Raw genomic sequence first — 104,432 nt, forward strand, 5'->3', positions numbered from 1 at the left:
TAGTTGGAATCCTACTCTATGATTTTATTTTCCATTAATTTTTTTTTGCATGTTTAGTGTGTTCTTGTATATGTATTACAAATAAAAATGTCAGACTAGACAAAACAAAGAGATGATACAAATGGTCGAAGGACCTAACTGTTTACTCAGACAGTTTGCTTCCGAGTTTACTACTTACATTTTTAGTAACGAAGTTAGATATTCATACGTATAAATAATAGAGCCGGCTCAGATTGTGTTTCTTATTTTGAAAAAAGACCTAACGTGTCAATAAGATTTTATAAAGCGCATATATAATGCCTTCAAATTATATTGTGCATGTACAAATACGTAACTCTACTTGCACCACACGGCACTGTGTTCGCCCTTCCTCTCTCACGTTTCTTTTCGCCTCGTAACAGAAATTATAACTTGGAGCATATAATAAAATACCTCAAATAATATTAAAATTTTAAAAATGTTCTTCAGAATCCTTAGTTGTCTGTATTCTGTAGAAACTAAACATAATACGTGTTAGAATTGCATTGACATTGACCAAACTAAACCGGGGGTTTACCTCGAAATAGGTCTAGATATCCAAACTAGTTTTAGGTACCATTTACTAAATCAAAGAAAGAAGACATAAACCCCTTTTTAAAAAAAAAAATACAGCCAATTGCGAAGATAAACTTTGTAAAATATGAGAGATACACCCGTGCCACACACCTCTTTATTACCTCGGTCCGCCCCTGGTTGTACCTACTTCCAAAATAGGTGTAAATATCCAATCGAGTTTTAGGTACCATTTACTAAATCAAAGAAAAGAAGAAATAAAAAAATTGAGCCAAAGAAAAATTGACGCAAACCATATGATCATCGGGTGTGATTTTGAAATTATAATTTTCTAAACCAGCATACACGAACTGAAACACGACTGTATATATATACTACTTACTCATACACTCTAAAAATATTACAGCTATCGTCACCTCACCTCTTTTCTTTCACTTCACCTAGCAAATGAAACACGGAAGCAACACGAACACGAATATGAAGAAGACAGATGAGAAGACTTGGAAGGAGAAGAAGAAGAAGAGTATGTCGTCAATGGTTTTCTTATTATACTCGATGATTGTGGTTACATTCGCAGGATTATTTCTATCTTATTGGGTTTACAAATACCATCCCACAAATTCTAATCTTTGGATGGTTCCTGTGGGACTCATCTTCCTCGTCACTCCTGCCTTCCTCTCTATCTCCGTTTTGGTCTCCGATCTGTGCGACGACGACGGTGACGGCGTGAATCATGACCTAAACCAAATCACAATTCACGATCGTGATGTAAAACTAAACGCTTGACTTTTTCTTTAACTGTTGTTAATAATTTGGAATTAAATGATATATTATCAATTAATATCAACTAGAATATTTATGTATGTTTTTAAGGTTTTTTTTTTTTGTGATCAACATATGTTTTTTAAGGTTTAAGCGAATATAAATTACCAGCCTTTTCCGACAAACCAGTTCATACTTGTGCCGTTGTTAGCTGGGTCAGCATGCAGAAGCAAATGCAATTTGTTCAGTAACCCATGGGCCTTAGAGGTTGAATCTCAAGGCCCAGAATGAACTAAGAAGAAAGCCTTTTGAATCGGCCAGAGGGTCTTGCTATGAAAAAGGAAAGTGGAGACATTTTTGGTAATAAAAATCGCAGGAGGAGCCCCTTCTCTCTAGAGGAATCCAAGTGAAGGATAATCTTTATATTAATAATAATCGCTGAAGAGTCATTTCGTTTGCGCTTGATCTCGAGGGTTTTTGGGGGAAAGCTAGGGTTTTTGGTTTAATCAGCGATGCAGCAGCCTCCGCAAATGTTTCCGATGGCTCCTTCGATGCCGCCAACTAACATCACCACCGAACAGATCCAAAAGGTTTCTTCTTTCTTCACTTCCCTCTCTCTCTCTCTGTCTTTAATTGAGTTAATAGGGTTTTACTGTCTTTAATTGAGTTAGTTAAATCAATTGTCTTCTTGTGATTCGAGTCAATTACTTTGTCTGAAAGTATCCATCTTTGGAGCTTTCTTCGTCAAATTATTACTCAGATAGGAGGAATCTCAAAAGGGTATTTACAAAAGCTGGGTCTTCCCTTGGTGCTTTGATATGATTATTGAACTTAGAATTAGATTTTGGACATTGATGAGGTTAGATGCCTTGTGGGTTTTGTTGTTGTGTTTTTATTATACTTCATCTCTCCTTTGTCTATTCTTAAATTTAGTACCTTGAGGAGAACAAGAAGCTGATAATGGCAATCATGGAAAATCAGAATCTTGGCAAACTTGCAGAGTGTGCACAGTAAGTCTCTCTCTCTTTTGTATCTCTTTCTTCAACAGTAATGGAAACTGAGAGTTAATACTTGCAGGTACCAAGCTCTTCTCCAGAAGAACTTAATGTACCTCGCGGCTATTGCTGATGCTCAACCTCCTCCATCTACAGCTGGAGCTACACCACCACCAGCTATGGCTTCCCAGGTTCGTTGTCTTTGATAAAAGTCAATTGGAATCATCATTAACATAGTAATATCTGATTACTTTACTGCTGCTGTTAGATGGGGGCACCGCATCCTGGGATGCAACCGCCGAGCTACTTTATGCAACACCCACAAGCTTCAGGGATGGCTCAACAAGCACCACCCGCTGGTATCTTCCCTCCGAGAGGTCCTTTGCAGTTTGGTAGCCCACACCAGCTTCAGGATCCGCAACAGCAGCATATGCATCAACAGGCTATGCAAGGACACATGGGGATGCGACCAATGGGTATCAACAGCAACAATGGGATGCAGCATCAGATGCAACAGCAACCAGAAACCTCTCTTGGAGGAAGCGCTGCAAACGGTAACCCTTTGCGTTTATGACAATACTATCATTGAATGGATTGGTTATTTATCTTTCTTATTATGTTGTAGCTTCATGTAGTTTCCTCACATAATCGTTTCTTTCTTGACTGACAGTGGGGATTAGAGGGGGAAAGCAAGATGGAGCAGATGGACAAGGAAAAGATGATGGCAAATGAAAAGATCCAAAGAAGCTTTGTTGTGTTGTTTATAACTAGGAGGACTTGTGCTTTCTTATGAGACGACTCAAAAATGTCTTTTGCATTAGTTAATTTTCTTGAGTTACAACAGAATATAGACTGTGGACTAGTTCCACAGTCCGTGTTGTAATGGTATTTGTATTATCTAGTACAAGTTCGGATGTGGTTTAGAATACATTATTCATTGTTCTTCTTGTGCTGATAAGTCATTGATTTTCATGCCGCATGCCGACGAATTCCTGAATCCTGATGGCTAATGGGATTCATGACCGGAGCAACAGCTGGGGCTAAGCTTTGGACTTTCACCATTCTTTGTTAGAGACAGTTTCTGGAGTAATCACCAGAGGCTTTTTACAAGATACTCATTAAGATCGTATCTAAGTTATGATGAGTGTGAAATTAGCTCCAAATTGATGTTAATATTACAATATGGTAATTTGAACACTTAAATAATTCCTAGTTTGCAAATTTTGTTTTTTGAAATGTTATTTTGTCAAACATTCGCCATTGGAGAATCGTTGATATTGTCGAGTAAAATATATTTGATTTAAAATACACATGAAGACACATCCAAACTATTTTTTTCTCAAAAAATAGTAGCTGAAAGAAACAAATAAAATATTTTCGTCTTGCTCGAGTTCACACATTATAAATACCTCATTTGTTAATCGTACTTATAATTATATCACGTACATAATCGGTAAACTGGTAGTTTTGTTTCTTTAAAAGATGTTTTCAACTTTTCCTTCTAATAATTCTGCTTTATTCAAGAATCGGCCAGAAAAATTAGAAAACATAGACTAAGATAAGAATGGAACAACGAAAAGTCTCCTTTTCAACTCATATATTAACAAAGAAATCGGCATGTGGTAGTGAGTGAGGTGGTTGAAGATCCGGTCTCTTCAGGACGTTGAATCATGGGTTCATTTCCGCTCCAGACAAAAAATTATGACCATATGTGGCCATTTAACTTCTGGACTTTCATCTGAGTCACTGCGTGTTTTATTACAAGTTGTTTAGGGGGAAGAATAATGCCAAGAAGCCTGCTAGCTCAACCCTGATCAAGATTAGCCGGACAAGATGCAAATAAAAAAAGATATTAACAAGGAAACTGCAACAAAAAAAATAGCGGTCTAACTTAGATCTTTGATAGTGTACATATGCTTCAATCCTTTACATATGACATTCAAATTTAATATCTTATGAAAAATTGTTTTTTCAAAATACATAAATAATACTGATATAGAGATTCAAAGATACGAAACAAAAGCCAAGAAAAAGGGAATCGAAAATGTGTAAATCTAGCTACTCTTAAGAAGCCATGCATGATAAGACTCAATGACATAACTGAACTTAATAGTAACTTTGCAAGCAATTAACTTTGAAAGCAATTAGCGAAGGAGTTAATAGTATCTGGTGATCAAGGCAATAACATGTTAGGGGGGATGAAGCCTGGTCCGAGAATACTCTATATACATATTATATATGATTGATCACTTGTATCAACATATATATGTATGTGTGTATATAATATCCTCGGTCCAGACAACATTCCCCTCAACTGAAATAGCTTAACTCTCATGATAATAGTCACAATATTTAGCAGATTCTCAAATTTTGTTCTAGAGAGAGAAAAAAGAGGATGGAGGGAGAGATAGATAGGTGGGTGAATGGTGATGATGGTGTTATGATGAGGGAATGATGAGTGGCGGAGGAAGAGGCCTTTTAATAAGACACAACAGAAACAGGTCGTCATTCCTAAACCCTAGCTTTCAAAAAGGAAATATTATAAATATCAAAGCAGTAAATGCATATATTTATGAATATACACACGTTTTACTACGCAAAAGAAAATTTACTTTTGCTTCAGTAAACCGATTCTGATTAATATAACTAATTGATGGACTAGCGTAATATCTTCCTGATTCTGATTATGTTTGCAAAATTAAAAATCATTGTAACGACAAAATTTCATAGCTGAGTAAACTATTTTCTTATTTATTTTTCTGAATTTACTGTTTTCCCTAGATTAATCCCTAGTTTATTTAAATTCGACTAGTATTTATAAAAATTGTGAAAGCATAAACTGTATCTTCTTAAAGGTGTTACTAAGAATTTGAATTTTATAAATATGTGTGTGTTATGGTAAGTGCTAGCTGGTTTATCGTGTAATTATTCGATATTTAAAAACTGGAATTAATGTCTCTAAAATGTTTTACATGCGCGTAGTTAATTAAGAGGCATAATCTAAGTTAAGTTTTAGAATTGAATTGCGAAATATAAATGTATACGTGCATATATATAGGCGATATTGTATATTGAATTGCGAAGTAAAGAAGGCAAGGTAAGTTAGTCAGAAGAGTAGTTGGGTAATTGAGAATGACCAGTTAGGAAACCAAATATTTACAATTTAATTTGCATCACTTTATAGGTACCCTACCAACTTCATTAATTGTTAACATTTTGAAATTTTGAAATATAAAACCATTAGTTTTAAATAAGTGTTAGTTTGAATTAAGTATGGTTTAATTATATGTGCAATACAATAAGTAGAATTAGGTTTAAGCTAGTTGGACGTATTCGGGGAGTTGTTTACTACATGAAGACATGTTGTTGTTTCTATATGGCGTGGGTATTTTTCAGTAAAATATCATTATATCCTCCAATTTGATTAGTTTATCAGTACCATCTAAACCATATATATCCATGTGCTAATTAACATCCTTTATGCATTTAGCCATCTTGTGAAGAGTGAATTAAATTAACTATCTAACAATTAAGCGTAAATATAATGATCAATGCCAAACGGAGAAGACGATGTGGATATCATATATATATTATATCCTGATTAACAGTGAAGACTATATGCTTTGGTTGCTCCGTTGATCAGGATTTGGACGTTCTTCTTTTCGTTACTCTCGGCTCATTTGCGTCATTGATATTCTAATAAGAAATATTTATTTATGTAGTGACGGTTCATATCAATACGCACACGAAATATTCGACCAGTCTGCGATTGCTCATGTATCAATTGATCAATAAAATTTAATGGTCATGCACTCATGATTAAGAAAAATCCAATGGAATATTTCAACAATACTTGGTTCAGATTTTTTTATTGTTGTTATAGAAAAAATTATAGTCCTTAGCCGAAGTTTTTTTCTTAGTCATGAAATATTTTTTTTATTGTTGTTATAGAAAAAATTATAGTCCTTACCCGAAGTTTATTGCTATTCAAGCCATATATACGTTCTGAGACGTATTATATTTAGTAGGAGTATTTATTTCAACAGAGAATACAGGTCTGGCTACGACTTTATCTATGTAGCATTGTAATTAGGAACGTAATAAATATAAAGGGCAGTCATGTTTTGAGGCATGTTTGTCTCGTAGCTCTTCACCAGCTATATGAGTCTATAATGGCATTCATTTAATAATTTTATATCCAGTGCTGGCACTAAAGTTCATTGTGTTAACAAAAAAGTTCATTTAGGAAAACATCAGGATTAGACCCTCGCTGTGCATTTTTGGCTAATATATAATCTACAGTTGATTTGCATCTATATTCTTTCAAATGATTTCCCTCACCAAAAAACTAACGACCCGTATGAGGTTTAAAAGTTTAAATCAAGAGAACAAAATATTTTGAATAGTAAATTAATTTTGTAATAAACAAATAACACTTGGTTCTAATAATATTTTTTCTTCTTCTTTGTTTAATGTGAATATATAAGAGGAAAAAGATGATCCTGCTTGAAATTTAAAGAACAATATAAATAGCTTTTTTTTGGTCGACAATAAAAATAGCTTTGCTATTGGCAGTGCCGTACGAAGGGTTTTAGGGGCCTAAGGCAAGTTTTAAAAATAAATTTATATATAACTATAAAAAAATAATTTTCTAATACGATATATAATCTTCGCAAAATACATAAGTTTATTACGTAAATATGCTATGTTATGGTCTATAAGAAAAAAGTATATGGATTTAGAAATTGAGTTATTCTATTCTCGTGGAAATTTTTTTTTTAGAAATAAATTTAAGCAAATAAACTAGAAATTATTTTAAATTTTGAGACTCTAGAAAACGTAATATTATTCATGGACCTAAAGCGAATGTCTTTTTCAATACACTGTAGGCACGCTTCTGGCTATTGGCAATTTATATAGTAGCATATAGAATCGCTATGTATATTTCACGTCACGGGAAATTGTATTCTGATTTGACTTTTCGAGACCTCTTATAAATCTGACTGAACAAGTTTGACCAACAGTTGTAAACTCACAAAAGTTTTTAATTCCGAATAGTTTGTGGTAGCATAATAGCATACAGATTTTTTTTTTCTTTCGAAAGCATACAAAATAAGTTTTTCTTTGTTTTTTTGTTTTTGTTTTGAAGGGGGAGAAGTTGTTTGTTTGAGAAAGACAAAAGAAGTCACTACTGTATTCTTCATGCTCAATGTCAATTTGTAAGCTAGTACAAATGAGAATATTGCAATGACTTAATGAAACATTTGGTTAAAACTATTTCATTTTTGCATTAACTAGTCTAATTAACATGAGACTATTGTAATTTGCATGCTAACTAGCATGAACAAATTAATTAACATGCAAACTATAATCATCCTACTATATAAAAGGAGCTATTTTGGAGGCTTCTAAAGTATGCCACATAGACAGAAAATTCTTGGCCAATCAATCTACCAGCTCATCTCAGACTGGACTGATATCCATGTCAATTACGAAGCCCAAACAATTTATTTAAATCTCAGTCAATACTGAAGTCAGCCCAATATCCGTTTACGGTATATGATACCAAGAAACTAAGAAGCTCATTCTATTTTATGAAATTACATGCTTTTGTTTAGTCTTTCGCCACAGTGATCGGAGGCGTGTTGAATCACAAAGCTTCTCACGCATCCCATTATTATGCTATTTCAATTGAGGTTCTTAGTGTTGTTCTAACTTATATTTAAAAATAAATTTTATTAAATGTTATAGATTTTACTATTATCTAAATAAAATTTAATATAGATTTGATATATATTATATCAAATTGTATAAAACTAATAAAAATGATATAAAATTGTATAATTATCAAACATTTGGCCTAAACAATATTTTTAAAATTTTATAGATATATAAGAAACTAAATATCATACGATTAGATATTTAGATTTTTAAAAATTGCCTATTTTTAAAAGCTTTAGTAATACAAATTGTATAATTATATAAAAAATAATAATATTACTAAATCTAGAATGTTATATATGAATATATATTTATTTTATAGATGATGCATAAGATATTACCAACATTAAATAAAATTATCCGTCTCATGTTTATTTTTTTAATTGTAGAGATGACATGTAGCAAAATGCCCAAAATGACCCTAATACCTTAGATATATAGAAAATATAAAAAATTTGAAATATAATACAATAATTATTTGTAGATAACTGGTACGTTTAACTTTATGGGACAAGGAGACGTCTAATTTCAGGGAGTTAAATCGCATATTTACCAGGAAAAACCAAATCGTAATCATTACAAGTATCATTCTACGGTTACATGAAGGTAATAAACTAAACATAAAGTTTATGTCAAACTAAATGCTTACAAATATTTCACTTTTTTAGGGAAACTATCACTCACAACCACACCTGAATCGCGCTTCTACTTTGACAACGATATTAATATCATGCAACGCTTCCAAAAGAGGAATAAATTGCTATCCTAAGCCTCATAGCAAACGACACCAGTCAACTTTTTAAAAATTTACGTTACAGCTTTCTACGTCAATTAAATAGGCACACTCAAATACTATTTTCTCTTACGAATATTAAATTCATCAACATAATTTATTATTCAAACTTACTTTAGTTAATAAAAAAAAGTGATCACCGCTTCCAACGTCTTCGCATTATAAAAGAAACAAAACTTAACTTACACTTTCAGAAACTTTAAAACTTCCAATTTTAATTAAACTGTTCTTTAATTAAACATGTAATCCGCGCGAAGCGCGGACACGGGCTCTAGTTAATCTAATTTGCACTCTTTTATTAGTTTATGTGATGCATTCTCGGTATAAAATAGTTTTTTACTGTTTCCCATATCATAACTATTTTATACCGAGAATGCATCACATAAACTAATAAAAGAGTGCAAATTAGATTAATGATTATAGTTTGCATGTTAATTAATTTGTTCATGCTAGTATATTCTCTTTTATTAGTTTATGTGATGCATTCTCGGTCCATTATAGTTTGCATGTTAATTAATTTGTTCATGCTATTTCACATACGATGGTTATTATGTTTAGCATTATGATATGGGAAATAGTTATGGTAATTTTTTTGGTTAAAATTCTTCTATGTGAAATTTGAAAGCAAGGGAATAAACGATAATAGCAAGACGCTCAAATGTAATAAAGAGCATAACTTATTTCTAATTAGACGTATAGGGAGATTATGAAAAAAAAATGGGTTTTATCCTATTTCAGTTGGGGATGAACCAGTCGACAAAAAATATTGGGAATGAACCAGATCGACCTACCAACTGCTGATTCGTAGATGAAACCATTGATGGTGAGGGTACAAAATCGGTGTTACCGAAACACTTGAGAGAGTCAGTAGAGAAACGATTCGCAATAGAAGATGTTCAAAGTTCAAAGAGATACTTTTTTTTTTCTAAAGCGAAATTATTAACATTTAACAACATGAATTTCACAACACCCTTAAACAAACAAAAAATCACGCAAAACCAATAGGGTGAGTCTCGAACGATTCGAAGTTCAATGAATCATTCATTCCCACTACTTGGTTGAAAGTTTAATTTGAACAATACTGTACGTTAAAATTTCATACAAATTGTATTCTTAGAGCATGATTAACTCGGGTTTTTAGGATGAGGTTTTTAGCGGAAGTTAAAAAACTGTTTCTTAACTTTTAACTGAAAAAACTAATAACCGGTTCTTAAATAAATAAAGACTTTAAGAACCAGTTCTTAAATAAATAAGGACTTAAAGAACCGGTTCTTAACTTTTTTAGTTAAAAGTTAAGAAACAGTTCCTTAACTTCCGCTAAAAACCCCACTCTAAGAACTCCGGGTTAATCATAATCTTAGTAATATTTTTTTGACTGATTTTTCATTATTATAATAATTTTTAAACCAAAATCATGTAATTTCCAAAATGTTAGATATGTAAAACAAACTGATGTAAGAACACTAACGCATTGGTCAGCAACAAAAAATAATGGTTGACGTTCATAAGTGATAAGTCCATAACACAAGTTGATGACATCACCACTATCGAACAGTCAGAAACCAGTCATAAACACTAACTGAATTGAACACTCGACGATGACACCTATTATATTAATAGGTATAATTCACGAGCACAGCTCAACCAGATGCTTTGTTTCATTAAATAAAATCGTCATGTCTCTTGACTGATAAGAAATTTCCTAGCAAATTAATGATGTCTAGGCGATTCGGAGTAGGATTTAATTAAATATGAAGAAGTTAACTGATAAGCTAACTCGTTCCACACGCAAAGTATAGTATACTTTATTTTAGCTAAGTGGAATGATTCCTAGGATGATATTTTAAGAATAGCAGACTTAAGTTGTGATTTTACATAAACCACTAATTAATACCAACTACAAAGACTCGGGAGAGACGCGGTCTTATGGAGAGCAGGTGATGATGACTATAAGGTTACCTTTTCAACTACAAAGACTTGGGAGCAGATTCACTTGCGGAAGGAAACAGTGAGATGGATAAAGTAGTGTGGTTCACGCAATGAGTGCCTCGATTTTCTTTCATCACATGGTTTGCAATCAAGAATAGATTATCTACGAGAGACAGGATGCGCTCATGGGGAATGATTCAAGGTTGTATGTTTTGTGGAGAAGTGGATGAGACAAGGGATCACTTGTTCTTCGCATGTCCATATTCCTTTACGGTTTGGCATGAGTTGGCAAATCACATTATTGGTTCTCAGCTTGATCCGGACTGGCAGATCACGCTAGAGCGCATGGAGGTGCTGCAGGGCGGAACGTTGGATACTATTCTAATCAAGATGCTGTTTCAAACGACTATATATCACATTTGGAGAGAACGGAATGCAAAGAGGCACCACACTAGTTGGCTGACTTCAGACGCTATGTGTAAGGTAATAGACAAAGCGATGCGGAACCGAATCTCATCCTTTAAGTATCGAGCAGGGCATAAGCTGGAAGAGTTAATGCAAAGATGGTTTTTCCACACTGGGTAATCTTGATTATTTTTTTTGCTTTCTTTTCTCTTATAGGTTACACATAACATAATTTATTAGTCCATGACAGCCTTCGTATTCTTTTGTAAATGATTTTTCCTAAAAAATGAATAAATTTAAAATTTCATCAAAAAAAAATACCAACGATAAACAAAAAAGTTTCTGTACTGGTTCATCACCGATAAACACACATGATTTGATTTGAAGTCCAAATAGGGTTAATAATTAACAACAATAGACTACTATATACGCATCATTATTACGTAAATACTAAATACACATGCAGCATATGGTATTTTATTTCAGATAATACAAGTGCAGAATATATTCTATTCAAGCACTAAAATATGGGCGAATCTATATACTTCGCTATACATATATTTGTTTTTCGAGTTTTATTTAATATACATGATTTTTAATGTCCCATAATTTTTTGAAGCATTGACCAAGCCAAAAGCTTATGTTGTCTTACGCCTGGGGCGTACGTCAACGACGAGAGGACAAGCCATCTCGCACGACAGCCTCAAAACCTCTGATAGATCAGGAGGGTTAGCGTTGACACTTGGAAGCCACTCAAACTCATGCAAGAGCGTCGCAACCCAAAACGTCACGGTCGTAAGTCCCAAGTTCTTTCCCGGACAAACTCTCTTACCCGACCCGAACGGTGCCAACCGCAGATCCGACCCAAAAACAGAGAATTCAGCTTCACCTTCTTTAGCCACGAACCTCTCAGGCTTAAACTCCAAAGGATTCTCCCACACATGCGGGTCACGTGCTATAGCCCACATGTTGACCATCGCGGTTGTCCCAGCCGGCACGTGATATCCGTCTACGGTGGTGTCTGCTATTGAGAGACGTGCCCAAGAGAGAAGTGGGCCCGGTGGATGCAGCCTCAAGACTTCTTTAATCATAGCTGTTAGATACGTGAGAGATGGAAGGTCAGACTCGTCAACGGCTCTGGATCTGCCAACTACTCGGTCAAGCTCTTCGTGGACCGTTGATTGAATTTTAGGATGCATCACGATCCTCGCTAGCACCCACTCCATCAAAACAGCCACTGTGTCCGTGCCCCTAAAAATCATTTCCTAACAGGACCAAATATTTGAAACATTAATGTTCATTAATCTCGATTTCTGTATATTTTTAATAATATTGAAACCAGTTATACTTACCCAAAGAACAGCAACCATATCAGATTCTGATAATTTTTCGGAACCTTGAAGAGAATGTAACACGTCCAGAAAATTACACGCAGCAGTCCGGTGTTCATGGATGATTCGGCTCAATAACTGATTTACTTTCGGTACAAGCTGAGAGCACCTAAAGCGGATTTGCTGGAAGTCTAGACCAGCTAACCAAGGAAGATGGTCGGTCCAATTCAGCGTACCGAGAAGATCGTACCCTTCTTCAACCAGACCCTTCAAGTATTCCGATTCCACGTTGTTATTAGTCTCTAATTCGTACTCTTTCCCGAAAACTAAACCCATCATGTTGCATAGCGACGCCGTTTTGAGCAAGTCACGCACTCCAAACACGTTTCCAGTGTTACTTGTAAACGCATTCACCATCCGAGTCGCGATCACTCGCCTCTGCTCCTCCGAGCGTTTGATTTGTTTCGGGTTGAAAAGATGGTTCGAACCTAACCGACGTAGCATGCGCCAGTAAGTACCATTTGGAGCAAATCCCATGGCTCGGTTAAACATCAAACCGTAAGCGGTCTCGTCAACAGGCCGGTCAGCAAAAACCGAACTGTTCAATATTTCCTTTGCCACTTCAGGATGACACGTCACTATCACCTTAGTATCACCGATACTAAACGCCATGAGCCGTTTGGCGTTATTCATCGCAGCCACATCCGCTATGCGCTGATGAGCCACATGGCTTGACCTTAGGCTCATGCTTCCCACGAGGGGAAAGCCTCTTGGACCAGGAATAACATTCTTGTTTTTTCGGTTAAAGTAGGGAGTAAACCGACGAGTGAAGAAGTATCTTCCCCAAGCCGGTCCACCCGGTACAGACCAAAATACGATGCTTAAGGTAAACCAACTGATGGCTATGGCGACAAGAAAATAAACAAAATGGTCTTGCATGAAAAGATTAAATTTTGATGCAAGAGCAAAGACCCACAAATTTTCTACCTCGGTTCCCATCTTCAGGGAAAACATTATGGATAAACGGTTCTCTTTAAGTTTTTTTTTTGTGATATTTTCCGTTTTGGGGGTTGTGATTTAAGTTTGGGTCGTTGTGAAGCTTTAAATAGACGTGCGAAATGTGAAGATCTTAGCCAATGGCAAATCAAGAGACTACTTTAAACTTAAAGAATATTTATCAGTCCAAAGTTTCTTTTTCATATACATTTTAAATTTTATTATTTCAAAGTTATTTGTTGGTGCTCAAACGGGTATATGCTAACAAACCAATATGCGCTCGTTGTGATCTATATGCATATGTCATGTTATGTTTGGTATCACTCAAATTACTACGATATTTTAATCTAAATAAATATTAAGTGTTGAAGATTATACTCACATCTGTCCTAATTAAACAATTGTCAAACAACAGTATTATCATCTAATGGTCCGCTTTTTAATGTATTATAACTCATGTTTTAAGACTACTCCTGTTTTAATATTGACTAATGAGTAGTATCCTATTTCGGTATTTCCTATAATTTTGTGAGGAAACGCATACGTAGACAATCTGTATATATTACTCCATGTGTTTATATATCCTGCTTTGTATATGGTAATGTCTAATAAAAGTGAGTATATATGCATCTTAATAAAGTAAATTGCATATCTAAACATAGTGCTCAATTAACAAAAAGATATATAAACATTAATGAAAATGTATACGTAATCATTTACAAAAAAAACGTATACGTAATTACTATTATTTCAAAGATGCCATTTCTGATGAGACTCCTCCTTACAAGCTGGGAACCTACGACTTTTCGCATGCAAGTTGCTCTGACCTTTCCTTTTATAGTCAACGACCTTTCCTTTTAATTATCTCTTTTATATATAGTTTAGAACACTAGCTTATATAGATTTTCTTAGAATAAATCGTTAATCTATCAAAACCATAATATAGTAACTAGCTTATATATGAGGCCAACTCTGAATTTTAATGGGTTTGATCAGAACTTTTAGTATTAATTACGTTTATGTTACAAGAATCTTTCTTTTGCTTAGAAACATTAACTAATTAGTAACTTTACACATATTACAGAGGTATCAGCATATAAATTACTAAACTCAGTGGTCACAAAGCACGTTGGTGGCGGACTAATCATAAGTGCATGATGAGTATAATGTTTATATACAGTAGAATTTCTATAAATTAATACTCGATAAATTAATAATCTCTATAAATTAATAAATTTTGTCGTTCCAATTTGGGCTGGTTCAAAATTTGACATAAATCGATAAAATAATAAAATAATATTTTTTTAGAAAATTCTATGTAAATACATGGTCCCATTAAATTTATAAATTAATAATTTATATCTATACATATTTTATATAAGTAAGAACTATTATAATATTGTTTGTTTTATATTCACAATGAAATTATCTTTATATTTTTTTAACACTTAATATATTTTTGGTGAAATCTAGTAATATTATATCTAAAAATAAATTTATAATCTATGCAATATATATTAAATACACTAAATAATATAATTAAATTAATATAAATACACTTTTTTTTATCTTACAATAAATATTTATTTAAAATAAGAATTAATAAGGAAACTTCTGTAAATTAATATCTCTACAAATTAATAAAATTTTAAAGTCCCAACATTATTAATTTATAGAGGTTTTACTGTACATTTTTATAATGTTTATATTAGTGTGTGATGTAATAAAATACTTGATTATATAGTAAAGATCCAATTTTACTATTTTAAGTCTTGAGGAAAAAAAATCCAAGTTTTGTGATTGGAGCACTTCATATTATTCGGTTGCATGCAATAGAATCATATCTTCTGTTGGATTTGGATTATATTCGAGATTGTAAGTGTCACTCACAGTTGATGTCACGCAAAATAGTATGAAACATATCTAATTACTGATGCTATAATATATATAGTTTCGCTGTTATACAAAACTTCTTCACTAACTTATATCGACATGTGTGAATTGTGACATGCATATTAATCAAATCCATCTTATATATTAAAATAGAAGTCATGACTTCTTTAATTTGTGATATTTTTAATTTGGACCATCACTTAAAAATCTTACTAAATGTATTTTATTAAGATAAATAATACATAAAAATTTTAAAATACTTTAATCATAATATCTTTTAATATATTTTAATTTTAATAGTATAGATATATTTATTTTAAAATTCTAACAAATCTGTTTTAAAAGATTTTTAAAAGATCTTTATTTTCGAAATTATATTTAAATATTTTCACTAATTTTGAAATTTGTTTGAAATATTATTATACATTAATATATTAAGTTATCGTTTATAAAATGAAAAAAAATCTATAATATTTTTTATATTATATAATCATAATCAGTCATATTAAGAGAAATTATTATATTGAGCTAAATATAATAAAATTGTACTAAATTTATAAATTTATGAATTTTATTTTCGTAAGTATAAAATAATTATGTTCAAAAATAAAATCTAATATGTTGGTAAGATGGGTTAACATTAGCAAACTATATAATACATGTATAAAAATTAACATGTATTTATGTAAAGCTAATAATATAAAATACTTATAACTACTTTAATCATATATTATATTTTAAAAAATCTAATTAATCTGTGTAAAAATATTTTAACAATAACTTAATGTATTTTAAGTTATCGTTTATAAAATGAAAAATAATAAATTATATCATATTTTATCTACTTTATTGTCATGATCATGTTAAAATACAATTATTATACTTAAATAAATTTGATAAAAGTATATTCAACTGATAAATTTATAAATTTTATTTTCATAAATATAAACTATTTATTTTTAAAATATAATATGATGATAGAATGACTTAAAATTAGCAAACTATATAATATATGTCTAAAAATTAATATATGTTAGACTTTTGTATATACAATAATATATTATATAAAATGAATAAGCATAAAAAATATTAGTATAAAGAAATCCGGCTTTGAAAAACGGATCAGAATTTAGCATAAATTAAATACATATAATTTTTCAATATATTTTCTCATGAATATATTAATTTTCTCAATAACTAAATGTAAATACAATATGATAAATATATAATAAGAACTGACAAATATATACGTTGAACAATTGATTAATCATAACATATAAATTATAAAATTATTGTATTTGAAATAGTTATATAAACATTTAAATATATGATTAACATTAAAAATATATACTACTTATGCTCTAAGATAATTTATGTATAGAAAAATGAAAACAAACACCCGCTCGGTTGTGCGAGTCAAAATTTAAAATTTAGTTAAACATGTTAAAACAAGCTAAAGTGATTAATATGCTATAACTTCTTCGTGTCCAACCATAGAAGTAGATAAATATATGATTTGGGTTCATTTTTGTTGGCACGAACTGAGCTTAAATGGCCCAATAAAAAGTATACCGGTAAAGAAGTTTTGTATTACTAATTAAAAAACATTGAGCTTATAATCAAAATTTGGTGGATATAGTGACAAAAACAAAAGCTACTGACGGCAAAATCTAATTTATTAATTTAAAGTCATATTTTTATCTACTATAAAAAAATTATATAAGGTTAATTTTATTAATAGCTTAACATGTATTATTTGTTTCAACCTATAAATTTAAAAATTACCAAAATATATTTATTCCTTCTTCTTTTTTTTTGCGCAACAGTCTAACTACATATAAACAAAATCTTAAACCACATATAAAAATAAAATAGTTAATTTGATGTCTAAGCCTAACACGGATTGAGTTTTTTTTTTCATAAAATGGTTCCCATTTAAAATATATCTTACTGATTTTTGAATATTAATTTTCAACATTGATGTATTATAGTACAGTTATATTATAGACAATAAAATTATTTACTGAGATTATATACTATATAAATTAATATATGTATAATAATACAAAAATATCATATCATAGATATTACAAATGAAAAATCTAAATTTGATAAGCATATTCTATTTTTTTTGTAATCAAGATATTCTTATTCTTAGAAACTAAATAAATTTTAACTTTTGCATACATATCTAATCTATTAATTTTTAAAATTCTATTTTTTCTACTCATAAAAAGTTATTATTTAAATTTTGGACCTATACACTTTCTCATTAATAAATAGTGTATCAGATATTAGATATATAACTACGGAAATTCTGTTACATTAGTACAATTTATTTACCAATTATTCGGTACCTAATCAAAATTTAAGAAATGACATTCAATTTTGACATACAAAAATATCTCTGTAAATACGACATACACAGTATAATATAGTATATCTGAAATCATTTTATCCTATGTTAAGTTTCTTTACATTGTCCATTAACTCGACATATAACCTGTCATTATGAACAAAACATAATCATAAAAAAGTTCTTATATAGTAACTCGATATCTAACCTGCTATTAAGATATGTGATGTAATTAATAACTGGTGCTATAACAAATTTAGTCTAAATAAACCATTGTCCATTTTTTTGGTCTAAATAAATTGTCAAATAACTAGAGCAACTAAACCAAATCGGTTAATTATGAATTTCCTATATTGTAATGAATAATATTATAGTCTATCATGTATGTAATTATTAGATTACCATCACATATTATTTCTAGACAAATATAATCCCTATATTGTTACAAAAAATAATAATAGCAGCAAAATATGGTCAATATTTATAGAGTGTGGTTCCCTATTAATAACAAAATAATAAAAGTAATTAAATAGAAATCCTAACAAATCAATCTATCGATGTTAGATGCGTTCAAATATTCAAGATTTTGAGCAAGAAATATTTAAATTATATTTTGACACATATTTACTGGAAAAAATTCATCATAATATTTATATAAGAAACAAATAATATTTACTACTTAACAAAACAAAATAAGTAGATGAATTACAAACCACACATACTAGATGTGAGAAAGATAGAGTTATGTCCGACTTGTGGATATGGTGATTATGCAACTCAATCCAATAAAAACTAAAAAGAATTAAATCAGAATAGTTTTTCTAAAACTACCATGTTCAGTTATGAAAAAACACTTCTACAACATTCACTCATGATAATTTGTTGTTTTCGATTTCTCTAGTAATACTAATTTATTATAACATATAACAGCTAAAAGTTCATTATTTAGTGAGTTGGGGTTCATTGTTAGTAAATAAGTTGGAATTAAAACCCCAAAATAAAAGGTATAATTGTAATAAACAAATGGAATCAAACAAAATTATAGTATCACGTAATGAAAGCGGCGGTTTGATGATGACGGAAATCATTTTATAGAGCTGATACAATAGAACAATGTATGAAACTCCAGCTCGTAGTTCTGTTCATTGTTCAATAGAAACTATTAGATTAAATCATACATGTTCAACTATTTTATAAACTTCATGACAAAATTTTAAAATATTTCTTCTAACATATAAAATCATGTAATTTATAAAAAAGATTAATACAATCAAAATATCATACAATGCTGTTTAGAATAAATTGGTTTCCACCAAAAAATTTATACTCTGACATGTTTTAAATTAGAAAATAGGAAAAAATTAGTAGTTGTTTCAAGAAAATAAGATAATCATAAAATTGGCTTTTCGAGCTTTACTCAATGTAAAATAATAAATAGTACTTTTAGAATCAATATTTCAAACATTTGTTTTTTACAAATGCATAAAATAACTGAAACATTTAATCTTTTTTGAGATATCGAAGATCATCAACAATTTTTCCAGCAACTTTAGTTTTGACAAGCTCATCTCGTTGAAGCTACAATCACATGTCTAATCAAAAGAATTTGATAAGCAATAGAAACATTCTGATTACATTTGACACTTGCAACAAATTTGATAACTTTGCTACGTCTCATAGATAAACTAGATAAAGTCGTTTGCAACATTCTTAGTTAAATTCAGAATGCAAATCATTTAAATTGATATTTGAAGAGTTGCAATGTTCTGACAATTCTAATACTTGATAATAAAAACCGTAGTTTTTAAATCCTGAAAAGAAAAAAAATGGTAAGCTGTTGAAACCGAAGCTTTATTTAAAAAAATTAAAAATCTGTTGATTCTTAAAATATCCGAAAAACTATAATAATCATAAGGTTATTCTTTTAATTTTAGAATCTTCGAATAAACTATTGTGATTTCCATCTGGTTGAAAAACATTAACGAAAAATAGTTTGTGCATGTTATTCTGTGTTGACTGTGAACCTATATCTCATGTGCAGGCAAAGGAACGAAGCCTCATTATTGAGCATCAAAAAGGCGTACAACATGTTGTTTGGGATTACGAAAACACCCCGATCCAGCATGGCATGACTGCTGCGGCGGCTATAAGGCACATCACCGATGCGTTAAAGATGATCAACATCAGTGGGCCTCTCAAGTTCTTTGTCTACGTCGCAAGTACCTCAGTCTCCAGAATCCATCCCAACCACGACAACTTCTTCAGACAGAGGCATGAATCCCCCGATGATGAGTATCCTCAATTTCATTACCATGTAGTCTATAGTAAATTCAAGCTCTCACTTTATAGTAAGTATCTCTCTTTGGAGTGTTTTCTTCTCATTAACAGCTAAAAGTTAATTATTTAGTGAGTTGGGGTTCATTGTTAGTACATAAGTTGGAATTAAAACCCCAAAATAAAAGGTATAATTGTAATAAACAAATGGGATCAAACAAAATTATAGTATCATGTAATGAAAGCAGCGGTTTGATGATGACAAAAATCATTTTATGGAGCTGATACAATAGAACAATGTATGAAACTCCATCTAGTAGTTTTGATCATTGTTCGACAGAAACTATTATATTAAATCATATCTGTTCAACTATTTTGTAGACTTCATGACAAAATTTTAAAATATATCTTCTAACATATAAAATCATCTAATTTATAAAAAGATTAATACAATTAAAATACCATACAATGCTTAGAATAAAATTGGTTTCCACCAAAAGTTGTATACTCTGACATATTTTAAATTAGAAAATAGGAAAAAACTAGTAGCCGTTTCAAGAAAATAAGATAATCATAAAATTGGCTTTTCGAGCTTTACAAAATGTAAAATAATAAATAATACTCTTAGAATCAATATTTCCAACATTTCTTTTTTTTTTACAAATGCATAAATGACTGAAACATTTAATCTTTTTTGAGATATCGAAGATCATCAACAATTTCCCAGCAATTTTAGTTTTGACAAGCTCATCTCGTTGAAGCTTCAATCACATGTCTAATCAAAAGAATTTGATAAGCAATAGAAACATTCTGATTACATTTGACACTTGCAACAAATTTGATAACTTTGCTACGTCTCATAGATAAACTAGATAAAGTCGTTTGCAACATTCTTAAGTAAAGTCAGAATGCAAATCATTTAAATTGATATCTGAAGAGTTGCAATATTCTGACAATTCTAAGACTTGGTAATGAAAAACCGTAGTTTTTAAATCCTGAAAAGAAAAAAATGGTAAGGTGTTGAAATCGAAGCTTTATAAAAAAAAACTAACAAAATGTTGATTTTGAGAATATCCAAATTTTTTTAATAATCATAAGGTTATTCTTTTAATTTTAGAATCTTCGAATAAACCAAATCTATGTATTTTATATCTATCAAAAATAGAAAAAAAAAACAAACAGGAAATTTGAACTTTATTAATTAATCAAAAACTGAATATAATGCAAACCAAATAATTAACTAATTAAAAGTTTTAAAGATAATAACTAACTAAGATAATTAAAATACAAATAACTTATGATTATCCCAAATCTACGTCGCATTATAAGGTTGTTTATAAAATTTAGAAAAAGAAAATGAGGAGTAATTTCTTAAAAACAACCGTTAGAAAAATGAGGTAGGAATACAAAATTAATAACAGAAAAAAAGACTAAAAAGAGGCTATATACACGTTGGGATTATTATTTTTTTTTTTTGTCATCTGAGGTTTTATTAATAACAACATTTCAAACCCGAACACCGGGGATTACAAGATGGTACATAAGATCCAAAGTCCAAAGACCAAAACAAAGCCGGCAATATTAGATATAAGAACAAAACTTTTTTAAAAAGATGAAAATTTGATGAAAATTGTTATAACATAAAAAAAAAAGAAGTTTTGGGCTCTCTTCCTGTTGGGCCGTAGGGCAGGAGAACACCTAATGTCCTTTCCCTCTCAGCCGTTGCGCTTGATTAGAGAAATAACAGATTTTTGTTTCAGCTAGATGGAGTTCTGTCCAACATGTGGGAACTTGCTGCGTTACGGTCAATCACAGTTCTTCTGCTCGACATGTCCTTATATCGCCCGCATCGAAAGACAGGTTTTATTTATAGTTCCTACTTAAACTAAATCAAAAACCACCCCTTTTTCTTTTCGAGGAAAAAGTCTTTTATCTCTCTCTCTCTCTCTCTGGGGTGCTTTGAACAGGTTGAGATAAAGAAGAAGCAATTGCTGGTTAAGAAATCCATTGACCCTGTTGTGAAGAAAGATGATATCCCAAAAGGACCTGAAACTGAAGGTATTCTTTTGAAACTTTCATTCTAACAATTAGAAACATGGTTTGATCTATCAGTATTCTTAATGAATCGATGATTGGGTGATAGAAAGCGCAAATCAATAAAAATTGGTAGAACACTTGAATTAGTTAGTAAAAATGTGCAGCATTGATCTCTCTTAGTAATGAAAGCGTAATCAGAATGGATCCCATTTATTTTTCACCTTCGATCTTCTTTAATATATACCAATTATTTATTGGATTCATTGTGTGTATTTGTTTGTCAGCGCCATGCCCAAGATGCGGGCACGACAAGGCGTACTTCAAAACAATGCAGATTCGTTCAGCGGATGAGCCAGAATCGAGATTTTATAGATGCGTCAAGTGCGAGCAAACTTGGCGTGAGGAATGATCCCTTTATACTTTTTTTTTCCCAGAGAAAGCTAATCCATCTAAACAATAATTTCGCTCTTTGATTTTTTTTTTGTTGTTGTACCATTTGGCAATTTTCGATAGCTTTCCTTTGTTTTTGGTTTTGGTTTGGGAATGTTTCTGTGTGATTTAAGCAGTTTTGATGTTTGTTTACAGTTTGTTTCTTATCAACCACGATGAAACATTCACCTGAATAAAATCTTATGCAAAAGCTTCACACTCTTTTGGGTTTTGTTCGGACAAAGATCAGTTATGACGTACACATATCTTCTTGTCTTGTTTGTTGACTTTTTGACCAGCTGTTAAATAACTTCCCTCTCCTTCCTCTGTCCACTAAACCTCCAGATTTGATCCAAAAATGTCAGGATCCTCGAGAAACAACCAGCAGAGGAAGAAGGCCGACCTCGCCACGATCCTCCGCAAGTCGTGGTACCATTTGCGTCTCTCGGTTCGCCATCCCACCAGAGTCCCCACTTGGGATGCGATCCTCCTCACTGCCGCCAGTCCCGAGCAGGCCGAGCTCTACGACTGGCAGCTCCGGAGAGCCAAGCGTATGGGGAGGATAGCTGACTCCACCGTCACTTTGGCCGTTCCTGATCCAGACGGCAAGCGGATCGGCTCCGGCGCTGCCACTCTTAACGCCATCTACGCTCTCGCTCTGCATTATCAGAAATTAGGTTTCGATCCAGTTGCTTCAGAGGTAATTGATTTGGTCAAGGAACTTAGTTTTAATCCTTGAATCTGGATCTAGCATTGTGCAATGACACTTGGATCTGATTTGATGTTTTATGGTTTAGGAGGAAGTTGCAAATGGTAGTTGTGCTCAGTCCTCTCCCATGTCTTGGGTTAGATTCCTCTCTGAGAAGCATGTGTTGATGCTTCATGCTGGAGGTGACTCCAAGAGAGTGCCTTGGGCTAATCCCATGGGCAAAGTCTTCCTCCCACTTCCTTTTCTTGCTTCCGATGATCCTGATGGTCCTGTTCCTCTCCTCTTTGATCATATCCTTGCTCTCGCTTCGTCTGCAAGGCACGCCTTCGGTGATCAAGGTGGATTGTTCATTATGACCGGTGATGTCCTTCCATGTTTCGATGCTTTTAAAATGACTCTCCCTGAAGACTCGGCCTCCATTGTTACTGTGCCCATCACTCTTGATATTGCTTCCAACCACGGTGTTGTCGTCACATCCAAATCTGAGTCTCTTGCTGAAGGGTTTACTGTTAGTTTAGTGAATGATCTTCTCCAGAAGCCTACAGTAGAAGAGCTTGTCAAGAAAGATGCAATTTTGCATGACGGACGGACGCTCCTTGACACTGGGATCATATCTGCGAGGGGAAAAGCATGGTTGGATCTGGTCGCTCTTGGATGCTCCTGCCAACCGATGATCTCAGAGCTTTTAGGCAGTAAAAAAGAGGTCCGTTGTCTCATATTTTGTGCAGCTTTTTCATAAAGAATGCCCTTGATGTTTTGTTATTTCTAAATTGCAGATGAGTTTGTATGAAGATCTGGTGGCTGCTTGGGTTCCCTCAAGGCATGATTGGCTGCGAACCCGACCTTTGGGGGAACACCTTGTCAACAGTCTAGGGAAGCAAAAGATGTACAGCTACTGCACCTGTATGTTTCTTTCTACTCATCCCATAACTAGAAACTGCATTTCATTACTCTTTTTTTTTTTTAACTCTTTCTATCATCAGATGATTTGCAGTTTTTGCATTTTGGAACATCAAGTGAGGTACTGGACCACTTGAGCGGAGATGCTTCAGGAATCGTAGGTCGAAGGCACTTATGTTCCATCCCCGCAACTACGGTTTCCGACATCGCAGCCTCTTGTGTCATCTTGTCTAGTGAAATTGCGCCTGGTGTCTCCATTGGTGAAGACTCGCTTATATATGATTCAACAGTCTCCGGTGCTGTACAAATCGGTTCACAGTCCGTAGTTGTCGGTATTCACATCCCAAGTGAAGCTCCAGAGAGTTTCAGGTTCATGCTTCCTGATAGGCATTGTCTCTGGGAGGTTCCATTGGTGGGACACAAGGAGAGAGTCATTGTCTACTGTGGTCTCCATGATAATCCAAAGAACTCAATTCACAAAGACGGAACTTTCTGCGGTAAACCGTTAGAGAAAGTACTTTGTGATCTCGGCATCGAGGAAAGTGACCTCTGGAGCTTGAACGCATCATCACAAGAGAGATATTTGTGGAATGCTAAAATGTTTCCCATTCTCACATACAGCGAAATGCTGAAGCTAGCGTCGTGGCTGATGGGTCTAGATGATGGTAGAAACAAGGAGAAGATAGCCTTGTGGAGAAGCTCGAAACGTGTGAGCTTAGAAGAGCTGCACGGATCGATAAACTTCCCTGAGATGTGCAGTGGCTCCAGCAATCACCAAGCTGATCTCGCGGCTGGGATTGCTAAAGCATGTGTGAACTATGGTATGCTTGGGAGAAACTTGTCTCAGCTCTGCCATGAGATTTTACAGAAAGAGTCACTAGGACTGGAGATATGCAAGAAGTTTCTGGATCAATGTCCCAAATTTCAGGAACAGAACTCTAGAATTCTTCCAAAGAGTCGTGCATATCAGGTGGAAGTTGATCTTCTGAGAGCATGTGGGGATGAGGCAAAGGCGTTAGACTTGGAGCATAGAGTATGGGAAGCAGTTGCGGAAGAAACTGCTTCAGCTGTGAGATATGGTTTTAGAGGTAATAATATATCTAATTAATTACATATGGATTCAGCTGTGAGATAGATAACTCTCTTTTGTTTGTTTGTGGTTTCAGAACATCTCTTGGAATCAAGCGGCAAGCCTCCTTCTGAGAAGAATCATATTTCTCTTTCTCAACCAAGAAGGACGAAAGTTGAACTACCAGTTCGGGTAGATTTTGTAGGAGGTTGGAGTGATACACCTCCATGGAGTTTAGAGCGTGCGGGTTGCGTCCTGAACATGGCAATAACTTTGGAAGGCTCACTTCCCATTGGCACAATCATCGAGACAACGAATGAGAAGAGTGGAATCTCAATCCAAGACGACGCTGGAAACGCTCTACACATCGAAGATCCAAGAACCATCAAGACACCCTTTGAAGTTAACGATCCATTCAGGCTTGTTAAATCCGCTCTATTGGTAACCGGCGTTGTTCAAGAACACTCCACAGGGTTAGCAATAAAGACGTGGGCTAATGTTCCGCGTGGAAGCGGTCTAGGAACCTCCAGCATCCTAGCTGCAGCTGTTGTGAAAGGACTTTTGCAGATATCTGATGGAGATGAAAGCAATGAGAACGTTGCGAGGCTGGTCTTGGTTTTGGAGCAGCTCATGGGTACTGGAGGTGGCTGGCAAGATCAGATAGGTGGGCTATACCCAGGGATCAAATTCACTTCAAGCTTTCCAGGGATCCCTCTGCGTCTCCAAGTTGTTCCTTTACTCGCATCGCCGCAGCTGGTCTCAGAGTTGCAGCAACGTCTCCTCGTTGTCTTCACTGGTCAAGTAAGTAACAATAACAACTGAGAGGAGGAAGAAGAGAGTTTTTTCTTTTTCATTGATGCATTTTTTGTAAAACAGGTCAGGCTAGCTCACCAAGTCCTACACAAGGTTGTAACAAGGTATCTACAAAGAGACAATCTCTTGATATCAAGCATAAAGCGTTTGACAGAGCTGGCGAAAGCCGGGAGAGAAGCGTTGATGAACTGTGAAGTGGATGAGCTTGGGGAGATAATGTCAGAGGCTTGGAGATTGCATCAAGAGCTTGATCCGTATTGCAGCAACGAGTTTGTGGACAAGCTTTTCGCGTTTTCGCAACCTTATAGCTCAGGCTTCAAGCTCGTGGGTGCAGGTGGGGGAGGATTCTCGCTTATACTTGCTAAGGACGCAGAGAAGGCTAAGGAGTTGAGGCAGAGATTGGAAGAGCATCCAGAGTTTGATGTCAAAGTTTATAATTGGAGTATCTCTCTCTAATACTAATAGTATTAGTGTGTGATCTTTGCCTTTGTAATTTTTTTTTACTGAAACTTTGGAAAGAATAAAGGAAATGTAAACAAACGTCCGTTGCTTGACCTACTCCACCAAGTCATTCTTTTCTTTGTTTTGTTCACCAACGGCATGCACGGTGAAAATACTATATTACCCTCGCCTGTAATCAAGGTAAAAAGGGATCCCGGAAAATCAGCGACTTTGGACCTCTGTTGGTCGCATTTTGTGGATTGGGAGATAACGCCGTTAGAAGATTCCGTAACGGGTTAGCTCAACAGCTCCAGTTCGTTCACCCAATCATATGCTTCTCGTTACTTTTTAGCTATCTCGCTGACGTCAGATCGCACCGTCAGAACTCACACTTGTAAGGCCGTTTGCTGCATTTTCCAGAAAAGCAAAAGGGAAAGGCTTTGTGTGTAGAGAGAGAAGAAGAAGAAGAAGGAAGAATGGGTTTGCTAACGAACAAGGTGGAGAGAGAGGAGCTCAAAGCAGGAGATCACATCTACACTTACAGAGCAGTTTTCGCTTATTCTCACCACGGTAACTTCCCAAAGTTTGTTTCTTTTTCTTCTCTGTTTCTGAAACTGTAGAAAGTTGTTGACTTTATCTAGAGACAGATCTTATAAAAGAAAAAAGCTTTTGACTTTGTTTAATCTCTACTTAGTTTGAAATCTCATTTATCTGTATATTCCTCTGTTGATGATTGGATTGGATACTGTTTTAGACATGCCATCAAACTCTGATGAGCTTTGATTTAATTTGATTGGTGGATTGTAAATGATTTATTGCAGGAATCTTTGTCGGTGGATCCAAGGTTGTTCATTTCAGACCTGAGCACAACCTTAATTCATCATCTTCTCCTCCCATGGAGTCATTCACATCAGCTTCTTCCTCCTCTGAAGATATTTGCCCAACGTTTCCAGATTGTGGTTTCAGACAACCGAACAGCGGAGTGGTCCTTTCTTGTTTGGACTGTTTCCTCAAGAACGGCTCACTCTACTGCTTCGAATACGGAGTCAGCCCATCAGTTTTCCTCACCAAAGTCCGCGGAGGCACCTGCACAACCGCGCAATCAGACCCGACTGATTCAGTCATCCACAGGGCAATGTACCTTCTCCAAAACGGATTCGGAAACTACGACATTTTCAAGAACAACTGCGAGGATTTCGCGCTCTATTGCAAGACGGGTTTGCTTATAATGGATAAGCTGGGTGTAGGGAGAAGCGGTCAAGCTTCATCGATTGTTGGTGCTCCTTTGGCGGCAGTACTCTCTTCTCCTTTCAGTCTGCTGATTCCAAACCCAATTGGTGTGGCAACGGTAACAGCTGGAATGTATTGTATGAGTCGGTATGCTACAGATATTGGAGTTAGAAGGGATGTGGTGAAGGTGTCCGTTGAGGATTTGGCTCTCAACCTTGACGTGAAGAGCATTGAGCAAGTTGAAGAAGAAGAAGAAGAAGAAGAAGATTCTGATATTAGGTGACTAAATGATCATTTGAGTCAAGTGTTAATGTCGTGAATCATGTTATGGAGTATTTATGAATGTTTTGTGATGGATTATAGTGTTAAAAGACTTTTAGCTAAGACATCCTTTAGTTTGTTGTCAAATGCTGAAAGTAGGAGCTAAACGCCACCGTTTCATGCTAAAAGCAGTCGTCTTTCACATAATTTAATTAAAATTAAACCAAACCGAAGATCTGGAAAAATCCGCAAAGAGAGAGAGAGACTTGTGAGTTTCCAAATAAGCTTCCTCCTTTTGATCGGAGAATCAATCAATCAATCGCCGTGTCTGTGGAAATATCTTCTTAGATTTGGATCCGATGGCGAAACAGTATGTGAAAGCGGTGGCGGCGCCGGATATGAACAGGAACACGGAGTGGTTCATGTATCCAGGGGTGTGGACGACTTATATACTGATAATCTTCTTCGGGTGGCTCGCTGTGCTCTCCGTCTCTGGCTGTTCCCCTGGGATGGCTTGGACCGTTGTTAATCTCTCTCACTTCCTTGTAAGCGATTGTTTACGCTCTTCAATAGGGATTGCTGGATTTGAATCTGGTTATGGGTTTCTCAGTTTGTTATTGTTAGTTTTGGTTATCATACTTTTTTGAGTTGCGATTGTGAATTAGTATTAGTTTGGTTATTAATAGCACTGTCGTCGACTTTTAATTACAGATGCAGTTTTGAGTAGAGAGCATAAATAATTATTTTGGTGTGGGTATCATCATGACACAGGTAACATATCACAGCTTCCACTGGATGAAAGGAACGCCTTTTGGGGAAGACCAAGGCATCTACAATGCTCTCACCTGGTGGGAACAGATGGACAACGGTCAGCAACTTACCAGCAACCGCAAGTTCCTCACCGTCGTTCCCATTGTCCTGTATGCCCTTCCTGTTTCTCTTTATTTAGTAATTGCATTCTCTTTTGAGTGGAATAAACCTTATGACTCATTTATATTCCCGCTATCTTAAACTAACCTTCTAGTTTTGGAGTTGAGCTTTTTGAGATTTAGCTCTTTATCCTCTCTTCTGTTACTTTGTATCTGACATTATAGAGATAAGTTTTCTTGTGGTTTTAATCAAATAATCTAATGATGTAAAAACAAATGCAGGTACTTGATAGCATCGCATACAACAGATTACAGACATCCATGGCTGTTGCTCAACACCCTCGCTCTCATGGTTCTTGTTGTTGCCAAGTTCCCCAACATGCACAAGGTTCGCATCTTCGGCATCAATGCTGACAAATAAAGTAAGTCAGCTTCTTCTCAGTTCCATCTCTCTTATGGTCAGAGAACAGGGAAGGAAGAAGGAAAAGGGGATATAACCAAAACATATGTATGTGTGTAAATGTTCATATGAATTGGTTTATTTATTTATTCGAGAGTTATGCTTGCTGGATATTTTGTAAAGTAACTTAATTTTGAAGCTTCGATCTTCTTATTCATAATCTTTTCCTGTCGAATTAGCTGGGGCTCACTTACTGGACTCGAGATAACAATAGTTAGGTTTAAAGTTGGCACAAGTATGCTGCATGCCGTGACTCGAGAGTTATCCATACTAACTAACAGGAGGATGAGTTTGATTGCGCGTAATGTTTCAGTGAGAACACGTGGGTTGGTGACTACAACATCTCTAGTGACACGTATCCAACCCAAGTCCACCTGGTTATTACATATGCAATATATGAACATTATTTCACTCGTTTAATCGTATAATAAAGCACTGGGGAAAAGATCAAATTAGAGTGATTCGAGATGGTTAATTTGATAAAAATGGTGTTAGGTGTAAACTTTAAAGCCGACAAAAGGAAAGGAAAGGAATGAATGATTAATCAAAGCTTAGAATAAGACTAATGATATTTTTTTTGTTTTTCCCATCGTGGTCGGTCCATTTAAGAAAAATAAATACGTCTTATCCTTTAAATAAATGTGGGGTCTACGCTATGTGAAACCGTCGATTCTCCCTTCAGAAGACACGTGTAGTCAATCCAGCGGCTTACCAAGCCAACAAGTTATTGAAACGGTCGCGTTTTGGAACTCGAGAAGCTTTACGAAACTGTGAAAATGGGTTCGAATCAAAAACGGGGGACAGAGTGCGAAGGAAGAAAGAAGCAGAAAAGCCAAAAGCAGAGATTCAGTGGAATCTTCGAATTAATTAAAATGGTATCTTTACTCTGTTCTTTTTTTTTTAATGATCTCTTTGTGTACAAATCTCTTTCTCCTCTCTGTTTCTGATTATACATAGAATTTGCTCACTCACATCGATTGTTTTTGTTCGATCTGATTGTTTTCTCTCGAGCCAGAGATGGTTCCTTCGTACGGCTTTCCCTTCTGATATTAAAATTTTCTGACAAAGTTTCATTTGTGCTCTAAGACTGTCTTTTCTACAGAACAAGTTGGATTTTGTAATGAGATTTATATTCTTATGCCTCGTGGATCTGTTTCAGAAATTCAATTATGATTTTTGGTATAGATTGAATTAGTGATCATTGACTGTTTAATATATATATATTTTTGTGAAGATGCTTGAATGATCGATCGCAGCAAGACTTGCGTCGTGTATGTTGCTTAATTAATTTTTATTAAAGCAGTCGCTTGTATATGGATTAATCATTTGCTTAGAAGCAATCAATCTATGGGAAGAAGAGAGAAACAAGTTTTGTTTTTTTATTCATAAAATCGAATATTTTTATCTTTTGATTTTGCATTTAATCCTCTCTTAATTTTTCAGGGTGTCTTAACATTGATGTGATGAAATGGGAGCAGCTGAAGTAAGAGCACTCTGGCAAAGAAGAGCAAGCCGTTGCTTTCTTGTTCATGAAGATGCTGCAATGCCTCCGAGGTTAGCTTGTTGCTGCCACCACCACCAACAACAACAACATCCTTCTTCTTCTTCTGGCAAAAACAGCTTTTCTTCTACTAGTTTTGGAGATTCCTCTGATTTCTCTTCTGATACCAAATGGTGGCTCAAAGGAGGATCATCTAGTTTTGATGAGGAGATTGCAAACTCCTTCCTCCAAGATACCAAATTGCATCAATTCGTCGACTTAACCGGGGTAAGTAAAGAAGCAAAAGACGAAGAAGAGTATAGCTTTATTAGCAAGAAAGATACAATGCACTACTAATGAGCTAGCTCTCTTGGTGTCCACTAGATCCGTTGATCATCATATTCAAAACTGTGATCTTCCTCCGCCCCAGAAGCTCCACAAGAGCATTCAATGCACTACTAATGGTGAAAAAGGGTTTCAGACAGCAGTTATTAAATCACCATGGAAACAAGGTGCTTGGAGCGATCGGTTTGAGAGCAGCAGTAATAGCACAGATAGCAAGAACACGAGTCCAAAGTCTTCTCCTCAGAGCGATGATCTTATAAGCAAAGCTCAGCTTTTAGAAGCGCTAAGGCATTCTCAAACCAGAGCAAGAGAAGCAGAGGAAGCTGCCAAAGAAGCTTGCGCTGAGAAAGACCGTTTGATTACTGTCTTGATGAGGCAAGCGAGTCAGATTTTAGCTTACAAGCAATGGATAAAGCTTCTTGAAATGGAAGCTCTCTATCTGCATATGGAGGAGGTGGGAGAACAAGAGCAGATCGAAGGAATGAATCTGAAGAAGAGGAAGCAAAGAGGGAAGAAGAAGAATAAGAAAATGGGGGAGATTGGGAGATATGTGATGGCTTTTGCGTTGGGGTTTAGTCTCATTGGTGCTGGTCTGCTCGTAGGTTGGACTGTTGGATGGTTGTTTCCCTTCTAGAGTCTTGAAAAAGCGTCTTTTGTTTGATCACTGACTGATCTTTGCAGGAGTTTAGGTTTTCACTTTGCCTCTAAAATTGTGTGTTATGTGTGTTGTCTACTTGTCCTCATGTATATATGTGTGTGATGTTTCCTTCCAAGTTCCAGTATATCTAACAATACTAAAAGGAAGATATCAAGACTTCTAAGCGCATCCACGTCACAAAAAAAAATCAGCCAATAATATTGCAACAATCATCCATGTCATCCGTCATCTTCGATTTATTTTGTTTTGGGCTTCGTTTGTTTTGGCCTGTTTGTTCTGTATCTTATAGCCCACTTCGTACTGCAACTGATTACATCGTAACTCTAACTTCGTTCTTCTTTTACCTTTCGACTTCCACATCTTCTATTACTCTTCTCTCCAAACCGTTTCAACGAGTAACTTCACATTTCTCTAATCAAACCTTTGATGTTGATTTAGAAACCACTTCCTGATTCCAACACACGAAGGAGGTGGTTCAGCCCTTCAGCTATCAACACGTGTTTACTGCTCTCCACCGTTGAGATTCTTGAAATCACGGCTACAACCTTCTCCTTCATGCTCAAACTACACGAATCGAGCAACCGAACCTGAACGAGAACAACACCTTGAACTATGGATATCATCACGTTCTTATCATCTTCCCGAAGCAAAGATTCAATCGCCGAGTTCTTCGACTTCGGTTCACCGATCTGTAATCGGATAACTAGATTCCTCGCCGCAGCTTCCTTCTTTGACGAAATCGAAACGATTTCGTTGAGAAGACTGCTTTTTCGATTTCGTTGAGAAGACTGCTTTTGATCAGAACATCAGCGTCCTTCACGTGGCGATCGAGTCGAGCCATGACCGAGTCGACGTCGCTCTGCGTATTGAGATTTCTCTCAGATAAACTCGGACCCTCGCACCTAGCCGCGACGGAGGAGGCGTTGTGGAGCGTCTCTCGAGCGGAGAGGAGGAGATCCAGAGCTAGCTGGTTGGAAGAAGAAGAGGCGGGAATATCAGAGAGGTGAGTGTTGAGATCGGCGAGTTTGACGCGGATCGAGGACCATTTGGATTTGAAGCTGAGAAGGTTTGGGATGCGGTCGAGGATAGAGGAGATGAGCTCCGTTAAGCTACAGTCACCATCGTTATCCAACGGCATTGGAGAGAGAGAGAGAGAGAGAGAGCTGAATTTGGCCTGACAGGTAAAAGTAAAACCAACATCATGCCTTTTATGTTTTTTCTCTTTACAGATTCTGAATTTTGTTTGTGTATGTTTCCATTTACAGTTTATGTTCTCTCTTCGGGTTTCATTTGCCATAATGGCGACTCATTGATTTCTCTTGCTAGAAACATCAAGGGAAAGCCCTTTTAGATTCTTATGTTCATATCATACTTACCTCTCTTTCTCAGATATCATCAGCAAAATATTAGAGACATTGGACTACTTGGACAACCTCAGCAAAAGGGAGCTTCTGACAGGACAAGGTGACACAACAACCTTTGAATCTGAGTTGAGGATCATGCAAACATTGATGGTGAAGAACAAGTATTGTCGGTTAATTCATATAAAAATGTTACTTTTGATTTCAGATGGACCAGACTTACCTTGGAAGTAGTTCTTAACGATGGACAACAAAAAACATATGTTATTGGAAAAGAAGGACTTCCAGATACGGTAAAGAATCATACAACGTTTTGTTTCTTTTCATTAGTAAGATATAAGTTTGTTTGATAATACAATTGTTTCTTATTAATTTCGAACCTGGTTGGTTGGTTACAAGCGATTAGTTTTGTATATATGTGTTTGGTTGAGGTTCCATTGTTTATTTTGATGGAGAGCTTTTGGCAAAGTTTGTATTTTTAATTCATGAATTTGTTTTTAGTTTATGATCTTATTTATGGTTGATACAGACTACGGGTTTCTTTCTTTTTGGTAAAACAGCTTCCCAGACTTGAGATCAATGTATTGTTTTACTATATCCATGTATGTATTTTGGAGATTTCCTTTAGATCATTCACTATGGTTTTAAACTGTGTTTACATGTTATTTTTTTGGATCAGAAAGAATTTGCTCAAAGGTTTGAGAGAGTAAGAGCATCTACATTGGTGAACCCCCTTTGGGGTTCATACCAATTTTTTAATATATTTATGGTGGGACCATGAATAGTGATGAACTTCTTGATTTTGTACTTCTCCATTAGTGAACCCGAAGAAGGGGTTCATAGGAATTAAAATAATAATTTTTTTAAAAAAATTTAGTTTTGATTTTTTTTTTAATACATGAATAAAATATAATAATTTATAAAATTTTATTCATTACATTGATAATTGATGAACATAGAAAGATTATTCATTACCGAATTTTTGCCATACATTTTCAACTAAATCAGCTTTCAACCTATCATGTTTTCCTGAATCCCGAAGTTCATGGCGCATGCCTAGCATATTATGTGCATGCAAACTTTCTCTCGTTTTGACCTTCGAACCTCTGCTTGACTCTCCTGACTCGAACTCAGATGTATCAGTAAGACTGTATCCGTCTCGTTCGTCCTCCACTATCATATTGTGCAATATGACACAAGTTCTCATAATTTTCCCTATCTTTTCCTTGTCCCATAGTAGAGCAGGGTTTTTAACTATTGCAAACCTCGATTGCAAAACCCCGAAAGCACGTTCGACATCTTTTCTGGTGGATTCTTGACGTTGGGCAAATAGCTCAGCTTTAGGACCTTGAGGAAGTGGGATGGATTGGATAAATGTTGACCAATTCGGATAAATTCCGTCAGTAAGGTAGTACGCCATACGGTAAGTGTGGTTGTTGACCTTGAATTTAACTTTAGGGGCTCGACCTTGCAGTATATCATCAAAAACTGGTGACCGATCAAGAACATTGATATCGTTGAGGGTACCTGGTAATCCGAAAAATGCGTGCCATATCCAAAGATCTTCTGATGCCACAGCCTCTAAGACAATTGTTGGTTTTCCTGAACCACGGGTGTATTGGCCTCTCCAAGCCGTTGGACAGTTCTTCCACTGCCAATGCATACAATCAATGCTGCCTATCATCCCGGGAAACCCGCGCTTCTCGCCAATGTCGAGTAATCGTTGAAGATCTTCCGGTGTTGGTGTTCTTAGATACTCAACTCCAAACAATTGTACTATCCCATTAGTGAAATGTTCTAAACATAAAAGTGCAGTACTTTCACCAAGTCGAAGATATTCGTCATACGTATCTCCAGATTGACCATATGCGAGCATACGTATAGCTGCAGTACATTTTTGAAGTGGTGATAGGCCGTACCTGCCGTGAGCATTTCTTCTTTGCTGAAAGTATGGAACTTCAGTAGTAAGGCGATCAACAATGCGGAGGAACAAGGGTTTGTTCATTCGAAAACGCCGCCTAAACATCACCGGCGGGTAAGTGGGATTTTCGTGGAAATAGTCGTTCCATAGTTGAATGTGTCCTTGTTCCCGATCTCTTTCAATATAAGCTCTTTTTTTGGGCTTGTTGGTTTGAACATCTAGTAGGGAGTCGATGATATTATCAAATTCTTCGTCAAACATATCTTCAAAGGCTTCATCAACGCCATCTGACTCTGAGGATGTCATAACTGAAAAAAACAAATATTTTAAATATCTCTACGAATATCATATATTCGTTTTTAATTATAACTTATATGTGGAACATTAAATTTTATTTTAAATATCTCTTGGAATATCATATTTTCGTTTTTAATTATAACATTAATTTAAAAAAAAAAAATAAATCTTGGAATGTCATATTTTCGTTTTTAATTATAACTTATATGTGGAACATTAATTTTTTTTTTTCAATAAATCTTGGAATTTCATTTTTTCGTTTTTAATTATAACTTATATGTGGAACATTAATTACAGACTATAGATAACAAAACAAAGAATTTTAGATTTTACTTGGTCACTCGATTTTGTAGTCGGCGAGTGTCTAGTGGTTGGCTGGTTCGACAGAACAAGAGTGAGGCAGCTGGTTTGAGAGAACAAGAGTAAGGCGGATGGTTTGAGAGAACAAGATGGAGGGGTATCGACCTTGAGAGAACTATGATTTGTAGATACAGAGAAGAGAACTATGCTTTGGCATTTGAGAGAAGAGAACATAAACACATGTTAGAGAGAAGAGAAATACTTGTCCTTTTTATAACAAACTTTTACAAGTCCCGTGAAGTGTAGAGACAAACAAAATACTACACTTCATATTACAATCCGTGACACCAAGTTCATCACTAGTGTCTAGTACAAACACTGACCTGCTGCGACCCAAAAGATACATGTAGTACTACAACTACATGAACAACCCGTGAACTACTACTACTACAATACCCGTGACACCTACAAAACCCATCAAGTCCAGACTTTATCTCCCATATGCCCGTGACCAACGGCCCCACAGATCCTTTCACCTGCAAAATAACACAGAAGAATATAAGTTTCCAGTCAACAAAAGCAGTTGTAAAATTATCAAAGCAAGTAAAGAAGCAAACAAAGAGTTCAAGAAATTTTCAACTAAACAACCTAAAGCATCTCAGAAACAAGTTTGTCCTTCAAAGCGACCTCAGCTTCAGTTAGAGTAGCTATGTTCTTAGAGAGGAGACGATCAAGTATTTTCTGTTTCGAAATATTCTGTTTCTTCTCTAGAATGATCTCCAGGCGATCAAATGCAGCTTCATTGCCAGGCTTCTTGCGTTTGGCTGCTTTGCAAGCCTTAACGCCAGGAGGCCTAGCCTCATCCGAGTCAGGCACCGTCTCCGCAGCTTCCTTCATTTTCGCCTTTCCACCATCTCTTGATATAGAGTTCGATCTCCACTTCTGATCATACCTCAGCTCCCTCCACGCGTGTTCAAGTGCAAACTTCGCCTGGTGGTCGTTAAAGAAGATGTCATGAGCTGACTTCATGACATCGTTCTCGTTCTGCCCACTTGATTGCTCCTTCAATGCTGCCTCATAGCTTCCCACAAATTTACACACTTGTTCATTCACCCTTCCCCACCTCTGCTTACACTGACTCCACTCTCTAGGTAGAAAGCCACCTAGCTGAGCGCTTGCATTAAAGTAATCCTCTATTCTTCTCCAAAACGACCCTAGTTTCTGCTGGTTACTAACTATGGGATCTTTGCTTGTGTTTAACCAGGCACTGATGAGGATAATGTCTTCTTGAGTCGTCCACTTTCTCCTTTCACCAGCCGGTTTAGGAACCTCAGACGACCCTACTTCTACGGTTTTACTGGACTGGGAAGATAATAGGTTCACAAAACCGGGAGAACTTTGTGAAAACGTATCCATTTTGGTTTGGGGTTGTGTTTTGTTGTTTGTTAGAAGTTTTAAAAAGGATTATGTATTTTTTAAAGAACTACTTGCGTTTGAGTTACGTGTGGTTTCCTAACTACCAAACATTCATTACACTTAATTAGACAACAACTTGTTCACAGACATTCATTACACATCAAATCAATTCTAAAAAACTCTAAAACGTTTAAGACACAGCCAGCGGAACCAAACTAGTACTAGATATTTAATGAAGTACTACTACACTCCCTACTCTAGATATTTAATGAACAAGTTAAGTCTCAGTTCAACCAGAGGAAGCAAGTAACCACACGGAAACAGTTCCTACTCGAGTTCCTAGTTAAGTCTCAGTTCCTACTCTACACGGAAACAGTTCCTACTCAAGTTCCTAGTTAAGTTCTACTTTAGTTTAGTTTGAAAGTTTACCTGTTCTGTTTCAGTCGAAACAGGCCTTCTCCAGAGCAGCCGCCTGGACTGTGAGGTTATAGACGTCACCGGTGAGCTTATCAAGCAGCAATGTGAGCCTCTTAACCTGTGCCTACATAAGAGATAAAGAAAACTTGTAACTCATAAAAACGTAAAAAGTGTTCACAAATTTGATGATCTCAAATTTGATGATCACCCAAAGAGATAAAAAGTGTTCACAAACCTCAAGACTCTCGATCTGTTTAGTGAGAATGGGCACACATTTGATGATCTCAACAGCCTCATCCACACGCTCACGCATGCGTACCATCTCCTCCTGGACACCTATAACCCAAGGCTGACGGTAATGCAACCCATCAGCCTTGGTTAAACCACGGAAACATCAGTCAGACAACATATTTAACTAGAAAATTTAGACAACATAATAAGACATGTGAGATTAATGAAGGGAATGCGAATGATGTGGGTTACCTCGTAGTTTATGCAGCTGAAGAAGCGCTTCCCGGGACGCGTGTCGTACTCCTCCTTCACCCGAACCTCGTCGATGATTCTACCACCACACGGACAGCTTGTCGGCATCCCATATGACGAATCGGCAACGTTGTACAGGTGGTCGATGAACTCCTGCTTCCTCTTAAAATCTGTTATCTCGTCTGAGGGATCCATCTGAAACAGAGAAATGAAATTGATTAACCCTTTTCTATTGAATCAAAAATAATCAAAACCGTGAATCGATTGAGACAAAAGTAGTCAAAACCGTGAATCGAACCCAGTACAAGATCTAAACCCACTTATCGAAACCCCCAAATTCTATTTTGAACCCTAACTCGAAAAACCCTTTTCGATTTCCAATCCGCGAGAATCGAACCTTAAAACTATAAATCGAACCCCTAGACGAGGTAATACAGCATTAAATCAAAACCCTTCTCGATTTCGAACCCTAAATCGTAAAAAAAAAAATTGAAATTTCCCCTAAGTCGATTTCGAAACCAAAACGACATCAATATAAAGGAGATTCCAGTCGAGACCCACCTCTGTTAGTAGAGGAGACAATAACTCGTCGAATCGATGGAGCAAATTCGAGAAATAGGGACAGAGATCGTCGTCGCACGGGGTTTCGCCGGGAGGAAGAAACCCTAGAGTTTTCGAGACAAAAGAGAGAAATGAATCTCTCTCCCCTTTCCACCGCGTGACGTCGACGCCGCGTCTCCAATCAATTCGCGACACGTGGTGTGAACCCGTATCGGACGGGGTCACTCGTAAGGGGCGGGTCGCGAGAAATAACCCATTTAATCTTTATTTTTAATGGTCCGGCCCTATGATACTGAGCCCATGAACCTGTCTAAAACCTCTAATGGGGCTGCTCTAAGGTCTCTGGATCTACATCATACAGAACCATGGTAATTTAAGCATTTCACTTTTCTCTCATGCAGCTTAGTTGTAGTGACTGAAAGAAAAAAATATGACCATTTGGTATCCTTAATTTTGTGGAGTAGCACCACTTTCATTGTTTTATAACTTTACCTTTAGTTTCTGCTACTCAGGATGGAAACTGCTATCACATTATTTTGCAGGTTTCTAACTAGCAAGTTTCTTCTGGAATTTTGTGTATTTGGAACTACGGACATATGTGGGTGAATAATTTTATTTTGTTTATCTGTTTTCATATGCACATGGTAACCAAACGTGCAATTGAAAGATTATTTTCTTTATGTATTCTATGAGGTTCACAGACTTCTCATAGATTTGTAGGATGCTTTTTATGTTTTATGGACCTTAGTATAATTTGGATCTTGCTTGATAATCCTCAGGTGATTGCTAAGTCTTTTGAGGTGGCCGAATTACTAAGTATCTGATCTTTCTTTCTTCTGTTTTAGTAAAAATGTTTTAGTTTTATTACCTTTTTGCTGTATGTTTTATTTTTTCATTAATATCACATGCTAATAGAGTTTCAACATACAGAAGTAATGGCCACATTTTCAAATTTTGTAGGAATCTGATAAATAGTAAATTATTAACGATACAAGATTTTGTTTGTGTCACTGTGATACTTCTTTTGTCTGAACCAACGACATGAAAATGGCTTCAAGAACAAAAAAAACACCAGCCAAAAGGTGTTAATTGTCCAACCAATAAAAAACAGAAAATCAGTTAAGTTAATGGTAAAACAAGTGGATATTTGTTGCTACCGTTTAGGATATTTCTCAATCCCAACTACATACCACAAAAGAATCATTCCCAAAAACCTAAGATGAAGACGTGATTTAGTCATCGATGGTTCTAAAGTGTTACTCGGTGCAAGATGATTTAAGATATCTAATATTCTTAAGATTTATATGTTCATATAAATCTATCTCACTTCCTTTTTGTCCTCAGAAACCGTGCTCTAAGAACCCGTTCGAATATTTTTACATATCGGGTCAAATTATGGTATTTTTTATTTTAGTTTTGTTATTTTGGAATGGGTTCAGATATTTAGAATTAGACAAAAAAAATTAAATTCTTCATTCCTCAAATTTTTGTACTAAAATTTTTACCATTAACTTAACTGATTTGCTGTTTTTTATTGGTTGGACAATTAACAGATTTGGAGATAAAATTTTAAAATTGAAAAATGCTTGACATGCATTTCAAGTGAGAAGTAAATCATTTTGTCCGTAATTATATTCATATTATCTTTTTTTTTGTCAACTTTTTTTTTGTCAACAATATTCATATTATCTAATTTCTGAACCATATACAACATAAATATAAATATTTTGAATAATATAAGAGAACTAAATTAGAAGGGTTAAGTATACATAATCTTCGAATATCTATTCGGGTTTGAATATTATCTATTCAGATACGGATATCCAGTCTCTCCTAACTTAATATCCATTTGGGTATTTTGCCACTTCAGTCGGATTTTCGGTTTGAATTTTTCGAATCAGATTCAGGTATGAATTCAGATATTAGATAAAATGTCCATGCCTAATCCGCGCGTAGCGCGGAAAAACGATCTAGTAAGTTTAATAGTATTAGTTTAGATCAAAAGGCTTGTAAATGTTAGGAATCATTTCCATACTTCTAAACAATTTCAAGACCCAATTTACTAATTAAGACCGTATTTAACCAAATTCATTAACTAAAGCCCATATGTCCTGGAAGCCTTGCGGCTACAACTAATTAAAGCAATCTTGTGTCTTGCTGTCTTTATTTTTATATCTCTTTTAGACTTTTAGTATTGATACATTGACGCAACCCTTCGAATCAATTTTAAGATTTTTAGTTTAAAATGGATTATGGAAGCTTTAGCCAATCACCTGTGTCGGCTTTAGAATGCTACAGTTAGCTCTTTCCGAGCACCTGGACTGGCTGGCTATATGAAAGATTATTTGTAAATATGAAAATTTCCCACTAAACTGCAAAATCCAAATATCAGTATCAGTCCACTCGCTGATTCAAATGAGCTTAAAAGATATTTAGAGAAACATCAAAATGGATATTTACCTCTGTTTTTTCTTATGGATCCATTTATTATTTTCTCATTTTTGGTCAAATATGATATTACTTATCCGTTCTGACTAATAGTATATAGTTGTAAGAAACAAAAAAAAGAACTGGTATATGGTTGTAAGATGCGCTAATGAATTTCCAGCAGAAAGAAGTTTTATAGATAGTTTGCGTACTGCGACGGTCACAATGAAGCTACATTTTCATATTTTATAATAAGACCAATATATATATTCGATTTTTTTGGAATCGACTTCTAAACGACTAGATAGCTCTGGAGTGAAGATGCAATTTAAGTCCAACAAGTCCTTGTCTCGAATAATAAATTCGAGTGTCGTTTTAGACGTGATTATTCAACACGTGATGCATTACATATCCTAATATGTGGTGCAAAATCGTATCACGACGATGCAAGGACAAATACTAATAATTTCAAAGTTCACTAACAAGACAGCTCTTGGTTCCATGCGGGTACACTTTCCGCGTTCTCGTCTTATCGTGTGTCCTACATGAACATAATACTATTACAGTACTACAACTTAATATGCACATGTCAAAATGTTTAATACTTGTATTAGGTCAAATAATTACTACTTTATATGTCGAGCTTAGGGTCGAACTGGTTATATAAAGGGTCTGACACGTTTATGGATGATCCTTTCTGGACAAAAACATATGCGTAGTCCATTTCTTAGCATGTATATCTAAATCGATCTTAATTATATATATTTTTTTTAATAAGCATTTCGATCAAAGAAATTTCTAAGCATGGCTTATTTATTTGCGTCCATGAAAACTGAGTGCATGGTTATTAATAGGAAGTAGCAACAACCCTAAATTTCAGTACATCAGTTAAAGTTAGGATCATTATTACTTTCTTTTTTTTTTTTTTTTTTTTTGAACACTGGATCATTATTACTTATGCAAGCAAACTTATGTAATTAAAACTGTATAAGAACACACATATACGGATATACGTATTTTTTTCAAGATCGTACAAACCTGATAGTATCTATATAATATTAATCGCGTCACGTAAAATAATAAACTAGAGACAAATAATAAAAATGCATAAAAATATACTTGCATGCATTTAATCGATCTAGCCAAGACAGTAACAGTACAGCGCACACGTCTAGTGAATAGGCAGAACACAGTCGACAACTACATGCATTCACAGACACGCCATGAACTGATACTGATACGAGTCTTCGTCCACCAGACACATGGCATCGTCTCCGGCAATGAAAGGCACCGGCGACCACCCACATCTGGTCATCATAAGCTCTGGCAGCTCTATGCCTTCCCAGAAATCATCTCCTTCTCCTCTGATATTTTCCACGTCATTTCCCGTTTTAATGATCTTTACGGCGTTGGCCGCTTTGGCCGCCGCGACTTGGATATCTCTGGCCGTACACGTCGACGGGCGAGGTAAATCGTCGATTTCGTCGGGGAAGTTTAGCTGAGCTTTTCTTCCTTTCAGACAAAACGCCGCCACGTCGTAAGCTTTAGCTGCCATCTCCGGTATCGGAAAAGATCCGAGCCAAATCCGAGATTTCTTTCGGGGCTCTCTGATCTCGGAAACCCATTTTCCCCATCGACGTTTGCGAACTCCGTGGTACACTGGATGCCTCGTCGCCGAGAAGGTTTCTCTACCGCCTCCACCGCAAGATTTAACTGAAGTATCCGCGGCTGGTTGTTCGTTGTTGGTAAGTGGTGGTGGTGATAGTTTCATTCTTTCTTGTAGCATTTAAATGAGCTTGTGATGTGGTTTCACACTGTAGTCAGCATTTATAGTCTCATCCAGTGACCAAAAGCGTTACGTTCCCATACGAATTTACATAAATGACCTCCAACATGATAACATTTAAATCATCGAACTTATTTTTTTAAATAAAATTTCACAGAACTATCTACCGCTTACCAACAACGATAATTCACATACTTGTCAAAAAAAAAAAAAAAACTATCTACCGCTGATTACTTTAGTTGATGAAAAATGAGTGTGTTTTAGAACATTGTTAAAATTGTGAAGTCAGCCAGCATGGTATATTGTGTTCGCATATATGGATTGTTACAGTAATTAACGGAATCAAATCAAACCAGTAATACATTTTAGTAGCAAAATGATTATAATATCGCATAAGAACAAAATTTATAAACATGATTTATTGATGTCCCCAGTAATAAAGTCTATATGTCAAATTGAACCAAAAAAGTGTATATGTCAGCTCTCTGTCTCCTATCATACGGGAGTGGTGGGGAAAGGATTCTTGGGTTCACCCCCTAGGGTGAACCTCTAGGTTCACCAACCAATAGGATTTCATTATTTCAAATTCGATATCTTTTAAAAATGGAAACAAAATATTCTCAAATTATATTATGTTTTTAAAATAAAAAAGTAAAAAAAGATAATAGTTACAGAAAAAAAAATTAAAAAAATATATATTTTTTTAATATTCTCAACAAAACACTAAACCCTAAATCCTAATCCCTAAACCCTAAATCCTAAACCCTAAACCCTTGGGTAAACCCTAAACCCTTGGGTAAACCCTAAACCCTTGGGTAAACCCTAAACCCTTGGATAAATCCTAAACTCTAAATAAAAAACACTAAAACCCTAAACCCTAAACGCTTGAATGTTTTAGTGTATAGTGATTTTGATTTAGAGTTTAGGATTTATCCTAGAGTTTAGGATTTATCCTAGAGTTTAGAGTTTATCCAAGGGTTTAGGGTTTAGGATTAAGGGTTTAGGGATTAGATTTAGAGTTTAGGGTTTAATGTTATGCTGACGACGTAAAATATTTTTTTTTTGTAATTATTACTATTTTTTTTTACCTTTTAATTTTTAAAACATAATATAATTTGACAATATTTTGTTTTCTTTTTTAAAAGATATCGAATATAAAATAAAACAATTCTATTGGTTGGTGAACCTAGAGGTTCACCCTAGGGGGTGGACCTAAGAATAAGTCTTTTCAATAGCTTAAGGTACTGGTGATGTCCTATCCTATATGTCTGCAGTCAAGTAAGATTGGAATTAAATAATGCATAGCATATTAGCACTATCTCTTCAGATTTCGTAACCAACATGCATATATTATAGTTTGGACAACGTATAGGCTAAAATAATGATATCATGAAAAAAACTAGCTAGCAACTTCTAACACATTAGAAGAAGAAAAAAGAAACAAAAAAAAAATATTATTGTTTTCTTTGACAAAATAAAATCATCTTCTGATAAATTATGAACTAATTAAGCCCAGAACTTGTTTTTTAACTCAACCAAAAAAAATAAAAAGAAAAACAAAACCAAAACATGCTACTATACTACTAGCATACAAATCACCCTTTTGACATATATATACACATAACATTTGCATATTAAAGTTTCGATGTGAACACTACAAGAAAACAACGGTATTCTGACGGACGTTCCGACGGAAAATGAATTCCTCGGAATATACCGAGGAATTTCCGAGGCAATTCCGAGGAAACACAAAATTTGGCTTCCTCGGAATTTCCTCGGAATATACCGACAGAATTCCGAGGAAAATTCAGTTCGTCGGAATATTCCGACGGAATACCGAGGAAAATTCAGTTCGTCGGAATATTCCGACGGAATACCGAGGAAAATAGTATTCCTAGGAAAAAACCGATGAATTCCGAGGAAATATTATAGACGTTAGAGAGCCGTTGGGGGGATTTTAAAAATTCCGAGGAAATTCCGAGGGCAGAAAGGTTTTCCTCGGAATTTCCTCGGAATAGATCTTGTCGATTTAGAGATTTGATTATACATTCCTTTTCCTCGGAATTTCCTCGGAATTTTCCGAGGAAATTCCGACGACGATAGAGTTTTCCTCGGAATTCCCTCGGAAAATTCCGAGGAAATTCCGAGGAACTTGGGGTTTTAAACCGAAAACAACGTTTTACGGATTGAATAACACGTATATAACCTTCATTAAGTGTCTTAACCAGATTATGAAGTCAAACTTTGGTGTTTTACCCAATAACAAACACTTTTACGATTGCATGAACGAAAACCATACAACATAAGAGAAACACTTATACACTTTAACAAACGGTAAAGAGAATACTTACAATTATTTTTGAAATTTTGTTATTTCATGGTTTATGATCATCTATACAAAGAATCCTCAATGGTATGCATTATAATTGTATAAGAAATGAAATACGGCGAAAATAATCGATGTTTTGAAACCCCAAACCCTGGTTCCTCGGAATTTCCTCGGTAAATTCCGAGGAAATTCCGAGGAAACCTGGTTCCTCGGAATATTTTCATTTAACCGGGTAAACCAAGCCGCCAAATATTTCGCGAAAATTGAATTAATGATTTCCGAGGAAATTCCGACGGATATAGTAAATATTTCCGAGGAAATTCCGACGGATAATTTCCGTCGGACCCCTCATTTTATTAGGTCGAGCCCGACCTTCTTCCCCATTTCTCTCCGCCGCAATCTCTCTTTCTCCTGCGATTTCGTCGACTCCTCTCTTCTCCCTTGCGATTTGCGGCGCTTTCTCTCTTCTCCCTCGCGATTTCCACCCTAATCCTCATGTATGAACCCTATCCCACTCTTTTAGGTTAGATTTGTATGGTTTTTAAGTAGATTTGATGATTTTGGAATGAGATTTATAGATTTTGTTAGGGTGAATGGTAGATTTATAGATTTTGTTAGGGTGAATGGTAGATTTGATTTGTATCACTTGATTTGAATTTTTTTTTTTAGTTTTTATTAATTTTGTGGTTATAAAAATCGAATTTGTAATTATATATATATATTGAAAACGTTTTTTGTATATAAAATCTATTTTTTGCATTTTAAATTCATTTATATATTTATTAAACATTTTTAAAATCTATAAAACTTTTTTTAAGATTAAAAATCATATATATAATATTTAAAATCATTTTTTGTGGTTATAAAACGTTTTATGTATTTTATATATAAAATATAAATTTCTATATTTATTAAACATTTTTAATATTATGAAAACTATTTTTTGTAATTATTTAACATTTTAAATATTTTTAAAACTATTTTTTGTAATTATTAACTGTTTTTGTGATTTATTTAAACTATTTTTTAATTTTTATACTATTTTATATTTATTAAAACTAATTTTGTATTTATAAAACATTTTTTTTATTATAAACACTATTTTATTATTTTTTGTATTTATAAAAACTATTTTGTATTTATAAAAAGATGATTTCATATTTATAAAAATATTTATATTTATTAAAACTAATTTTGTATTTATAAAACATTTTTTTGATTTATAAACACTATTTTATTATTTTTTGTATTTATAAAAACTATTTTGTATTTATAAAAAGATGATTTCATATTTATAAAAATATTTATATTTATTATAACTAATTTTGTATTTATAAAACATTTTTTTATTTATAAAAACTATTTTAGTTTTTTTTTGTATTTATAAAAACTATTTTGTATTTATAAAAAGATGATTTCATATTTATAAAAATATTTATATTTATTATAACTAATTTTGTATTTATAAAACATTTTTTTATTTATAAAACTATTTTATTTTTTTTGTATTTTAAATATATTTTCTATTTCAATTTTAGTTTTATATTTTCGAATTTCAATTTAAAAAAATAAATTTATATTTTTTTTTTTAATTTTGGAAATATTCCGAGGAAGTGTATCCCTCGGGATATTCCGACAACATCTTCCTCGGAATATTCCGAGGAAATTCCGACGAACTTGTGGTCCTCGTAATTTCCTCGGAAATTCGTTTCCTCGGAATTCCATCGGAAATTTCCGAGGAAAAATGGAATTCCGAGGAGTTATTTCGGAGGACTTTTTTCGTCGGTATGTCGTCGGAATAGCGTTATTCCGACGACATACCGACGATATTTTCCCTCAGTATGTCGCTGTTTTCTTGTAGTGGAACATGTATATACTATAATAATTTACTCCAACAAATTCAGGAAATCTTCATGTTATATTGTTTCTTATTTTAATTGAGATCGCTTTATTAGGTGTAATTGCTCAGTGCATGCATGCCATTTTCGTGAAAATATATGTACAAAGAACCCTTTTCCTATCATAATTGTTAACTAATTAATTTTATGTTCATTCATATATTTGGGCAGCGCATGTCCACAGAGGTCGCTTTTTAATAGCATTGATGATTTTTTGAATGGACCAAAGTCTAAACTCTAGTCTATACTCTATACCAATGTGTTGGCTGGCCTGTGGCTTCGCCCATCATGAATATATTTATAAGCTTATAAATAAAACATATACGGATTTCAAGAATAATATGACTATCACAAGAAAAACCACGTCTTCGTACGGTGATTTATATATTGACATCAAAAGGGCATTTGATAAATATTACCTGAAGTATATGGCTTCCACTTTTTAACCAATCACGTCTATATAAAAATAATTTCCACACATATAAACAAAGAAATATTTAAAGTTACTCGAGTAATATTCGGGAAGAAAATATTATTTAAAGATATCTACTCTCTTTTGGGAGGAAATAGCGAACAAGAGGAGTTATAAAACACTTTCTTACATCAGATCATTTACGGCTTTGGCTTTACTACCAGTTAGAGATATATGATCAGTTTCCTTCCGGTGCTTTCTTGAAACAGTTTAAACATTCTTTAATTTTTCTACAGGAAGTAACTGTGTGTGCATGTGTGTGTGACGTCTGTTTCTCGACGAGCTTTGAGTTATTGTTTGCTTACTTATATACGATGAGCATTAAGTTTTGGTCGGTGCCTTTACCTTTTCGTGAGTTTTTGTTAGATATAAAGTAGTTATTTTTATGATTATGTTTTGGTTGGTACCAAAAAGGTGACCATGATGGATTTTGTAGAAATAAAACACGGGGTTAAAATGAATATATACAGGTTTAATTATTAACCGTGGTCCGAGGAGAAGCCGATATGGGATAATAAAAATGAGTGGCATCCATAGAAAATATACTTTTAGAATTCAATTAAAAAGAAAAAACAAAATTTTGTTATCAATGAAGAACATAGTTTTATTAGGGATAAATGTCCCACATCGGATATTGGAAGGGATCCTTAGCAATATATAAGATGGATGGGTCACTCCACTTATCACCAATTGGTTTTAGGTTGGAAGCCCATCTAGCTTAACATGGTATCAGAGCCTGATCCACGCAGTTCAACCCGATCCACATCGATCTGGCCCAAAATTGACCCATCGATCTTTGCCCGAACATTCCGAAATTGACGCTCAAAGAGCCATCATCTCGAAGGGGCGTATTAGGGATAAATGTCTCACATCAGATATTGGAAGGGATCCTTAGCAATATATAAGATGGATGGGTCACTCCACTTAGCACCAATTAGTTTTAGGTTGGAAACCCATCTAGCTTAACAAGTTTACACAAATAGAATTACGCTTACCCGTACATCAGCCCATTCTGACTTTAAGTGGACCATATGTCCCATTAGAAAGAAATGTTAACTTGTTATGCTTATCCCCTCATTTATCCTTTGATGATATAAATGTTAATGGTAAAACATATACAGTGTTCCGATTATTGTGGTACGATCTTGAAAAAGAGAGGGGTGCCTTCCGAAACACGCGGACACGGGTGGTGCATAAAATAAATAGCCTTTGGGGGAGACAGAAGAAAGTAGAAATAAGTGGCTAGACCATGAAACCATTTGTCCTAACCGCTTGACCATGGAAGTAGAGTTAGTTAAAAGAAAAAGGTTCCATCGAGACTTGAACTCGGGTTACTGGATTCAGAGTCCAATGTCCTAACCGCTAGACCATGGAACCATTCCATAGTTGGCCTTCAGTTGTTCTTACTAAACAAATGTCATTTTTACATATTTCCTTTCAGTTTCGATAATTCCAAGGACAAAAATTGCAACCTTTCTAATAGTTTTCTGACATTATATTGATTTTCTGTCTGCGCTCAGTTTTACATGTATTTTTATCATGCGATGTCTCTTCCGTGAGCTAATTCTGTCCTAATAATCCGATTCAAAGAACATGAACATAGCATGTAGTTTGTCAAAGTGACACACCAAAGAAAGAGATAAAGTTTTTATCTAAATATTCGGGAAGTTGGGTGAATGGTAGTTCTAACAAAAACTTAGCTAAGAGTCTTTCATTATTTGTTATATATTAAGACAACAAAGACTCTAAACAAATGAAAAGTTTCTATCGAACACAAAATATAAGATTAGATGATTTTATTGTTGGCTTTTTCTCTCTTTGCTATTCTCTCTCTCAATGTTCTTCTATGGAGATGGCTAAAAGTTTCAGCATGTAAAACCCAAAAGTTTCCTCCAGGCCCACCAAGGTGGCCTATTTTAGGCAACCTTCTCCAATTGGGTCCTTTACCTCACCGGGATATGGCTAGGCTCTGTGACAAGTACGGCTCATTAGTCTACCTTCGGCTTGGAAACGTCGATGCCATCACAACGAATGATCCGGATACCATCCGAGAGATTCTCTTCAGGCAAGATGATGTTTTCTCATCGAGGCCTAAAACACTGGCCGCAGTCCACCTGGCTTACGGATGTGGGGATGTAGCCTTAGCGCCAATGGGCCCGCATTGGAAAAGAATGAGGAGGATATGCATGGAACACCTAATTACAACCAAAAGACTCGAATCTTTTACAGCCCAGAGGGCTGAAGAGTCCCGTTACCTAATAGCAGATGTCTACAAAAGAGCAGAATGTGGAAAACTCATAAACCTTAGGGAAGTATTCGGTGCTTTCTCTATGAACAATGTGACCCGGATGCTACTAGGGAAGCAATTCTTTGGGCCAGGGTCTGCAGTAGCTCCAAAAGAAGCTCAAGAGTTTATGCATATAACTCATAAGCTGTTTAGGCTGTTGGGTGTTATTTACTTAGGCGACTACTTGCCGTTTTGGAGATGGGTGGATCCCTACGGCTGCGAGAAAGAAATGAAGGACGTAGAGAAGCGTGTGGACAAGTTTCACACGAAGATCATCGACGAGCACAGAAGAGCAAAACGGGAAAGGGAAGATAATACTAATAATAATAATGGAGAAATGGATTTTGTTGATGTTTTACTATCTCTCCCTGGTGAGAATGGGAAAGAACACATGGATGACGTTGAAATCAAAGCTCTCATTCAGGTATTGTTATTGATTTTGACCAAGTTCATTAATGCATCAAACTCATTACGTTTGTTTATGTTAATATTCGACTGTCTTTTAATTTTTTTACGTTTATATTTGTAATTTGAGTAGGACATGATAGCGGCTGCGACCGACACGTCTGCGGTCACGAACGAATGGGCTATGGCCGAAGTGATTAAGCAACCGCGAGAGATGCTGAAAATTCAAGAGGAGCTCGACAGTATTGTAGGATCGAAACGGATGTTGATGAATCTGATCTAGTCCATTTAAACTATCTACGTTGTGTGGTACGAGAGACGTTCCGAATGCATCCGGCCGGACCGTTCTTGATCCCTCACGAATCCGTTCGACCAACGACGGTCAACGGCTACTACATCCCCGCAAAGACACGTGTCTTCATCAACACACATGGGTTGGGTCGAAACACGAAGATATGGGACGACACTGACGAGTTTAGGCCCGAACGACATTGGCCGGTCGATGGAAGCGGACGGGTCGAGATAAGCCACGGGGGTCGGGGCGGATTATAAGATATTGCCGTTTAGCGCGGGGAAGAGGAAGTGCCCCGGAGCTCCGTTAGGTGTGACGATGGTGCTAATGGCTTTGGCTCGGCTCTTCCATTGCTTTGACTGGACTTCGCCGGCAAATATAGATACGTTGGAAGTTTACGGGATGACTATGCCTAAGGCTAAACCACTGTGGGCGTTAGCTAAGCCACGATTGGCAGCTCATTTATACACATGATACAGTTGGATAACCAGGGCTAAATTTCCATTTCGGTTTAAGTACTTTTTTTAAATTGCACCAGGCTGGAATATCGGTTATTTCGGTTTAAATGTACGGTTCGCTACTCTTTTCTTTCCGGTTTAGTAGAACCCCTACTTTTAGTTTTGTCTCTTTCTCGCATCCTGTTCTGTCTCTTGTCGTGAAATAAAATGTTTTCGACGCTCCGTCGCGCCATGTTTCTCCGTCGATTCCCGGTTCCGGCGAAAAGGGGTTTCAGCAGTAAATTTTCCGATGAAATAAATCTCCGAGTTCTAGATGAGCTGAATCAGGTTTTCTTACTCTCTGTAATTAGCTACAAACTAATCGTGTTGAGAAACTAAGTAGATTCACTCTACTGCTTTAAAGTTCGTTGCTTTCTCCATTGATTCCTACATCTTCGTTGGTATTGAGATGATCAATTGGTGTTTCAGGAAATGCAATCAATCTTTGGAGCTGAACCTCCTGCGACTATGGATTACCCTGAGTTGAACTCCAGTATTGGATCTCTGGAATCTACAAAACCGGAGAGTTCTAGGCAATATGAACAACCTCCCAAAGTGGTTACTGAAGATATCTCTAAGCTAACCCATGTCGGCGTCTCCGGGGAAGCTCAGATGGTGGATGTTTCATCAAAGGACAATACTAAGAGAACCGCATTGGCTTGCTGTAAAGTCATTCTAGGGAAAAGAGTTTTCGATTTGGTCTTAGCCAATCAAATGGGGAAAGGAGACGTTCTCGGAGTGGCGAAGATCGCTGGCATCAACGGAGCTAAACAAACCAGCAGTTTAATCCCACTGTGTCATAACATTGCTCTTACGCATGTTCGCGTAGACTTGAGATTAAACCCTGAGGATTTTAGTGTTGACATTGAAGGAGAAGCTTCTTGCACTGGCAAAACCGGAGTTGAGATGGAAGCTATGACTGCTGTATCGGTTGCTGGTTTAACTGTTTACGACATGTGCAAGGCTGCTTCCAAAGATATCAGCATTACAGATGTGAGGCTCGAGCGTAAAACTGGTGGAAAGAGTGGGTATTGGTCTAGAGGCGAGTGAACACAACCCAACACTTGTCTCTGTATAGCTACGGAGGTTAGCTTTCTTTTTTCTTGGGAACATTAAATCATAATATAGGAATCATTAAACAAGTAGACCGTCAGGGAATATTTATTTGATTATCATGTGGGAACTTTAATCTTTCCGTATGCAAATTGATTCTTGCCACCACCATGTAATGATTTGTGACTATATATGAAGCAAGAAGTGTTTCTTGTCGTGGCGCTTTTGCCTTCTTGTCTCTTTTACATTTGAGCCTTTAATCACTATGTTCTTTTCTTCATTTGTATGATCTCTAGTTGTGATTTTTCTCCTAATGTCTAATTCTTCAATCACAGATTACGCGTAGACAAAGCCATGGCTTGCCTGGACCAGGAAAACCGGTCTCAAAAAGCTTTGGTTGATGAACCAACCGGTCAAGTACTACTTGTGTGATAACTCTTTATAAAGTATATTTTTTACCACTTGGACCTTAAATTTTTTTGCCTAAATGTAGTTTTAACTACCATTTTTATTCCTAATGGCATTCCGATATTCAATATTCACCATGCGTTGACTTTGATTGACTTGCAAAGTTGAAAAGGATAATTTTATATTTAACGTTCATAAATAGAAACAGTTACCTATTAATCCGTTCTGTCTCACAAATTTTACCGTAGAGTTAATTATACTTTTACCTAGATTTAAGTAATTAACTCTCCGGTCAAAAAAGTTGCATTTTTCTTTATTGAAAAATGGAGCTTCGTAAAGGGGGATTACGAGCTCCTTTTATCATATTCGCCGCCATTGTGTTATTCCTCCTTCAGTTTTGGGCCGTGACGGGCCAAATTAATCACAGCGAGCCTTCTACACAGATCGCCGTTAACTCTTCGTCAGGGACAAGTACTCGCTTCCTGTCCTCATCATCACCACTATCGTTAACCGGGAAACGATCCTCGTTCAGGTTCAGGTGGAGGAGAAGACGACATCATCGTAACAAAGTAAACAGAGCGAGCATTCAGTTTCTATACGCACACAACCTCATACGAGCCCGCGTGGGAGAACCACCGTTACGATGGGACGGAAGACTAGCGGCGTACGCGCGTAGGTGGGCCAGACAGCGTGTTGGGGACTGTAGGCTTGTTCACTCCAACGGTCCGTACGGAGAAAACATATTTTGGGCGGGACAAAATAACTGGAGGACCATAAATATCGTTAAAGTGTGGGCCGATGAGAACAAGTTTTACGACGTGAAGGCTAACACGTGTGAGCCGGGACAAATGTGTGGACACTACACGCAGATCGTGTGGAGAGACAGCACGAAGGTTGGGTGTGCACGTGTGGATTGCTCAAATGGTGGTCTTTATGCGATTTGCGTTTATAATCCACCTGGAAATTACGAAGGTGAGAACCCGTTTGGAAATTATGAAGACCAGATTGGTCTTGTCCGAGAGGATCCACCGGCGGTGGTCGTTAATCCATTTTAACTTAATGGCTTGAAAGCAGAGGACATGGTATGGTGGCGGCATAATCTATTTTTAGTTGTTAATTTTTCTTTTGCTATGATTCTTTTTATTTTTTTTCGAATGAACTGACTTTGGGTTTGTTCAGAAGAATTATCATCTAAAAACTGATTCAATAAACAAACTAATTTACATATTCTCTCTCTTTCATAATAAGTATCATTCTAACATTTTTTTCTTGTTACACAAAAAGTGTTACTTTACAAGTCCAATGCAAATTATACTTAATTTCAGCTGAAAATTAATTGCAAACTCCATTGTTTTTATAAATAATTTTATTTATCTCAAAAACTATTGGTTGGAGAGATGTAATTAATAACAACTTACATATATTTCAATAATTTTCTTACTCTGTGTGAAAAATGTCATTGTGACACTTATTCAAAAACGGAGTGAATATTTCACAATGAGCCATTAATAAACAAGTGGAAAGTGAAACCAAATGGGAAGAGAACAATTTTAATATAAATATATCCTAATTTCCTACTTTTTATGAATTAAACTCCTAAAGGCTCGCTTTCAATCTTGATTTCTGTCGAAATTTGAATCTGCCAGCTAATCATCTATATAAACAGCAAATAGTGCAAATATTGTACCATATTCAGTTATTCTTAGAAACCAAGTTAGTAGTATCAGTATGTATGTCTCACAAGACTCTTTCAAACTCCCTTTTCAACACTACTAATTCGAAAAATATTCCAATCAAAAATCCAAAAGTGTTGTAGTTTCAACTTTTTTTTTTGGAATTTAAAGACAAGATTAAACTAAATTTAGGGTTTCATTACAAGACAACAAAATAAAATTAAAACATTCCATAAAAATCTCATCTATTTATTTTCTTCTACGCCGTGGACCTGGACCCGACGACTCCCCCACCGCCATTGCCGGTCCCTAGCCTCTTATCTTCATTCTCTCGGTGCACTTCTTCAATAATTTCACAGTAGTTCTTCCTCCATATATCATGGCTGCCTTCCTCATCCCACCTAACCGTGTAGCCATCGATATTAAATTCGATTATAAAAGCCCTTCCACTTGCAACTGTACCTTTGAAAACTCATTTCTCATACTCCAGTTTCTTCTGGCTTACCTGTTATAAAAAATATTTTTGTTTTAGGTTTCGATGTGTGTAAATAAGAGAGACAAGAGTTTGAGGGGATGACTCGGAGTTCGTAGTTTTACCATCATTACATAGACTGAGAGTCATTCCTTGTTGTTAGCAAAGAGGCATTGGCCACAGGCCACACACTTTGATATTAGTGAGTGTTTATGTAATGTTAAGGTTATATTTGTTTTTGGCTTTTGACTAAATATGTGAAAATCTAAAATTTTAAATTTAAAAGTCTGGAATCTCAACTAAAACAAAAATTCAGTTTTGTGGATGTATCTACATACATTACATAAAAATAAAAAATCTCATCCAAATAAACTTTTTCCAAAATAATTTTAGATAGTTTTCTTTGTGCTTCTCATCTTTTTCCGGTTTGTAGTCTTCCATTTATTTATTTTTCTGTTTACAAAGAAACAAGATACTGTGGATATGGAGATTCTTGCAAGTTCTTGCATGACCGTGGAGATTACAAGCCGGGATGGCAGATAGAGAAAGAGTGGGAAGAAGCTGAGAAAGTTAGGAAGAGAAATAAAGCTATGGGCGTTGAAGATGATGATGATGCTAAAAGTGAGGAAGACGAAGATGTATTGCTATTTGATTGCTTCATATTCAGAGAGCCTTTTGTTGATCCAGTTGTCACCAAATTGCAAGCATTACTTTGTAAGCATTGTGCTTTAAAGGTATGATGATAAATTTATTAAGAGTTAATTATGATGATTCTGTTACCAGGTACATTCGGGTGGCTTAGCCTTCTGGTTTGGAACACGATAGCTTCTTAAATGTTTAGTTTTGATCTTATGAAAAAATCAATTCCAATGTAACACAAAGTGTAAAACAGTTTTTTTGTTTGAATTAATTTAACATTCTTTCAAAAAAAAAAATTACGATGATTCTGTCTGCGTGTTTTGTTTGTAAAAACTAAAGAGTTTTATGTTATATTAATGATGCAGCATCACATGAAGAACAAGAAGTGCTTTGTGTGTAACCAACCAACTATGGGGATTTTCAATGCAGCACATGAGATCAATAAGAGAATGGCTGAAGAAGGGAGTAAAGCTCAACGATTGTAAAAGCTATGTATTCTCTTGCTTTGAGGGAAGTTTTTTGTTTGTACACTCATAGGCCTAAATATGTTGTGATGGCTTAATCACATTTTTTAAAAAAAAAATTGAAAACCATATATCTAAAATCCCAATATATTATTTATTGATAGATGAAAAGAAAAATAGTTTATAAAATAAAATTAATTGTTAAATGGAACTCAAAATTTTACATTTAATAACTGAACCCGGTTTGAAACTGGTTTAGAGGTTTGCCCATTTCTGGTTTTTTTTTGCGGTTTTAGATAGTTTAATTTCCCTTAGACAAACAACTCAATCCGGTATATCTCGGGATTACGGTTGGTCTGGTTTTTAAAAACAGTGGTTAAAACACTCTTGTATATCAGGTAAGCAAACCCTCTGAGTGAGAGGGCGTGTTAAGAAGTAGGAGGATTCATGCCTCTTATGAGTTTTGTGTGTGTGTGCACAAAAAGAAGCGTTGGTGTGAAAGAAAGCAAAAGGATTTGAAAATCAAAAAATTGAAGGTGAAGCGGGAAAACAAATAAAATCTCTCCCTCCCCCCCCCATCCGCTTTTTCCAAATAATCAATCTCTCATTTTGTTGTCTAACCCAAGTTTTTGATAAATTATTTCTAAGGGATTTATCTATCTTTTACGGTGCGATTCCTCCGGCGGCAGTAAGTGAAATCAAATCAATGGCGAGAACGAAACATTTCGCTTCCAGGGCCCGAGATCGCAATCCAACTAGTACTCTCTCTCTCTCTCTCTTTGCCTTATTGATTTTATTTATTTTCTAGGTTAAACCCTAATTTGGCATCTGAAATTTGTAGATGCGACTGCTTCATCTTCGGCTGCAGGTCCGAGTGCGGTACGTCATCTCTTTTTTTTTCTGAGTTAGGTTTCGACGCAATCTCGTTACTGTTGTTGACGAATCTATTGAAATGTGTAGACCCCGACGAGAAGAGGAGGCAGCCAAGGTGGTGAAGCTCAACAGAGTGAGTCTTTCTAACACGTTTTTGTTGATATCCATTGAATCCTCCTTTTTTTCATCTCTATCTTCCTTTTCGTTGCGACGTGACTCAATTGCAGCAGCAACTCCACCAGCAACCACCACCGCCGGTAGAAAAGTAAGTTACATTTTCATTTGCTTCTTTATCAACAAACTGCTCTCTCTCATCTGTTTTGGTTTTGGTTTTGTGAAGAAAGGAGGGACTAAGCGAACTAAACAAGCTATGCCTAAAAGTTAGTGACGTATTTTAAAATCTCTATTTTGGATACTCTCTCTCTCTCTCAGGACTTGTCTATTTGCATTTCTTCTTATTATGTCTGTCTGTCTTTGTAGGTTCCAACAAGAAGAAGACATTCCGTTACAAGCCTGGAACCGTTGCCCTCAGGGAGATTCGCCATTTCCAGAAGACCACCAAACTTCTTATCCCTGCCGCTAGTTTCATCCGAGAAGTAAGTCATCTGTAATTAACTTTGTTATTCATACATTCTGCTACTTGTTTTCAATGACTCTGCAAGTGAACATACTGATATAGAATATAAAGCAACCATTATGGTGATTTCTGAAACTACAGTAACTAATACTATCCCAAATTATCGTTCTTCCTATCATATGCTTGCCTGCTTAACATGACTCGACACTAGTGATATGGAACTTCCCTTTTTTACTAATTGCAACATTGTTGTTCTACCTAACCAGGTGAGAAGTGTCACCCAGATCTTTGCCCCTCCCGATGTTACCCGTTGGACTGCTGAAGCTCTTATGGCTATTCAAGAGGTACCTACTCCTTCCCTCTTTTGTTTCCTGTTTTCCACTTGATGTCTAATTTATACTGATCCTTTTTTTTTTATATTTCTTTTGGTGGGCGGGGGCAGGCGGCTGAAGATTTCCTAGTTGGCCTCTTCTCTGATGCGATGCTCTGCGCTATCCACGCAAGACGTGTTACTCTAAGTAAGTACTCCTTCCCAAAATAAGGAAAACCATTTTCAGTCTCCCTTATTTAGAACATTGCCTCATCCATATCTGCTTCTCTTCATATCAGTGAGAAAAGATTTTGAGCTTGCACGCCGTCTTGGAGGAAAAGGCAGGCCATTGTGATTGACTACTACTACATTATTTCGCAGGTTGTATAACTTTGTTCACTCCTTATGTCTTGTGATTTGTGATCTGACTGACACTTTCTTTTGAAACATAACTGCTTGATTCAATATCTTAGGCTGTAAAACTTATCCCTCCTTGTTTACTATCTTATATGCTTTTCCTTGGAATTGATAGTTTCCATTGAGATTGAAACATATCTGCTTTCTCAATATCTCAGTCTTAGAAAGGGCTATGACTAAAAGAAAGAAAATTTAGAGTAAGATTTGTAAAGACATGTGTTTAGAGAGGGCTTAATTAAAAACACACGCATCTGCTAGACCTGCTATTTGATTCCCAATTTCAACTTTTTTCAAGGCATATTATAAAGTTTGTAAATGTACTTAGCACTTCAACTTTTATAATTCGATTTTATTCGAATAGAGCATTTGTGATTTCATAGTGTTGTCATGAAACTCAAGTAAATCATCACCGTCCGATGTTGCTACTGTCTAATAAAATATTTAAGAGGAAGATTTGCAAAGGCATGCGTTAGTCTTAGAGAGGGTTAATTTAAAAAAAAACACTCATCTGCTAGCCTTGCTAATGGATTCCCAATTTCAACTTTTTCAAGGCATATTATAAAGTTTGTAAAATATACTTAGCACTTCAAGTATTACAATTCATACAATGATTTTTATTCGAATAGCGCATTTGTGATTCTCCATAGTGTTGTCATTAAACACAAGTATTCATCACCGTCCGATGTTGCTACTGTCTAATAGTTAAACATTGTAACAAAAAAGTTGGAATTTCGAATTTCGTAACATTTATTCCAGTCAACTCTTTTTAAATCTTTTTTGCCAACTTTTTTATTGTTTCTCTTCTTTTTTCTAGTCTTGGTCAAGCACTTCTTTATGCAGTTTTTCTTATATTCTTTTTAACATCCATTACTATTGTCTCTGTGCATTCGTAAAAAGTGTGTGCCAAAAATCGGATGCGTCATGAATCATGCCGTGGTCCCAACAGATTAACTAAACAAAAAAAAAGTCCACGCGTCATGTTCAGTTGCAACTGCATAGTTTGCTCAACCTTTTTCGATGTCTTGTAAATAAAGAATAAATCGAACCAAATAAAAAGAAGCATGGAATAACATTGCGATGTGAATAATGGGAATATCCACAACGCTCTAATTAATTTTCTATCCAACTCTAACCAACTTTCAACTCTCCAATTGCTAGTTCTAACTTCACTTTTCATTAAATTGGGAATTTAATTCAATAGACTGGAATTCATAAATTTAAATATAAAGTGATTCTCCTAATGCATACCAGCAGATAATGAGGGTTGGAATTGGATTGTTATTTACTTAACTTTTTTTTTAGTTCAACTACCATGCATTATTAATGTGTTATCATGTAATCAACCACTAATAATTTATATATCAAGATGTTCATGGATAATATTGTTTTCAAACATATCACCGTACGTAAACTTAAAATTCCAAAAAAATCAAACAGTCTTTTAACTGATTGATCTAATATTACTGCAAAATCATAGATCCAACTAAAAAAAAACATTTTATCCATGGCTAAGTCCTAGCTACCTCAAAACCTTTTCATTTAAGCTAGACAGGTTAAAGAAAGAGTAGTGTATTCATGTATGTAACAAAAACATACGTAGTAAAATAGTTTGTTAGCATTAAGCGAACTACTCCTATCATTTATTTCATGCATACTTATTACTTACAGTTAGTTAGCTATTACGTATGAAACATCAACTCAGGGCAAGTAGCTAGTCTTATTTATTTTAAAGGCAAATACACAAAACATGATGGAGCAACGGATGTATATAGTGAAACATGTTTAATATGATTGGTTCACAACGAAACCCATCAAGCACTACATTCATACTGGCATAATGCTGCCACCCATAAGTTGCAAATTAATTAATGATGATATCATTTAATATTCTTTGGGGTGTTATATATTTACACTTAACAAATTGAAGGGAATTAATATACAATACATAATAACTTAATGTGGAAACTGACCAAACCGGTCGGTAGAAAATGACACTATAAATAGAGAAGAGAGTCCGTGTTCTTTAAACATCCGCCACTCTCTGCTCTACCTTAAACCGTAACACCTGAATCTATATATAAAATCATTAACGTAAGATCGTATTTCAGATGGATAAGCAGCGTAAGTCGAAGCATCCCAAGACCAATGCTTATGCCACCATTGTTTCCTCTTCTTCGGAAGGTATGTATATATATTTCTCACCCATCTCCAAAACACGTACGTTGCCCTATAAATTTTACTTGATAAAGTTTTGGTTGATGACATGAAACAGAAGTGAGCAGTCTTGAGTGGGAAGAAATAGCAATGACACAAGAAGAAGAGGATTTGATCTGCAGAATGTATAAGCTTGTCGGCGAAAGGTTTTTTCATTCTTTCTTTCTTTCTTAATTTATTAGTCTTTATTTTGTTGGGTCATTGTTTAATATGCGATGTTAACAAGGGATCATTAACTATTAGTTTTTGTTGATGTTGTTGGTTGTGAAGGTGGGATTTAATAGCTGGGAGGATTCCAGGAAGAACGGCACAAGTGATCGAGAGGTTTTGGGTCATGAAGAATCATCGAAGAGCTTGATTACGTTGATTGATAATTCTATATCATTTTTATAATAAGGAAATATATACGTGTATCCTCTAATCGTTGGTAATTCTGCAGTTTTGTTCTTGTATTTGGAGTTGTATCTCGGGATTTCATACTTATGTTTCTAAGTTGTCTTAATTAATTAAAGTCACGTACGAAATATTTTGTTAAACATAGTAAACTTCCGGTAATTTTAAAGGTAAAAAGTCATTAAAATCATATATATATATATATATATATATATATTTTGTCACAACACTGAAATGAATTAGTTATGTGAAATTTGTATTGAGAAAATATATAAATAGAAAAATATTTCTCATAAAAAGAGAAAATGACATGAAATGAAATTAAGATTGGGGATTGTATGTCAATATAAATTGATTAGTGTGAATAGAAGATCCTAAATATTATATCTTTTCCAACATCAGGATTTAATTAGCGTGAATAGATTCGGTTTGATAGATGATAGATATTACATCCATGGAGCACCTGTGCTTTGCATTCCAACCAGGTTGTTCAGTTCAGTCCATTGCGAAATTGCATTTGTGACGTTATGAAGTGGTCAAATACGTTTTAGGAGTTTGATTTTTGAATATCAGACAGACACTTCCCTGGAGATAGTATCCAATAAGTTACTGACCTATTTGTAGGAACTTCAGATAAAGGATTGTTGTTTTAAAGCATTTATATTTACTGGACTGTGTGTGTGTCACAACAAGTCTTAGTGCTCTTATACAGGATGTTGAACTATATAAGCTAATGAATATGTTTTTTCTTGTGTGTGTTGTGCACAAGGAAGACTAGGAAAGCTCAGAGTCAGAGACATGACCGGAGCTTGATCGCCGTATCTTTGGACTCATCACTATCAGTTGACTCTCAGAGTGCGTTCTCATACTTTGCCCACATGGGCTCAGTGGGGGATGCCTTGATCGTCCTCTACTTGTTCCTGAAACACAAAAAAAAATTATGTAACGAATTTCAAATATATGTATGGAGTGTAGCCTCTCTATCTATATATATTGACTACTGCTCAAACCTGGTTTTTGAATTGGTTTCAGGCCAGAAGCTCTTTTTGAAACAGGCTTCTTCTTCCTCATACCCACCTCATTTGAGCATGAAAGCCTCCTTTCCTTCTCAGATGACACCTGCTCGTCTGATCCACCCCCACCTTCATCTTCACTACACGATGCCCATTCACTACCCGATTCTGAAGCCTCTCGGAGATTGTTTTTCTTACAAGTCTTTGCCTGTTCCACCACCCTATATGCAAACATCTGAAAAGGAACCTGTGAAACTTGAACTAACTCTGTTGTTTTTTCCCATGAGAGCTTTTTCAACAGCTTAGTCTCTATCTCACAGTAATCCACAGGAGGAGAGACAAGCGTGTCTTGTTGACATTCCGGGTTCAAAGCTAAAAACCGTTTGATGTACCGCAGAACTCTGCTTATGGACGAGAAAGATGGACGCTGGTTCGGATCAGCATGCCAGCATCTTTTGGTCAGGTTTGTTATGAATTTAGGTGAATGAAACGGGAAAAGCGGTCTCTCCCCAGCCCTAATGTTTCTACTCATTTTATCTCCTTGAAGGTGGCTATCCTCAAACGGTACTTTACCTGTTAAAAGCTCAAAGCAAACCATTCCAAAGCTGTACACATCAGATTTCTCGGTGTACTTAAGGCTGCTTCCGCCCTGTTCCTGCTCCTCTAGCACTTCAGGGGAATACCATATGAATGGAAAACTCTCATTCGAAGAAGCACTTTTAAAGGAGAAGCCCTTGACAGAAGTCAAACCAAAGCCACAAATCTTGCCGTGTAGATAATGCCCATCTCCGGTTTGGTTACTTCTTCTTGGTTTGACAAGAATGTTAGATGGATTCAACTCTCCGTGGTACACTCCCTTGGAGTGAAGATATTCCATACCACGTGATACCTGAAGCATCAGATCAACCGCGACCGGGAGGGAGAGTGTGTTCTTCCTCCTCGGACCACACACCTCTTTGACGTGCGTCCCAAGGCTTTTACTCATTAGTTCCATAACAAGGAAACACTCTTTCTTCTCCTCATCAGCGAATCCACAAAGGTAATACACAATGTTTGGGTGTGAAAGAGATAGCAATGAAGTGACCTGAGGAAGCAGAGCATCGATGTCTCCAAAGAAATGCCTAAGCGCAAAGCTTTCACCTAACCATGTAATCTCCTTGTACTGACTCCCATTACCTAATCTCTTCTTCACTTGGTAATCTTTCGAGCTGACCAGAATAGAAGATGGAAACAGCTCGTTACCATCTCCTAGATTCTTCAAAAGGAACTCTGCCATCTTCCTGTCTTGTTTGCTTGAACCCGGACGCCTTTTTTCCTGAAGCTCTTGCGTTAGAAGCCACATGTCCTCTCTCCAAGCACTCTCGTACCGGCTGCACAAGTCCTCGGTCACCAAATACTCTCTCCCGAACTTCCATGTAAACATCTGAGAGTCGTTCCATTGCTTCATGTACTTGTTCGAATGCACCAGCCTCTTCTTGTTCATCTCTTGTTCGTCCCACCCTGAAAGCTCGCTTGCCATCTCTATAGCCTCGATGATGATGGGTACAGAAGAGAGAAGGTTATGAACGTGAAGCTCCATGCAATCTATGTTGTGTTGTAAGAAAACAGCTTTAGCCCAAAAGCCTAGTTTAGGCTCTAAAGAGAACCTAACGTAAGCCTCCCCTTCTCGTACCACACATAGAAGCTCCCTCAAGGGCTGTTCTAGAATCTTCCATTTGGACGTGTTCTTCTCTCCGAAACGTAGGTTTAGTCTCATGGATTCGGAAACTGAGTCGTATGTGGCGATGAAGAGGTCGAGTAATAGAGTGCATTGACGCTGGTTGATATGAATGTTGTCCTTGAACACCATTAAGGCTCTTATGCCTCCTAATACCTCTCCTATCTCTCGAAGTTGCTCCATTTTACATCCCTTCAATGGAATTAAATTTTTTAGTACAAATCCTCTCGAGATTTTAGACACAAACTAGTTGGTTGATTAACAAAAAATAAAATAAAATGATAACTATATGTATTTTTGGCAATTATTATTTGTTTGATTTACTTAAATCGGTTTGTTAACAAACGCGCATTACAGCTTTTATCTTCATCCACACAAAGCACATTAAAGACCAATTTAGAACTTTAACCAAACAAAAGGAAAAGAAAAAAACGATTTGGTTCTTTAAATGGCAAAAACATTACACAAGCTACTAACAACGGTCATATGTTTGCGTGTATAACAAAAAGAAGTATATATTTGTAACTAGAAATATAGCTGAATAAATAGCATTTGATTACTTATATTAGATATAAATCAAACCCTCGTATAGTTCTCATGGTTTTGAGATTTTTTTTCGGGATTTTTAACAATAAATATTCCAAATAAGTTTATTTCGAACAAAAACTCTAAATATCTAACGTAAAAGCCTCCGAACTCATTTTATTTAACGAATTAGACCCTCTATCTACATATCTACAGTTAGGGGTCAGCATTTTACCCGATACCCGAACCTGTATCCAAACCTGATCCGAAAAATCCGAACCGAAATTTGAACCAAAGTAGTAAAATACCCGAACATGTATTGAATTAGGAGAGATTGGATATCCGAATCCGAACGGATAATATCCGAACCCGAATGGATATCCGAATATAACCTAACATATATATTTTCAGAATTTTTCATCAATAGGTTGTATTTTTAAAATATTTTTTTTTAAAAACCTGCTATTTCTGGATAGTTTTTATGTTTATAGAGAACTATTGTACATTTGGGATTGTGACTTAGAAATAAGGATAACAATAATTTTTACAAAAACTGATATTTTTGGAAAGTTTTCATTTCTATAGAGTACTATTGTAGATTTGAGATTGTGACTTTGAAATTAGGATAACAAGAATTTTTGTTGATAGATGAGTATTCTTTCACATTTTTTCATCAATAGGTTATTTTTCAATAATTTTTACAAAAACTGCTATTTTTCGAAATTTTTCATTTCTATAGAGAACTATTGTAGATTCGGGATTGTGACTTTGAAATTAGGATAACTAGAATTTTTTTGATAGATGAGTATTTTTCAGAATTTTTCATCAATAGGTTGCATTTTTAATACTTTTTAAGAACCTTCTATTTTTTGGATAGTTTTCATTTTTATAGAGAACTATTGTAGATTTGGGATTGTGACTTAGAAATAAGGTTAACAAGAATTTTTGTTTATAGATGAGTATTCTTTGAGAAATTTTCATCAATAGGTTGCATTTTTTCAATATTTGTTTAAGAACCTGCTATTTTTGGAGAATTTTCATTTTTATAGAGAACTAGGGTAGAGTTAGGATTGTGACATAGAAATAAGGATAACAAGAATTTTTGTTGAAAGATGAGTATTCTTTCAGAATTTTTCATCAATAGGTTGCATTTTTAAAATAATTTTTAAAAAACCTGCTATTTTTGGATAGTTTTCACTTTTGTAGAGAACTATAGTAGATTTTGGATTGTGACTTCGAAATTAGTATAAAAATAATTTTGTTAATAGATGAGTATTCTTTTGGAATTTTTCATCCATAGGTTACATTTTTAAAATAATTTTTAAAAAACCTCTTATTTTTGGAAAATATTCATTTTTATAGGGAACTATTGTAGATTTGAGATTGTGACTTAGAAATAAGGATAACAAAAATTATGTTTGCTAGATGAGTATTCTTTCAAAAACTTTCATCAATAGGTTACATTTTTCAATAATTTTTACCAAAACTGCTACTTTTGAAAAGTTATTATTTCTATAGAAAACTATTGTAGATTTAGGATTGTGACTTTATAATTAGGATAACAAAAAAAATTGTTGATAGATGAGTATTCTTCGGAATTTTCATCAATAGTTTGCATTTTTTTGCAATAACTTTTACGAAAGTTACTATTTTTAGAATTTTCTTATTTCTATAGAGAACTATCGTAGATTTGGAATTGTGAATCTGAAATTAGGATAACTAAAATTTTTGTTGATTGATGAGTATTCTTTCAGAAATTTTCATCAATAGGTTGCATTTTTAAATTTTTTTTTTAAAAACCTGCTATTTATGGATAGTTTTCATTTTTATAAAGAACTATTGTAGATTTGGAATTGTTACTTAGAAATAAGGATAACAATAGTCTTTACAAAAACTGCTATTTTTGGAAATTTTTCATTTCTATAGAGAACTATTGTAGATTTGAGATTGTGATTTTGAAATTAGGATAACAAGATTTTTTGTTGAAAGATGAGTATTCTTAAACATTTTTCATCAATAGGTTATATTTTCAATAATTTTTACGAAAGTTACTATTTTTACAAATTTCTTATTTCTATAGAGAACTATTGTAGATTTGGGATTGTAAATTTGAAATTAGAATAACTAGAATTTTTGTTGATAGATGAGTAAGTATTCTTTCAGAAATTTTCATCAATATGTTGTATTTTTAAAATAATTTTTTAAAAACCTGCTATTTCTGGATAATTTTCATTTTTATAAAGAACTATTGTAGATTTGGAATTATTACTTAGAAATAAGGATACCAATAATTTTTACAAAACTGCTATTTTTGAAAAGTTTTCATTTCTATAGAGAACTATTGTAGATTTGGGATTGTGACTTTGAAATTAGGATAAGAAGAATTTTTGTTGATATATGAGTATTCTTTCATATTTTTTCATCAATAGGTTATATTTTCAATAATTTTTATAGAAACTACTATTTTTGGAAATTTTTCATTTCTATAGAGAACTATTGTAGATTCGGGATTGTGACTTTGAAATTAGGATAACTAAAATTTTTTGTTGATAGATGAATATTTTTTCAGAATTTTTCATCAATAGGTTGCATTTTTAATACTTTTTTAAGAACCTTGTATTTTTGGTTGATTATCATTTTTATAGAGAACTATTGTAGATTTTGGATTGTGACTTAGAAATAAGATTAACAAGAATTTTTGTTTATATAGAGAACAGATAATTAGATATTTATAGTGGTAGTCCAATGATTTAAGCAGTATATATATTTTTATTAAATTAATTGTTAAAAAAATTGGAGCGATGTCTATGTACCATGAAAGAGATTTAGAATACATTATTACAAATGTAGAATGTAGCCAGAAATTTTTAAGCAACACTAAATAGTGTAAACCAATATAAAGAACACTTACCGAAAAACTTAATTTCGTAGGGAGTTATTAACCTTCAGATTTTGAGAAAAATCAAAAATATGCAAAATCTTGTTTTATTGCAGTTGCATCTTGCACTAGAATAGGAATATTTTCAAAGAATTTTGGATTTCTTTTGTTTGTGTTTGTTTCTCTAGAGAATAGAGATTTCATAGTGGTTAGTCCACTCATTTAGGCAATATATGAAGTTTTATTTAATTAAACTTTTAAAATTTGAGACAATACTAATGTATCATGAAAGAGAGTTTAGAATACATTAATATAAATGTATAATGTGGTTATAAATTTTTAAACACCACTAAAGAATATAAACTTCATTATACAGAGCATTTAACGAAAACTCACTCATATGGGTTAACCTTCGGATTTTGAGAAAAATTAGAAAAAAATTGTAATCTTGTTTTATTTCAATCTTTTTTTATTGCATAAGTGCATCCTGAATTTACATAAGATGATGGTCAAAGAGGTTTGAAATCTTTTTTTGTGTCATTTCTCTATAGAATATATATTTCATAGTGGTTAGTGCATAGAAGTTCTATTAAATTAATTGTAAAACAATTAGAGATGATAGTCATGTACCATGTAATAAAGTTTGGAATACATTAATACAAATGTAAAATGTTGTTAGAAATTTTTAAATAACACTTAAGATTGTAAACTTCATTATATAGAGTATTTACCGAAAACTCAATTTCGTAGGAGTTAACCATTAGATCTAGAAAAAAATTAAAAAATTATAACAATCTTTTTTTTATTGCATTGTTGCATCCTCCATTGACATAGGATGATAGTCAAATAGGTTTGAAATTTTTTTTGTGTCTGTTTCTCTAGACAATAGATATTTGTAGTGGTTATTCTATTGATTTAAGCAGTATATAAAGTTAAATTAAATTAATTATTAAACTTTTAAGTGATGTCTATGTACCATGAGAGAAATTTTAGCATACATTAATACAATGTATAATATGGTTATAAATTTGTAAACAACATTAAAGAGTGTAAACTTCAACATATAGAGCATTTACCGAAAAACTAAAATTTGTAGGGGTTAACCTTCTGATTTTGATAAATTTCAAAAATATGAAAATATTGCTTTATGGAATAATTGCAACCTGAAGTGTCATAGGATGATGGTCAAAGAGGTTTAAAATATTTAATGTGTTAGTTTTTTCTTGAAAATAGAGATCTCATAGTGGTAAGTCCACTCATTTGGGCAATTTATGAAGTTTTATTAAATTAATTGTTAACAAATTAAAGACAATACTCATTTACCTTGAAAAAGATTTTAGAATACATTAATACAAATGTATAATGTGGTTCGCAATTTTTAAACAACAATAAAAGTGTAAACTTCATTATATAAGGAAATTACCAAAAACCCAATTTCGAAGGGGTTCTTAACCTTCATATTTTTTTTTTTAAAATGACAATCTTTTTTTTATTGCATAAGTGAATCCTGAACTGAAATAGTATGATGTTTAAAGAGTTTTAAAATCTTTGTTGTGTCCATTTCTCAAGAGAATATATATATATTTATAATGGTTAGGCCCCTGATTTAAGCATTATATAAAGTTTTTTAAAATGAATTGTTAAAAAATTAGAGCTATGTCTAAGTACCATGAAAGAGAGTTTATAATATATAATCACAAATTTAGAATGTTATTAGAACATTTTAAGCGACACCAGAAGGTGTAAACTTCAATATATAGTATATTTACCATAAAAACTCAAATTTCGTAGGGGTTAACCTTCATATTTTGAGAAAAAAAAATCAAAAATATGAAAATGTTGTTTTATAGCATAGTTTCATCTTGCACTGGAATCTTTGTTCCCGTTTCTTTAGAGAATTGAGATTTCATAGTGTTAGTCCACTAATTTAGGCAATATATGAAGTTTTATTAACTTAATTGTTTAAAAATTATAGAGGATAGTAATGTACCATGAAACAGTGTTTAGAATATACTAACAAAAATGTAGAAAGTGGTTAGAAAATTTTAAACAACAATAAAGAGTGTAAATTTCATTTATAGAGAATTTACCGACAACCCAATTTCGTAGGGATTTTAACCTTTAGATTTTGAGAAAAAAAATAAAAAAATATGAAAAACTTGTTTTATTACATAGTTGCATCCTGCACTGACAAATGATGATGGTAAAAAAGATTTGAAATATTTTTTGTGTCCGTTTCTCTGAAGAATATATATTTATAACGGTTAGTCCACTGATTTAAGCAGCAAAAAAGTTTTATAAAATTAATTGTTAAAATATTAGAGAGACGTATATTTCCATAAAAGATAGTTTAGCATACATAATGTATAATTTGGTTAAAAAATTTTAAACAACACTAAAGAGTGTAAACTTAAATATATAGAGCACTTACCGAATAACTAAATTTCGTAGGGGTTAACCTTCAAATTGTGATAAAAAATCAAAAATATGAAAATCTTACTTTATGGAATAAATGCATCCTAAAGTGGCATAGGATTAAGGTCAAAGAGGTTTGAAATCTTTATTATGATCTTTTCTCTAGAGAATAGAGATTTCATGTTAGTCCACTGATTTAGACAATATATGAAGTTTTATTAAATTAATTGTTGAAAAATTTAAGCCAATACTCATGTGCGATGAAAAAGATTATATAATACATTAATACAAATTTATAATGTGGTTAGAAATTTTTAAACAACACTAAACAGAGAAAACTTCATTATATAAAGCATTTGCCGAAAATCAAATTTTGTATGAGTGTTAACATTCAGATTTTGAGAAAAATTCAAAAATTATGACAATATTTTTTATTGCATAATTGCATCTTGAACTGACATAGGATGATGGTCAAAATGGTTTGAAATATTTTTTATGTCCGTTTCTCTAGAGAAAATATATTTATTCCTATGATTTAAGCAATATATAGATCTTTATTAAATTAATTGTTAAAAAAATTGGAGCGATGTCTATGTATCATGAAATAGATGTAGAATACATTATTACAAAATTAGAATGTAGCTAGAAAATTTTAAGCAACACTAAATAGTGTAAACATGAATATAAAGAACACTTACCGAAAAACTTAATTTCGTAGGAGTTAACCTTCAGATTTTGAGAAAAATCAAAAATATGCAAAATCATGTTTTATTGCAGTTGCATCCTGCACTGGCGTAGGAATATTTTCAAAGAAGTTTGGATTTTTTTGTTTGTTTGTTTCTCTAGAGAATAGAGATTTCATAGTGGTTAGTCCACTGATTTAGGCAATATATGAAGTTTTATTTAATTAACATTTAAAATTTGAGACAATACTAATGTATCATAAAAGAGAGTTTAGAATATACTAATACAAATGTATAATGTGGTTATAAAATTTTAAACACCACTAAAGAGTGTAAACTTCATTATATAAAGCATTTAACGAAAATTCACTCTCATAGGGGTTAACCTTCAGATTTTGAGAAAAATTCAAAAAATATTGCAATCTTGTTTTATTGCATAAGTGCATCCTGAAATTACATAAGATGATGGTCAGAGAGGTTTGAAATATTTTTTTTTGTGTCATTTCTCTGGAGTATATATATTTCATAGTGGTTAGTGCACTGAAGTTCTATTAAATTAACTGTAAAACAATTAGAGACAATACTCATGTACCATGAAAGAGAGTTTAGAATACATTAATACAAATGTAAAATGTGGTTAGAAATTTTTAAACAAGACTTAAGAGTGTAAACTTCATTATATAGAGCATTTACCGAAAACTCAATTTCGTAGGGATTAACCATTAGATTTAGAAAAAATTAAAAAATTATAACAATCTTTTTTATTGCATTGTGGCATCCTGCACTGACATAGGATGATGGTCAAAGAGGTTTGAAATTTTTTTGTGTCTGGTTCTCTAGAGAATATATATTTTGTAGTGGTTATTCCTTTGATTTAAGAAGTATATAAAATTAAATTAAATTAATTATTAAACTTTTAAGCGATGTCTATGTACCATGAAAGAAAATTTAGCATACATTAATACAATGTATAATATGGTTATGTAAACTTCAATATATAGAGCACTTACCGAAACACTAAATTTCGTAGGGGTTAACCTTCAGATTTTGATAAAAATTTAAAAATAAGACAATCTTGCTTTATGGAATAATTTTATCCTGAAGTGCCATAGGATGATGGTCAAAGATATTTAGAATATTTTTTGTGTCCGTTTTTTTAGAAAATAGAGATCTCATAGTGGTAAGTCCACTCATTTGGGCAATTTATGAAGTTTTATTAAATTAATTGTTAACAAATTAAAGACAATACTCATGTACCTTGAAAAATATTTTAGAATACATTAATACAAATGTATAATGTGGTTGGCAATTTTTAAACAACACTAAAAAGTGTAAACTTCTTTATATAAGGAAATTACTAAAAATCCAATTTCGAAGGGGTTGTTAACCTTCAGATTAAAAAAAAAATGACAATATTTTTGTATTGCATAAGTGAATTCTGAACTGAAATAGTATGATGGATAAAGAGTTTTCAAATATATTTTTATAGTGAATATATTTGTTGTGTCCATTTCTCTAGAGAATATATATTTTTATAGTGGATAGTCCCCAGATTTAAGCATTATATAAATTTTTTTAAATTAATTGTTAAAAAATTAGAGCGATGTCTAAGTACCATGGAAGAAAGTTTATCATATATTATTACAAATTTAGAATGTAGTTAGAAAATTTTAAGCAACACTAAAAGGTGTAAACTTCAATATATAGAGCATTTACCGAAAAAACTCAATTTCGTAGGGGTTAACCTTCAGATTTTGAGAAAAAAAATCAAAAATCTGACAATGTTGTTTTATTGCATAGTTTCATCTTGCACTGATATAGGATGATAGTCAAAGATGTTTGGAATCTTTTTGTGCCTGTTTCTTTAGAGGTTTCATAGTGTTAGTCCACTAATTTAGGCACTATATGAAGTTTTATTAAATTAATTGTTTAAAAATTAGATAGGATAGTAATGTACCATGAAATAGTGTTTAGAATATATTAAGACAAATGTAAAATGTGGTTAGAAAATTTTAAACAATAATAAAGAGTGTAAACTTCATTTATAGAGAATTTACCGACAATCCAATTTCGTAGGGGTGTTAACCTTTAGATTTTGAGAAAAAAAAATATGAAAAACTTGTTTTATTACATAGTTGCATACTGCACTGACAAATGATGATGGTCAAAAAGATTTAAAATATTTTTTGTGTTCGTTTCTCTGAAGAATAAATATTTATAATGGTTAGTCCACTGATTTAAGAAGTAAAAAAGTTTTATAAAATTAATTGTTAAAATATTAGAGCGACGTCTATTACCATAAAAGATAGTTTAGCATACATAATGTATAATTTGGTTAGAAATTTTTAAATAACACTAAAGAGTGTAAACTTAAATATATATATAAGAGCACTTACCGAATAACTAAATTTCGTAGGGGTTAACCTTCAAATTGTGATAAAAAATCAAAAATATGAAAATCTTGCTTTATGGAATAAATGCATCCTAAAGTCACATAAGATTAAGGTCAAAGAGGTTTGGAATCTTTATTGTGATCTTTTCTCTAGAGAATAGAGATTTCATGTTAGTCTACTGATTTAGACAATATATGAAGTTTTATTAAATTAATTTTTGAAAAATTAAAGCCAATACTCATGTGCCCTGAAAAAGATTATATAATACATTAATACAAATTTATAATGTGGTTAGAAATTTTTAAACAACACTAAACAGAGAAAACTTCATTATATAAAGCATTTACCGAAAAACAAATTTTGTATGAGTGTTAACCTTTAGATTTTGAAAAAAATTCCAAAATTATGACAATATTTTTTATTGCATAATTGCATCATGAACTGACATACAGGGGCGGATCCAGAAATTTATTTAGACTGGGGCACATAATTATATTTATTATATCCAATATAATAATTTTTTTCAAAATATAACATAGTCATATATATAAAAGCTCAAAATAAACTTAAAGTATACAACAAACCAAAAACATAAAAAATATATATAATTAAGAAACTTATATTATACTATAGACATTGGTTTTCAATGTAGTTTGACATTGTTTCTTAAAATATTGTTCCATAAACACTTAATAAAAATAACTATAATAGTATTTCAAATACGGTAAACAGTGAAAAGTAAGTGAATAATTTAGCTGAAATTAAATATATGGTAAACTATTAGAAATGATAGATAATCTTACTTAGAAGAGAATCTAAAGAAGTAATTTTAATGGATTCAACAATGTTCAATTGTTAAATTAATAACTATAATTAATGTCAACACCATATTCCATGTACAAAGCTTCTTTTGTGTGTAGATTTTTTTTTTTTAAAAATAAAATAGACATAGGACTCGTAACATTCAACTTCAACTAGAAAATACTAGGGTAATTATATGGGCTGGAGCATATTCATTTTATTTGTAATTGGACTAAAACATTTTTGTTTTGTTTTGATTGAGTGGAGCAATCTTTTGTTTTAATTGGGTGGGGCACTTTTCTATTTTTTTCATTAATTTAACTTAAACCAAGTTAAAAAAAAAGTTTTATTTACTATTAAGAAAAAAAAAAGAAGAGTGTGGGGCAAGTGCCACACCCACTCCTCTCCTCCGTCTGCCCCTGCTGACATAGAATGATGGTCAAAAAGGTTTGAAATATTTTTTTTGTGCCGTTTCTCTATAGAATATATATTTATAGTGGTTAGTCCAATTTTTGTAATTAATTAGTTTCAGTGGGGGCGGCTGCCCCCTTACTGCCCAACATAGCTCTGCCCCTGCTAGTATTGTATGGTATAGTATCCTAGTGGTGCTGGTGCGTACTATTTGTTCTGTTGTGAGATTTTTAACTTGTGTATGTAATAAATGAAATATTATCTACTGAAAATATATATTATAATTGGGATTATGTATTAGTTGGGGGAGTTTGATATGTACGTAATGGAGGATTAGTTAAACTTTTATTTTTTGAAGACCTGGATTAGTTAAGCTAATTATTCGATTTTTCTAGAACCATATTTTGTTGTTCGCCCCATACGTCACACATGCATGCCACCATGCCTATCTTTTCTCAATAATCATTAAATGTACTAAATGTTGAACATTCTATTACGGATAATATATAACTAGTTATGTATGTTAACTGAATTCTTTTTAAAATGTAATTTGCCTTGGCCAATATATGGTGGGTGGTGAAAACATGGAGAACACTCTCAAGATCAAGCCCGTCTAAGCAACTATAGTCATGTTCTTTTTGTAGCCGCCCGGAGCAGCGGTAGCGGCAAACAAATAACACTTCGACGGAAACAAAATGAGCGATCTTTGAAAGAAAATTTAATTATCGTGGCTTGCCGGCGTTGCCGCAGCGACTGTAAAAGGGGATGCGGCTGCCGCTGTTAATTCCAGCGTCCCAAAGCATGTCTAATCTAAAGCTTGAAATGATCGCTGCGTCCAAACTCTGGAAATCTTTTCTCAGATGCATGCTTTAAATTTCGACGCTGACGCTAAAAGCCGCGACTGTATCCCGAACAGGGCTTATATCGACAAGCTGGTTCGGAAATTTTCTCAATAATCATTAAATGTACTAAATGTTGAACATTCTATTACGGATAATATATAACTAGTTATGTATGTTAACTGAATTCTTTTTAAAATGTAATTTGCCTTGGCCAATATATGGTGGGTGGTGAAAACATGGAGAACACTCTCAAGATCAAGCCCGTCTAAGCAACTATATCGACAAGCTGGTTCGGAAATTTTCGCGGCTCTGGAAATGGACGATTTGACGAATCCTTGCGATTTGGTTTGCAAATAGATGAGATGATCTACAAGTTATGTTTTTAGTCTAAGTTAGAAATCTCATTTTAAACAAAGTTGCATCTTTTGAAAAAACGTTTTTTCGAGTTGAATAAATTTAACACACTCAAAAAATACTTTCAACTTTTTGTTTGATTCCATGAATTAATAAAATTGAGAAAGTGTACAAGGGATCAAATAAGAACCACATAAACTAAGATATACACAAAATTCCAGCATGAACTATTTTTTATGAAAAAGGTTTCGAGTGCGCCAACATTGAAGAAGCTATTAGCTTAAAGTCCAGCAGTCAAAATACCCCCAAGAAATCGAAGCCGGTTTGTTGCTGTGAAACTCAATCGCGCTCCACTTGATTGCCGGTCACTATCGAACTTAAAGGATCACACAGGCGAGTGTTCACCCGGTGTTCACCGCACCACTCCGTTAACGAGGAGTGGCCGCTATACCTCACCGGGGCCGGGATTGAACCGGCAATAGACTATGCCTTCAACGGATGAACTCACAAGCCGAGCCACCGTCTTTACAACGCGATCACCTAGCTTCTCTCTCACTGCGATACGTCTGAGTACTGATCTAACAAGATCCTAATCAGCTCAGCTCATTCTTATCCTAGTCTAACCGTCACACGTGCGTACACTCAACACGTGAAACCAACTAACTAGAGAGAGAACCGGTTCTAATTGATTACAAGCTTAACCGACTAAACCAACTTTAATCTAGCTATACAATTAGACATTAAACCAATCGATAGAAGCTTGACTATATCCAACAAATCTCCTCCTTAGGCAAGTCTTCACTCATCACACGCTTAGATGAATCCATGTTCATGACTCTGAACATAATGCTTTCAACAATCACATACCTGATCATTGTGCAGCTGTAACTGCTCCTCCTAGAAACTCTTCACCGAGCTCTTCCTTGAACTCTTTACCGAGCTCCTCCTTGAGTCCTTGACCGGACTCAATGCCTTATTGCTTCAGTCTTTAGTAACACGAAGCATCTTCAATGCTTCCATCATCTTGTACACGGGTAACACCTTTGTGAAGATGTCAGCAGGATTGTAAGCCGTTGCAATCTTCAAAACTTGTACTTCTCCCACTTTAATCAAGTCTCTGATAAAGTGATACTTCGTAGCCATGTGTTTGGTCCTCTCGTGAAACACTGCATTCTTGGATAATGCAATTGCGCTTTGGCTATCACAGTAAATCTCTACTGAGTTCTGAGGAAATCCCAACTCTTCTGCAAACCTCTTCAGCCATACACCTTCTTTCACTGCTTCTGACAACGCAATATATTCAGCTTCGGTTGTTGATAGTGCCACTACCTTCTGTAGGGACGATCTCCAGCTCACGGGGTTACCACCCGCAGTAAACACCATTCCTGTTGTTGATTTCGCATTATCCATGTCGCCACCATAATCGGAATCACAATAACCGGTAATCACAAAATCTCCCTTTCGTATGAAGTTCAGATAAGTATCTGTGGAGCCTTTAATGTATCTCAGTACCCATTTAACAGCCTGCCAATGATCTTTGAGAGGTCGTGACATGAATCTACTGACCACTCCTACTACATATGCCAAGTCAGGACGTGTTCCTACCATCGAGTACATAATACTTCCCACTGCATTCTGATATGGCACTTTCTTCATACGCTCCTCCTGATCTCGCAACTCCTCATCTGTAGCTGCTTTTAGCGCAAAATGAGCTCCTAACGGTGTAGCTACCGTTTTACACTCCTCCATATTGAATTTACCCAATACTTTGCGCAAGTAATCTTCTTGAGAAACACTGAGCTTCCTGTTAACCCGATCTCGAGTGATCTCCATCCCTAAAATCTTTTTGGCGTCTCCCAAATCCTTCATTTCAAATTCCGCGCCCAAAACAGACTTTAACTTCTGAACTTCAGCTTTGTTGACGGAAGCTATGAGAATATCGTCCACATAAAGCAACATATAGACATATTCTCCCTGCTTGTTCTTCTGAAAGTAGACACATGAATCGTACTCACTTCTAGTATATCCCTTTGATCGTACGAAGTCATCAAACCTCTTGTTCCATTGTCTTGGACTCTGCTTTAGACCATATAACGATCTCTTTAGCTTACAGACTCTGTTCGGATATCTTTTGTCGACGAAACCCTCTGGTTGATCCATAACTATGAACTCATCCAAATTACCATGTAAAAATGCGGTTTTTACATCCATCTGCTGTAGCTCCATATCAAAGTGAGTGACAGCCGAGAGTATGAACCGTATAGAAACATGCTTAACCACCGGAGCAAAGATTTCTTGATAGTCTATTCCCTCTGTTTGGGAGTAGCCCTTTGCTACCAATCTAGCTTTATGTCTTGGCGGTTCCACTCCAGCTATTCCTGCCTTTCTCTTGAAGAGCCATCTGCAGCCAATTGTCCTCTGACCCTTAGGTCTATCTATGAGATCCCATGTCTCATTTGCTTCAAGAGACGTCATCTCATCTTGAGCTGCTGCAGTCCATTTATCACTATCCGCATCCATCATGGCCTCTTTCCATGAACTTGGTTCTGTTAATGTATCTTCGGACATTAGACAGACTAAGCCAGCAAACTGATCCTCGCCATCAGTGATGTCACACTCATAGTCCATCAGTCTCGGTGGAGGTCTAGTTGATCTTCTGTCTCTATCTCTGGCCAGTTGATACTGATTTATGTCGGGTTCCTCTGGATCTTCCGCTCCAGCGGTAGTAGTCTCTGTTTCAACTTCTGTACTGTTATACTCCTTCTCAGTCTTCAGTACGTCGAAGTCTACTACTTGAGGAGCTGTTCTGGCATTCTCGATCTCAGCTGCCTCATTCTTAATGTCTTTGTAGACCTCTTCCTCTCTGAACACAACGTTTCTACTGATAACTATCTTTTTCTCTTCGAGTAGCCACACCTTAAAACCTTTAACTCCTTCAGGATAGCCAGTAAATATCCCTTTCTTGGCTCTTGGCAGGAGTTTTCCTTCAGAGGAATGAACATAAGCCAGACACCCAAACCTTCTCAAGTTACTAAGGTCAGGAACTTGAGACGTCCATTGTTCTTCAGGTATTCTGAACTCCAAAGCCGACGATGGGGATCTGTTGATTAGGTATACAGCAGTAGCTGCTGCTTCTGCCCAAAACTTCAACTCCATTCCGCTCTCGTTCAACATGCTTCGAACCTTGTTCATTATCGTCCTGTTAAGTCTTTCAGCAACACCATTTTGCTGCGGTGTGTATGTGCATGTACGATGTCTAACAATCCCATGCTCCTTACAAAACCCGTCGAATTGCTTGTTGCAGAATTCCAACCCATTGTCAGTTCTGAGTCTCTTGATCTTTCTCTCGCTTTGCGTTTCTACCATCTGCTTCCATGCTACAAAACTCTGAAACGCTTCATCTTTGAACCTTAGGAAGTATAGCCACACCTTTCTTGTACAATCGTCTGTGAATGAGACGAAGTACTGGCTCTTGCTTAGGCTCAATGGGACATTTGGTGATCCCCAGAGGTCAGAGTGTACGTAATCCAACTTATCTTTGGTTACGTGCTTCGCCTGGCTGAAGCTTACCTTGTGTGTTTTTCCAATCACACATGCTTCACAGAACTTCAAGCTCTCCACTTTGCTTTTACCAAATGATCCTTTCTTGTTAAGTATCTCCATACCCTTCTGCCCGAGGTGGCCAAGTCTGCTATGCCACATCTGAGTGTCACTGATCAGCTTGTCTGTAGTTGAAGCTGAACTGGTTTCACCTACGTACGATGACGATGTTCTGGCCTTAGAGGTGAGGATGTAGAGAGACTGTCTTCTTAGTCCTTTCATAAAGACTGTACACCCTTTGACAACTTTCAGGACTCCGTTTGCTGCCTTGAACTCGCAACCTTTTTCTTCAAGGGTTCCCATTGATATCAGATTCCTTGAAATCCCTGGCATGTATCTGACTTCGGTGAGTAGAAAAGTAGTTCCATCGTCATTTTGGAAGCGCACAGCTCCCACACCTTTGACTTCTACTACCGTATCATTCGCCATTCTCACTCTGCCTTGTCGCACTTCTTGTAGGTCAAGAAACACATCTCGTCTCGGTGTCATGTGAAACGAGCAACCCGTGTCAAGCACCCATTCATCGTAGTCTGCTACCACTGCATTAGCTTCATCCACTATCAGCCCTACCAAGTCCTTTGCGTCATCTTTTGCTAACGAAGCTTCCCCACTGTCTTGATCAGACTTCTGATTCTTGTTCCTTTCAAGCCATTTATGACACTGTCGCTTGAAATGTCCTTCTTTTCCGCATGACCAACACAGACGCTTCCCATCTTTGCTTTTTGATCTTGGCCTGAACTTGCTTTTACCTGCAAAACCATTTCTATTCCTACTCTCTGACCTGCCTCTAACATAGTTTCCTTCCCCATTCAACTTAGCTGTAGATGAGTCCTTATACTCCAATTCCTTAGACTTAGCAGCGCTAGCTATCTCATCTACACTAATAGCCTCTCTACTATACTTTAAGGTCTCTCTAAGGGAGTCATACCTGCTTGGCAGAGCGTTGAGTAGCAATATTGCTTGTACCTCTTCAGGTACTTCTATGTTGAGGTTGTTCAGGTCTGTGACAAGTTTGAGGAAGTCATCGACGTTCTGGTCAATAGTCTTTGCTTCTTGCATCTTGAATGAGTAGACTTTGAGTTGCGCGTGCACTCTGTTGGGAAGAGTCTTTGACATATACAGCTTGTCAAGAAGTTCCCATGCCTCCAGTGCTGTATTGCACTTATCGAGTTTCCTGAGAACATGATCTCCAACACTCATGAAGATGATGTTTAACGCCTTCTCATCTCGATCCAATCTTGCCGTTTCTTCAAGATCTTTCTTCTTCTTGGATTCTTCATCATCCTCATCTGTCTTCGTCGTCACTAAGTCTTGTGACTGTGGTGACAGAACGTCCTTTAAACCTTGGACACTTAGGTTAGCTAGCATCCTCTTCTTCCAGATCCCGAAGTCACCAGTCCCGTCGAACATCGTGATCTGGATCTGCATCTTCATCTTGTGAGTCGCCATCACAAGATTCGTCTACAACGCAGATTCACACTCCGCTCGCGATGTCGAAGCTCGCCGTTCTTGATCTTTGTAATCTTCAGCTCGATCTTCTTAACCTCCGGCTCTGATACCAATTTGTGAAACTCAATCGCGCTCCACTTGATTGCCGGTCACTATCGAACTTAAAGGATCACACAGGCGAGTGTTCACCCGGTGTTCACCGCACCACTCCGTTAACGAGGAGTGGCCGCTATACCTCACCGGGGCCGGGATTGAACCGGCAATAGACTATGCCTTCAACGGATGAACTCACAAGCCGAGCCACCGTCTTTACAACGCGATCACCTAGCTTCTCTCTCACTGCGATACGTCTGAGTACTGATCTAACAAGATCCTAATCAGCTCAGCTCATTCTTATCCTAGTCTAACCGTCACACGTGCGTACACTCAACACGTGAAACCAACTAACTAGAGAGAGAACCGGTTCTAATTGATTACAAGCTTAACCGACTAAACCAACTTTAATCTAGCTATACAATTAGACATTAAACCAATCGATAGAAGCTTGACTATATCCAACAGTTGCATCTTGTCTTTCACCGAAAACAGCTATATATAAGAAAAGATTAAATTACTAACGCATATATATATACTAGTTTACACCATCTTATGTACAAAAGTCCCCTTCAAATCCCAAACAAACAAATAAAAATTCTAGTACTATCGACGATATATACTCAAAACATATCATCAAAATCGGTTTAAACAAATGAACTCGCCCCGCATTATCAAGGAAAAAGAAACATATCCCATCTAATCCAAATGATATATCTTAGACGACTAAGATATATGCTCTGGTTCTTATTCTTCTTCCTCATCATAGATCTGTCCATCTCTTTCACATTTTCCAGTTATATTATATTATTATACATGTTTTTTTCAACATATAACGCAAGCGTTAGGGTTCTCTTCCATGCTTGGGGCGTAGTAATAAGTTGTTAAATGAGGATTATATGCTTTATATGCCTTCACAAGCTCCAACACATGATCCAGTGGTGGCGGTTGTGGCTGAGGCTGAAGCTGCGGCTGTGGTTGATCTTTCTTCTCTCCTTCCTTCTTATCACTGCCTTCTTTCTTTTCTTCTTCTTTCTTTGGCGCTTCTCCTTCCTTTTTCCCTTCTTCCTTTGGAGCTTCCCCTTCTTTCTTCGGCTGCTCGCCACCACCTTCCTTCTTTGGCTCTTCCTTCTTCTCCTTTTCTGGCTCTTTGGCAGGTCCCACTAGTATGATATCCGTCATCGGCCAATACTTTCTTAGCTTACTTACTACATTTATTGGATCCACCGTTCCGATCACGGTTAGTTTCTTCTCCTTCATATCCATTGCAATCGAATCGATTCCTATGAAAATAAAAACAAGAAATTCAAAGTTGTAATTCTTCCTCTTATAGACAAGTAAGGTTTTTTTCCTATAAGCAGGGTATATAAGTAACCGCATTTTAGAGAAAATAACAATAAGGAAAGTATAACACTGTTGATTAAACATACAGAAAAATCTTTGACTTTATCTTTTTAATCTAGTTTGATGGGCACATATTTCAAAGAAGCTATAATGGCCCTAGATGTGATTCGATTCCAAAGAAAACAAACAATGAATTTCACTAATAAACAATAATTGAAATATCGTGCAACTTTTTACCGTACCATCACTGTTCCAAAAGAGAGACACCACTGTCAGAACAGCTCGTGATTGATGAAAATAAAATTTTAAATATTTTTTCTCTTGTTTATCTACGTGTGTGCCCCCACCAAACAAATCAGAAACAAACCGGAACAAGTGGACCGGAAATCCATGATTAAATAGTTGGTCTAGTTACTTGGAAGTGAGAACTATATAGAGAACTGTAATGTGTAACCCTTAAAAATTTATTTTCTGAGAAAAAAAATGATTGATGAAGATGATTACCTGGGAGAGTAGAAACTGTTTTAAGGGCCTTGTGTTTTGCCTTATCATCATGCAGATCCAACTTTAATACAATTTTCTGAAAATAATCACAAAATGACAAAACAATTTGTGTGGGAGTCAGTGAAATAAATAGTTAAAGCCTTGAAGGCATAAAGATTAAGTAATCTTCTCTTAATTTAAATCATGCTGTAACTAAAAAGCATTGAATCACCAAGAACAATACAGAGTCAAAAAGGAACAAACATAGAGATTTGAAGTTTTAAAGAATATATATGAAGAAAAAAAACTAGTGATGAGTGGTGTGCATACACACACATAGGGACATGCATGTGTATGTGTGTGAACATAATAGAGAAACAGACTTTCGCAAAAGCAGAGCATGCTCATCATTCATTTTATTATGGATTTTATTTGATTTATTTTTCTGTAATTAATAGCAACTTAGCAAACTAGACACATAACCAAGGATAAAAGAATAAGATTAGTGGTAATTTGGAGGTAGTTCTTTTATAATCTCCAATAGAAGCAGATCAGATGTAAAAATGATTCACACATATATACATATACGGCGAGAGAGAAGAGGGAATCAAGTAAAGCAAAAAAGGAATATATATTTATACAGTAGATAGCGAATAACGGAGAAAAGCTTTGTTACTTTAAGATTTCAAGATGAAACAAGGAATCTAAACTCAAACTCATTATTCTCTCATAGAAATTCGAATCCAATGAATCAAATCTTGCCCATAGGTGTCGACAGAGAGGGATGTACCTTCATTGCAGAGAGGGAGAGAGAAGCAATAGAAGATTGTTTATGAGATTTACGAGAGAAAACTGAGGATGGAATAATTATAAACTTTTGAAGAAACGATAAGAGAGATTGGACACTCTGATCGTTTTTTTTTTTTAAAAAAGCTTAAATACTGACAAATAGTGGAGATTAAGAGAGAAAGAAAGATGCATGCAGAGAGAGTCTCTCAACTATAATGAATGAATGGTACGAGAGGGACGGATAGATCGCATTCTTTGTTTTATCATTCATGCGCGTGAGATAAGGTAAGGCGCATGTTGTGATTACGTCTGCAAGTGCTACCCAGCGTCATCTTACTTTCCATCCTTTGGTGTTTGGTCTGTGTTGTTTCCTTTTTTCTGACCCCTTGAAATCCATCTCTCACCTTATCCACGTCATTTTTCTTTTTATACCGATTCCTAACTCGAATTTAAATATATATTGCTACGATTCCATAGTTTTTTGTCTTTTGGGACGATAATAAGTTTGTCTTTTTATAAAAATGGTACCGAGAGACAAATTTCAAGATTTGTTTCTAATAAGGTTATTTGTTTGTTTTTTCAGCTTGTTTTAAACTATATTTTGGGTTTCTTGGTAAAATGCAAGAAAGAAGGAAAACAACTTTATTAACAATGTATATTTCACTCAAATTATCACAATTCCTTTTGAGTTTATGTATTACAATTATATGATTGATTATTTCTTTTTCTTAGGTTTTATATATTCGTAGTGGTCTAATAGTAACTGAGTCTTCACTATACAACCATCGGTTTCCCAATCCCACACGAATTTGATTCCCTAAATAGACAAATAAATATTATCACAACCAAAAATATAATAAAATAATATAAATACGTGTGTAGTGGAAAACAGCTGCAAATTCCACGTATTTGCCACGTATATTAATTGATCTACTCATTTTCAATATTTTACGTCCACGAAATATATACAGGGAGAGGTTTTTAAAAAAGTTCTCTTTCCTTTAGCTCTGTCCTTTCTCCTCGATCCGACACAGAAGAAGGATGAGATGAACTTCAGTCGGAGTTTTTCTAACTCCGTGTTATAGGTTTGATTTCTGGGAGTCGGTGATTTCTCTACACCGTCGTCGCCAGCTTTGGGTTCCGAGGATCGGTGGCTCCGCCAGCATCGGTTCGTCGGCTTTCCTCTCCGGAAAGCGGTGGCTCTGACAGCATCATTTTTCGCCGGCTTTTGCCGGTTTCCGATCTATGCTTTTGTTCTCTCTTTGCTCAATCGACTCTCGATTTAAGACTCCATGTTGGTTGTTCTTGGATCGATCGTAGACGATTATTTTTTGGAAGCGTAGATCTGTGGTTCGTTTTACTTCGAGGCTGCTCTTGTTGATCGGCCTCTTTAAGGATTTGGTGGGTTTGAGGGCGGAGTTTGATCGCCGTTGGAGGAGACTTCGTTTGGGTCGTTGGATTCATGGTGCGGGGTTCTTTCCGGTGATTCTTCGGTGAACGCCGGTGGCTCCGGCGAGGAATCTCGATACGGTGGAGATGGAGGTGTCGTCAACACGTGTTCCTCATCGGTGAGGAGTCTAACACGTGTTTTGGTTTTGTTATCTGGACGACACGTGCATGGGGAAAGCCTAGTGGGCTTCGGATGTTGGGCTTGTGGCGTCGGGTTTTGGGGCGCCGGTTTCGGTTTAATGTTTGTTTGGGCTTGACCCGAATGTTTTTTTTAGTTTGCCCTTTGGGCCTTTGTGATATATGGTTTCTGGGCTTTGGTCCATCAATAATAATAATAGATGGAAAAAAAAATATACAGGTAGAGGTTTTTATGTTTTTTTATAAAATTCTAACAAAAAAATTGCATTGGATTCATGGATTGTGTTTAGGTTGCGCGTGAGCACACGCAGTGTCTGCGAATGAGGAACGAGACGTGATGAGATTTGTGGTTTGGGCAGAGTGGAATGTGGGCCCTTCTACTTTATTGTTTTAGACAATTTTGTCATAAATCTATTTATTACTTTTTTTTTTTTTTTGTAACACAAATCTATTTATTACTTTAAAAAAGGCGGCTTCTATTCAAGTGACTCTAAATTCAACATCCCGTCGGTTCTTATTTGGACCGTTGATCGTCGGGTACAATAGTTTGACTATTAAGTATTAGTAAACACAATTTGACGTACATAGCGAATTGTTATTATTTTATGGCAAACTTTATTCAAAAACACTTTGCTGACCAAACTAATATGGTGTTTTGATGGTTTGAATAGTTTAGTTATCAGCCGCTGTAATGGGTTTGTTTGTTTTTGACATTAACATCACGTATACCACGTTAAAACTATCTCGTTAATTTTACCCCAAAAAAAAACTATCTCGTTAAGTTTTAGTTTACTCCCTCAAAATCCCTTTTGAAAACATTAGATAAGGGAGAATAAAGATTTATTAACTAAATATTAAAAAAACGATCTTTATTCGATAATATAGTTGTAGACTATAGACGTATAAACAAATCATATAATATTGTCAGTTAATTAACGCTGTCTATGTATTGTTATAATCCTGCGTCAGCGTAAAACATGATTACGAATTAAATGTTGATTAAAATCTACGAAATGTATTAGTTGAATTCAACCGAGACTAAGGAGAATCTAAAAGACGGTCAAAATCATACATTCATACTGCATGATGCAATCAAGTGAAGTAAAAAATCAACTAGGTAAACTTCCGACACGGATCTTGAGTTACGGGCATCCACATGAACTACAACTCTTTTCAATTAAAAGTAAAACGCAATAAATGTTATACTAATCTTTGTGATATTACTTTATTATGATTAAGTTCTCATACCTAATTGGATGGTGAAATGACAAGCCCCCAATCTTTTCGGTGTTACAAAAAGAGGAGGAGGAAAAAACATTATAGCCGGCCTATCCAAAGCTGGTCCGATTTATCCGACAAGATCTTAGATCAAACGGTGTCAATTCTTCCAATGGTAGAGCTTCAATGGCTCACAAATGTTCTTTCTCTAATTATAGAAAAGTACGTCTAGGGAGAATATAATGGCTATGATTAAAAGTAGCTGGGTACGGTCAATGACCAAGATGAGTAAAATGATACTTATTGCTTTATCACTATATTTTAGGTTTGAAAAAATATGAACGTGATCTTTTTTGGGTTTTTGAAGAGAGAGCATCTTAGTGAGAGAAAGTAGATCTATTCGGTTCCGGCGTACGGCCGGCGCGTGAGCGACCGTGCCGTCGCTGGAACTGTGGTCCGTCCGTTTAAAAGTTATCTTAGTGCCTCTCTTCGTATCCCTCCCCCACTATCGCCTTGTCTGAGCTGTGGATCAGACCTATTCTATGGTGCATGGCGGGTTCTTGTCTGGAGTGAAGACGCGGTCGTGGGGAAGGGTTTCTGCGGTGGAGAGGAAGTATTTTTAGATCAAGGTTCGAATCCGGGTAGGGGAGGCTTTTACAGCTCCGTCGTCGTCGGTTTTTCTCCGGGAGGTGGAGGCTCCTGTAGCTCCGCCGTCGTCGGTTTCAGTTTCCGGGAGGGGGAGGCTTACCTAGCTCCGTCGTCGCCGTCTTGTTACCGGAGGGTGGAGGCTACTATAGCTCTACACTGCCGGCGTGGTACCCGTAGGAAGTTTGGGTGTTAGCGGTGAAAGTTTGGTTGGGTTGTTGTTCTTGTCGGCGGAAAGGTGAGGTTGTGGTTTCGGGTTTTAATCCCGAGAGAAGAGTGGGTGGTTCTGATGAGAGCGCGGTTTGTCCGATGACGCTTTCGGTGGAGGACCATCGGAGAAGAAGGTAGATCGAGGCGGGTTATGAGATCCGGCGAAACGAAGGTACGGTGAGATGGATCTGGAGGCGTTTCGAGGCGGAGACGGTCAGGTCGAGGCGGTGTGCGACGCGTGTCGATCCGAAGGCGCAGATGCTTCCACGTGTACAGCAGCCAGCTTCCTTGATGCGTTTGTCCTGCCGACGTCGTTCGGTCTTGTTTAGTTTGGGCCGCGGGCCCGTTAAAGTGATAGATTGTAGCCGTTTGGCTTTTGGGCTTTTAGGTTTTTTTGTGTATTTGGGCCTTAGGCCATGTATGTTGGGCTTGGCCCGTTTTATTAATAAAAATTAAATCCTTGGCGGAAAAAAAAAAAATATGAACGTGATCTGCTTTTGAAAGATAACAAAACTATATCCATAACTTTTGGCAAATGAATCATCACATACATAATTTAAGCTGCAGTTAGTATGTTTGGTGCAGTGCACAAAACTACTTTATTAGAATTTTTGCTATTCTGAAACACCTTGTATGTTGTAAACTAGTCGGTGTTGGCCACACACACCTATATGTATATATCGAAAAATTTTAAACTTCTTATATATTAAAAAAATTATTTCATGTGTGATTTTTTTTAATTTGGACCATCATTTAGAAATTTTATTAAATGCATTTTATTAAAACTAATAATACATAGAATCTTTAAAATACTTTAATCATAATATATTTTGATATCTTTTCATTTTAAATATAAATATATTTATTTTAAAATTCTAACAAATCTGTTTTAAAAGATTTTTACAAGATTTTCATTTTCAAAATTATATTTAAATATTTTCATTAATTTCAAAATTAGTTTGAAATATTATTATACATTAATAAATTCAGTAATCGTTTATAAAATAAAAAATAAAAAATTCTGTAATATTTTATATATTATATAACATAATCAATCATATTAAAAGAAAATTATAATATTGAGATAAATATAATAAAATTATATTGAATTTATATATGTTATATATTTTATTTTCGTAAGTATAAAATATTTATGTTCAAAAATAAAATTTAATACGTTGGTAAGATGGGTTAACAATAGCAAACTATATAATACATGTATAAAAATTAACATGTATTTCTTTAATGTTTATAATATAAAATCTTTGTAACTACTTTAATCATAATATATTTTCATTTTAAATATAATATATATTTATATATTATATTAAAAATTCTAATAAATCTGTGTAAAACTATTTTAACAATAATTTAATGTATTTTAAGTTATCGTTTATAAAATAAAAAATAAATAAATTATATTCTATTCTATCGACTTTATAGTCATGATCATGTTAAAATACAATTATTATACTTAAATAAATATGATAAAATTATATTCAATTCATAAATTTATAAATTTTATTTTCATAAATATAAATTATTTATTTTAAAAATATAATATGATGGTAGAACGGCTTAAAATTAGTAAACCATATAATACATGTCTAAAAAATTAACATATCTTAGACTTTTGTATACACAATAATATATTATCTAAAATGAATAAGCATAAAAAATATTAGTGAAAAAATACAGCTTTGAAATACGGGTCAGAATTTAACATAAATTAAATACAAAATAATTTTTAAATATGTTTTCTCATAAATATATTATTTTTTTAATAACTAAATACAAATACAATAAAATAAATATATAATAAGAAGTGAAAATACATACGGTTTTAAACAGTTGATTAACTATAACACGTAAATTATAAAATTATTGTATTTGAAATAGTTATATAAACATTTAAGTATATGATTAACGTTAAATATATACAACTAATGTTTAAAAACAATAATTTATGTAACCAAGCGCTCGTAGCTTAGTGGTAAAGGAGGTACAGCTGTACTGCCTGCCACCCGGGTTCGAGTCTTGGCCACAACGGATTTAACATCCCTTCCGTTGGGGCGCTGGACCCCTTTCGGGGGGATAGTTGGGAATGTGGCTGCCCAGATACCAGAGTTATCAAAAAAAAAAAAAAAAAACAATAATTTATGTATAGAAAACTGAAAACAAACACTTACGCGGTTGCGCGAGTCAAAATCTAACTTATTATTAAATAGAAATGTTAATGGCCCATACCATTTCATTACAAAATATTACTATTTGATCAGCAGTTAACTGAAATTTGTGAATCGTACTTTGTTATACAGTATATCTCTAATCATACGACAACGCTAACTACACCATTTACATAACTACATTACTAAACACAGCAACCAGACCCTACACATTTTTTTTTACATTTTGTTCTAGCATCATTCATTACAGATTATTAAGATGCATGGATCATAGCAGCTAATAAGATATATTGCGGCCCAAATCAGAACTTTTTTTTTTTTTTTTTGTCGACGCCCATCTTCTAAGATCAAGTGGTAGTCGGGCTTGAGTCGTTCCGAAGAGACGCTCTGTCCGACTGGGTCTGATCTATATGGAAAAAGAAAACTCCGATGTTTCTTGCCTCCTTCACGAGAGAATCTGCACGCAAATTCCTGGTCCTGGGTATACGGTCAATGCTAAAAACCGAGAAACCCGCCTTTAGGCGTTTGAATGAGACTAGCTCGGAAGCAAACGCCGGCCAGTCGGTGGGGTTCGCAATCATGTCCACTAGGTCGGAACAATCTGTCTCTATATGAATCATGGTGCAAAGTAGGTCTTGCAAACATGACATTGCCCATATGAGTCCTTCCATTTCAGCATGGAGAGGTGATATGTTTTTCCGGCATCCTTGCAGTCAAAATCTCTCAACTCCCATTTGATCCTTATAAAACCACCCTAGACCACTAACCGTGCCATTCTCAATCCATGACGCATCGATTTGACAGGTCGGGCGTTGAGGGTCTGCAGGGAGAGTCGAGATAGTCGAAGGAGCAGTCTGTGTCTCCTCTTCCTCGTTGTCCTCAAGTAGGTTGGCTTTCCTCCAACATTCGGCTTCAATGGAAGCAAGCTGGAGGGTATCCACAGGTGATACCTCTTTTCCATTAAAAACTTTATCATTTCGTGCCTTCCAAATGTACCATAAGATCCATGGGAAAGTTTCAATAAGTGGTTCCATACATGCCACATTTTTCTTCTTCCAAAAGAGGAAGCTCATGTTTTGATAAATAGAGGTACTCGGGAAGTAACCCGGAAGGGACAAATAGTCCGATAAAGCCCACACCTGAAGGGCGGGGGGACATTCAAAAAGAAGATGGTTAATGGTTTCCTCAGGGTCACCGCATCTAGGACAGCTCATATCAGTGCCCAGGTGTCTATAAGCAAGTCTTTCTGTCGTTGCAATGCATCCTGTCAAGGCTTGCCACATAAAGTGTCTCATCTTCCCAGGAGCATGAATGCTCCACACATGGCTCTGTAAACCAGTGATACTAGGTTGTACAACCTGAACTTCAACGTCACACGCTTTGATCTCCTGTAACCGTTTATATCCTGATTTTACTGAGTAAACTCCCGATTTTGTGTAGTTCCATGCATACCCGTCCATGGACCATGTGTTGCTCGGTCGCAGTTTGAGAATAAGCGGGATATCCTCCGGGTGAAAATATTCTAGTAAAAGATTAGTATCCCAATCCCTTGTATCAAGGACTCTGCAGAAGTTGTGAGCTACTGCATGATTGGAGGATTAAGAAGGCCCTTTGATCAAAAAATAAAATAAAAAAGAAGGCCCAAGCCTTATGGGGAGGGGGTTCCTCCAATAGGGACAGCACATCCCCCACTTCAAGTGCACCTCTGTATCGATCTTAGGAACATTCACTTCCGTCGACGAGAAGGGAAAGGGCACAGCTCCCAGTTACCATCCTATTTATCTCTTTTATTAAGATAGAATCATGATCAAACTTTTTTTGTAAATTTTTAAATTAAATACAATTTTCATTATACAAGTAAATTCATTCTTCTAATTAAGTTCAACATAAGTTTAATAAAGTTAGTGTTTTAAAAAAAATTATTATTCTAATTATGAAAAACAACATTATACTATTAAATATGTTATTAAACAACACAATAATTAATTTTGTATCTAAACAATATAAAATCATTTGATTCAAAACAACTCAAATATAAAAGTTGAGATGGGATTTATGGTTAGATTTAGGTAGGATTTAGGGTTAGGTTTAGGCAGGGTTTAGGTTAGCAGGGTTTAGGGTTAGGTTGGGTTTAAGGTTAGAAAGGGTTTAGGGTTAGGCAGGGTTTAGGGTTAGGTAGGGTTTAGTGTTAGAAATGGTTTAGGGTTAGAAAGGGTTTAAGGTTAGGTTTAGGCAGGGTTTAGGTTAGCAGGGTTTAGGGTTAGGTTGGGTTTAGGGTTAGAAAGGGTTTAGGGTTAGGTAGATTTTAGGGTTAGGCAGGGTTTAGGGTTAAAAAGGGTTTAGGGTTAGGTAGGGTTTAGGGTTAGGTAGGGTTTAAGGTTAGTAGGGTTTAGGGTTAGGTAGGGTTTAGAATTAGGTAGGGTTTAGGGTTAGGAAGGATTTAGAATTAGGCAGGTTTAGGGTTAGGCAGGTTTTAGGGTTAGGTAGGTTTTAGGGTTAGGTAGGGTTTAGGATTAGTAGGGTTTAGGGTTAGGTAGGGTTTAGAATTAGGTAGGGTTTAGGTTAGGCAGGGTTTAAGGTTAGGCAGAGTTTAGGGTTAGGCAGGGTTTAGGGTTAGAAAGGGTTTAGGGTTAGATAGGGTTTAGGGTTAGGTAGGGTTTAGGGTTAGGTAGGGTTTAGGGTTAGAAAGGGTTTAAGGTTAGGTAGGGTTTAGGGTAGGTAGGGGTTAGGGTTAGGTAGAGTTAGCGGTAGGTAAGGTTTAGGGTTAGGTAGGGTTTAGAGTTTGGTAGGGTTTAAGGTTAGTAGGGTTTAGGGTTAGGCAAGGTTTAGAATTAGGTAGAGTTTAGGGTTAGGCAGGGTTAAGGGTTAGGCAGGGTTTAGGGTTAGGCAGGGTTTAGGGTTAGAAAGGGTTTAGAGTTAGAAGGGTTTAGGGTTAGAAAGGGTTTAGGGTTAGGTAGGGTTTATGGTTAGGTAGGGTTTAGGGTTAGGCAGGGTTTAGGGTTAGGCAGGGTTTAGTGTTAGAAATGGTTTAGGGTTAGAAAGGGTTTAAGGTTAGGTTTAGGCAGGGTTTAGGTTAGCAGGGTTTAGGGTTAGGTTGGATTTAGGGTTAGAAAGGGTTTAGGGTTAGGTAGATTTTAGGGTTAGGCAGGGTTTAGGGTTAAAAAGGGTTTAGGGTTAGGTAGGGTTTAGGGTTAGGTAGGGTTTAAGGTTAGTAAGGTTTAGGGTTAGGTAGGGTTTAGAATTAGGTAGGGTTTAGGGTTAGGAAGGATTTAGAATTAGGCAGGTTTTAGGGTTAGGCAGGTTTTAGGGTTAGGTAGGGTTTAGGGTTAGGTACGGTTTAGGATTAGTAGGGTTTAGGGTTAGGTAGGGTTTAGAATTAGGTAGGGTTTAAGGTTAGGCAGGGTTTAAGGTTAGGCAGAGTTTAGGGTTAGGCAGGGTTTAGGGTTAGAAAGGGTTTAGGGTTAGATAGGGTTTAGGGTTAGGTAGGGTTTAGGGTTAGGTAGGGTTTAGGGTTAGAAAGGGTTTAGGTTAGGTAGGGTTTAGGGTAGGTAGGGTTTAGGGTTAGGTAGAGTTAGCGGTAGGTAAGGTTTAGGGTTAGGTAGGGTTTAGAGTTTGGTAGGGTTTAAGGTTAGTAGGGTTTAGGGTTAGGCAAGGTTTAGAATTAGGTAGGGTTTAGGGTTAGGCAGGGTTAAGGGTTAGGCAGGGTTTAGGGTTAGGCAGGGTTTAGGGTTAGAAAGGGTTTAGAGTTAGAAAGGGTTTAGGGTTAGAAAGGGTTTAGGGTTAGGTAGGGTTTATGGTTAGGTAGGGTTTAGGGTTAGGCAGGGTTTAGGGTTAGGCAGGGTTTAGGGTTCGGCAGGGTTTAGAGGTAGTAGGGTTTAGGGTAAGATAGGGTTTTAGGTTAGGTAGGGTTTAGGGTAGGTAGGGTTTAGGGTTAGGCAGGGTTTAGGGTTAGTAGGGTTTAGAATTAGGTAGGGTTTAGGGTTAGGCACGGTTTAGGGTTAGACAGGGTTTAGGGTTAGTAGGGTTTAGGGTTAGGAAGGGTTTAGGGTTAGGTAGGGTTTAGGGTTAGAAAGGGTTTAGGGTTAGGTAGGGTTTATGGTAGGTAGGGTTTAGGGTTAGGTAGGGTTTAGGGTTAGGTAGGGTTTAGGGTTAGTAGGGTTTAGAATTAGGTAGGATTTAGGGTTAGGTAGGGTTTAGGGTGAGGTAGGGTTTAGGGTTAGTAGGGTTTAGGGTTAGAAAGGATTTAGGGTTAGAAAGGGTTTAGGGTTAGGTAGGGTTTAGGGTTAGGTAGAGTTTAGAATTAGGTAGGGTTTAGGGTTAGGTAGAGTTTAGAATTAGGTAGGGTTTAGGGTTAGTATGGTTTAGGTTTAGGTAGGGTTTAGGGCTAGATAGGATTTAGGTTTAGAAAGGTTTTAGGGTTAGGTAGGGTTTAGGTTAGGTAGGGTTTAGGGTTAGTAGGGTTTAGGGTTAGGTAGGGTTTAGGGCTAGATATGATCTAGGTTTAGAAAGGTTTTAGGATTAGGTAGGGTTTAGGTTAGGTAGAGTTTAGTGTTAAGTAGGGTTTAGGGTTAGTAGGATTTAGGGTTAGGTAAGGTTTAGTGTTAGGTAGGGTTTAGGGTTAAATAGGGTTTAGGGTTAGGTAGGGTTTACAGTTAGATATGCTTAGGTAGTAGGAAGGGTTTAGGGATTAGGGTTAGGTTTATGTAGGGTTTAGGGTTAGATATGGTTAAGGTCTAGGTTTAGGTAGGGTTTAGGGTTAGGTAGAATTTAAAGTTTAGGTAGTAGGAAAGGTTTAGCATTAGTTTAGGTTGGGTTTAGGGTTTGGTTTAGAATAATGTTTAGGATTATAGGATTTAAGTTTGTTTATTTTTTTGTTTATGCATTTAATGCTGAGTCTTTCGGATAAAATTTTTTATTAATATTATTAATTCATAATTTTTTTTAAAATGTTAAAAATTATAACGTATAAAATATAAAATTTTAGTGTATACATTATACATAGGTGAAAAAAAATCATCAAAGTATTACTTTTTCTAAAAAAATTTGATGAAAACTTTCTTTTTGAAAAATAACTAGCCTAAAAATCAAAACAAATATGTTTATCTCTAACGATCAATAAAATTTAATTAACTGACTATCATGTTTGATTAGTATTCACACATTATATAATGAGAATTTGTATTCCCTACACACCAAATATCACATATTTGCACTCCATACACTATATCCCTCTAATTTTTTTCCCCCTATCATTACCATTTACCCCCCATTCTATGGTATCTCACCATTTTTAGTATATTCAGCAAATTAGCTCTTATATAATTACATTTAAATTACATAAATCATCATATATATAGTTTATTAATAAGAGTGAAATAAATTTTATCTCAAATACTTTCCATCAAAAATTTTTAAGAAGAAAAGAAATAGAAAATAAAAGAAATGAGAAATTAGATATTAGTAGATCCATTAGAAAACCAAGCGAAGATAATTGTGAAATCAAAACAAACATGCTAATCTCTAACGATCAATAAGATATTGACAGGATACCATGTTTTATTAGTTTTCACACATTATACAATTACACTTAAGCTTAATATAATCAATCATGTAATACATAATTTCTCGAGAAACTTAAAATAATACTTTTTATCAAAAACTTTTAAAAAAGAAAAAATAAAAAACTTTGGAAAAATATGATATTAATAGAGAGAGAGATAAGAGATCATACCAAGATGCCACTAGGCATTAAAACAATATTGTCATATTTTTTGAAATTTTCTCAAAATATATGGGCTAACCCCTACAAAAATATTGAGTTTTTAGTAAATACTTTATATATTAAAGCCTATAATCTTTAGTGTTGTTTTAAAATTTCTACCATATTCTAAATTTGTATTAATGTATGCTAAATCTTTTTCATGGTAAATGAGCATCGTTCAATTTTTTTTATCAATTAATTTAGTAAAACTTCATAATACTCCCTAAATCGATGGAATAACCATTATAAAATTATTATTTTCTTGATAAACGGAGACGACAAAGGCTCAAAAACTCTTTGAACATCATCTAATGTTAGTGCAGGATGCCACTAGGCATTAAAACAATATTGTCATATTTTTTGAAATTTTCTCAAAATCTATGGGCTAACCCCTACAAAAATATTGAGTTTTTGGTAAATACTTTATATATTAAAGCCTATAACCTTTAGTGTTGTTTTAAATTTTCTACAATATTCTACATTTGTATTAATGTATGCTAAACTCTTTTTCATCGTAAATGAGCATCGTTCAATTGTTTTTATCAATTAATTCATTAAAACTTCATAATACCCCCTAAATCTATGGAATAACCACTATAAAATTATTATTTTCTTGATAAACGGAGAGCACAAAGGCTCCAAACCTCTTTGAACATCATCATATGTTAGTGTAGGATGCCACTAGGCATTAAAACAATATTGTCATATTTTTTGAAATTTTTTCAAAATCTATGGGCTAACCCTACAAAAATATTGAGTTTTGGTAAATACTTTTATACTGAAGCCTATAATCTCTAGTGTTGTTTTAAAATTTCTACCATATTCTACATTTGTATTAATGTATGCTAAACTCTTTTTCATGGTAAATGAGCATCGTTCAATTGTTTTGATCAATTAATTTAGTAAAACTTCATAATACCCCCTAAATCGATGGAATAACCGCTAGAAAATTATTATTTTCTTGATAAACGGAGACGACAAAGACTCAAAACCTCTTTGAACATCATCTAATGTTAGTGCAGGATGCCACTAGGCATTTAAACAATATTGTCATATTTTTTGAAATTTTCTCAAAATATATGGGCTAACCCCTACAAAAATATTGAGTTTTTGGTAAATACTTTATATACTGAAGCCTATAATCTTTGGTGTTGTTTTAAAATTTCTACCATATTCTACATTTGTATTAATGTATGCTAAATCTTTTTCATGGTAAATGAGCATCGTTCAATTTTTTTTATCAATTAATTTGGCAAAACTTTATAATACCCCCTAAATCGATGGAATGACCACTATAAAATTATTATTTTCTTGATAAACGGAGAGCAAAAAGGCTCCAAACCTCTTTGAACATCATCATATGTTAGTGGAGGATGCAACTAGGCATTAAAACAATATTTTCATATTTTTTGAAATTTTCTCAAAATATATGGGCTAACCCCTACAAAAATATTGAGTTTTGGTAAATACTTATATACTGAAGCCTATAATCTTTAGTGTTGTTTTAAAATTTCTATCATGATCTACATTTGTATTAATGTATGCTAAACTCTTTTTCATGGTAAATGAACATCGTTCAATTTTTTTTATCAATTAATTTAATAAAACTTCATAATACCCCCTAAATCGAAGGAATAACCACTATAAAATTATTATTTTCTTGATAAACGGAGAGCACAAAGGCTCCAAACCTCTTTGAACATCATCATATGTTAGTGTAGGATGAAACTAGGCATTAAAACAATACTGTCATATTTTTTGAATTTTTTTCAAAATCTGTGGGCTAACCCCTACAAAAATATTGAGTTTTTGGTAAATACTTTATATACTGAAGCCTATAATCTCTAGTGTTGTTTTAAAATTTCTACCATATTCTACATTTGTATTAATGTATGCTAAACTCTTTTTCATGGTAAATGAGCATCGTTCAATTGTTTTGATCAATTAATTTAATAAAACTTCATAATACCCCCTAAATCGATGGAATAACCACTATAAAATTATTATTTTCTTGATAAACGGAGACGAGAAAGGTTCAAAACCTCTTTGAACATCATCTAATGTTAGTTCAGGATGCCACTAGTCATTAAAACAATAATGTCATATTTTTTGAATTTTTCTCAAAATCTATGGGCTAACCCCTACAAAAATATTGAGTTTTTGGTAAATACTTTATATATTAAATCCTATAATCTTTAGTGTTGTTTTAAATTTTCTACCATATTCTACATTTGTATTAATGTATGCTAAACTCTTTTTCATGGTAAATGAGCATCGTTCAATTGTTTTTATCAATTAATTTAGTAAAACTTCATAATACCCCCTAAATCGATGGAATAACCACTATAAAATTATTATTTTCTTGATAAACGGAGAGCACAAAGGCTCCAAACCTCTTTGAACATCATCATATGTTAGTGTAGGATGCAACTAGGAATTAAAACAATATTGTCATATTTTTTGAAATTTTTTCAAAATCTATGGGCTAACTCCTACAAAAATATTGAGTTTTTGGTAAATACTTTATATACTGAAGCCTATAATCTCTAGTGTTGTTTTAAAATTTCTACCATATTCTACATTTGTATTAATGTATGCTAAACTCTTTTTCATGGTAAATGAGCATCGTTCAATTGTTTTGATCAATTAATTTAGTAAAACTTCATAATACCCCCTAAATCGATGGAATAACCATAATAAAATTATTATTTTCTTGATAAACAGAGACGACAAAGGCTCAAAACCTCTTTGAACACCATCTAATGTTAGTGCAGGATGCCACTAGGCATTAAAACAATATTGTCATATTTTTTGAAATTTTCTCAAAATATATGGGTTAACCCCTACAAAAATATTGAGTTTTTGGTAAATACTTTATATATTAAAGCCTATAATCTTTAGTGTTGTTTTAAAATTTCTACCATATTCTAAATTTGTATTAATGTATGCTAAATCTTTTTCATTGTAAATGAGCATCGTTCAATTTTTTGGATCAATTAATTTAGTAAAACTTTATAATATCCCCTAAATCGATGGAATTACCACTATAAAATTATTATTTTCTTGATAAACGGAGACGAGAAAGGCTCAAAACCTCTTTGAACATCATCTAATGTTAGTTCAGGATGCCACTAGTCATTAAAACAATAATGTCATATTTTTTGAATTTTTCTCAAAATCTATGGGCTAACCCCTACAAAAATATTGAGTTTTTGGTAAATACTTTATATATTAAATCCTATAATCTTTAGTGTTGTTTTAAATTTCTACCATATTCTACATTTGTATTAATGTATGCTAAACTCTTTTTCATGGTAAATGAGCATCGTTCAATTGTTTTTATCAATTAATTTAGTAAAACTTCATCATACCCCCTAAATCGATGGAATAACCACTATAAAATTATTATTTTCTTGATAAACGGAGAGCACAAAGGCTCCAAACCTCTTTGAACATCATCATATGTTAGTGTAGGATGCAACTATGAATTAAAACAATATTGTCATATTTTTTGAAATTTTTTCAAAATCTATGGGCTAACCCCTACAAAAATATTGAGTTTTTGGTAAATACTTTATATACTGAAGCCTATAATCTCTAGTGTTGTTTTTAAAATTTTACCATATTCTACATTTGTATTAATGTATGCTAAACTCTTTTTCGTGGTAAATGAGCATCGTTCAATTGTTTTGATCAATTAATTTAGTAAAACTTCATAATACCCCTTAAATCGATGGAATAACCATAATAAAATTATTATTTTCTTGATAAACAGAGACGACAAAGGCTCAAAACCTCTTTGAACACCATCTAATGTTAGTGCAGGATGCCACTAGGCATTAAAACAATATTGTCATATTTTTTGAAATTTTCTCAAAATATATGGGCTAACCCCTACAAAAATATTGAGTTTTTGGTAAATACTTTATATATTAAAGCCTATAATCTTTAGTGTTGTTTTAAAATTTCTACCATATTCTAAATTTGTATTAATGTATGCTAAATCTTTTTCATGGTAAATGAGCATCGTTCAATTTTTTTTTATCAATTAATTTAGTAAAACTTTATAATATCCCCTAAATCGATGGAATTACCACTATAAAATTATTATTTTCTTGATAAACGGAGAGCACAAAGGCTCCAAACCTCTTTGAACATCGTCATATGTTAGTGCAGGATGCAACTAGGCATTAAAACAATATTGTTATATTTTTTGAAATTTTCTCAAAATCTATGGGGTAACCCCTACAAAAATATTGAATTTGTTGGTAAATACTTTATATACTGAAGCCTATAATCTTTAGTGTTGTTTAAAATTTCTACCATATTCTACATTTGTATTAATGTATGCTAAACTCTTTTTCATGGTAAATGAGCATCGTTCAATTGTTTTATCAATTAATTTAGTAAAACTTCATAATACCCCCTAAATCGATGGAATAACCACTATAAAATTATTATTTTCTTGATAAACGGAGAGCACAAAGGCTCCAAACCTCTTTGAACATCATCGTATGTTAGTGGGATGCAACTAGGCATTAAAACAATGTTGTCATATTTTGAAATTTTTTCAAAATCTATGGGCTAACCCCTACAAAAATATTGAGTTTTGGGTAACTACTTTTTATATTAAAGTCTATAACCTTTAGTGTTGTTTTAAATTTTCTACAATATCTACACTTGTATTAATGTATGCTAAACTCTTTTTCATGGTAAATGAGCATCGTTCAATTTTTATCAATTAATTTATTAAAAACTTCATAATACCCCCTAAATCGATGGAATAACCACTATAAAATTATTATTTTCTTGATAAACGGAGAGACAAAGGCTCCAAACCTCTTTGAACATCATCATATGTTAGTGTAGGATGCAACTAGGCATTAAAACAACATTTTCATATTTTTTGAAATTTTCTCAAAATCTATGGCTAACCCCTACAAAAATATTGAGTTTTTGGTAAATACTTTATATACTGAAGCCTATAATCTCTAGTGTTGTTTTAAAATTTCTACCATATTCTACATTTGTATTAATGTATGCTAAACTCTTTTCATGGTAAATGAGCATCGTTCAATTGTTTTATCAATTAATTTAGTAAAAACTTCATAATACCCCCTAAATCGATGGAATAACCGTTATAAAATTATTATTTTTCTTGATAAACGGAGACGACAAAGGCTCAAACCTCTTTGAACATCATCTAATGTTAGTGCAGGATGCCACTAGGCATTAAAACAATATTGTCATATTTTTGAAATTTTCTCAAAATATATGGGCTAACCCCTACAAAAATATTGAGTTTTTGGTAAATACTTTATATACTGAAGCCTATAATCTTTAGTGTTGTTTTAAAATTTCTACCATATTCTACATTTGTATTAATGTATGCTAAACTCTTTTTCATGGTAAATGAGCATCGTTCAATTGTTTTATCAATTAATTTAATAAAATTCATAATACCCCCTAAATCGATGGATAACCACTATAAAATTATTATTTCTTGATAAACGGAGAGCAAAAAGGCTCCAAACCTCTTTGAACATCATCATATGTTAGTGGAGGATGCAACTAGGCATTAAAACAATATGTCATATTTTTTGAAATTTTCTCAAAATATATGGGCTAACCCCTACAAAAATATTGAGTTTTTGTAAATACTTTATATACTGAAGCCTATAATCTTTAGTGTTGTTTAAAAATTCTACCATATTCTACATTTGTATTAATGTATGCTAAACTCTTTTTCATGGTAAATGAGCATCGTTCAATTTTTTTATCAATTAATTTAAAAACTTCATAATACCCCTAAATCGATGGAATAAACCATTATAAATTATTATTTTCTTGATAAACGGAGAACACAAAGGCTCCAAACCTCTTTGAACATCATCATATGTTAGTGTAGGATGCAACTAGGCATTAAAACAATATTGTCATATTTTTTTAAATTTTTTCAAAATCTATGGGCTAACCCCTACAAAAATATTGAGTTTTTGGTAAATACTTTATATACTGAAGCCTATAATCTTAGTGTTGTTTTAAAATTTCTACCATATTCTACATTTGTATTAATGTATGCTAAACTCTTTTTCATGGTAAATGAGCATCGTTCAATTGTTTTTATCAATTAATTTAGTAAAACTTCATAATACCCCCTAAATCGATGGAATAACCACTATAAAATTATTTTTCTTGATAAACGGAGACGACAAAGGCTCCAAAACCTCTTTGAACATCATCTAATGTTAGTGCAGGATGCCACTAGGCATTAAAACAATATTGTCATATTTTTTGAAATTTCTCAAAATATGGGCTAACCCCTACAAAAATATTGAGTTTTGGTAAATACTTTATATATTAAAGCCTATAATCTTTAGTGTGTTTTTAAATTTCTACCATATTCTACATTTGTATTAATGTATGCTAAATCTTTTTCATGGTAAATGAGCATCGTTCAATTTTTTTATCAATTAATTTAGTAAAACTTTATAATATCCCTAAATCGATGGAATTACCACTATAAAAATTATTTTCTTGATAAACGGAGAGCAAAAAGGCTCCAAACCTCTTTGAACATCATCATATGTTAGTGCAGGATGCCACTAGGCATTAAAACAATATTGTCATATTTTTTGAAATTTTCTCAAATTATGGGCTAACCCCTACAAAAATATTGAGTTTTTGGTAAATACTTTATATACTGAAGCCTATAATCTTTAGTGTTGTTTTAAAATTTCTACCATATTTTAAATTTGTATTATTGTATGCTAAATCTTTTTCATGGTAAATGAGCATCGTTCAATTTTTTTTATCAATTAATTTAGTAAAACTTCATAATACCCCCTAAATCGATGGAATGACCACTATAAAATTATTATTTTCTGATAAACGGAGAGCAAAAGGCTCCAAACCTCTTTGAACATCATCATATGTTAGTGGAGGATGCAACTAGGCATTAAAACAATATTTTCATATTTTTGAAATTTTCTCAAAATATATGGGCTAACCCCTACAAAAATATTGAGTTTTGGTAAATACTTTATATACTGAAGCCTATAATCTTTAGTGTGTTTTAAAATTTCTACCATATTCTACATTTGTATTAATGTATGCTAAACTCTTTTTCATGGTAAATGAGCATCGTTCATTTTTTTTATCAATTAATTAATAAAACTTCATAATACCCCCTAAATCGATGGAATAACCACTATAAAATTATTATTTTCTTGATAAACGGAGAGCACAAAGGCTCCAAACCTCTTTGAACATCATCATATGTTAGTGGAGGATGCAACTAGGCATTAAAACAATATTGTCATATTTTTTGAAATTTTCTCAAAAATATGGGCTAACCCTACAAAAATATTGAGTTTTTGGTAAATACTTTATATACTGAAGCCTATAATCTTTAGTGTTGTTTTAAAATTTCTACCATATTCTACATTTGTATTAATGTATGCTAAACTGTTTTTCATGGTAAATGAGCATCGTTCAATTGTTTTATCAATTAATTTAGTAAAACTTCATAATAACCCCTAAATCGATGGAATAACCACTATAAAATTATTATTTTCTTGATAAACGGAGAGCACAAGGCTCCAAACCTCTTTGAAATCATCATATGTTAGTGTAGGATGCAACTAGGCATTAAAACAATATTGTCATATTTTTTGAAATTTTTTCAAAATCTATGGGCTAACCCCCTACAAAAATATTGAGTTTTTGGTAAATACTTTATATACTGAAGCCTATAATCTCTAGTGTTGTTTTAAAATTTCTACCATATTCTACATTTGTATTAATGTATGCTAAACCCTTTTTCATGGTAAATGAGCATCGTTCAATTGTTTTTGATCAATAATTTAGTAAAACTTCATATATACCCCTAAATCGATGGAATAACCGTTATAAAATTATTATTTTCTTGATAAACGGAGACGACAAGACTCAAAACCTCTTTGAACATCATCTATGTTAGTGCAGGATGCACTAGGCATTAAAACAATATTGTCATATTTTTGAAATTTTCTCAAAATATATGGGCTTAAACCCCTACAAAAATATTGAGTTTTTGGTAAATACTTTATATACTGAAGCCTATAATCTTTAGTGTTGTTTTAAAATTTCTACCATATTCTACATTTGTATTAATGTATGCTAAACTCTTTTCATGGTAAATGAGAATCGTTCAATGTTTTTATCAATTAATTAATAAAACTTATAATACCCCCTAAATCGATGGAATAACCACTATAAAATTATATTTCTTGATAAACGGAGAGCAAAAGGCTCCAAACCTCTTTGAACATCATCATATGTTAGTGGAGGATGCAAATAGGCATTAAAACAATATTTTTATATTTTTGAAATTTTCTCAAAAATATGGGCTAACCCCTACAAAAATATTGAGTTTTGGTAAATACTTTATATACTGAAGCCTATAATCTTTAGTGTTGTTTAAAATTTCTACCATATTCTACATTTGTATTAATGTATGCTAAACTCTTTTTCATGGTAAATGAGCATCGTTCAATTGTTTATCAATTAATTTAATAAAACTCATAATACCCCTAAATCGATGGAATAACCACTATAAATTATTATTTTCTTGATAAACGGAGAGCACAAAGGCTCCAAACCTCTTTGAACATCATATGTTAGTGGAGGATGCAACTAGGCATTAAAACAATATTGTCATATTTTTGAAATTTTCTCAAAATATATGGGCTAACCCCTACAAAATATTGAGTTTTTGGTAAATACTTTATATACTGAAGCCTATAATCTTTAGTGTTGTTTTAAAATTCTACCATATTCTACATTTGTATTAATGTATGCTAAACTCTTTTCATGGTAAATGAGCATCGTTCAATTTTTTTATCATTAATTTAAGTAAAACTTCATAATACCCCCTAAATCGATGGAATATACCACTATAAAATTATTATTTCTTGATAAACGGAGAGCAAAAGGCTCCAAACCTCTTTGAACATCATCATATGTTAGTGGAGGATGCAACTAGGCATTAAAACAATATTGTCATATTTTTTGAAATTTTCTCAAAATATATGGGCTAACCCTACAAAATATTGAGTTTTGGTAAATACTTTATATACTGAAGCCTATAATCTTTAGTGTTGTTTTAAATTTCTACCATATTCTACATTTGTATTAATGTATGCTAAACTCTTTTTCATGGTAATGAGCATTCGTTCAATTTTTTTATCAATTATTTAGTAAAACTTCATAATACCCCTAAATCGATGGAATACCACTATAAAATTATTATTTTCTTGATAAACGGAGAGCACAAAGGCTCCAAACCTCTTTGAACATCATCATATGTTAGTGCAGGATGCAACTAGGCATTAAAACAATATTGTCATATTTTTGAATTTTCTCAAAATCTATGGGCTAACCCCTACAAAAATATTGAGTTTTTGGTAAATACTTATATACTGAAGCCCTAATCTTTAGTGTTGTTTTAAAATTTTCTACCATATCTACATTGTATTAATGTATGCTAAACTCTTTTCATGGAAATGAGCATCGTTCAATTGTTTTGATCAATTAATTAATTTAAAACTTCATAATACCCCTAAATCGATGGAATAACCACTATAAATTATTATTCTGATAAACGGAGAGAGACAAAGGCTCAAAACCTCTTTGAACATCATCTATGTTAGTGCAGGATTGCACTAGGCATTAAACAAAATTGTCATATTTTTTGAAATTTTCTCAAAATCTATGGGCTAACCCCTACAAAATATTGTTTTTGGTAAATACTTTATATACTGAAGCCTATAATCTTAGTGTTGTTTAAAATTTCTCCATATTCTACATTGTATTAATGTATGCTAAATCTTTTTTCATGGTAAATGAGCATCGTTCATTGTTTTTATCAATTAATTTAGTAAAACTTCATAATACCCCCTAAATCGATGGAATAACCACTATAAAATTATTTTTCTTGATATAAACGGAGAGCACAAGGCTCCAACCTCTTTGAACATCATCATATGTAGTGTAGGATGCAACTAGGCATTAAAACAATATTGTCATATTTTGAAATTTTTCAAAATCTATGGGCTAACCCCTACAAAATATTGAGTTTTTGGTAAATATTTATATACTGAAGCCTATAATTCTAGTGTTGTTTTAAAATTCTACCATATTCTACATTTGTATTAATGTATGCTAAACTCTTTTCATGGTAAAGAGCATCGTTCAATTGTTTTATCAATTAATTAGTAAAACTTCATAATACTCCCTAAATCGATGGAATAACCACATAAAATATTATTTCTTGATAAACGGAGACGACAAGGCTCCAAACCTCTTTGAACACATCTAATGTTAGTGCAGGATGCCACTAGGCATTAAAACAATATTTCATATTTTTTGAAATTTTCTCAAAATCTATGGGTAACCCCTACAAAAATATTGAGTTTTTGGTAAATACTTTATATATGAAGCCTATATCTTAGTGTTGTTTAAAATTTCTACATATTCTAAATTTGTATTATGTATGCTAAACTCTTTCATTGTAAATGAGCATCGTTCAATTTTGGATCATATAATTAATTAGTAAAACTTCATCATACCCCTCTAATCGATGGAAAACCATTATAAAATTATTTTTTCTGATAAACGGAGGACAAAGGCTCCAAAACCTCTTT

At 34.3% G+C, this 104,432-nt stretch overlaps 15 protein-coding genes, 1 non-coding gene and 2 pseudogenes across 20 annotated transcripts; 11 read left to right on the plus strand and 7 right to left on the minus strand.

The window, feature by feature from the left end:
* The first annotated feature begins 1,642 nt into the window (after window positions 1-1,642).
* On the plus strand, window positions 1,643-3,254 carry LOC106352538 (GRF1-interacting factor 2). Its single transcript, XM_013792151.3, has 5 exons — window positions 1,643-1,904; window positions 2,248-2,324; window positions 2,392-2,500; window positions 2,578-2,863; window positions 2,980-3,254. The coding sequence occupies exons 1-5, from the start codon at window positions 1,827-1,829 to the stop codon at window positions 3,039-3,041; spliced, it is 612 nt and encodes a 203-aa protein (XP_013647605.2). The 5' UTR covers window positions 1,643-1,826; the 3' UTR covers window positions 3,042-3,254.
* An 8,358-nt stretch (window positions 3,255-11,612) lies between these two features.
* Window positions 11,613-13,600, minus strand: LOC106381821 (cytochrome P450 78A6). Its single transcript, XM_013821756.3, has 2 exons — window positions 12,510-13,600; window positions 11,613-12,422 (listed from the first exon to the last, which is right to left on the minus strand). Exons 1-2 carry the CDS (start codon window positions 13,500-13,502, stop codon window positions 11,796-11,798), a joined length of 1,620 nt encoding a protein of 539 aa, XP_013677210.2. The 5' UTR covers window positions 13,503-13,600; the 3' UTR covers window positions 11,613-11,795.
* Window positions 13,601-21,733: 8,133 nt separating this feature from the next.
* LOC106352537 (DNA-directed RNA polymerase III subunit RPC10-like) lies at window positions 21,734-22,694 on the plus strand. The gene is made up of 3 exons (XM_013792150.3): window positions 21,734-21,867; window positions 21,975-22,065; window positions 22,329-22,694. The coding sequence occupies exons 1-3, from the start codon at window positions 21,772-21,774 to the stop codon at window positions 22,451-22,453; spliced, it is 312 nt and encodes a 103-aa protein (XP_013647604.1). The 5' UTR covers window positions 21,734-21,771; the 3' UTR covers window positions 22,454-22,694.
* Window positions 22,695-22,818: 124 nt separating this feature from the next.
* LOC106352534 (bifunctional fucokinase/fucose pyrophosphorylase) lies at window positions 22,819-26,522 on the plus strand. Its single transcript, XM_013792148.3, has 6 exons — window positions 22,819-23,173; window positions 23,271-23,885; window positions 23,959-24,085; window positions 24,166-25,170; window positions 25,249-25,952; window positions 26,028-26,522. The coding sequence occupies exons 1-6, from the start codon at window positions 22,832-22,834 to the stop codon at window positions 26,418-26,420; spliced, it is 3,186 nt and encodes a 1,061-aa protein (XP_013647602.2). The 5' UTR covers window positions 22,819-22,831; the 3' UTR covers window positions 26,421-26,522.
* A 46-nt stretch (window positions 26,523-26,568) lies between these two features.
* On the plus strand, window positions 26,569-27,990 carry LOC106352536 (protein LEAD-SENSITIVE 1-like). Its single transcript, XM_048742025.1, has 3 exons — window positions 26,569-26,689; window positions 26,741-26,975; window positions 27,227-27,990. The coding sequence occupies exons 2-3, from the start codon at window positions 26,882-26,884 to the stop codon at window positions 27,916-27,918; spliced, it is 786 nt and encodes a 261-aa protein (XP_048597982.1). The 5' UTR covers window positions 26,569-26,689; window positions 26,741-26,881; the 3' UTR covers window positions 27,919-27,990.
* A 123-nt stretch (window positions 27,991-28,113) lies between these two features.
* On the plus strand, window positions 28,114-29,397 carry LOC106352533 (ORM1-like protein 2). The gene is made up of 3 exons (XM_013792147.3): window positions 28,114-28,441; window positions 28,668-28,816; window positions 29,048-29,397. Exons 1-3 carry the CDS (start codon window positions 28,256-28,258, stop codon window positions 29,184-29,186), a joined length of 474 nt encoding a protein of 157 aa, XP_013647601.1. The 5' UTR covers window positions 28,114-28,255; the 3' UTR covers window positions 29,187-29,397.
* Window positions 29,398-30,106: 709 nt separating this feature from the next.
* Window positions 30,107-31,832, plus strand: LOC106352531 (annotated as a pseudogene).
* A 3,686-nt stretch (window positions 31,833-35,518) lies between these two features.
* On the minus strand, window positions 35,519-38,713 carry LOC125578664. Its single transcript, XM_048742026.1, has 5 exons — window positions 38,465-38,713; window positions 37,904-38,098; window positions 37,656-37,793; window positions 37,433-37,544; window positions 35,519-36,123 (listed from the first exon to the last, which is right to left on the minus strand). Exons 2-4 carry the CDS (start codon window positions 38,096-38,098, stop codon window positions 37,443-37,445), a joined length of 435 nt encoding a protein of 144 aa, XP_048597983.1. The 5' UTR covers window positions 38,465-38,713; the 3' UTR covers window positions 35,519-36,123; window positions 37,433-37,442.
* On the minus strand, window positions 35,947-37,003 carry LOC106411831 (glutathione S-transferase T3-like). The gene is made up of 2 exons (XM_048740605.1): window positions 36,254-37,003; window positions 35,947-36,123 (listed from the first exon to the last, which is right to left on the minus strand). The coding sequence occupies exons 1-2, from the start codon at window positions 37,001-37,003 to the stop codon at window positions 35,947-35,949; spliced, it is 927 nt and encodes a 308-aa protein (XP_048596562.1).
* Window positions 38,714-41,846: 3,133 nt separating the features above from the next.
* LOC106381811 (ethylene-responsive transcription factor ERF023) lies at window positions 41,847-42,700 on the minus strand. The gene has a single exon (XM_013821746.3). The coding sequence runs from the start codon at window positions 42,675-42,677 to the stop codon at window positions 42,102-42,104; it is 576 nt and encodes a 191-aa protein (XP_013677200.1). The 5' UTR covers window positions 42,678-42,700; the 3' UTR covers window positions 41,847-42,101.
* Window positions 42,701-48,595: 5,895 nt separating this feature from the next.
* On the plus strand, window positions 48,596-50,951 carry LOC106381802 (annotated as a pseudogene).
* On the minus strand, window positions 48,682-48,753 carry TRNAQ-CUG. The gene has a single exon. It is a non-coding gene; the product is annotated as a tRNA-Gln (tRNA).
* Window positions 50,952-50,954: 3 nt separating the features above from the next.
* LOC106381793 (cyclic pyranopterin monophosphate synthase, mitochondrial-like) lies at window positions 50,955-52,448 on the plus strand. Its single transcript, XM_013821726.3, has 3 exons — window positions 50,955-51,145; window positions 51,287-51,943; window positions 52,246-52,448. The coding sequence occupies exons 1-2, from the start codon at window positions 51,026-51,028 to the stop codon at window positions 51,905-51,907; spliced, it is 741 nt and encodes a 246-aa protein (XP_013677180.2). The 5' UTR covers window positions 50,955-51,025; the 3' UTR covers window positions 51,908-51,943; window positions 52,246-52,448.
* A 108-nt stretch (window positions 52,449-52,556) lies between these two features.
* LOC106369244 (pathogenesis-related protein 1A-like) lies at window positions 52,557-53,539 on the plus strand. Its single transcript, XM_013809371.3, has one exon. It carries the CDS (start codon window positions 52,642-52,644, stop codon window positions 53,371-53,373), a length of 732 nt encoding a protein of 243 aa, XP_013664825.2. The 5' UTR covers window positions 52,557-52,641; the 3' UTR covers window positions 53,374-53,539.
* A 2,365-nt stretch (window positions 53,540-55,904) lies between these two features.
* Window positions 55,905-57,851, plus strand: LOC106381764 (histone H3-like centromeric protein CENH3). 5 transcript variants are annotated; one of them, XM_048742029.1, is made up of 10 exons: window positions 55,905-56,102; window positions 56,215-56,324; window positions 56,408-56,445; window positions 56,527-56,572; window positions 56,667-56,704; window positions 56,780-56,819; window positions 56,920-57,035; window positions 57,283-57,360; window positions 57,459-57,534; window positions 57,626-57,851. In XM_048742029.1, exons 2-10 carry the CDS (start codon window positions 56,273-56,275, stop codon window positions 57,679-57,681), a joined length of 540 nt encoding a protein of 179 aa, XP_048597986.1. In that variant the 5' UTR covers window positions 55,905-56,102; window positions 56,215-56,272; the 3' UTR covers window positions 57,682-57,851. The 5 variants fall into 5 exon arrangements, with proteins under 5 accessions (XP_048597986.1, XP_048597987.1, XP_048597984.1 ...); XM_048742030.1 differs by having other exon boundaries at window positions 56,670-56,704; XM_048742027.1 differs by having other exon boundaries at window positions 55,996-56,102; window positions 56,527-56,704.
* Window positions 57,852-59,241: 1,390 nt separating this feature from the next.
* Window positions 59,242-60,724, plus strand: LOC106381754 (MYB-like transcription factor ETC1). Its single transcript, XM_013821695.3, has 3 exons — window positions 59,242-59,924; window positions 60,016-60,103; window positions 60,228-60,724. The coding sequence occupies exons 1-3, from the start codon at window positions 59,852-59,854 to the stop codon at window positions 60,313-60,315; spliced, it is 249 nt and encodes an 82-aa protein (XP_013677149.1). The 5' UTR covers window positions 59,242-59,851; the 3' UTR covers window positions 60,316-60,724.
* Window positions 60,725-60,852: 128 nt separating this feature from the next.
* On the minus strand, window positions 60,853-63,586 carry LOC106381744 (tyrosine-protein kinase Srms). The gene has a single exon (XM_013821687.3). The coding sequence runs from the start codon at window positions 63,261-63,263 to the stop codon at window positions 61,335-61,337; it is 1,929 nt and encodes a 642-aa protein (XP_013677141.3). The 5' UTR covers window positions 63,264-63,586; the 3' UTR covers window positions 60,853-61,334.
* A 16,450-nt stretch (window positions 63,587-80,036) lies between these two features.
* LOC106352512 (heavy metal-associated isoprenylated plant protein 39-like) lies at window positions 80,037-82,393 on the minus strand. Its single transcript, XM_013792135.3, has 3 exons — window positions 82,142-82,393; window positions 81,373-81,448; window positions 80,037-80,807 (listed from the first exon to the last, which is right to left on the minus strand). The coding sequence occupies exons 1-3, from the start codon at window positions 82,145-82,147 to the stop codon at window positions 80,350-80,352; spliced, it is 540 nt and encodes a 179-aa protein (XP_013647589.2). The 5' UTR covers window positions 82,148-82,393; the 3' UTR covers window positions 80,037-80,349.
* Between the last annotated feature and the right edge of the window lie 22,039 nt (window positions 82,394-104,432).

This window comes from Brassica napus, chromosome A9, assembly GCF_020379485.1.
Source record: "Brassica napus cultivar Da-Ae chromosome A9, Da-Ae, whole genome shotgun sequence".
NCBI classification, from domain to species: Eukaryota; Viridiplantae; Streptophyta; class Magnoliopsida; order Brassicales; family Brassicaceae; genus Brassica; species Brassica napus.

Excerpts from the sequence above, each read along its gene's own strand:
- LOC106352538 (XM_013792151.3), top strand. The coding sequence starts at position 1,827 with ATGCAGCAGCCTCCGCAAATGTTTCCGATGGCTCCTTCGATGCCGCCA. Across the intron at positions 1,905-2,247 it reads CCACCGAACAGATCCAAAAG|TACCTTGAGGAGAACAAGAA; the intron begins GTTTCTTCTTTC and ends TCTTAAATTTAG. Across the intron at positions 2,501-2,577 it reads CACCAGCTATGGCTTCCCAG|ATGGGGGCACCGCATCCTGG; the intron begins GTTCGTTGTCTT and ends TGCTGCTGTTAG.
- LOC106381821 (XM_013821756.3), bottom strand. The coding sequence starts at position 13,502 with ATGTTTTCCCTGAAGATGGGAACCGAGGTAGAAAATTTGTGGGTCTTT. Across the intron at positions 12,423-12,509 it reads ATATGGTTGCTGTTCTTTGG|GAAATGATTTTTAGGGGCAC; the intron begins GTAAGTATAACT and ends TGGTCCTGTTAG.
- LOC106352537 (XM_013792150.3), top strand. The coding sequence starts at position 21,772 with ATGGAGTTCTGTCCAACATGTGGGAACTTGCTGCGTTACGGTCAATCA. Across the intron at positions 21,868-21,974 it reads TCGCCCGCATCGAAAGACAG|GTTGAGATAAAGAAGAAGCA; the intron begins GTTTTATTTATA and ends TGCTTTGAACAG. Across the intron at positions 22,066-22,328 it reads AAAAGGACCTGAAACTGAAG|CGCCATGCCCAAGATGCGGG; the intron begins GTATTCTTTTGA and ends TTTGTTTGTCAG.
- LOC106352534 (XM_013792148.3), top strand. The coding sequence starts at position 22,832 with ATGTCAGGATCCTCGAGAAACAACCAGCAGAGGAAGAAGGCCGACCTC. Across the intron at positions 23,886-23,958 it reads TTTTAGGCAGTAAAAAAGAG|ATGAGTTTGTATGAAGATCT; the intron begins GTCCGTTGTCTC and ends TCTAAATTGCAG. Across the intron at positions 25,171-25,248 it reads TGTGAGATATGGTTTTAGAG|AACATCTCTTGGAATCAAGC; the intron begins GTAATAATATAT and ends TTGTGGTTTCAG.
- LOC106352536 (XM_048742025.1), top strand. The coding sequence starts at position 26,882 with ATGGGTTTGCTAACGAACAAGGTGGAGAGAGAGGAGCTCAAAGCAGGA. Across the intron at positions 26,976-27,226 it reads TTTCGCTTATTCTCACCACG|GAATCTTTGTCGGTGGATCC; the intron begins GTAACTTCCCAA and ends GATTTATTGCAG.
- LOC106352533 (XM_013792147.3), top strand. The coding sequence starts at position 28,256 with ATGGCGAAACAGTATGTGAAAGCGGTGGCGGCGCCGGATATGAACAGG. Across the intron at positions 28,442-28,667 it reads TTAATCTCTCTCACTTCCTT|GTAACATATCACAGCTTCCA; the intron begins GTAAGCGATTGT and ends ATCATGACACAG. Across the intron at positions 28,817-29,047 it reads ACCGTCGTTCCCATTGTCCT|GTACTTGATAGCATCGCATA; the intron begins GTATGCCCTTCC and ends AAACAAATGCAG.
- LOC106411831 (XM_048740605.1), bottom strand. The coding sequence starts at position 37,003 with ATGGATACGTTTTCACAAAGTTCTCCCGGTTTTGTGAACCTATTATCT. Across the intron at positions 36,124-36,253 it reads TCGCTTTGAAGGACAAACTT|GTGAAAGGATCTGTGGGGCC; the intron begins GTTTCTGAGATG and ends GTTATTTTGCAG.
- LOC125578664 (XM_048742026.1), bottom strand. The coding sequence starts at position 38,098 with ATGGATCCCTCAGACGAGATAACAGATTTTAAGAGGAAGCAGGAGTTC. Across the intron at positions 37,794-37,903 it reads TCAGCTGCATAAACTACGAG|GCTGATGGGTTGCATTACCG; the intron begins GTAACCCACATC and ends GGTTTAACCAAG. Across the intron at positions 37,545-37,655 it reads AACAGATCGAGAGTCTTGAG|GCACAGGTTAAGAGGCTCAC; the intron begins GTTTGTGAACAC and ends TCTCTTATGTAG.
- LOC106381811 (XM_013821746.3), bottom strand. The coding sequence starts at position 42,677 with ATGCTACAAGAAAGAATGAAACTATCACCACCACCACTTACCAACAAC.
- LOC106381793 (XM_013821726.3), top strand. The coding sequence starts at position 51,026 with ATGTTTTCGACGCTCCGTCGCGCCATGTTTCTCCGTCGATTCCCGGTT. Across the intron at positions 51,146-51,286 it reads TTCTAGATGAGCTGAATCAG|GAAATGCAATCAATCTTTGG; the intron begins GTTTTCTTACTC and ends TTGGTGTTTCAG.
- LOC106369244 (XM_013809371.3), top strand. The coding sequence starts at position 52,642 with ATGGAGCTTCGTAAAGGGGGATTACGAGCTCCTTTTATCATATTCGCC.
- LOC106381764 (XM_048742027.1), top strand. The coding sequence starts at position 56,408 with ATGCGACTGCTTCATCTTCGGCTGCAGGTCCGAGTGCG. Across the intron at positions 57,361-57,458 it reads CTCTTATGGCTATTCAAGAG|GCGGCTGAAGATTTCCTAGT; the intron begins GTACCTACTCCT and ends GGGCGGGGGCAG. Across the intron at positions 57,535-57,625 it reads CGCAAGACGTGTTACTCTAA|TGAGAAAAGATTTTGAGCTT; the intron begins GTAAGTACTCCT and ends TCTTCATATCAG.
- LOC106381754 (XM_013821695.3), top strand. The coding sequence starts at position 59,852 with ATGGATAAGCAGCGTAAGTCGAAGCATCCCAAGACCAATGCTTATGCC. Across the intron at positions 59,925-60,015 it reads TGTTTCCTCTTCTTCGGAAG|AAGTGAGCAGTCTTGAGTGG; the intron begins GTATGTATATAT and ends GACATGAAACAG. Across the intron at positions 60,104-60,227 it reads TATAAGCTTGTCGGCGAAAG|GTGGGATTTAATAGCTGGGA; the intron begins GTTTTTTCATTC and ends TTGGTTGTGAAG.
- LOC106381744 (XM_013821687.3), bottom strand. The coding sequence starts at position 63,263 with ATGGAGCAACTTCGAGAGATAGGAGAGGTATTAGGAGGCATAAGAGCC.
- LOC106352512 (XM_013792135.3), bottom strand. Across the intron at positions 80,808-81,372 it reads AACAGTTTCTACTCTCCCAG|GAATCGATTCGATTGCAATG; the intron begins GTAATCATCTTC and ends TTATTTTCATAG.